Source organism: Emys orbicularis, chromosome 5, assembly GCF_028017835.1.
Source record: "Emys orbicularis isolate rEmyOrb1 chromosome 5, rEmyOrb1.hap1, whole genome shotgun sequence".
In the NCBI taxonomy this organism is placed as follows: Eukaryota; Metazoa; Chordata; order Testudines; family Emydidae; genus Emys; species Emys orbicularis.
This window is the reverse complement of record NC_088687.1, coordinates 32,344,262-32,488,440: the sequence shown is the minus strand read 5'-3', so window position 1 is coordinate 32,488,440 and position 144,179 is coordinate 32,344,262. Positions and strand designations below refer to the sequence as shown.

General features: G+C 41.7%; 1 protein-coding gene across 1 annotated transcript; it reads right to left on the bottom strand.

Annotated features, from left to right (window-relative positions):
• Positions 1-32,365: 32,365 nt before the first annotated feature.
• PAPSS1 (3'-phosphoadenosine 5'-phosphosulfate synthase 1) lies at positions 32,366-106,873 on the bottom strand. The gene is made up of 12 exons (XM_065405035.1): positions 106,779-106,873; positions 97,143-97,257; positions 87,190-87,425; positions 85,208-85,346; positions 83,478-83,596; positions 67,311-67,424; positions 65,309-65,420; positions 60,592-60,797; positions 58,006-58,141; positions 54,505-54,773; positions 42,247-42,476; positions 32,366-32,573 (listed from the first exon to the last, which is right to left on the bottom strand). The coding sequence occupies exons 1-12, from the start codon at positions 106,836-106,838 to the stop codon at positions 32,435-32,437; spliced, it is 1,875 nt and encodes a 624-aa protein (XP_065261107.1). The 5' UTR covers positions 106,839-106,873; the 3' UTR covers positions 32,366-32,434.
• Positions 106,874-144,179: the final 37,306 nt, after the last annotated feature.

Genomic DNA, 144,179 nt, shown 5'->3' with positions numbered 1-144,179 from the left:
CTTGAGCGGTACAGGTGCCCTAGATCTAGATTAAATGCAGAAATCATGCATGCTCTCAGAGGTTGTGGGTCCTCCCTCCCCACAGTAATCTATAATACTCCTGGCTATAAATTGTTCCTTCCTAGCAACCACATGCTGTGATTTCACTGGCTATTTTTATTCATTAATACCAGCTGCTTAGCAGTGCCTGAAGGTAACAGAAAAATATGCATAGATGTTTTTACCATATGGTTTGTTAAAAGCTGATGAAGCCCTTTCATGTAAGGGTGGGTTTGTCCATTCATACTTGGTTAAATTTACTCCTGTGCAGAGCATTAAGCACAAGACCTATTCAGCATTTGAGCCCTCGGTGGTTTATTGTGAGCCAGACCCTCAGCAGGTGTAAACTGGCATAGCTCCATTGATTTCAATAGAGCTCCAATTTACATCAACTGAGAATTTTGCCATTAAGAGGTGTATTGGTCTTGTGCTGGCCCTCTGCACAAGAGCAAATTTCACCCACCGAGTTTGCAGTAGAAAACTTATCAACGCTAGTGAGGGATCATGCTGCAAAGTGACAAGTTCTTTTTGCCACTTTTAACTAATGGTAATCTTTGTACTACAGCAGTGAAGATGCCTACAATGTTCCAATACCACAATAAGCTTTGCTTTGAAATCATCCTACACATTATATGGAGACAAAGCGAAAATTTCTATGTTAAATATTTGAGTGAAGCTTGTTTTAACTTTGCAAAAGATTCTTTACATTTAAGATTTTGTCTTGGTTGCCACTTTAAAAAAACAATAAGGTTTAACCAAAGCATTTTGCATTTTTTTTAAAATTGATTATTTATTAAATGTTTTCAATCTTTTTTTCTTATAACAAACTAAACAAATTCTAGGTGCCCACATATACAACCAAGTACAGAAGTAGTATACATCAGAGAAGATCAAATATTTACACAATATTTGGATTTCCCATGTATTCCCAGCACATGGACTTTTATGGCACATATCAAAAACAAACAAATAACATTAAGGAAACTAAGTCAAGAGGAGAAGGTGTTGGGGGGAGGGGGGGAACGGGCCACAAAGAAGAGAGAGGATGGGGAATGGAGTGTGTGGATTTATCTTCTGCCTGTCATCTAGGCCTCCTTCAGGAGGCCAGTTAGTTGGCCAGTTTTAGGCAACTGATCCAAATGAACTCAAATATTTCTGGGCTTTGCTGTCTACTGAATATGGTCCTTTTGTTCACAGCCAGGTCAGCCAGCCCAGTTTATGAATTATTTTGAAAGTACAATATTTCTATTGCATGACATAAAATCCCTTCTGTTCACATAAGAGGCATTAAAAACAAGAGAGAGAGAGAAAACCTTGTGAGTTACTCACCTCACCGCCCCTTTTTTTCCCTCCCACTCCCTTCAGTTTTAAAAACGCTGCTTATTAATATGTCCAGCTATCAAGATCTGCTAAATCTTGAACATTCATTCACATTGTATCTTAATAATAAAAATCATCATAAACAAAAAATATTGGGGGGGGGGGGGGAAATAGGGGAGTAATACCTTCAAATTTTCCACTGGCTCAACTTGAGATAAACTAACTTTAAGGGTGGAGTGCACATCAGTATTACTTGCAGCTAAGTTTTCACAGAAGTCTTTACTAATGTCAAGAGGTAAATTCTACTCTATGTGGCACCAACTTCAGTTCTGCCAAGGGACTTAAATTCTATAAATACAGAAGAGTTAATTATGAACATTTTTTTAGTATATTCTGCATAAATATGAAGCTAATTCAAACCATGATTTTTCTGTATTACATATTACTGAAGGAAAGAAATTAAAAGCTTTTTTGAATTTAAAACAGGCTTTGTGAAAGCTGGTACAGTAATAAAAGCTTATTGCAATTTAAAGTTTCTTTATCTTTGAGCTTACCTAGAAAACTTTGCTTAATCACAATTCTCCAGTATTAACTACTCTTCTTTGCAGTTGGGTACACACAGAGTTTTTCCAAGAAAAATCAATTAAAGTGAAGTATTGCAAAGTACTATGTGCTGCTCTAGCTGGAGTGGACATTATGAAGAATTCTAAGAAGCTTCTCCTGGCAGTTTTATTAAGACAAATCAACTGGAAAAGAACAAGGATTCTGTAGGTTGGCGCAAGTCCATGAAAAACATTGCTTTTCATTAACAATTCCTTATGTAATTACCAAATACAAGAATTAAAATATGCAGCATACTGTAGATATAGATCACATTTCCTGTAATGCTTTGTGCACCATCCTTGTGGTCCTTTACATATAATTACAAGTGTGGAATGAGGAAAGGAAGATAAGAATATGGAAAAGGAGGGAGAAAGAAGAACTTCTGTCTTCAAAGATGCTGATTCTCAAACTACTGGTGCCACGACAAAGTTAATTCTAGGTCAAATTAAAAGATGAAGATTTATGTCTACAAGCAACAAGCTATTTTTTTTTATGTTGGCAAAGTAAGACTTCTTGTTGTGTTGACTTCAGGAATGTTACTAAAGTCTGACATACAACACAGGCCCCCATTAAAACTCAACCAAGGAGTCAACCCTGAAAAAGTGCCATTTCACCTTATGGAGGTTTTCTATGTTTGTTTTATTTTATAAAATAAAATATTTTATTTTATTTTTGTAATTGCTAGCACAGTAAACACAACCTGAGATCTGAAAAATCAAAGTTAATTCTAGGTCAAATTAAAAGATGAAGATTTATGTCTACAAGCAACAAGCTATTTTTTTTTATGTTGGCAAAGTAAGACTTCTTGTTGTGTTGACTTCAGGAATGTTACTAAAGTCTGACATACAACACAGGCCCCCATTAAAACTCAACCAAGGAGTCAACCCTGAAAAAGTGCCATTTCACCTTATGGAGGTTTTCTATGTTTGTTTTATTTTATAAAATAAAATATTTTATTTTATTTTTGTAATTGCTAGCACAGTAAACACAACCTGAGATCTGAAAAATCAGGTTGTGTTCTTTCTGCTTATAAAGATTGCACAATCAGAACGTAGCTGGCTGTTCGGTTGATAATGTAGAATGGAACGTAGCTGGCTGTTCCAGAGCTGTATTGATCTGCAATGCCAACAGGAATAAATACTTGGTTTTGTTGCTAAAGAAAGCAGATGAGACTCAAAGGATGCACATTTCTTTGAGTAAGCAGATGCCATTAGACCAACTTAAAATTGTCAGTAAAGAGCAGATTCAAATCTGATATGAATTTTACATCACTGGTGTTCTGACTTAAATGGTGTTGCACCCAGTTCACCTGGCGTGAAATCAGAATCAAGCCTCAATTTTATTTGCCTACTCTTCTGATGCTGATAAATCTAATGTTTTACTATTTTAGTCATCGCATAGAATCATAGAACTGGAAGGGACCTCAAGAGGTCATCTAGTCCAATCCCCTGCACTCAAGGCAGGACTAAGTATTATCTGGACCATTCCTGACAGGTGTTTGTCTAACCTGCACTTAAAAATCTCCAATGATGGAGATTCCACAACCTCCCTAGGCAATTTATTTCAGTGCTTAATCACCCTGACAGTTAGGAAGTTTTTCCTAATGTCCAACCTAAACCTCCCTTGCTGCAATTTAAGCCCATTGCTTCTTGTCCTATCCTCAGAGATTAAGAAAAACAATTTTTCTTCCTCCTCCTTGTAACAACCGTTTACATACTTGAAAACTGTTATGTCCCCTCTCAGTCTTCTCTTTTCCAGACGAAACAAACCCAATTTTTTCAATCTTCCCTCACAGGTCATGTTTTCAAGCAGGTATATGGAATTTTGAAAATTTAACTATTAGTTATGATAGTTCATATGAGCTGAGCTCTTGAAGAGAGACCTATATAAATTATTTTTATTACAGTAACATCGAGACTCCCTGATCAAGTTCCGAATCCTATTGTGCTAAGTACAAACAGAGGCAGTCAGAGCTTCTTCCCCCTAGGATTTACAATCTAAGGAGTGGTAACTTTTATTCTAATTATTACAGGTATATTTTGATTTCTTTTATTATTGCACCATGCTATGGACTTCACACAGAAAAAAATCAACGTTAGCAGCTTGGTCTTCCAGAGAAGCTGGATGACAGAAAAGGATAATGTTTCAACTGCTTTATTTAGTGTGCAATCTACAACAGTCTGCATAAAAAGAAAACCCTAATTGCCCTGTAATCCTATTCAGTTCCTGCATTCTGATTTGGGCAAAAGATGAGAGTGAATGGAAATAAGTGTGTCACATATGAGTAGAAGGTCTGCTTAGTGTGCAATTATTGGAAAGATATTACAGTCCTGCTTGTTCAGCATAAAACTGTGTGGAGAAACGTTTATTCTTCCATGTAATATCATTTATTGAGCATTTTATAGTTTTACAAAAACTACACAGATAATAAGGCAAAGAAAAATCCAGTAAGAAAAAAAATGAAGACATTGCTGAGACTTTCAGGCAATATTCCAGCTTCATAGTTAACTTATTCCAATTTCGAAGAAAACAAAGCTTGTTTGGAAAAAGGTCAAGGATTGACTATGCCATTGGGACATTTTCCTCACAATTACACGTAGTAGCCTTTCCAGGGCAGGGGGCTAGATTCAGCTGACTTCTGCCAACACAGACTGCAGCAGAAGACTCAAATAGCCGAAAGTCCAAGAGGGGTGAGAGTTTGTGGCAGTTGACGAGATTGTGGGGGCCCTGTGGGGAACAAATAAACCCCCAAAAATGTGAAGTGCTGACAGGGAAGGGGCATGGCTAGGTAGTTAGAGAATGCACTGATACAGCTATCGACAGAGCAGCTTCTTCCTATCAACTACTGGGCCTCATTAAAGCTGAACACATCAAATTAATCCCTGGGGAAGGTATGGAGGATCAGGCTGGTGCACGGGAAATTGACCCTGCCCAGAAATGGCAGCAGGATTAGAGAAATATAGAGGGGTGCTTTACACCACCTTTGCATATACACCTGCAGATCCAACCCTAAATTTTCAGACCAGGTTTAACACACTAGTTGTAGTGTAACACACCTTACTGCAAAATGTCCTACAGTTTTAGCTGATATAAAAACAAAAGGTAATTCAAAACAAAACCTTGGCAAAGAAGTTCTCAGCCAAAACATGATTATTTTATTTTATTTACAGACTTAAGGGTGGGGGCAGGAGGAGAGAGGGAGATGCACACACACACAGTTTGGCTATTTTTAAGTCATACAAACGTTTAAAAAAGAAAAACCCATTAGAAGTTTAGCAGTTTCAGATGCTTCCCCTCCACACATTCATAATTAAAAAATTGTGTTGATTTAAGAAATTAAATTTGACAGTACTTAGACTAGAACTGAAAGCTAGTTTTAGAACAAGAAGTGGCAACACTCGCTATAAAAAAACAACAACAGACCCGATCCTGCAGTCCTAATGTATGCAAAGTCTCAGTGGCAGTTTTGTCAGCATGAGGCCCAATATTAGTCGAATAATTTAATTTCTTTTCTCTTTTATTGCATCTGGTTTCAAATAGCCTTTAAGAAATTTTCAAAATATTTTGCCCCCCTTACTGGCTTGGTATGTTCTCTGTCTGGAGCGCATCACGATTTCTCCTTCCCTCTGTGTTTCTAATGGAGCTTGAAATGAAGATGGCTTTTTGATTACTTCCTGGTTTGTGCATCAGTATCATGGATGATGTTAGAGCAGCTCTGGGAACATTTTGTCAGTGAAGTGATGCTAGCAGGAGAATAAGTGTATGACACATTGCTAATCCAGAGGATTTCCCCCGCCACCATTATTATTTATACTACAGTATAGCCTTGAAGCCCCAAATCAAGGATCAGGGCTAAATTAGACTAGCATGGTACCAATAGGTAACAATGAAAACAACCCCTGAACCAGAGAGCTCATTATCTAGGTATCAGACAGGACACAGTAGGGGGATGGTCGGGATGAGTTGGGAGGATGAGGCAACAATAAAATGAACAGAATTTAGTAGGAAAGCGAAAGTCACCGCTAATCACTTGCCTAACCAAAACACCAGCAAGAATATGTTTAAAGTAGGACCAGTTTAGAACTTCATCTGCTTCAGTGTCCCTTAGACTTAGAAAAGCTGGTGCTGCTTTTCCTCAGCAAATCCAAGCTTTGAGGCCCACAGGAGCCCTTCTGATTTTGGGGACCAATAAATGGCAAAGCTGCATGCCAAGGTAGGAAGAAATGAAAGGACTTCTGCATTCTAATTCCAGCTCTAGCACCAACTCCTTCCTTGGACTACATTATTTAATGTTTAGATTACAATAGTGCCCAGAAGTCCCATTCAGGATCACGGCTTTATTGAGGTAGGGGTGCACAACCAGAGGTGGCCAAAGGCTCTGCTTTGAAGAACTCACAATCTAAGATGAACACATGAAAGGCTGGGTAGAGGAGACAGATTTTTTTATATACTTATGTTGGTTTTACATAAATATTAACTAACTTTCTCCCCAAACTCTCAACCCACCCATACTATAGTGATGGGTGTCAGTGTATGAACCTGGGCAGAAAAGCCATCATATGTTAGCTGTTTCTTGTAGATGTAGGAGAAAAGGAGTTTGGGTTAAACAGAAATGTGTAATTAGCTGATGGATACTGCTTACTTCATCCACCTTCTGTCCTTCTTTATCTTTAATATTTCCCCCTCTTTTTCTCTCTATTTTTATTTCTTCTATTGCACCAATTCCCTTCCCTAATTTTATATAAAAAAGAATTCATGAACTGTTATTTAATAATAATCTAGATGCCTCCACCAAGATTAGAGCCGCATTGTACTAAGTGTTGTACCTGCACATAGTAAGAGACAGTCCTTGACCCTAAGAGCTTAAGATCTAAATAGACAAGACTTCTAAAAGGTGAAAGAAAGGAAATATTATCCCTGATTTACAGATAGAGAACTGCAGCACCAGAAGATGAAGCAATTTGCCCAAAGTCAGTCTATGGCTGAGCTGGGAACTGAACATAGATCTTGTGAATCCCAGTTTAGAGCCTTAACCATGAAACCATCCTTCCTTTCATGAACTCCTCTCTTACTGTTACCTACATTATTTTAAATTCCGCTCTCCTAGGGTATGCCTACCCTGCAATTAGATACCCACGGCTGGCCTGTGCCAGCCGACTCAGGCTCGTGGGGCTCAGTCTAAGGGGCTGTTTAATTGCAGTGTAGATGTTTGGGCTCAGCTGCAGCCCAACCTCTGGGACCCTCCCACCATGCAGGGTTCTAAAGCCCACGCTGTAGCCTGAGCCCAAATATCTAAATCACAGTTAAACAGCCCCTTATCTGAGCCTCACAAGCCTGTGTCACCTGGCATGAGCCTGTCATGGGTATTTAATTGCAGTGTAGCCATACCTGTACACTACATTTCCCCTACCTCTATAAACTGGGGAAATGTAGAGTAAGAGAGGAAAGTAGTCCCCTCCCTTCTGAGGCATTTTAAACTGTGCGGACCATCTCTGTTTCCACTCACAGTTGGGTTTGATAATTACGTGGCTTTTTACAAGTTGTGAATCCATGATGAGAGAGACATAATTTGGTTGAGTTTTTCATAGTTTACATGATAAAACTCTAAACTGTGGTATTTTTCTTGCAGATATGTCCAAATTCAAGACAAACTTTCAGCCTGAAACAATAAAGGACTCTTTTATGAGAAAAGGAAGAGAGGATACAGGAGTGGAATGCCCCATGGGCACGTGTTTTATTAAAATTGCACATGGAGGTTGAATAAATATTAAAGATCCCACAGCAACCATAAAATGCACAGTAAATGTGTACAGTGTGGAGTCATCTTCAAAACAGGAATCCTTTACATTAAATGCATCTCCCCTGAGGAAACAAAGGCACAAAGAATTGTGGGATATGGTGGGCAACAGGACAAATTTTTGTTCATTTTGTGGGTCGTGGACCAAAAAATTTTAAAAACCTAAAGTAAACGGTATAGAATCTTCTCTTAGCTATTTAAGCCAAGTTCGTCACAATGAAGTGCCAAGCAATTTTGTTACAGTTCACAACTTGGTGGCTTTTCCCATTTCCTGTCATCAAACAAACCCTGCATGTTGATAGCCCACTTTCAGTCACGCAAGAAGAGAACTAGCTCATTTGAGATTTTTTGCAGACACACTCAGTGAGTCAGAATCACAGTTTGTCCACAGCCAGCTAAGTTTTTCTTTAAGCTGCCATTTTAAAGACTGAAGATAGCTGGCTGACTTCTTTCAAAATGTACTTCATAAAACTGGTGTGAGAAGGCTTCCTGAGCATCAGGGTAAAAATCTGTGTTCCAAAGATGTGACACTGAATGCAAGATTTGAAAGTAGTTTGGGAAGAGGGAGAGAGACTACTATTGGTGGAGAGGCATGTGGAGGTTGCTGGATGAGAAAGGCAATGGCTACCTGCATAAGTAGACCAGAGACATTCATGCATTTCTCTCCTTTGGTTGCTTTTAAACTCACAAATGAAACACAAACAGAGTATTTGAGTGAAATGAGCAGTTTTTGGTTTGATCAAAGAGCTGTTGCAAGTGATGTCCATAGGTCAGTTCAGTGAAAATGTTCAGCAAATTCTCTCACTGATGATGATTCAACAGTTAGATGAGAGAAACAATGGAAGCCAGTAGCATCAAGGATCATGTCCAAATATAGCACAAGAGAGACCTGATCTAGTCTCAGTTATATGACTATTTTATGGGCTCTATAAAACACATCTTTTGTTGGGAAAAATGTGTTCTCCAGAGAATACTCAAAGGATTAAAAGGAAGATTTTTCTATCAGGTATATATCCAAATGACCAAAGGACATTCATTCTCCCTTTTTTCCCCTGTTCAGTTAGAGATTGCTTTAAATCTAGAAATATGTATTTGTTTTGCCCTTGAAAATAAAAATCCTCCACAGGTAATTAAAACAGTGAGCTATAAACTATTCTTTGTGAAGATATAGCAAAAATCTTCTGCATTACATGAGGTGATCATTTCTTTAATTTATAACAGATTCAGTGTTTCACTGATTCAGTTTGAGGGTTTCACCCTCCCACCACACTGGCTTTAAACAAAGCCAAAATCTTCTCTCCAGCTTATAGAGCTGGTGTTTCACAAGAAGCAACTCCAACACAGAAAGGCACTGAGTTGAATAGTTGTGTAAGAAGGAAATAATCAGACCACAACTGTTGACTAGTGACTTCCATTTGAGCAGTTTTCTGTATGCAAGCTAGCTATTCTCTGAATAAGATAGTTAGCCCCTCTAGAGACAAAAATTACAAAACAAATGTAAAATGTGACCCAAGAGGGATGTTTAGTAATTGACAATGAAAAATCTTAAATCGATGCTATTGTTCACAAGAGCCTATTAATTTGGAGTTTAAGAATTAGCTACAAAAACACTACAGTTAGAAAAACTTGAAGCAGAACAGTAAATGCGAGAGCTGAAAATAACTATTAGTTAATTGTTATTCAACGTATCTTTAACTGTCGAGTAGATAGGCAGTCTTCTAACTCAAGCATCTGTGCATGTGGTTTAGAGAAATAACCAATAAAGCAACAGTAATAGAAGTTACTTATAAAGGCCTCTAAATAATTAGCAATGATCATACAGAGCTCATTTATTGTGCTTTTTATGTTGGCACCGATGGCATGTTCCACCAAAGGTGCCTCACTTCTGCCCTGCTGGTGCTCTCAGCTAGTAAGTCAGGGAAGCTCCAGCTACAGAAGAGTGCACAGCTGACCGACAGGCTCCTTCAGCTTTGGTCGTGGGTAAAAACTACAGTGTAATAGACTTACATTCTTGCCTGGAAAGTAGGACTGAGTTGTATCTGGTCTATGTTTCATGTGGCCAAAGTATTGCTCAATTTCACAGCCTTCAAACTTCCACCTGGATGCCTTTTGGAGAGTAACATTTGCTCAACCTGACATTCACCCAGAAATTGTGTCTTAAAAGTAACTACAGACTTTGGGTGCTTAAGTTTCTGGGTGCTCAAAACTGACATTTAATGGGGCCTCATTTCACAATTCAGCCATTTCTGAGATTCAGGCCTCCTTAGGGTGTCTCACATTAGGCACCCAAAAGCGGAGTCACCCAAAATCACTAGTCAATGAGGCTATGTCTGCACTCTGAGCTAGGGGTGTGATTCCCAGCTCACATACACATACTTGAACTAGCTCAATGATAGCTAGCGTGAGGATAAATGTAGTGTAGCCTCAGTGGCATGGGCAACAGCAGCACAGCTTAGCCATGCCAAGTACATACCCACGGGTTTCAGGTAGGTTTGTATTCACTATGGCTAAACTGTGCTACCACTGCTCATGCTACCATGGCTACACTACTGTTTATACTTACACCAGCTCTCATTGAGCTAGCACAAGTATGTGCACTGTAATCTGGGAATCACACCCATCGCTCATAACCTAGACATAGTCTGAAAGCAGAAAAGATTTTCACAAATCTTGGAGGGCAGATTCTGTTCACAGCTACGCTAGTACAAATCTGAAGTAATTCCTTTAGTGTGTTAACTCCACATTTACGTCACTCAGTGTTTTGAATGACTATCTGACGGTGTTTTCAAGTCATTCCATGGAGTAAATGTTAATGTATGGAATAAAATTCACATTCCTAAAAATCTATGCCTGTTTACAGTGAACTACTATAGTATGGTGCTCAGCACAGAGATTTCTGGCACTAAAACTATTAAAACCATCACCTCCTTCTCAAGGTGCCTGATTCACAGCCCATTTGAAGTCACTGGGAGTGTTTTCATTTGACTCAAATGGGCTTCAGTTCAGACTAAAAAAATATAAGGAAAGTTTAGTGGGCAAGTCCTGGAAGGCTTTATAGAGGAAGTTGTTAACAAAATATAAAATTAAATTGAATATAAAGTTATAGGGATCCTGGTCCATGACTAGGGCTCCTAGGCACTATGGTAATACAAATAAAATAATTATATATAGCAGAGTTCTCCTAATTTTTTGTGGCGGGGACCACATTTTAATACAGATATTGTATACATCACTCCATTTGTGATTACATTTCATCCTTGTTGCAACAGCAGCAGATACTTAGGTGGAAGAGAACTTACTGGATTCAGCAGCTAGAAATGAGGCAGAGAAGCCAACACCATGTGACCAGCCATCTCTCGGCAGGCAACAAAGAAGTGCTCTATGTGCCACCAGACCTCCAGCCTATTTATAATGCAATAATGGATTTATGCAACACATTATACACTGACTTCACAATTCTCATCTGACATTTTAAGACCCGAGGGCTTGCTCTCATTAAAGCCAATGGGGGTTTTGCCATTGGCATCAATTGGGCATAAAGCCAATGGGGGTTTTGCCATTGGCATCAATTGGTCATAAAACCTTTGTGCTATTCACTTTCTCCATACCATTCATGATTTTCTGGACCTTGATCATATCCCCCCACCTTAGTCACCACTTTTCTAAATTGAACAGTCCCAGTCTGTTTAATCTGTCCTTGTATGGAAGCTGTTCCATATCCCTAATCATTTTCATTGCCCTTTTCTGTACCTTTTCCAATTCTAATACACCTTTTTTGAGATGGGGGAACTAGAACTGCACGTAGTACTCAAGGTGTGGGCATACCATGGATTTATATAGTGGCATTATGATATTTTCTGTTTTAACATCTATTTCTTTCCTAATATTTCCTAACTTTGCTAGCTTTTTTGACTGCCACTGTAGATTGACCAGATGTTTTCAGAGAACCATCCACAGTGACTCCAAGAATCTTTCTCGAGTGGTAACAGCTAATTCAGACCCTGTCATTTTGTATGTATAGTTGGGATTATTTTTTCCAACGTACATTACTCTGCACTTATCAACATTGAATTTCATCTTCCATTTTGTTGCCCAGTCACCCAGTTTTTTTGAGTTCTTTTTATAACTCTTGGCAGGCAGCTTTGGCCCTAACTATCTGAAATAATTCCATATTGTCTGCAAGCTTTGCCACCTCATTGTTTACCCCTTTTCCCAGATCATTTATGAATATATTGAACAGCACAGGTCCCAGTACAGATTCTTGAGAGACCCCGCTACTTACCTCTTTCCATTGTGAAAACTGACCATTTATTCCTACCCTTTGTTTGCTATTTTTAACCAGTTACTGATCCATGAGAGGACCCTCTGATCCCATAACTGCTTACTTTGCTTAAGAACCTTTGGCGTGGGACTTTATCAATGACTTTCTGAAAGTCCAAGTATGTTACGTCAACTAGATCACCCTTGTTCACATGCTTGTTGACCCCCTCAAAGAATCCTAATAGATTGGTGTGGCATGATTTCCCTTTACAAAAATCATGTTGACCCTTTCCCAACATATAATGTTTATCTACGTCTGATAATTCTGTTCTTTACTATAGTTTCAACAAATTAATCCCAGCCAACCAGTAACCCTCAGGAAATGGCGCAGCAAGATGTTATAACTGCTGTTCTAAGATGAAATGGGAAGAGTGAAATAAGAGTATGGCCATTTTTAATGAGAGATGAAATTTCAGGTGGGATGTTTAGGATATGAAATTCCCTCGAGTCAGTGCAGAGGAATAGCACAAGGTCTATGCACCACTTATGTCCCACTGGGATTTACGTTGAATAAGATGCCATTTTATATATGGGTAGCCTTCTGACTACAACCACTCTGCATATAAATACTTTGAAAGAGGGAATCCTTTGACTGAATCTAAGTCTCATGGAATTTTATGGCACACCTCTGTGCTCCGTTTTAACTTGGAACTATTTATTGTCTTTAAGAATTCCAGATGTACTTTAAAGCACTGATCTAGTTTTCAGTGATGCTGCCTTCCCCCTTCAGCTTCAAAATGATATCAAGATGGTGTTTCTAGAGCACTCAGTTCTGGTAATGTCACAAGAATGATACTGGTGCATGCGCACACACACGCCTACCTGCCCTCTCTATAAAGGAGCAAAATGTAACATTTTCATAAAAGCTAAATAATGAAAGGGACACATGTAAAAACCCCAAACATCATAAGGGCGGGCATGAGATTTGCAAGAGACTCAGAAACCTCATGTCCACTTTGAAGGGTGTGTAAAAATCCAACTTGTTTCATAATCAAAACAAAGTTTATTACGAAAGTAGAAAGCAAATTTAAAAGAGGCCCTGCTATTTCAACCCTCAGGCTTTCTTCAAGGTAAAACAACACAGCTGTGCAGAAACTCTTACATGTTCCTCTCTCAAATCACGAGTTGACGAACAGCTGCTGCATTGTCAAGAGCTCTGTGGTAACTAACAGGCATACTGACCATAGGGTAAGCTTACACTTTTAAAATTGCATGATACAGTCTATTGACTTTTTTTTAACATTATACATTGGAAGGAAAAGGGACAAATACCAAATATCAAACTCATCTTTTAAAGCTCTCAGATTGAAAAACAAACAAACAACCCCAAATTCTGAGTAACTTCCAAGAGCCAATTCTTGTGCCAGGACAAAGTATTAGTTCTGAGCCAGCAGTTGCTCTCTCTTTCAAGCATCCATTAGTCAACCCACTCATGATCTTAAAGTGCATCACTTTCAGATTGGAATTTCTAGCTGCCTTATAGTTTTTAGCAAGATATTTTATTCCACTTATGAGTAGGTTGAACTCAAAGACACAGTGACCTTATTTGCACACATCTCAGGAAGAACAGATGCCAGAGGAGGGTAATTTATGCTTGAACTAGGGAGGAAGCAATGTCCTCTGTGGCTTTTCAGCTAAATGTTGACCAGTGACTCTAAGGCTAAGTCTACATTTGCAAGAATATTTGGGTAGTTGATCATGTACATGATCGCACATATGCCCCACATACATGCAGAGTGTCCACATTTGCTGTGCTGGACAGGGGTATATGCTATGTACATGTATATCCCCATGTCCATACTGTCTCTATTTGGTATGCTACGTTAGCACTACCATTTTAGGGGCAGTATTCCAGGGTCATAGGAGACACTCTAGGACAGGGGTGGGCAAACTACGGCCCACGGGCCACATCTGGCCTGCGTGACTGTCTTGCCCAGCACCTGAGCTCCTGGCCCGGGACACTGTCCTCCCTCCCCCACAGCCTCAGCTCGCTTGCTTTGCTGCTGGTGCAATGCTCTGGGTGGTGGGGCTGTGAGCTCCTGGGGCAGCGCAGTTGCAGAGCCCGGCCTGACCCGGTGCTCTGTGCTGCATGGTGGCAGCGGCAGCGGCATGGCCCGGCTCCAGCCCGGCGGCGCGGCTGTAACGCCGCCAGCCACCGGTGCTCCAGGCAGCGCGGTAAGGGGGCAAGGAGTAGTGGGGGTTGGATAGAGGGCAGGGGAGTTTGGGGTGGTGGTCAGGGGGCGGTAGGGTGACCAGATGTCCCGATTTTATAGGGACAGTCCCGATTTTTGGGTCTTTTTCTTATATTGGATCCTATTACCTCCCACCCCTGTCCCGATTTTTCACACTTGCTGTCTGGTCACCCTAGGGGGCGGGGGTGTGGATAGGGGTCGGGCGGTCAGGAGGGAATAGGGGGTTGAATGGGAGCAGGGGTCCCAGGGGGGCAGTCAGGAAGGAGGAGGGGTTGGATGGGGCAGCAGGGGGCAGTCAGGGGCAGGGGTTCCGGGGGCAGTCAGGGAAGGGGTGGTTGGATGGGTCAGGGGTCCCGGGGCGGCCGTCAGGAATGAGAGGAGGGTTGGATGGGGTGGCAGAGGTCCGGGGGTGGTCAGGGGACAGGGAGCGGGGGTGTGTGGATGGGGCAGAGGTCCGGGGAAGGGGGGCCCATCAGGGAACAGGGGGGGTTGGATGGGGCAGGAGTCTGGGGGCGGGGGCAGATAGGAGGTGGGGGCTGGGCCATGACCCCCTCCCCTAACCGACCCTCCATACAATTTCTGAAACTCGATGCAGCCCTCAGGCCAAAAAGTTTGCCCGCTCCTGCTGTCTTGCAGGGTGTAGTTGGTACTGTCCACCACCTTCTCTCATTTGCCCATGGCAGTTCCCACTCACCTCTCTCTTCTGCCAAACTTGGTGGAAGACATGGAACAAGTGAACGATTATGTGGTTCTGCTCCTGCTCCATTTTATGGGGCAAAAGTTTCTGCGGTGCAGTAGTCAGTCATTGAGATAATGGATAGAATCAGGCCAGAACTTTCTGACATGCCAAAGAAGGCTGACTGAGAGGGTAACTGACTATCAACTACGGTCCCATGGAACAGATATGGGGATTGCCAATGTTGCCACCGATGCAGGAGAACCAGCTGGGTGTGGTGGGATCACATTGTTTTGGAAACCTGGGATGACAAGCAGTGGCTGCAAGCAGGGCCGACGAGAGGTGGGGGAAACCGGTACAAATTACCGGGGCCCGGCGGTCCGGAAGGGGGCCCGGGGCCCGGCTTTTCCTTGCTTCCCCCCCGCCCCCTCTCGTCGCCTTTCCAGGATCCGGTGGTCCGGAAGGGGGCCCGGGGCCCGGCTTCCCCAACCCCTCTCGTCGGCCCTGTTTAGCCAGTCCACCCTTGCTGGGGGGCCGGAAAAAATTTTTTCACTAGGGCCCAAACCTGCTCTCGGCGGCCCTGGCTGCAAGGCAATCAATACTATCATCTACACACAGGTGGTTGCCATAACCCAAGCACCAGACATTATGGCTGGATATTAGAGGATGGGGTTTTCTGAACAGTGCAGGGACTGTCAATGGCACCCACATCCCAATACTTTGCCCACCAAAAGGGGCATGTGAGTTTGTGAATCAAAAAGGGTTACTAATTCATTTGTTCTGCAAGGTTTAGTGGACCACAGAGGCAGATTCATGATTACCAATACTGGAAACACAGGAAAGGTTCATGATGATAGAGTGCTGAGGAGATAGGGATTGTACTTCAGGGGTGGAGATGGGAATTTATTTCCCAAACATGACGTGGTTTTCTACGGTAGTCTGTGACAATGGTTATTTTGGGGGACCAGACACACCAGCTCCTAATTTGGATCATGAAATGGTACCCCAACATCCATGACCCAGGAAAAAGTGACTTCAGCTACAAACTGAGTAGTTGCAGAATGGTCATGGAGTGAAGGCTCATTGGCATCCAGACAGGTGTGTAGGCCTCGCGAATTTGCATAATCATGACCTGCTCTGCCCTCCACAACATATGCAATGGTTAAGGGGAGTATTTCTGCACAGAGTGGGCACAAGATGGGATTGATTTCCAAAGACTTTTCAGATAGACAGATCCCACCCATGTGCACACTGGTGCTGGTTCCCAGCAGACAAGGAAAATCTTGGATGCCATATGTGCACACATCTTGGAACAGCAGGAAGACAGAGGGTGACTACTGCCTGTGCCAATGGACACCATCACACCATATGCAGCTGCTGGAACAGCACAAGAGAGAACATTGGTAAATAGTGTGCCAACATACCTTTGTGAGGGTTTTGTTCCCCTGTAGCCGACGTTTCTATAACTATGTAATTAGCCATTCATTTCTGTAACTATTGACTCCTGGTAGGGTACCTCCACGGGGTTAACACCTCAGAGGTTGGCTTTTGTACTGCTGAGGGTGTTGACCCAGTTCTATTGGTATCATTGCGGAATGCATTTGTGTTAACTTCAAACAAGTGTTAACATTAACAATTTCAGGAGCACTCAATCAGTTCAATGACCAAAATGTTCTTTAAGGGTCCAGAAGAACTTCAGAAATTCTCTCTTTTCACACTTGACTGAGTGTGGTGATAACAGCACTCATCAACTATTATGCATGACTACACCCAAAGTTGAAACAGGTCAAATTTTGGTGTGGGTGAGGGACCATTTAATCACTGTTCAGTGCCTGATGTCTTTACTGTTACATTAATTTAATTGTGTTTCCTTGTTCTGTATGTAACTTCTGCCAGGTTGAGTCTTCAGCCACGAGGGCCGGGTTCAATATCTAGGGGGTTCCTCTTAACAATACAAAACAGAACCCCAGGGTGCCTCTAAGAGGCAATACTTCCCTTCTCACAAGGACTGAGTCTGTATGTAGCAAAAAAAACTTTTAATAAAAAGGAAAAAAGGAAGCCAGCATTAATTTGGGAAAACACCACAACTATGATTCAAAAGCAATAGCATGAGAAAAACCACCCCGGAGTACATTGGGTAGTGTCCTTTGCCTCAGTTTCTCATCTTGCGGTGCAAAAGTCCAACAAACAAATGTTCCTTTAACATACCACTCCCCTCCCCCTCCACTGCACCCCACTCACCCCACAGTTGCTGTCCTTGGTCAGCGAAGACCCAGAGTTCAGAGGAGCATTCACATGTGTTCATCATCTCCCACCCCGGTGAGGGGGGAAGGCGTCCATCAAGACCTCCGCTGCTGTGGCCACCGCTGCAACTGTCTCACAGTTGCCATTGTTCACTTTACATTGCTGCCAACCCCTGCCACCATTGCCTGCTGCACTGTCATATGTTACGCTGCGCCTTCGCTTCTTTGCTGCACCTGCATCTCTACTGCACCCTCTGTGATGCCACATCTTGAGGTCCCACCACTTAACCGAGCTCTCCATGATTTCACCAGTTAGTGGGGAACCTCACTGCTAGAGTGCAGGCTCTAAACATCCCACACCAGGTCTAAAGCTTAGCCCTCAGGCCTAGTTATCAGTGATTTCAGTTCTAATAATCACTAAATAAAGGAAGGTCTGGCAATTGAGTCTAATTAGCTCAATCTTTAAACAGTGGAGAAAGAGAGAGTTAAATAGTGTCTAGGATATGTTAGGCAGAGCCTACACCACCAGGTAGGAACACCTGTGCCACCCTCTCTCTCTTTCACTGGGATTTGGCATCCCAACCACCTGTTTAGCAAGTGAGGTTCAGTTGAGGTGACCCATTCAATCAGGGCAGACTAAGTACAGTTCTGCTGCCCGTTACTCATACAATCAGGATAACATTTCATTACACCAGCAAAATTGACCACTTTGGCAAAGCAGTTCCCTCTGCTGAATTCCTAGGCAGAGTAGGTATGTTTATGTAAATACGGTCTGTTCCTGAAATCTTTTCCCCCAGCTCATCACTAGATGTCGAGGGAGTGGGGCGGGAAATCTCACTCAGATCCTGCTTACATGTATATGAACTACGCCATAAATAAGTTTATTTAACCTTTCTCTGTTTTGTGACTTCTCCTCATGTTAAAACTACCTGTGCATTATGAGCACATCTTACTTTCTCCATCCTTCTGGTGTATTCTTTGGAATTTGGATATTTATGGCCATAGGGGGTGAAGTGGGTGTGGGAGGGAAAAAGGATTCTTTGCAGTGTGCTGACTCCACAGAGTCAAATCACAAATCAAAGTAATGAGATTTGAATCGGGGGCCTTATACCAAACCAGAAGAAGTGTCCCATTCAGGCAGAAGGGTCCACACGCAAGTCAAGGAAACTGTAACCTTTATTAAAAGTGACATACGTATCATAAAAGTGAAACTTTTTAAAGAGGAACTGCATGTCAAAACACAACGGGTGTCTCGATCTCTGAACACCATACACTCATCATGTGAACTTGTCTCCTTACCCTTACCCTCCCGCTCCCTCTGACAAGAGGGGAAATGGCTACAGAAAACAATTCGGGGTGGGGGGGAGGAGAGGAGGGAACAACTGGGGAGGTCTCCTGGATAGGGTTGCCAACTTTCTAATTTCTGAAAACCGAACACCCTTGTTCCGCCTCTTCTCCCAAGGCCCAGCCCCCTGCTCAGTCTTCACCCCCCCGTCGCTCGCTCTCCACCCCTCCCTCCCTCACTCACTCACTCCCTCCTCTCCCAGGACTCACCTGCTGCCTGCAGAGTCAGGCTGGCAGAAGCTGACTGGAGCCTGCCCACCTGCTCAATTGGGGCACAGTGGGGGGTCGGTCCCTGGAGCAAGGGATTAGGGCAGGGAGGGGTCGGACTGTTCTGAGGTCCAGAAGCTGCTCCCTCTCCAGAGTCTCCCGTCCAGAGCCTTGTGAACGGAGTCCATCGACTACACAGTTTGGTCTTTGCGCCACATAGCGTTGCCATGGAGATGGGCCTAGCGGCCTAACCCTGCGGACTGGAGGTGCCTGGAGCCACCGGCCCAGCCCTGAGCATGCCCCGCAGCCTGTCTGTGAGAAGACAGCTTGCAGACCCCTCACCCCTGAGCTCAGGGCCTTGTCACTTCAGCTGGGTGGCCGATATTGACGTGAAAAACGGAACCCCTGCAGAGGGCAGTTGTTAACTCCTAGTCTGCTGGCATTCTATCAGCCGGGTAGTGAACACTGTGCTGGGACTAGCCTTAGAATGGAGGAGGGAAGGAGGGAGGGGCCTGACAGAGAGGGAGAGAGATCATTCATTCACAGACAGAGGCATACACACACACGATTTTTGGCATAATTGTCTGTGCAAAAAAAAGGCACACTCACAATTATGGCAGTTGCATGTTCAAATAATCAATCTGCATGCTTGTCCATGATAATTGCAATTGAAATATTGCAGATGCTTTTTGTATTATATTATATTATTATTATTATTGCATATGCAGTTCTGCGCATAGCACTTGAAAGAGCAGACCCATGGTGTGTGAGAATAGGTAGGGAGAGCGTGTGCGCGCTCTCTCCTCTCTCTCGTCTGCAAGTAGAAAGCCACCATCCTTGCTGTTTAGCTCTGAGCATTGCAGACTGAGCAATGCAAGTATAGGACTGACTACTACCTGGAGCTCAGAACTGCAGTCAACTGCAACCAGGAACCTTGGGTTCTTGCAGGATGAGGCATGAGTGAGGTGCCCAGAGCCACCTCTGACTGCAAGGAGAAGGTGAAGAGCAGCTGCAGCCCGGGAGCAGGGCCTAGGGAGGAACAGGGTTGCCCGAGCAGTTTGTCCCTCTGTGGAGGGAGCTGCTGCATGTGGGTGCTGGGTGGGATGGCGTTGGCAGCTACTGTGGCTGACCGGATGCTGCCAGCTTCCCTTTTTGACTGGATGTTCAGGTCGAAAACCGGACACCTGGCAACCCTACTCCTGGACAGGGTTTAGAGGCTGAACACTTACTGGGCTTCAGGAACTGCCTCAGGCTCATCATTCCCCCATTGCACACTCAGGGGGGTTCCTTTATGAGGGCTTTCAGGTGCTGATGGAGGCTCCTCCTAGTCACTCAGGGGGGGTTGGGTCCTCCACCACAGCAGCACCTTAGACTGCAGCTGGAGGTGGTGGTGGTGCCAGTTCCCACAGAGGAGCAATGTCCACAGCAGCAGGCAGGCAGGCCCCGAATTCTTTCAGCCACCAGTTGTATGAGTGACCGTCAGAGTATGCTCCCATTTTTTTGGAGCAAGCACTCATTCCCTGTGGCGTGCATCGTGCTCCAGGAACTGGTTCATCAGTACCTCTTCCTGCTAAAGAGACTGATCCTCCTGTGCTCTGAGGAACTGAAACTGCTCCTGGTTCCTTGTCTCCATATCAATGAGCAAGTCCTCCAAGGTCCTTCTCCGTCTGCCTCTGCTGTCTCTGGTGTGCTGCTCCTGGCCTCCTGGTAGAATGGTTTCCCTCTCTGCAGCCAAAAGTCCTACAATTTCAAAGACAAGGATAGCAAATTATTTTAAATTATTTTGGACAAAGCTAAAAATTCCCCCCGCCCCCGCACATAACTTTGCTGTTGAAGGCCACAATATCAATACTTTTTAGCATTTCAGGAATGCAACTGTTAGACTATCCTTGCTTCTCAGACAACTTTTGCAGTCCCCAAGGAGCAGAGGCTAATATTGGTAAGACACAAGGGGCTATATTACCAATTGCCAATTTCTTCTTTAAAGGCTGGCCAGCATTTATAGACTCATAGACTCATAGACTTTAAGGTCAGAAGGGACCAATATGGTCATCTAGTCTGACCTCCCGCATGATGCAGGCCACAAAAGCTGACCCACCCACTTTCCCTTGAAGTCTTTAAATTAAGTCGCAGAGAATCCTCCAGCCTGCGACCCCTGCCCTATGCTGCGGAGGAAGGCGAAAAACCTCCAGGGTCTCTGCCAATCTACCCTGGAGGAAAATTCCTTCCCGACCCCAAATATGGCGATCAGTAGAACCCCGAGCATACAGGCAAGATTCTACAGCCGGACCCTCATTTTACCAGTGATGGCACGTTAATTCCTAATTGACTAAAATCACGTTATCCCATCAAACCATTCCCTCCATAAACTTATCTAGCCTAATCCTGAAGCCAGAGAGGTCTTTCGCCCCCACCGTTTCCCTCGGAAGGCTGTTCCAAAATTTCACCCCTCTGACGGTTAGAAACCTTCGTCTAATTTCAAGCCTAAACTTCCCCACGGCCAGTTTATATCCATTTGTTCTCCTGTCCACATTAGTACTGAGCTGAAATAATTCCTCTCCCTCCTTGGTATTTATCCCTTTGATATATTTAAAGAGAGCAATCATATCCCCCCTCAGCCTTCTTTTGGTTAGGCTAAACAAACCGAGCTCCTCGAGTCTCCTTTCATAGGAAAGGTTTTCCATTCCTCGGATCATCCTAGTGGCCCTTCTCTGTACCCGTTCCAGTTTGAGTTCATCCTTTTTAAACATAGGAGACCAGAACTGCACACAGTACTCCAAATGAGGTCTCACCAGCGCCTTGTATAACGGAAGCAGCACCTCCTTGTCCCTACTAGAAATACCTCGCCTAACGCATCCCAAGATCGCATTAGCTTTTTTCACAGCCACGTCACATTGCCAACTCAGTCATCCTGCAATCAACCAGGACTCCGAGGTCCTTCTCCTCCTCCGTCACTTCCAACCGATGCGTCCCCAGCTTATAACTAAAATTCTTGTTAGTCATCCCTAAATGCATCACCTTACATTTCTCACTATTAAATCTCATCCTATTATTATTATTATTACTCCAGTTTACCAGGTCATCCAAGTCTCCCTGCAGAATATCCTGATCCTTCTCCAAATTGGCAATACCTCCCAACTTTGTGTCATCCGCAAACTTTATCAGCCCACTCCTACATTCGGTTCCGAGGTCAGTAATGAGTAGATTAAATAAAATCGGACCCAAAACCGAACCTTGAGGAACCCCACTGGTGACCTCCCTCCAACCTGACAGTTCACCTTTCAGTACTACCCGCTGCAGTCTCCCCTTTAACCAGTTCTTTATCCACCTCTGGATTTTCATATCGATCCCCATCTTTTCTAATTTAACCAATAATTCCTCATGCGGTACAGTATCAAACGCTTTACTAAAATCGAGGTATATTAGATCCACCGCATTTCCTTTATCTAGAAGGTCTGTTACTTTCTCAAAGAAGGAGATCAGGTTGGTTTGGCACGATCTGCCTTTCGTAAACCCATGTTGTAATTTGTCCCAATTGCCATTCACCTCAAGGTCCTTAACTACTTTCTCCTTCAAAATTTTTTCCAAGACCTTGCATAATACAGAAGTTACACTAACAGGCCTGTAGTTACCCGGGTCACTTTTTTTCCCCTTCTTGAAAATAGGAACCACATTAGCTATTTTCCAGTCCAACGGTACCACCCCCGAGTTTACAGATTCATTAAAAATTATCGCTAAGGGGCTTGCAATTTCTCACGCCAGTTCCTTCAATATTCTAGGATGAACATCATCCGGTCTGCCCGATTTAGTCTCATTTAGCTGGTCAAGTTTGGCTTCCACCTCTGATACTGTAATGTCAATCGCCCCTCCTTTATTCCCCTCTGTCCTGCTCCCTCTATTCCTAAGCCCTTCATTAGCCTTATTAAAGACTGACGCAAAATATTCATTTAGATATTGTGCCATGCCTAGATTATCCTTAATCTCCACTCCATCTACAGTCTTCAGCGGTCCCACTTCCTCTTTCTTTGTTTTCTTCCTATTTATGTGGCTATAAAACCTCTTACTATTGGATTTAATTCCTCTCGCGAGGTCCAACTCTACACGGCTTTTGGCCTTTCTCACTGCATCCCTACATGCTCTGACCTCAATAAGGTAGGTTTCCTTGCTGATCTCTCCCCTCTTCCATTCTTTGTACGCTTTCTGTTTTTTCTTAATCGCCCCTTTGAGATGCCCGCTCATCCAGCTAGGTCTAATTCTCCTGCCTACTAACCGTTTTCCCTTTCTCGGGATACAGGCCTCGGACAGCTCGTGCAACTTCAGCTTGAAATAATCCCAGGCGTCATCTGCCTTTAGATCCCTAAGTATGTTAGCCCAATCCACTTCCCTAAGTAGTTGCCTTAATTTATTAAAGTTGGCCTTTTTGAAATTGTAAACCTTAGTCACAGTTTTATTTCTGTTAATCCTTCCATTTAGTTTAAAGCGAATTAGCTCATGGTCACTCGAGTCAAGGTTGTCCCCTACAACCATTTCCTCAACGAGGTCCTCACTACTCACCAGCACCAAATCTAAAATGGCATCCCCCCTCGTCGGTTCAGTTACTAGTTGATGAAGGAATTCATCTGCTAGCACGTCTAGGAACATCTGAGCCCTATTATTGTTACTAGCATTTGTTCCCCAATCTATATCTGGGAAGTTAAAGTCCCCCATGATTACACAGCTCTTATTAGTTTTTACTTCCTTAAAAACATTAAATAGTTCTCTGTCTGCATCCAGGCTAGATCCTGGCGGTCTATAGCACACCCCAAGCACTATCTCAGGGGAGGCTCTAGTAGTTCTTTTACCCAGTGTAATTATTGCCCATACAGACTCCGTCTTATCCATTCTATCACTTATTATTTCTTTACATTTTAGCTCATTATTGACATACAATGCCACACCCCCACCTTTACCTTTTTTCCGGTCATTCCTAAACAGCACATACCCTTCCATACCTGTACTCCAGTCATGACTACCGTTCCACCATGTTTCGGTTATTCCTACGATATCAGGTTTCATTTCTTGGACCAGGAGCTCCAATTCCTCCATTTTGTTATCTAGGCTTCTCGCATTTGTGTATAAACATCTTACCGTATGCTGTCTATCCTTTCTCCCATTAGTTATGCTATTTGGTACGGACCCCGTACTGTCCATCCGCCCCCTCGTTCTTATGTTCAATTCCCTACCCCTACCTATATCTGTGCTTATCTCTTCGCCCTCTTTTTCAGTGTTGGAATCTGGCATGGAGATTACCTGGACATCTCCCAACCATCTCCCCCAAGTTCCTAGTTTAAAGCCCTTTTGATGAGATGAGCCAGTCTCCCTCCCAGAAGTCTATTTCCTTCCCTACTCAGATGAAGTCCATCCCGTGAGAACAGCTGTCTGTCCCCGAAAGCCTCCCAGTGGCCATACATCCCAAAGCCCTCCTTATAGCACCACTCCCTTAGCCAGCTATTTATCCTCACAATTCTGTCTGCCCTTTGCTGTCCTTCTCTAGGAACAGGCAGAATCCCACTGAAGATAATCTGAGCCTCTACTTCCTTAAGCGTCTTCCCCAGCCTGGCATAGTCTCCCTTGATTCTCTCTAGCGAGAACCTAGCCGTGTCATTCGTTCCTACGTGAAGGATGATCAAGGGGTTCTTACCTGCTCCTTTTAGGATCCTTTTCAACCGCAGGTCCACATCCCGTATCTTAGTGCCAGGCAGACAGCACACCCTTTTGTTTTCTGGGTCCGCCCTGGTCACAGGCCTGTCTAACCTCCTCAGTAAGGAGTCTCCAATCACATAAACCTGCCTTTGCCTGGCGGCAGTGCGATCTACTAATGTATCCCCTGTTCCCTGCGGTCGTAACTCCTGTCTGTCTCGATTTTCCCTTATAGTCCCCCTATTGCCATCCTGTATCCTCCTGGGGCTGAGTATTGATGCTGTTTCCATCAACTCCTCCCCCCTCTCTATTGGACTAGCTGCCCTTCTTTTCTTCCTCTGCCTCCCACCATCAGTTACCACCTGCTGCGTCCCCTCCTCGTTATCCAAACACCCAAACCTGTTCCTGAGTTCTATTTCCCCCTCACTAGCCCTCCTTTTCCTTGGCCTGCTTCTCACGGTCACATGCTTCCACTGCTCTTGTTCTCCCCCCGACATTCCCCCCACACAGACCATAGCCCCCGCTTCCACCTGCACCCCTGAGCATTCCCCTGCAGCCACCCCTTGCCTTTGCTCCATCAGCTGCTCGAACCCCCTTCTAAACTCTACCAGGGTCTCTACCTGCATCTCCAGCCCTCGGACCTTTTCCTCTAACAGGTCAATTAGGCGGCATTTCATACAGACATACCTCTGTTCAGGTGCCCCTGCTAGGACCGTATACATACCACAGCCGCCACATGCAATCATCTGCATTGTGTCCCCGGCTGCTAGGCTCATGGCTGTTATGGAGAACATAGTAGTTTTCAAGGCACCAGAATGAAAAAGAGAGATGTGGCTTTCCAGTCCCACGGAGATGATTCATCAATCAATGCCAGAGAGATGTTTCTGTTAATGATTAACCCTCTACATATTGCTGAATGGAGGGTTTTGGTCAGCTATGAAGGTGAACCACATTTGCACTGCCACTGAACCTCAAGAACCAGCTGGAATTTCTGCTACCCCAGAAATTTGCTGAAATATGCTTATGGGTGTGGGAGGCAATTTGACAGGAAATTGATTATATTCTATGCTAGCAGATGGAGTTTCCATGGAAGGAGAGAAGCAAACCACTAAGAACATTCACCCATCCCCAACTGCCCCTGCATCACCAGAAAAATCCGGTCCCTGTGTCCAGCAAACAGCAGTGAAGGAAAGAGACACAACACCACTTTATTTTGTTCCCTGAACTTTGTGATCAACACTGCAAGCTACTCACCTGTCCACTGCAAAGGAACACTGCATTGTGTTTGCGCAACTGCTGGAGCGGATACTGCAGCCACCCCACACCTATCCTGGCTTCTGCAACATGGCTAGGAGCAGGGAGATGCCAGACACCAGGGCCTTCAAAAGGAGAAAGGACTGCTGTGACATTCCTTGGACAACCAAAGGATTCCCTTTCCCTTCCCATATCTAACCAACCCTTCACCCCCTCAGCCCCCCAGTTTCACACAACTTTCATTTGTAAGAGGACAGTAAGACAGGGCAAGGAGGAGGAAGGGTTAATTCAGGTAAATCATTCAAACTTTTTTGTAATCATCAAAGGAGACAAAGACAGCTGTAACTGTGGACAACCATTAGTTTTCAACAACTATCCTATCCCCAACCAGGCATTTTCCAAACCCATCCCTTCCCTTGGTCTGCATGGCCCCAGGACTATCGCTGACAGCACGTTGACCAAGAAATGCACAGACACAAGGGCACAATGATACTCCACTAATAATCTGTTTTATAGCTGCAGGTCAGGAGCTAACCAACAGGAGCAGCAAAAAGGGGAGTTGTGAGGGAGTTCTCCAGGGGAAGGAGGAGAGACTACATAACCCTTGGGGCAAGTTTGTCTGTTAATTTGTTTGTTTGCTGAGTGCAAACTGCAGTGCAGTCTCTTCTGGGACCATGTGCGGAGCCAAAGGGCCAGTAAGGCTAGGCTGAGAGCTTACTAATGAGGCTGTAGTCTGCCATCCTGCTAGGGTGACCAGATGTCCCGATTTTATAGGGACAGTCCCAATTTTGGGGTCTTTTTCTTATATAGGCTCCTATTACCCCCCACCCCGTCCCGATTTTTCACATTTGCTGTCTGGTCACTCTACATCCTGCAGTCTCTTGACTGGGGTGGGGCTAACTCAGTAGAACAGGAGTTTAAAAAGCCAGGAGCAGCAAACAGGGGAGTGTGAGAGGTAAATACACCTAACAAACATACTCTAAACTTAGGTTAATACCTTCGACCCCCCAAAAGAACTGCAGGAGTACAAATAAAGCAGGCAGAAGTCCAGCAGCAGAGTAAGGGCTATCCACTTCATTGCACTAAATGCAGCATGTGCAATTATCTGCATTCTGCAATTGTGAACAGGTGTCATGGGTGTGCATGCAGTACAAGCAGCTCGTGGCCCTCTGACAGTACAGGCTCTTGAGGCCAGAATGGCTGAACTGGAGGAGCTAAGGGAGACAGAGACTTTAAGGGACACAATAGAGCAGTTCCACCACCAGTCTGACAGCCTCTATGTTGTTAAAGAGGATGAAAGTCTCAGAGAAAGAGAACTTCAAGCAGTAGCAGAGGGAAATAATCCCATAGTTGGGACCTTCCTTCCAGAAGATGTCACATAGTATCCTCTCACACTGCGGATACTCCCCCTAGGGAGGGAACCCCAGTTACTAGGAAGAGCCAGGCAATAGTAATGGGTTTGTGACAATCAGGAGAACTGCATGGTAAATTGTCTGCTGGGTGCAAAGGCTGCAGATCTCACAAAACATCTAGACAGACTTATGTGCAGTGCTGGAGAGGAGTGGTCATGGTACATGTAGGTACCAAAGACATAGGGAAAGATAAGAGAAAGGTTCTGAAAGCCAAATTTACAGTTAGGTAAGAGATTAAAGTCCAGGATATTCATGGTAGCATTTTCCGAAATGCTTCCAGTTCCACACACAGGGTCAGTTAACCAGGCAGAACTGCAGAGTTTTAATGCAGTGAAAGGGGTAGACTATGGTGTAGGGAACAGGGTTTTAGGTTTATTAGGAACTGAAGAACCTTTTGGGAAAGGAGAAGCCTATGCAGGAAAGAGGTATGTTTGTATGTATATAAAATCATGTTCTGCCAAATACATAATAGTGCTTCATGGGAATTCAGTAAAATCAATGATTTACAGCCATGTCTTGCTTGGGGACCATTCTGGAGTAGAGTGGAGCAGGGGCTGGGCTTAAAATCAGACATGTAGCACCAGAGCATGAGGGGATATTGGCAGGGAAGAAGCAGGGGTGGGTCTATTAGAACTTACTAGCCTTCAGTACTTATTTCTGCCTTGGCTCAGAGTCCTCCCCAGGCTCATCAGTGGGGGCTTGCTCAGCTGTCTCCTCTAGGTGCTGAGTGACATGCTTTTCTTCCTCTGGGACTTCTGGGGTTTCCTCCACAGTCCCTGCTGCCTCCTTACCCTGGCCCTCATTGGTATCCCGATAGATGACGAGGCTGTTGGGGTTGAGGTGGGAGGGTCATTAGCCACTCCAGGCTCTGCACTGGGGACCTTAGATTCACCCAGTCCAGTTTATCATAGAATGGGCACGTGTGATCATCCCTCCCGGAGTGACTGTTTTGGTCTCCAGTACAGGTGCCTCGGGTGTTTCCTGTGTTCCCGGCACTGGGACAGAGTCCAACAAATGTCCAGCACCTGCAGCCTCTGTGAAGTTTCCCAGTATAGATGAAAGTTCCTGCAGCTCTGGGAGAAATCATGGAGGACAGTGTATTCCAACCACACATTGACCAGCACCCATGTGTGCTTGGTGGACTAGGCAGCTGCTCTCAGAACATGATCCATGTTCACCTGTATTGATCAAAAGAATACAGTGGAAAACATGTTCTCAGTTGGTCAGCACAGTTTGCTACCCCCAGTGACAAGGGACAGACAGGGATCTTTATAGACTGGATCACCAAGGGGTCACTGCATTGTAGAAGTGGGACTGGAGAACTACTGAAATATGGCACCTGGTACTGCCCCGTAGGATGGATATGTGACTGTGCAAGTGTGAGGTGTGTATATACCCAAACTCAAGTGTGTTGGCTTACATGCCCTGTATTCATCTTCAGACACAGGCTTCAGGGGGTCTAGCTGTGGGAAAGAGGGGGGTTATGGCACAACCATGAGCATGGACATGTGTACAGTTGTTAGTGTAGATGTACCTTAATTCACATTCCATCAGGAATAGGAATAGAGGACCAGGTTAGCCTGGTTAGTATTTCCTGAGTTACAAACACAAAGGTCCAAGGTATATTTTTCTTTTAGATCACTAAAAGTCATTGGGCCTGATCCTGCAAGGGGCTCCACTCATGGAACTCTCACTGAAGGCAATGAATTAGAGCAAAACTGAAGTCCAGATACAAAGCACATGGAGGACTGGCCCCACAGCAATTAAGATCCACTTTAAGATCTATGATCACTCAAATCCTTTTATTCCCCATCCAAAACATTGAGTATATTTGATTCTTGCTGATTTTTATTGAAGAATTATTCCAGATGTAGAAGTTTGGGTTATCTCCAGGCTTTTGCCTTAATAGTTTATGCAACCTATTCCACATTTTCCATGTCTGGAATATTACTGAGTTGTTAGTGTTTAGATCCCTTATTGAAAAATATAGATAGGAGCCAGTATCCTCAGTCTTTGTTGGCTGCTTTTCCATCACAAACCAGGGCATCTGATTTGAAACATTACCCCACACAACTTACACTCACAAGCAGTTTGGTGTAACCTTAAAATAGGCAGCCTGAGTCCTCCATTCTATGCTTCCTGGTGACTTCACAGGAAAACTCATACAATTTTCTCAAGTTGCTCAATGCATGTTGCTGGAATTGGCATCATCTGGAATAAATAATGTCACTGAGGAGCTGTAATCATTTTGTAACACTTATTCAACCCCAAAGACCAGGACTCGGTAAACTCCATCCACCTCATTAACTCTTGCATTTTGGAAAGCTGGGTCCAGTTTGTTCCTGCATCATTGATACGGGGTTTTAAAATCAGCAGGAAAGGGGTTTAGTTTTTTGGTGTTTTATTACTTTTTTAAGCCATTATACTCAATATGTCAGAATGATTTGATAGTGGCGAGTAAGAGTTCCAGGGCTCTGCAAAAAGTATGGGAGAACAGCCATATGGTTCCCCTGTGTAAGATCAGAAGGGGAGGCCACTGCCCACTTGTAAGGCTTTTAGCTAGAGAGCGAGGGGGTGGGGGAAGTCACCTTGAAATTTGTGTCTAATTCAAATTCTTTGAGTCAGAATCAACTCTGGTCGGTTATACTTTAGGAAGATGATCTTCAAAAAGAAGAACTTTGGATGGGTGCTCTTTTATCGTTAAGTAATAAACATCTAAATAAATACATCTTTATCTTTTTGCAATTCAGAGCTACATCAGTATTTCCAAAAGTTGTTAATTTCACTTGTTCCTGAGATAAATAGTTCCTGTTAGCCTTTAAAACCCTGGTCAGTCTTCAGTTACATCAAGTGCCAAAAGCTATGTGGATAGGTTTGGGATAAATTTACCTCTGTAATTCATTAGTCCTGCTACTACCTGTGTAAGGCACTTATTGCTAGTTTCTTCATAAGGCTCTCAAAGTTATGGCCCCCTGGTAGGTAGCACCCACTGTAAAGAAAAGGATGCCAGCGCCAGGCAGTTAAGGACCCTGAGAAGCTCCTCTAGTTAAGATGGAGAGCAGCTATAGAAAAGGTTCTGAATCACTGTATAGGCATGAATGAGACACCACAGAGGAGTCTGTGGCAAGGAGCAGCATTTCTGTTGTATGCCTCTTTACACAGAAAAAGCCTTCTGAAGAGACAGTCTGTCTACAGAGGAGAAGCAGAATTAATCACTCAGTTTCATTACTGGGAGAGGGAGAAAAAAGATTAAGGTACAGCCAAAGCACATGGCGAGCAGAGAGCTGCTGCACTAAGGTCCAGTGCTGCCCATACAGACGAGTCTCTCCACTCCTAGTTGAGCCTTATGAGCCTGCAAAGGACAGTGGGGATGGTATGGGCTGCTTGTTTAAAACAAGAATAAAGTCGAATGCTTGTTAATAGAGAGGCTGGTTAGGAGAGACATCCAAAACTAACAATATAACAGAGTTTCAGTCTCAAAGCGGCCGAAGTGTGGAATCTAGAGTTGCCCATTACCCTTTTTATATTCTGGTCTCTACATGCAACGACGTAGGAGGGGGATCACATTCTTGAGCCTGCCTACCTCTTCACACTGGATTTCTGCCCCTATGTCATACAGTGGAAACTGTATTTTTACAGTATCAATTCTTAAGCTGAGCTCTTATGCCTTTGTGTTTGCATCTCTACACCAACTATCTGTCAAAGTATTGTAATTCTATGACATTATAGCTAATGGAGTTAGCAAACGCGACAACTGGAGGCCAAGCTCCAACTTTCATTGTAATCCCCATTTCAGCTGCTGCTAACATTAGCTCACCCAGATGTTACAACTGGAAACTTTGCATGTGCAACTTAAAGAAAGTGCTGAGCTAATTTTGTTCAAACTTCTCAAGTGTTGTAGATCTTGCCGAGATCTAAAAAGAAAGCAAAGTTTGAAGAAAATCTGTACAGCAATGTTAAAGTGATGAGCTTTCACAATTTTCCCCCTCACTCAGACATTGGTTAGAAGCTGTTGATGTGCATAGGTGCAATCAGTGTTCCCTCTTTTCTCTCTGCGATAGCACTGCACTCTCTGTAAATGGGGATAACTTGATGGAATCCCAATCGCTCAGTTTTATTTTATACTGAAAAAGACTTGAGAGCCAGAAAGTAAGTGTCTGTATTTCACTCTTCTGAGAATCTGCTTTTTGTAATTTTTGCAATAAATATTGTTTTGGATGTTGAATTAAACTAGTTAAAGATTTTTACTGGACCTTTGAAGTGTGTGTTGGCTTCATCGTTTACATAAACTGAGACGTTCTAGGGGGAAAAAGGCTAGATTTTACTTTGCATCAAGAACTCTTGAAAAGATGGAAATAGGGAGTTCAAATGTTGGGCTAAATTCTCTCATGAGACGTGTTTATATTGCAGTAGTAGTCAAGACTGGAATATTTTTTTGGTGAGAATGAACTCTGCCTAGTAACATATGCAGAAATATAAGTAACTAGAAAAATTGATGCAGGATTTCCCACAAATTTTTTTTTTAAAGTATTAGGGTCATGAGACAATAATTGGCACCAAATACTGGGAACACTTAAAATCCAACTAGATAAAATATTCACACTAAGTACATATTACACCATTGGCAACAAGCAAATAAAAGAAATCCAACCACCACCCTAAACCTCTGGGATAAGCATTACATATAATTAATAGTAAAGCCTATATTTTTCTCTATTCATGAGTTATGCATTTTCTCTCACTTTGCTGCTCCGATGCAGAAAAGAAGTGCAAAATAAAATAATAAACTCCAAAATGTAATACAGAAAGCAAAAAAGTTTAATTGAGCTGCATAAAGAAGTTTTCTCTGAGATTACATATAACAAGAACTTAAAGTTACAACGCTTCTGTGATCACTAGTTGACAGAAAAAGTATTGAGTTCAGTTTTAAAATATTTCATTTACTTCCATAGTTCTAATCATTACATTTATCCTGCAAACCATGAAATCAAAACTACCAGACTGCTTAAATAGTGTATGAAAAAAAATTGCATCAATATAACAGCCACAGAGTTCATAGGACAGAGGCATAAAAATAATATAAAAAAGACAAGAGTTAAAAATCCTACTGCAAGAGTATTGACTGTAATAAAAGAGAAGACATTAAAACCAGCAGTTTGTTAGGTGCCAATACATAATAAAACCCATAAGACAGGCAACGAATGATGCTAAGTTCGGGAGAAAGAGTCTGTTTCCAGGGAAGAACTTCCTGACAGACACCACAACAAAGCAGCATGAACGGTGACTGTGTGGTCCCCTTCTTGGTAATAAATCAAGCGTCAAAGATTGATCTGCAGTTAATAAGAGGCCTAAGCCTTCTCCAAGGATTTGTAGTACTCTGTCAGCACAGTCCAGGCTTTGGGAGCCATGAAACCTTCAGGAGGGTTTTGTCCTTCCCGAGCCAACTTGCGCATGCGGGTTCCTGATATAAACTCAAAGTCTTCATGGCTAAAAATGTAAATAAAAAGAGAATGTAAATTTAAAAGATGGAAGTTATAGCTGAGACTGATCTTACCTCCTCCTTTTTTTGATAATGACTTTATACTACTTTCATAAAACCCCACCTTGGAGTGTGATATTTGAGAACACAACTGTGGTTTCAGACATGCTGCTAATGAAGAGTACCAGAAAATCCTGAAAATACATACACCCTATATAGAATATACATATATATTCTTAAGATAAATAAGAGGTATGTGTGTATGTCCGCACATGCTCAAGATAGATAGGCGGTGAACCAGGATGAAACTATCTTCCTACAGCTATAATTCCTAAAGATAAAATTCAGCAGGAGAGATGGAAAATTGAGAGCAATCAGGATTATCTATCATCATCTATCTACTCAAGATCAACATCCTACAGCATTTTAAAAGGCAATAGTAATCCAGTCAGAGTGGGTGACAAGAAGGAAAAATCCCAAGAGTTCTAACCAGATAAACTACTTTCTCTTCATCAGAGTTAAACACAGTCAAAAACAAAGACACAATGTCAGAAAATCCACCAAGTGTTCCTAAGCAAAAGTGATTTATTGTTAAATTAAATACAGCAATTTTACTTACTTCATTTGTTCAATTTGCAACATGTATTTGTTACTCATTCTTCCCTGGTCTGTTTGAAATAAAAGCCAAATACTGACCTCACATGCACATGGTTCAGACTGAAACAAATGAGAACCAAGTGTGTGCATCAGAGGGCAGAGTTTAGCTTTAAGTGCTAAACCATGCTTAGTATGAGCTGGAGGTTAGCAAGGTATAGAAAGCATTCCACAGTCCCATTTCACAATGCATACCATACAAGCTGTTAGCAGCACAACTTTATGATTTGAATTGTAGTCTGGTGCAGAACAGTAAAGCCTAGAATGATCTTCCTGCTCTCAGTAGTGTTGATGCGCAGATTGTGGAAACAAAGGAGAAATATAAAAATATATATATATATAAACATACTTCAACTACACAGAACATGTAACACACATCAGATAAGAAAACTTAACTGAACTATTTTTTTAAAGGGAGGGTACTGGAACAGAGAAAAGCTGTGCTCTGAATTAGACTGGAAAATAGGGAACATTCATCAAGTTTCTTCCCCAGCATAGATAGGACTCTGGTGTCTATCAACCTCTCAATAACTGTTTTGGAAAGAGTTTTGTCCTATCTACACAAGCAGCTGTTTTCTACAATAGTTTGCAGGAGGAGGCACCCAGGTTAATTTCCTAGTGTGAATAAAATAGTACAGAGTTTACAGATTAAGTCAGCTGTAGGGGAATGGACTCCCCACATTCTACTCTGTGGGGTGTTAATTCTGAAGCTTGCGCACAATTTATATGTCAAAACTTAGCTGTTTATAGGCAGGGAATGGGGTGGGAATTTGAACAGAGGCTCAAGTTCCCAGAAGGGATCAGAAGAGGGTACCAGCCTTTGGACTTAAAGAGACTCAGATATGCTATTTAAGTGCATCTCAATAAATGCATGGTCTATTTGACCTCTTCCTGGCCCTGTTTGAATAACAGCATCCCTAAGAAGAAGCCAAATAGAGCACAGACCTGAAGACTTCAAGCAAGATATGTCAGATGGCTAAGAGCCTCTGATTAGAGAATTATAGGGAATATTATAAAGTCATCTAGGGGTCCATGGTGCATTAAAAAGTTTTAATTTTTTAAGAAACTGGAAGAAGTTTTAATATCTAAAAAAGATTTACACAAATCTTCATAAAATTAAAATTTGGTTTGGTCAAGGAGTTATTCCTCCTCTTCCTCACTTTTCTTTTTTACTCCAGCAAACATTTTCTTTTATAATGCATGGCTTTTCTTAAAGCCAGTGGGTCAGTTTCTCAGCAGCCAGCATAAATAAGTTTCGCTAAACTGACAGATGAAACTATTCCGATTTAAACCTGCTACTGATCTCATCCAATACTGTTTGCTTAGTCCTTGCATAGGCTTTGGTTTGAAGTAGTATGTGTTGCTAAAAAGTTTTCCACTTTAAAACTGAAAATACTATAAAAGTAGCTTTAATTGTTCAACCACTCACGATTTGACATAACGATAAAGATCAGATCTTCATTGAGTATTAGCAATGGAGGATGTAACTAGCAAGAAAAGGAAGCCTTGTCCAATACCATTACTGAAACTATGATTCAATAAGACCCAGCATTCTTCTGAAATAACACATATTGGCAAAGGTAATTTGCTTCCAGATGAAAAGGTGCTACTTGAGAAAAACAAATCTCTTAAACAACGCAGATCAAGGAGGAGTGCTAAGGAGGACTCCTGTATGTGTTAGGAATTCTTGGGCTCATTACTCTGTAGAATGGGAAATTGGGCAGGAATAAAATGGGGTGAGGAAAGGGAAAGAAAGACCCCTTTGCCATAAGAGGAATGTTGATGTTGGGTGGACACTTCAAGGGCACCCAAGTCTGATTTCAAAAAAGACTTAGGCACTTAGAAACTTAAATATCATTTAAATTAAGGGAATTTAGGCTCCTAAGTACTTAAATGAATTTTGAAAATAGGACTTAGGCACTTCTGAAAATTGTATCTATGGGATGGAATTAGGTTTGGCTGAGCCAAGTTATATTACAATATGTGCTTCCACAAGTTATTTAAAATTATTTTCCTGCCAGTTGTGTTTCAGACTGTAGCACTGATGTGATGGAGTACCTTTTACATTTTACAAGAGTAAACGTTACCCACAGCCTTTTAGAAATGGCCAACAACAACAAAAGAGAGAGTGTGTCCTCAATTTATTTCCTCCTTTGCCTGGTAACATTTAAACTATTTTTGTTTTGGGGAGCAGCTATATGGATTGGTTGGTACAGCAGGGAATTTCATGAAGGATCTGCACAAGGATTAATATCTCCACTTACATTTACAATTTGTGGAGCAAAAGCAATTAAACACACATTCCTAAAAGACAAGAATAAATCAGCTATGAAAACTGTCAACATGGCGTGGGAAACAGAAAACTTGATCTTCAAAATATGCACCAGTGAGATGATGAAAGTTTCTCCAAAGCATACTGTACTGGAGCTCTGTTATACTGAAGCTGTAAAATCACTCCATGAGAGTGCTATGAAATATGTTTTGTGAGCGGGCATTGGAGTTTGGGGTATATTGCTCTATTAAACCCATAGCGGGGGTGGGGACGAGGGAGGGAGAAGAAAAAGCTCTATAGTATTCCCCATACCTCCATTGTAGCTGAAAGGGCATTTGAAGGTCAACAATGCCCCAGATTTATAGCCTGATGTAAGTCTGAGACCCAAAAACAAGTACAGTCTGTTGCAGCTCAGTTCTAAAGAACTAGACAGTTGAATAAGGGGGAAATGGCAATAAGTCAATTAAAAAGACAAGATGGATAGAGAGAGAAAGAGCATTTTACATGTGGAAACCTATATTCTATTAGGATGCAAGCAGAGAACAATTTGGTGCTGTCCACTTGGTCTTCAGATTACTCATGTTGTATATCAGTAACACAACAGGACTATACCAATAATCACTATATAAAAAAATCAAACAAAGTATGTGATAATTGACAAACCAGACAAAACAGATTAACAGTTCATTATTTCCTTTCATTTTTCAAGACCAAAGTTCTTATCACTCCAGTAAAATGGGCTTCTCTCTCTCTTTAAAGATTACACGTTTAACCATTCAAGAATTTTTTGTATTATACTAGCACCAAGAGGCCCCAGCAGAGATCAGGGTCAATGTCGTGCCCTGCTATTAGCTTTATATACAAAAAATAGGAAGACAGTCACTAACCCAAATAGCTTACAGTCCACATAGGCAAGACAAAGGGTAGGAGAAAGGAAATATTACCTCTGTTTTGAGATGGGGAATTGAGGCACAGAAATTAAGGGACTTGGCCAAGGTCACATAGGAAGTCTGTGGCACAGTCAGGAACTGAACCCAACTCTCCAGAGTCTCAGTCTCTGTCTGGTGCCTTAACCTCCAGGAAAGTGTCTGCTCATAGCAGAATGATAGCAGGCTACTGAGAAAAGTGCAATGTTTAGTTTAAACAAATTGAAGTTTTCCCCCACACTTTTAAAGTGTTTAACATTTTAAGTTTCCCATTTTACATTGGCAGCACCAAAAACCATTATCAGGGCCAGCAGAGCGGGATAAAGAAGCATCCTAGTTCATCAGCAGAACAGTTGAGAACAAAATAATCCTTGTATATGTAGATGCACTAGCTTCATGCACATTTTAGAGAGAGGACAAACAGCCTGCTCTGGTAGCTGTATTTATGGGCTTCCTATGGCTAAGAGGATCTCACAGAGTTCTCTGTCAAGACAGAATTATTAATTTTGCCAAAGATTGCTGTGGTTTCTTTCGATTGTTAAACAAATTTCCTTTCTTAATAGAGTTTCTTCTCAGCAGCAGTCTGTGGCTGAATTTTACAGGAAAGTCTTCTTGCAAAGACTTGAGAATCTGTCCTCTCCCAAACAATGAGTTATTTAGCTGCCAACTCCAGCCTTGCAAAGTTACACATGACTGAAGTAACTAACTGTGTAACAGCTGCCTTTTCATCGTTATCATCATAGTATATTATTGGCTAGCAAGCAGATTTTGCACCCACCTACTGCACTGTTATGATTACAATTCATTTGGAAGGTTTCTCCAAACGTCTTGGTTGTATTAATGTTAACTGATTCAGTTATCAATGGGTAAGTATGATAAAATTTTATATTAAAGGTTAGGGGGTTAGCACAGGACCATAGTGTTGTACCATCTTGGTTTCTGCATGCAATAGTTCACTGAAGTAGAATGTATTCTTGTGGGGAAATTCTACAAAAGTTCAGCAAAAATACTCAAGTTTTCCTGCAGAAAGGTAGGTAAGATCAGCTATCCGGAAATGCAAAGAAATGGTAACACAGCATGCTAGACAATTCTGCTTTGATCATTTGACAAAAGGAAAAGCACAGAACCCATTTAAGTCTGTTTTCCCTCCGCAATGCCAAGCTCTCTGAGACCCAGGTGGCTGGCTTGCATTCTCTTTGTAAAAGGATTTAAAACTCAGCTTCCTAAGCACCTCTTTTTCTGAGAGTACTTCACCATACAAACATTTCTCCATCAGATGAAATGGAAGTTCTGACGTCACATTTCAGTTTTGCTGTCTGTTGCTGGTTCCCTTTCACTACAACTAAAGAAAACATTTCTCAGTTGCTTAATTCTCTAGTTCCTAGCCCCACATTTGTAGTTTTTACTCTTTACATTACCCTTTCCATGAAAACTCCTCTTGACTTGCCCAATGTTTGGTTGGATATAATACTCAATATTAATTGCTTCTGTATCTATTGCAAGGACCCTTAAATAGTAGGTTAATCTACTGGCCATGCCTGCATATTTATTCAATGCACTAGCAGTGACAGTACTGTGACGGGTTGGATCACAGAAACCCCCTTGGGAGCTGCCACCTAATGTGCAAAGACTACCCCTGCTTCTGTTTTCCTTGCCAGCTCAGGACTCCAGCACCCTGTTTTGCTGAGCCAGACACTCCAGTCTGCTCTAACAAAGACTCAGGGTCTGAATCACTTGCCCCAAAGCTGCAAGTTTACCTGAAAACAGCGTACAGTAGTGTGCTTGTCTTTAGCACTCAGATGCCCAACTCCCAATGGGGTCTAAACCCAAATAAATCCGTTTTACCCTGCATAAAGCTTATGCAGAGTAAACTCATAAATTGTTCGCCCTCTATAACACTGATAGAGAGATATGCACAGTTGTTTGCTCCCCCAGGTATTAATACATACTCTGAGTAAATTACTAAATAAAAAGTGATTTTATTAAATACAGACAGTAGGATTTAAGTGGTTCCAAGTAGTAACAGACAGAACAAAGTAAGTCACAAGCAAAATAAAATAAAATGCGCAAATCTATGCCTAATCAAACTAAATACAGATAAGTTCCTCACCAGTTCCAGAATGCTCCCTTTTACAGGCTAATCTCCCTTTAGCCTGGGTCCAGCAATCTCTCACAACCCCTGTAGTCTCTGTCTTTTGTTCCAGTTTCTTTCAAGTATCCTGGGGGGGGGTGGAGAGGCTCCTTCTTTAGCCAGCTGAAGACAAAATGGAGGGGTCTCCCCCAGGTATAAATAGGCTCTCTCTTGTGGGAGGAGACCCCCCTCCTCCCTCCTATGCAAAGTCCAGCTCCAAGATGGAGTTTTGGAGACACCTGGGCAAGTCACATGCCCCTGCATGACTCAGTCTTTACAGGCCGACGCCATTGTCCACATGGTATCTTGCATGTCTCCAGGAAGACTTCTTATGTGGATTGGAGCATTCCAAGATGCATTGTTCCCCAAGTGTTTCCTGATCAGGTACTTAACCTGGCGAATTCCTTCCTAAAGAAGCTGACCAAATGCCTCCCAAAGCTTACTTAGAAACCAAGCAAGCATACAGCCCATATTCTTAACCTCAAGTAGAAAATGATATATATATGTACAAATAGGATGAATAGATATAGTAGACCATAACCTTTACGGAGATATGTTACCTGGCACAGGCAGCACAAAACATATTCCAGTTATGTCATACATACATTTATAAGCACCCCCTCCCCATAAAGCCTTATGGGGTACACCGTCACAAGTACCTTATCAGTATAATATATGGATAGTCTGCCCATGCACTATCCCATGTTACAAGTGGGTAGACTCAATGATTTAACTTTCTTGCCATTGCTAACATTGCTGATTTAGGACCACATAGTACATGCTATCACTATACTCTGACATCTTCAAGTAACAATATATTCACGTCATTAGTTTGACATTACTATAAAAGCTTGTAGTTTATTTTATACAAATACAGAAACATTTAGGTGCTGTTAGTAACTTTTTAATATTAAGTAGTTCTACTGCTCTCAGTTATTATAAACAGCACCAGTCCAAACTATGTACGTAATCCCTGTCTCTAATCCCATGTTAGCTTTTAAAATTAAGCCTTTTTAAAAAATAAACAGGGGTAAAATTTACAAGAGGGACTAAGTCCCATGTTCAAAAATCACTTAGACACTTAGGGCTTGGCTACACTTGCGAGTTACAGCGCAATAAAGGAGCCCCGGGGGCCGTAGCTCACTCCCCGTCCACACTGGCAAGGCATATAGAGCGCTCTGACTCCACGGCTACAAAGCTGTTGGTACTCCACTTCGGCGAGAGGAATAATGTTTGCTGCGCCTTGGCTACAATGCACGGGCATCAGTGTGAACAAGGTGTTGGGTTACTGCGCTCTGATCGGCCTCTGAAAACGTCCCATAATCCCCTTAAGTCAAGTGGCCACTCTTGTCATTGTTTTGAACTCCTGTAGGAATGCGGAAATGCCCTTTCAAAGCTCCGTTTCTGACAGCCGGCAGGCAAGCCATTAGTGTGGAATGCTCTGTGTGTGTGTGTGTGCGTGAGAGAGAGAGAGAGAGAGAGAGGGGTGCGGGGGAGAAAAGGGGGTCTGCTGCTGTCTGAACTTACAAGACATGCTGACATGCTCTCAGCCCCCCAAAACCCCACTCTCTCTCCCCCCACATACACACAACACACTCCCTGTCACACTCCACCCCACCCCCATTTGGAAAGCACGTTGCAGTCACTTGCATGCTGGGATAGCTGCCCATAATGCACCGCTCCCAATGCTGCTGCAAGTGCCGCAAATGTGGCCACACCAGTGCGCTTGTAGCTGTCAGTGTGGACAGATTGCAGCGCTTTCCCTACTGCGCTCTCCGAAGGCGGGTTTAGCCCACAGCGCTCTACATCTGCAAGTGTAGCCATGCCCTAAGGCCTCTAAGTGTAAACACTTACTACAGCGACCAAAGGGGTTCTTTCATCCACTTCTCTGAGAGCCGGTAGGTAGGTCGATGGAAGCATTCTTCCATCAACCTAAAGTTGTCTACATTGGGGCTTAAACTGGTTTAATTACATTGCACAGGGCATGACATTTTCCCCAGCACTGAGCGATGTAAATAAGCATGCCTAACTCTGCAGCATAGACCAGCCCTTAGTCTCACTGAAAGTCAATGGGACTTGGGCGCCTTAGCACCTACAGAACTTTTGAAAATTACTCCAGCTCAGTAGACACCCAAAACTACTTAACCATCCCAAATTGTTAGTTAAGCATCATACAGGGCCCAGGTACAACATGGTTATATGGGCTGTCCAAATGCCTGCATAATTTCCCTCTGTAAATTTGCCATATAATCCTTGTCGGCATTGCACAAGTACTCTCCCTGCTGTGAGGCTGAACATAGCAGATCTGTCCACCTTTTCCTCTTCCCCACCCCCAAGGTCAGCCAGCTAGCGTGAAGGTGATGGGAACGCCTGCTCAGCTCTACAAGAGTGAAAGCCATGGTCCTATGGAGTTATTTAGCTCCAGAAAAAACACAGCTTCAGTCACTTTCAGTCTTGCAGAGTTTAGGAGTTCTTCAGAATATCATCTTAAATCCTCCCTACTTCCATCTGCCCACACTCCTCTAGTAATAATAATAATAATTAAAAAAAAAAAACATTTAACCTCTCTCTTGTCTTAGCAATTGCCTGGGCTTGCAAGCACTAGCCTCAAACAAATGGTAGGAGAAAAAAAGCACTGGCTCTCTTATATGGCCCTCATCACCATGGGATCTGGATGCCTCAAATCACCAATTGATTTTATCTTCACAATATACCCCTGGAAGGTAGGGAAGTATTATTCCCATTTTACAGAAGGGGAGCTGAGGCATGAGGTAGATTGAGTGACTTGCCCAAGGTCACACAGGAAATTCGTGGCTGAGCTGGTAATTGAACTTAGGTTCTTGAGTCCCAGTCTACTGCCCTATTCACTAGACCACCCTTCCTACCCTATAGAAAAATCCTGAGGGAGGGATCCTGCAACTTCAGCAATATGTGCATGGTGGTCATATGTGCAGGTCCTGCAGCACAGCCACATTTTTTCTACTCCCTGAACTGGAAGGCAACAAGAATTAGGGATGTGTGTGTGTGTACACAGAAAAAAGTTAGAACCACTCATAGACCAGGTCAGTATCCAGAAGGGACAGGAAGCTCTCACAGAGGCTAGCCACTGGGGGGAAAAGAAGCAATGCCACACAACACCCTTCAGCAGGCCACGTAATCAGGGCAAGCAAACTGCCTGTATAATTGAGACCTGATACACCACATAGCATACAGATGTAGTATAGGGTAGATGTATGCTATAGACATAATGTACCTAATTTATGCTGTCGTTTTAGAAAGACATCTACTCTTACAGCTTGTGGTGATATCAACTATTATCAAATGAAAGCAGCTGTGTTTTAAACTCCTGAAGAAAGTGGGTTGAAATGAAATGGCAAATGATCTCCACCTACAGTGGCACTGCACTGGTAGGCACCACAGTAATATATACAGAAACTGTTTTTGGACACACAGAGTGAAGAACAACCTCAAAAGAGGTGGAGGTTAAAATAATTTCTTCTATACGAAGATCATAAAACAAGTTAAGAACTGTGAACTAAGTGTTCCCAAACCAAGCTGTCTTATCTCTGAGAAGCTTCTATTTAATCAAAAACTAGGTAATAAATGCTGAAAGACTTAGCAAAAAAAAAAAAAAAAAGTACAACCCAAACCTCACACATTACTCAGAACGCTTTAGTTTTAAAATTAAAACAACTTACTGTTCAGAGTCATAATAATCCATGCCCTTCTTTTTCTTATTGTAAGCTGCAACTCTGAAGGGTACAATTTCCAATGTTTTGAGACCTGGTGCCATAGTCAGCACTTTTGCACCATGGGTTGGTTCATAGAGATCTTTCCCAGTCTCAGGATGTGGCATGCCTGCTGGATCCCGTCCCACGATGTAGAAGTTAGCTCCTGCTACCATCCGTGACCTGCAATGCCATTGAACCTGGAAAACAATTTGGGAAAAATAAATGAGCAGGAGACAAAGAGCAGCTGTGGGGAGGCAAGGGGGATGACCAACAATGCTATCGCTACTGCTAAACTAACACTATTGCCTATGATGTAGAACTATGCTCTGGCGTCTCATGCGTCCCAAGAAAATAAATAAAATGTGCATCACTGTATATATTTTTGTTGTTATTCTAGAGTAAAAATATAAAACAAGAGTTCGCATGAAAGCAATATTACATCTCAGTTTGCTAAGCAGTTCTCAAGCCATAAATCAGTGAGGGTTCAACAGAGCACTTGCTATTAGGTTCATGAAGAACTGACTGGTCTCAGTGCTGGTTTTCCATTTCCAGGCGATAAGTTTCATTAAAAGACAGTCAGGCTACAATGAATACTTCCCTCTTACTTTTCCATGTAACCAATTCCTGTAGTTGCCCTAGGGATGTCATGTTAAGATGCAGGGAGAAGCTTCTGTAGGAGATTAATAGGACTACACAGCTTGGAAAGAATATGTTGACGTGACAGATGAATGGAATGAATAACGAATTGAATGGTCAGCTGGGACCTCTAAATTTAAAGGAACTAAATTAAAAAAAAATCTATAAGGGCAAACGCTAAGTAATATAATTAGCCTATGCAACTCCCTTGTGTAGGATAGCGTGGAAGTAAATAGCTCAATCGGATTCAAAACAGATTAGCTATTCACGTGCATAAGAGTATCTGTAGTTGTACTAACAACAATGAATTTAAAGGGTTGTCATGTTTCAGCCTTCTAAACATAAGCTTATCAGCTAGGGAAGAAAGTTTCCCCTTGAGGTGAAAAACTGCAGTGTTCATGTAGATATATTTCAGAGATTTTTTACACCTTCCTCTGAAACATGTGGTATTGCCCACTATAAAAGACAAGAGACTACAACAGAGACACCTAATGTGTAAATCACTACGTTTTTAATGTTTAACAGCGGTGTCAAAATTAACCTGCCTGTAGAGAGCAACACAGAAGTGCTGTTCGGATAAGCCTACAAAAATCAAGAAATGTAACTGAACTAACGTGCCATGTCAGAAGAGTCTCTCACACCCTTCAAACAGTGGATGACCATAGGCAGGTAGCCTCGATTGATAATACAGAAATGACTTCCACATCCTAATCTAAACAAACACAAAAACACAAGTTTTTCCTCAAATATTTAAACATGTAAATACAAGCCTTCATCTAGACCTAGACTAAAATTAAATCATTTATCTGCATCATTTTTATATGTATTGCCCATAAGTGGTGCTTCATCTCCAGGCAATCCAAGGACATCTAAGATTGCCTTGAGTCTTTTATACATTTAAAATACAGTAATTTAGCATAGTGTTTGGAACACTGATCTGAGACACAAGGGAGCACATATCCTGGAGTATTCTTGAGGGTAATAAAATACTAAAATAAATTATAGCAATAGTTTAGGCCCAAGCACACACTATTTCCCCATTCCATAGTATTACAATTTCTAGGAGCAATCCTCAATACTCCCCCCAAAATTTAAAAGTTAATCTGATGGACTAAAATGCACTTCCCTAAAAGATTATGCATTCTCTCACAATGTTGCTTTTTAAGAGCAAAATTCGGAAATGCATATTTAAAAGTGCACCAGTGTTCCATTAACTATGCTTCTTATTTGGTACTAAAAAGGGGGGGGGGGGAGGAGAGAGAAAGGTCCATGAGCTGAATATACAGTGCCCCAACAAAATGTTAAAAAGCAGGTAAGGTTGCTCAACTGCATATTTCACCAATACAACAATAAAGAAAAAAAGGAAATAAAAAGCCACCACAAGAAATCCCTAACACAATGCTCACCCATCCACCACAGTTTTGCCACACGTATATTACCTCACCCAGATACACCCACCATAATAAACGTCTTTCCTCTTCATCTCTGCATAAAATGTGCAACATTTATCTCCAACCATAAATGCCAATTATTGAAAAAAGTTATGCATAAAACACCACATCACTTAACACAGACAAACAATAATTTCCCATATTAATACACTACAACCTATTGTTACTTAAAAAAACTCCCTTTATTAACAATCACCCAATACAACACAATGAAACAAACCATTAAATAAAATCTACAGGATTCACACATTAACCATCTACTTCAATACATCAATTCAACACTCCAACCAGTAAGAAGGAGGCTATTTCTAACCACACAGTTGGGGTAAACGTTGCACTGTTTTGCATGGAAGTAGGGAACTCGTAGTGCACAGATGGCTCAAGCATTCTGCACCCTGGGCACTCCTGCTTTGTCGCTCAGCGAACCAAGCAAGAGTGGAGGTGGCTAAGAGCACCTCTGATGAGATTCTGGGCTCCCTGCTCTCAACACCTCTGCATATCACTGCTAAATCTAAAGCTCCCCAAAGCCTCTCTCACTCAGAAATCCCGCTCAGGTGTTTTTGAAAATCCCACTAGGTGCCTATCTGCATCTCTCAGCACCTAAATACCTTTGGAAATTGGGTCCTTAGGCACTTTTGAAAATCCCACCTGCAAATCCTAATAGATTCTATATTAATTTGGGGGAGGGGGTTTCAGCTGAGGTGGGGAAAAGGGTTGTTCGTTTGTGTTTAACACAGTTGGGAAGAAAAATTAAGCAATCTTTAATTTTTTTGTTATCCTTTTTGGGAACACTTCTTAGTTTCTCTGAACATGCTTTATTTTTGGGTAATTTATTGGCCTATAGTATAATGACAGTTTAATACAAAGGAAGTCTTTCCATCAATGAAATGTGATCTGGCTCCACATTTCCATTTTTAAATGAAATACATTCCTCCTCTAAAAGACATGCAGCCCAGTAATTCGCTGCCAAAAATCCCATCAGAGCAATAAAAAAATTACATATATAAACATTTTAATTGCAAGCATTACTATAGGTTAATCAGTACTATGAAATAAACATTTACCCACTTTCAGCAGTTTTACTTCTGCCAAACTGAAGACAAACTAAAAACAACTCTCCATCTGCGTTTCCCTGGCCTTCCAAACTGCACTGGGTGGCCATAGTAGATCAGGAGGCATCTGGCATCTTGAAGACAGTTTGATCAATTAGCAAGTTCTGCAAGATGGCAAGAGACTAAAGAGACTGTTGGAAGGCAGAGTGCCAAAGGACTGCATATTCCCCACTGTCCTTTTCTTTTATCATAAGGATTTTTCACAGTAGAATAAGTCAGCAAATGACAAGAATTGAGCAATTAAATAGAAAACTGTTAACTTCTGATGAATGACTTTTAGGTCATAATCAAAGTTACACTGGAATGAGTGATTTCTTACTTGATAATTTTCTGTTAACAGCTTCTCTCCTCATGCATCACTACTGGGTTAATACCATTTACCTAAGAAATTTGGAGGCAATCCAATGTTGCTGTAGGCTCCAGCACTAAGCCCCCACCCTGCAGCTCAGGCCACCAGAAGAGTTCTTCCAAAACTGTAAAAATCCTCCAGCAACGGATTAGCATTAAAATAATAACTTGATTCATATATAATAACCTTAAAGCAATTAAGTGTTCAAGTCTTCTTTAGAGAAAAATTCCAATTTGTTACAAATTTCATTCTAGTCATTTACCAGACCACCAGGGTAGGTTGAATAAGGAGAGAATCTGCTAACAAAGAGAATTACCAGGTCACAAATTTCTCATTCTGTCACACAACTTTTCTCCTCTTTCATCGCTAATAGGAAGTAGTGTACCACAGAACCAGGGAGTGAAAGGATAAGCAGAGTTTTAATTACTGTAATAGAATTACAGGCAGAAACAGACATTCCCCCCATATACTGCAAGAGATTTGTAATTTAAAGGAATTATTTGGGAACCAACCCAGCAGTACCTCCTATGAGTAGATACCTCTGCAGAGGAATGGAAACCTACTTTGCAAATCTTCCTCAGATGAGGCTTCCCGCAAGGCCCACTAGGAACACTGTAGAGGGAGCTGTGAATCTTTCTTCATAAATAGTTTTTGGGATGCCTAGCATTCCAACTGGTGCAGGATTTTAACATCTTGCCTGCAGTAACTTTGAAGACCTAGGCTGTGCCATTATGGATAGAATGAAATAAAAGTGGTACAACTGGCATGTGTACTTCATATGCTTGAAATAGATCTTTACAGCTCTAGGATGACCAAAGAGGTGCTAAGGATTAGAACAAGATGATGCGAGAATTATTTCCCACTAACTGTGGAAAGAAGAATTCCTTTTGGGTCTAAGAGATCCTGGAGCTATAAGAATAATCTTTTCCTCACAACAACAGTGTGGTTCTTCTATGGATAAAACAACTAATTTAAACCCTGCCTTTTGGAGGTAATGGCACCTGGAAAGACCAGCCACAGGCTTGTCTAATCTGTCATTCTGATGATACTCAGATTCTCTGATGTGCCTGCATAAAGAATGCCACTAGGGCTGTTACGCACTCAGACTGGATTCCTACAACCAAGCACCATAGCAATCAGCTTGGAGAAACTCTAGTGTAGCCAGGATCCCGCAAACTTTATGATTATTTGTCTCTAGATGCTACAATAATAGAAGGGGCCTACCATGCTGGGCAGTATACAAATAAAGAGACAGTCCCTGTCCCAGATCGCTTTCTGTTTCCTCTCATACCAGAAATGTGATTCCATCCAATCAATAAATAAAATTTCCTTGTTACATTTTATCTGGATACCCCAAAAATACCGATGAAACTAATGGAGAATCTCTACTGAACTACACTTCTCTTCCCCATGGCCAGGCTGTTAGCTGTAGGTCAACCAGCTTCAAATGAAGGAATTCTTGTTTCAAGAGATCTGGAGTTTTCTAAAAGTGCAATAGAGGTAACTGTCTATCAAATCTGAAGTACCTTTTGGGCTAGTGGAGGAGGAGAACTTCAGTTTTCCCACTTCCTCTAGTCTGCACCTTTTATGTGAACTATCATGAAAAACAGCAGATTCTTCTCTTTCCAGAACACTCCCTCCATTGCCACAGAGAGGCTTTGACCTCTGGTTACTCCTTGGTTTTGTAAGAGGCAAACACTCATGCTTCAATCATAAGCAAACCAACCTCTAACAAAAAGAGAAAGGAAACTTCCCCTCTGAGCCCCATAACTGCCCACTACACGGTTTCTTGTACACTCCTCTGAAGTAAATGCTACTGGCCACGGTCCCAGATATGACAGTGGACTTGACGGACCACTGTCTGAACCCGTGTGGCCATGGCTGTATGCTTTTGTTCAGACACACCACTGACACAGCTGTCAATGTGAACTCAAAGGATGTGTACTCTAAGATTCTGGAAGTTTGTTTTTCAAGTATGCCATTCTGCCTACAAGGCTTGCTTCCGCAATAAGTCTAAAAGAAAAACTGGCCTGCCTCTCAGCATATGGTTTGTATTTACCCTCCCACAAAGGGACATTCAGATGTGATCTGGGAATGACACCTGATTTTCCACTCTATCCAGTGAGTTGTTCCATGTCCTCAGAAAAAATTCCTGGGGATGAAGCTGATACATGGCACCAGCAATCCTAGCTGCTGGAGATAACTGGCTACGGATGACCACTGCCAGGAAGTGGTTGATAGTATGAAGTTTTGGATCTTTGCACACCTTTACCACAATGGTAAAATTATGACCATAGCAATGTCCGTTTTGACCTCTGGGTGAATAATTCTCTGCATCCAATTTTTAAAAGTCTTGATTTTGAACATCTGATAGGTATGAATCCTTTCCAGCGCTGTGAAAGTGTGTCTGGGAGGAAAACAAGCCCCAGCAAACACATCCCTCAGGATGGGAAGTCAGACAAAGGGTTTAAACCCCACTTGCTCATTAACAGTATGAATTATTGCATTATGAAGGGGGTTTTGCTTTTGCCTTTTTTGAAAGGCAGTCTCTGGAGTTCACAACTTACCCCTCAGCAGGCTGTCCTCAACCCTGCCCACACACCTGTCTGAGTCAAAGGCCCATATCCTGGCAGGGTGAGGGTGGGTGGTTTACAGCTGCTGGGCACAATTTGCCTTCCCAAACCTGTACCCTAGCAAAGTGAGGGTCTATGGTTTATGGTAGCAGGGCAGCTCGCCCCCTGAGGGTCCCGAAAAGCTGCCTACAGCACATCTTGGACTTGGCTCCGTGGTTGCAAGGCTGCTCTTCTGCTGGGGGGGAGAAGGGAAGGGGGGGCGGGTAGGGAGAAGGGAAGGGGGGGCGGGTAACACAAAAGGTGCTGTACCAGAGAAGCTGAAATAAAGTCACTACTGCACAAAAACAAATACAACTTAAAGTTAAGACAAAATGGTCAGGAGAAACGGAACCACTGGATGCAGAAGATCTGGTGGCCTGAGCTGAAGGGCAAGGCTTAGTCCTGGAGACTCCAGCAGTAACACTGGACCACATCCAATTCCACAGGTAACATTACCCATTAGTGATGAAGGAGGAGAGTAGCTCTGCAGCAGAAAGGAGATGAAATCTCAATTTTTCAGGGTTAAAGACAGATTAGCTATTAAGGATTAGGATGAGACTTTCATGGGGCCAGATCTCCCTATATCAACCTATCAAGCAGTTGCTTGCAGCTTTCTGGTGCCATCCACTGATGGAGATAGGATACTGAACTAGACAGACGTTGGGTCTGATCCCGTTCGGCTATTCCTGTGTAAAAGAGCAGTTCTCACCAAGAACTACTTCAAGGTATACAGAAGAGCCCAAACTGACAAACACAGGCAAGGGAATGAAGTTTTTCCATTTGGCATGCAAGTGGTCTATACTGGAATTGGAAAAGGTTCAGAAAAGGGCAACAAAAATTATTAGAGGTATCGAACAGCTTCCGTAAGAGGAGAGATTAATAAAACTGGGACTTTTCAGCTTGGAAAAGAGACGACTAAGGTGGAATATGATTGAGGTCTATAAAATCATGACTGGTGTAGAGAAAGTAGATAAGGAAGTGTTGTTTACTACTTCTCATAACACAAGAACTAGAGGTCACCAAACGAAATTAATAGGCAGCAGGTTTAAAACAACAAAAGGAAGTCTTTCTTCACACAACGCACAGTCAACTGGAACTCTTTGCTAGAGGATGTTGTGAAGGCCAAGACTATAAGAGGATTCAAAAAGGAGCTAGATAAATTCATGGAGGATAGGTCCATCAGTGGTTATTAGCCACAATAGGCAGGGATGGTGTCCCTAGTCTTGGTTTGCCAGAAGCTGGGAGTGAGCGACAGGGGATGGATCACTTGATGATTACCTGTTCTGTTCATTCCCTCTAGGGCAGCTGTATTGGCCTCTGTCGGAAGACAGGATACTGGACTAGATGGACCATTGGTCTGACCCATTATGGCGATTCTTATAAAGATGCAGAAGATATAGGGACACCATTTCTGAAGTGTTCAGTACTCAAAATTGAGGCTATTTGTTCTACGAGCTCAGCACCTATTTAGGTTCCTCAATGAAGTAGCAAGATTTTCAAGAGTGTTCAGTACCCAGCAGCTCCCATTAGTCTCAACAGATGCTGAGCACAAATGAAAAATCTGTCCACTTTGTTTAGGTGTTTAAACAGGAGCTATTGCATGCTGAGCTCTTTTGAAAATCTGTCCCTTAGAGTCTTAGAAGATGGGTATTCCCCATGTCATATACACTAGAAATACTGTACCTTTGTCTATTTCCAAAGTCACTGCTATTTCTGTTAGCAATATATTCAGGCAGACTAGGTTGTCAAGAGAAAGATTCAGGAACTTAAAAGAATAGAACTTTACTACAATTACTTCACCTACATCAAGAGAAATAGTTTTAAAACTGCAAATCTTAACAGTTAGAAAATGTGAAAGTTACAGTTCCCACAGCAATTTTAAACACAGCCATACTGCATCTGTGCACTATTTCTGATTACTTGTTAGACTGAAATATATCCTGAATGAAAAAGGGAGGAAACAACACTTATTAGAAACATTACCTTTGCATTTCCTGACTTTTTGTTAAAATTTCAATCTTAAAGCAGCATTGTCATATAAAAACATATTTCGGGGTTTGTTTGTTTTTAATATGCACTTATATACACTCACACATATTAAAAACTGAGACATAGCAACTTTTTTTCCCTACATTACTTTTTGTAAAGTTCATAGTTATAAGTGCTTCACTCATTCCATCAGCTCAACTTTGCCACATTTTTTCCCCTATAGCTAAGCTATTTATTGAAGGCAGAAATTTTTTTCTTTAAAAAGCAAATTCTGTGTACAGACTATGCCACATTAAACAGAACTGACATTCCTCTACAGCCAAACACAGAACTGTTTTCAGAGAACTGAGGAACTCATTTAACTTTTGTCTGTAGATAATCCTCATTAACATAATTGGTGGATAGCAGATTGCAAGTAATACTTACCAGATTCCAAAGTGTAACATATTGTGTGATTCCATGTAGGTTTTAGATATTTTTCCTAGTATTCAAAATAAGCCTAAGGGATTTGGGCATCCAAATCCCATTGAATTTCACTGCAAGTTGAGCACCTAATTCCCTCACCTTTGAAATCCCAATCTAAGTGCGCTATGAGTAAGACCACTTGGAGTCTTTTTATGATGTAATCTCTGATAGGACAAAGTAACACCTATCAATTAAATATCTTCGGTTCTTACGGAACTAGATTTTTTTGTAACCAAGTAGCAGTTCTGTGGCTTCTAGGATAACCAGTTATACCATCAGATCTTAAGCAAATTTTCTTGTTCCATTGTTGGTTGTAATATTTTCACTGTGTGGCTTAGCTGTACAATATATAGTAAGTAATTGACTGAAAATGATAGAGAAGTTCAGCGGCTATCAATTTATCTCCTTAACGGGAAATATTCTCATGTTTGTTTGTCAACCTTCGCTCTTTAATCGGAACATCTTTTTGATGTGCACATGTGGGGGGAAATTAAATACAGCTTAACAAGTACAGCACATTGTGCATGTGCACGTTTTCGTTCAGTGTACAATCCTGATTTCTTAAAATTCTATCTATCTTGAGGAAGGGTGTGTCTTTTATAGGAAATCAATAGAATTCACCCTGCAAGTTAGAAAATTCCCTGCAGGGCAGGCAACTTTTTAAGACTCCAAGAGTGTAGCTTACAGAATTTTACACTTGATAATGTGAAGACAAAATTTTAAAAACTGCATTCTTACCCTCTCATAAAAATAACTATAAAGTAACATACATAACATAAAATAGACACATTGAGTTAGACGGTAATTAAAATGTCTTAAAAGAAAAATACCAGGCACCCACTGAGAAAAAGTGATACAGAAGATCCATCATAGGGTGAGACTGTTATGTTACTGTGACATTATAAACATGCAAGTTTAGAAATAATTAATTGTGTCAGCAAAAAGTTAGGTTTAACAGACTGCTGCAGACACCTATAATCATCTTCCTACTCCAAACATTTACATGCAAAAATGTAAATTCGCATTTTTACAGTTTTAAGAGTCAAGAGCCTGCTTCTGCAGCTGCTTCATACACAGATATCCTATTGAAAGATGAATATCCTGTGTGTTAGTTACTATGCATGACATTGTATTCTGCATTAAATTATACTTCAAGTCTTAACAGTGTTAACAGGGCAAGAAACATAGGATTTAACATTTAAGAGGGGAGCTCATATAGTATCTAAGTACTGTGCAAATATTGGAACCAGAAACTAATTACAGAATTACCACTGTACAACTGGTATGAATTTTCACCTTGACCACAGCTAGACAGCACATGTACCGGATTCCATTGCTGATGAGGGCTATGGGTGCAAAGAAAGCATCTGAAGTCTGTTAGGCATGCCTGCTATTTTACACGTTTACAACACAAACACACCATCACTTACACAAGCAACATGCAGATGGGCCAGTACAGCTGTTGCGCTTTTCCTGATCTCTAAAGGAAAATGTTGTGTTTTATACTATCATACTAATAGCTAATATCGTCTAATAGCAACCAAGAAATCTCAGCCACAATGAGACGTGGTGGAGGATACCACTGGTGTTTCATTAGAATAATTTCAAAAAGCTTTAGAATCATATAAAGTGTAAGTGTGACAGGCAAGAACATAATCAGCAGCTATTGTCCAAGTGTGATGCATTCATATTCCTTGGCACAGGGCCAGCTCCAGGCACCAGCGAACGAAGCAGGTGCTTGGGGCGGCCAATAGGAAGGGGCAGCACGTCCGGGTCTTCCGCAGCAATTCGGCGGCGGGTCCCTCAGTCCCTCTTGGAGTGAAGGACCTGCTGCCGAATTGCCGCCAAGGAACGAAGCGGCGTGGTTGAGCTGCCGCCGAAGTGCCGCCGACTGCGGCTTTTTTTTTTTTTTTTTTTTTTCCCCCTTCGCCGCTTGGGGCAGCAAAAAAGCCTGACCGGCCCTACCTTGGCATGTGCTCATCTTCCCCAGTGGGTGAAGCAGTTAAGGTTTTTATATGGCATTTGCCCTTTTTGGAATTGATTCTTTTCCTTCAGAGATAACCGTCAGGACTGCAAATATAATTTCCTAGCTGGTTACCCAACACACCATAAAAAGAGGTTTTTAAAGTACAAAAATGCTAAATTGAGGCCTACAAAACATGCCCATTAAATCTTTACAGACTGGAAAACCATGTACATCCTGTTGATAACCATACTGGCTTAACAGCTGCCTGTTGTTCTGTAAATCATTTGCACTAAAGAAACAAATCTGGTACCAATGTCTTCTAAATGACCTACAGAAAATGATTAAAGGAAGAGTGTCTTTTTTTTTTTTTTTCCCCTTAGCTGGTTACAACACATTACTGGCAGGCTGCTTTCTGAGGTCATTGGAAATGCTGCATAAATTAGGGGATGTTTCTTATTTTATTCACTATCACAACTGAAGGTTGTGGGTAGTTTGTTCAAATCCCTCTTACACACTCAAGATATGCACTTGGAAAACATGGAAACAGGGACACTGTATTCATAAGCGACTTAATTTACGGGTGTTTGGTTTCTTAAACCACAACAGAGTACAACAAGCAGCCAAAAGCAAAAATATTGTTAATGTCAAAAAAGAGATTTTTTTTAAAAAACTGCATGAGTCTAGTTTTAGTGAAAGGTGGCAACACATCCACCGCATGCAACAGCTCAAGCTTCCCATGGTGCCTAGCTAACATGCTTTGATCTGGGGCTACCTTTCTCTGTGGGTGAAAAGGCAGTTCAAGTCTCCATAACTACCTTGCCTGCCAACAATGAGAGGTAACCGAACATTAAATGCAACTGCTGATTTTTGCTATGTGGACTTCCTGTCTACGGTAACTAGACTAAGTCCATCAAAACGCCATCAGATGGTTAATTTCAGTTATTGTGAACTTAGTCAGGATCTGAACTTCCCATGGCCCGAAGAAAAAAAAAATCATAATGAGATATAGAACCAATGTCCCCTGAGTCAAATAATCTCCCCCAAATGTCAACATTTAATTCTCTTCACTGCATCCCACAACCTCTAGAGGGTTCAATTTGAATGCAGACCTCTAAATAAAATCTTGCCAAAAGTTATTTCATAATCATTTTTATGTAACGCCATAAAGCAATTCTCCCTAGATTAAGTTTGCCAAAGACACACACCCATGCACCCACCCCACTGTCCCATTTTTAATTGGGACATAAAACTATGATCTCTAAAATCTGTTTTTTGGCAATTATTCAATATGTTAAAAGACTTCATAACTTCATCTAAAAAGAAAAGGTGAAGAGATAATACATCATGTCTTTTTAACTGTAAAAAAGGAAACGGCATCTAAAAATTTGACACTGCTCTGTCTCCCATCTCCCACTTTAAATCCTCTAAAACAAACAGGAATTACTGCATAGAAACATGGATATTTGCCTGGATAGCAAAGGGATTTCTGTGGTGCTGTTTGCTAAGGAAGAGAAGATTATTAAAGGCTCAACTGCCAGTTAAAAAAAAAAAAATACAAACCACAGCACAATAATACACAGCGCAATAATACAAAACATTACAGAGTAACACTGGAATTGTTTTTATACTCTCACAATTTATCTACCTCCGTTGGTCCAGCATACATCATGGGAGATGGAAATATGGCCACCACTGTTGTTTCTGGATTCAATATTCCTTCCTCCAGTACTGCCGCATGTTGCTTCATACGCCACATCAGAGGAACATCATCATCTTTTGTCCAGCCACCAAGTGGATGCAAGAGCAGAACCGGACGCCGGTAGCCCCGTTCTAGAAGCTGCTTATGGGTATCCTGCATTAACAGAGCATGGCCATTGTGCACTGGGTTGCGCAACTGGAATGCAAAGACAGCATCTATGGGAAGAAAAAAAGGGCCAAAATGGTTAGTTACTTTTTGCGAAGTTCAGACCATGAGCAGTAGGCTGCATGATTCAACAATGTTAAACTGTGATCACTGCTCTATGTATTTTAATCAGCATTTTGGAACTAGCCAAACAGCACGGAGTCACACCTTACTCACAGGGCAGAGGCAAAAAATAAGTCCAGGTTTTGGTTATCAAGTTGTATCAATAATGGATTGCCTATACAGTTACATTAGTCACTCAGAAATTAGATTACTGCAATGAGCTCTCCACAGAGCTACTCCCCCCTAAATATATTCAGAAAAACAGACTAAAAGACAAGTCTGCTTATTGAGTGGGGAATCTCTCCAAGAGCATATTGCAGCCGTGATCCATGATCTGCACTGGTTACCAAGAGGTTCTCAAATCATGGTCCACAGAAAGCTGGCTGGTCCCATTGCGCCTTCCACACAGTGGTCTGCGTCTCCTGTCTGGGAGCGTGCTAGCCACTTGCATATACTAGCGTGACCAGGGATAGCTGCTGGTGAACCTGGTGCTCGCCCCAGTGGGTAGGGCTAGGGGCCGTACAGCCATGCCGGAAGAGCTGCCCAGGCTGGGCACTGGCTCCTGCAAGTGGCGGCCTGACCTGCTGCTGCTTTTGCTGCTGCAGTTCCTGGCACGGTTGCTGGCCATAGCCCTGCTGGTCTTGCTTATTTACAGGTAGAGCCCTGCAAATCTGCAGATATCCGCAGATATAAATTTTGTATCTACTCAAGGCTCTACCTATTGGATTCTGGATGAAATTGAAGATATTGGTTTTGTTTTAGGTATACATAATATCCACAGAAGAAAATGTTATGTAATACATGAACCCATGCACCCCTATTATCTAGAATACACAAACTTTTCTCCATACGCAACAGCAATGGCATTTGTTGAATGTAAAGCTGCCAGAATGATGCAAATCCAGTAGCTTGCTGCTGAACTCTACCAAACAGGCATCACATTATCAGTGATCCCAGAACATGAAAGTTCTTTGGACAAGGAGGTCTTAATGAACTAGACTACAAAATAACCGGACCATAAACTTGAGGAAGCACACAGTCTTCAGAACATCTGAGATGTCAATAAAATTCTTCTAATATCCCACCTTGCCTTCTGCCCCTTCCCTCCCTTCCTCCTGCCCCCATTGTAAAAGGAATGTAGCCTACCTTTTACAAAGGGATTTGACACAACCTAATACGTCTCTTCCACCTTTAATCATCATAGTAGAATTTATGCAGTGTAAGCAGCTGACACAGGTAGACTAGAAAGCAACAGAGGGTCCTGTGGCACCTTTAAGACTAACAGAAGTATTGGGAGCATAAGCTTTTGTGGGTAAGAACCTCACTTCTTCAGAAGTTTATGCTCCCAATACTTCTGTTAGTCTTAAAGGTGCCACAGGACCCTCTGTTGCTTTTTACAGATTCAGACTAACACGGCTACCCCTCTGATACTTGACACAGGTAGACTAGAGTTAATATTACCTTAAAGTCATTTCAACAATACAGCAAACCAAAAAAACCTGGTGTTTTTCCTTCCACTGAAAATCAATGAGGGACATGAAGATCACGCATGATTGCACAGTAGCACCACCACCTTGTTATAAAGAAATAATGAATAACAGGATAACAGGTTTTTCAGGTGTCAGACAACTGTCTGTCTGCTCACTGGATAACTAAGAGTTAAAATAAGGATTCTATATCTCAAACTCTGTATATATGGGAAACTCGATTTACTTTATTATAAAACAGAAACCCAGGCCTTAGCTGATTTGGGTTCCATCTTTCACCTCTCTCTCCCACACCTTATAGTGCTTTCTTAGCAGCCTGTTTGTTGCTGCTCTGCTAGAAGCGCAAAGAACAAACAACTATACTGCCAAGCCATTACCACTTGGTCTGTTACTTATTTATCTAACACGAACTTCTAAAAACGGAAAACAAATAAACTAACACACGGTGGTTACTTTTCTCTGATGTGAAGCTGGTAATTGGATCCCAAATACTTTCAAAAGAGTTCTAATACCTTTTGTTAGGCTAGTTTCCTTGCAAGGCTCATGTGTTTTGTTCCCAAAGAGCAGCATGGAATAGATTTAATTAAAGAGAGTGTAAAAGGCAATGAAGATAATATGTAAGGAAAAACACTAAAAAGGCATTCCAAAGAATTAAACACACAGAACACCAATAATATCTGGCTCGTTTAAAAGGCAGTCATCAAAGGTGACCTGCAAAAAAACTATACTTTTGCTTTTTTGGCTTCTTTATGATGTACAAAAGAGGTCAAAGATTTTATTTTCAAGAAAGGGTTATTTTTTTGCCCTTCAAGCCATAAGAAATACCAACTGTCTTCCCTGTTTTTGCTGGAGGACTTCTTTGAGGACTAGGGAACTGAAGCGGGAGCATTCTTGGCATTCAACTGAAAGATCAGGGATGTCAAATCTTTCACAGAAAAAAGCCACGTACCCACTCTCCATCCCATCAAGAGTTTGTCAGGAGTCTGAGTTTCATAGATATTAACACACCCACACAGTTTTAGACAGCCTGACAAAAAATAGCTTCCTCTCCTCCAACTAGTTCAGATTTCAGTCTTTAGTTAGTCAAGCTAATCCAGTCCTCTAAGTGTGTGTGTGTGTGTGTGTGTGTGTGTGTGTGTGTGTTTCTAACAAACAAAAACAGAGAGTTTTGAAAACAGTCAAGCTCTCTTTATACATCTGGAAGGAGAAAAAAGGCACTTTCTTGTTTTTGAAGATTACCTTTTTGGCTCAATATTTCAATGGCTTAGTGAATTCTTTCTGAAGAACTGAATTAAAACAAAAACAACAACAAAATCAGACTTGTACTCTTATCCATCTGGGAACATACTGGGGAGAGGTTTAGTGTACATCTACCTTATGATTATTTAAAATCATGCTGCACCACAATCTAGTGTTACCTTCTTCTTTTCTTGAGTTGTGGAATGTAGTTGTGGAGCAGCTGTTTAGTGGTTTCTGAAGGGTACTGGGAAGACAGGACTTCAATGGTCACTGACTTGCTATGATGCCTTAGGCAAGTCAGAATTTCAAGTTTTCCAAGATACAGAAAGCATTTTCAAAATATATGTCCCACAAATGATGTTTGTCCCTACTGGGCAAGAAGCCCATTCAGTCTTGCAGCAGTAAACTTCTGGATAATACGGAAAATACTAGGATACAGCTACAAAAGACTCACCAGCATTCATTTCTTTGAACTTCTGCTTTAGTTCAGCAGGAGTGAGACGGTATTGATCAAGACCATCATTCCAATAAATACGGTCAAGGACTTGTAGATCTCCACCAATAAGCCAGTCCCCTTGCTCCATCACCATCTAGGAGAAAGAGCAGAAGAGGTTTTGTCAGCATATAAATTAAAACAAAAACACTTCAGTTACAGAAGACAGTTGTCAGCTGTCCTGAGCATCCAAAGGATTGCACTTCAATGCAATTGCCAAAATCTGTTTTGAGTTAATTCTATTTTATAGAGACTCTCAGAATCTAAGTGGTAATTTTTAAAATCACTGAAATGTGATCTGAATCAGTTATAGTGTAGGGCAAAGAAGGTCAGAATAACTAATCCGTGACTGACACATGTATTTCTCTTCAAAATACTGCACAATGCATTGCTGCATAGAAATGAAAAGTAGCTAACATCTTAACCAGCGTAATTACGCAACATCCACAGCCAAAAGATGTGGATGCCTGGGAAGCTTCCTACTTCAAGTCACATGCCATTTAATTGTTGTTCAAACTTCTCACTCCCAGTATTGGACTGAAGCCTACGAAAACTCTGGTCAACCCAAAATCAATAAGTAACAACAAGCATTTAGTAGCAAATAAGGAAATAAAGTTTTGGTTGACTATTCATCCATTATAATGAATTAAATTTGTGAACAGAACTGGAATCTTAGGGAACTTAAAAGTGTTTAGATTTATTTTGCCTTGACTTTAATTGATCTGTGTCATAACAGGTATTTACTTATTTATAACTTTTAAGAAGTATTCTATTAGTGTCATCTCATCCTTTATCACCAAATATTAATTTATGGCAAATTTTAAGTAGACAGAGCAAAAGTGTATGTGTGGAAATCAAAGTATGAAATTCATATTCTTGAAAGGCTAGAGCTGCCTTTCTGCAAGGACAAATGAGCAACTGAGCCAGTAACTGCCCAGCTGTTGTACAAAAGAGCAATTGTGTGTACAAATTTATCCTTAAATTCCAGCATTATGGAATTTGAAAAATACAAAATTTGTGCCACACCTGCATGCAAAATGTTACAATAAGGCAATAATACAGGAAAGGGTTTTTTGTTTTGTTTTTAAACTGCACAAATCAGGATATTGAAGTAACAAAGCCTAGAATATCTGCTCCAGCCAAGTTGCACCTGTTGGCAAATCTAACTTATGTCGGGCTTCCAGTTCTCCAAAGGGACCATTCCAACAGCTAGGGATCACTGCAGTTTAAGAATGCCAAAACGATGCTCTTTTCTGCACAAAAGACTGCTGAAATGGAGGCCCAAGGGCAGAAAAAAGGGGGCATGTGGAAAACATATAGGAACTACTACACCAGCTCTATGATACCTAGACAGTCCCCATAACTAAGGGGAATTCTAAGGGGCCAGATCTACTGCTCTGGGCTGACAATGTGGTGCAAAGCTGCCGAGCAGACATGAGAAGAGGGCCCATATTTTCTACACCAATCTTAATCAAGTGCATATTGTGATTGGTGGCATACTATAAGGTGGCATTCACCTGTTGTATGCATTCCATTGTCTTGGATTTCTTTAACCGATATAATTGTCAGCTTTCACTGAACTTGCAATCTCACCATCCATCTGTCATATCCACAGGACCTGTCATTGTACAGGACGGAATGCATGATCATTGAAATAATTTTAGCTGCAGCTAAATATGCAATATTCCAGATATAGTCATACTCCCGCAAGAATGTTCAACGGCACTATATTATTAAAAAGGCTAATGTAAAGTAGGGCAGTGTGCAGTTTTCAAATTTGTGTAAGTATTAGTTGTATTGATTTTTTTAAAATATATCAATAACTTTTCCTTTTTTAGGACAAACTCACGGTTAGTCTGAGTATTTAAAAAAATAAGCTGGTTTTGAGTCATTAGCATGCCAACAAGACTATTCAAAAAACATCTCAACTAGGGATAACCCAGGTAATCTTTAGTACAGTATCCAGATAGAGTTTACAAACCCTAACACACAGAGTTTACAAACCTTAAGACACAGTCATGAAGACTACTCAATGATCAGAACACGCATTGTGGTAGGCAGAGTGCAAGGAAACAGGAAAGATAATTATCGCTATGGGAGGGGAGACAATGTTTCAATAGTTTCAAACCACCCACTATACATTCAGGAAGGATAGATACACCCCATATGCACTATGTTCATCTGCTGCTTGAGTAGTTTTGATGACCCATCTGGGCCCACCTTGAACAGAAGGCTGCATTTCCTAAGTGTACCCAAGGAGAAAGTTCTCTTCTCTGATCTATTGCCGATTCTATGGCACATTCTATACATTTCACATGCAGATCATCCATTGAGTTAGAATGCCACACTAACAAGTGAAGAGTATGCAACAGAGATCAGCCGCATCGAACAGAAAAAGTTTTACTTTTGTCTAAAAATTAAACAGAAGAGCAAAGAATTTTTGGTCAAGGTAAACAGTTGCTGGTGTCAACTCTACTCCACTTGCAACTATAACGCTACAAAAAGGATAGCTTTAATTAGAGCTAGATAACACAGCTTTCAAACAACCTTGATGTAGGGATGTTCCTTGCATATTGTTCCCCACTGTCTGGCGCAGCGTTCCTCTTTCCTGTGTTCATAAAACTCTGGGTTACGAAGAATGGCCACACGACGCCCCTCATACACCAGTGCAAGAGCTGTACATCCATCCAGTCTCTCTTTGTCTTCCTGGCTAGCCGTCAGCACTATAGGCACTGACAGGTTAATAATTCCCCCTGTACGATAAAGAGTACACACTTTGGTTACCAAATGGCATATGCAAACCCAATCTTCTCTTTCTAACAAGTTATAATACAAGCTACACATTCCATGACCCATAGTTCAAGTAATCACACTTAACTGGTGCTAAAGAATAAAATACTTGAGATTGTGCTCCTCTATGAGATACAAGGTTGCTATAGAGTAATCTCGGCACCAAGTCTTAGAGAAAGAACCAGCATGTTTAAAAATTGGTTGTGACACAATCAACATATGCACTAATAAAAGTGGTACCAAAACTTTCTAATCTACACAGACAGAACTATCTGTCAAAAGATTGATGCTAGGCACAAATACTTGGAGTCTAAAGATATTCCATGTTTTATGGCTTCCAGAATAGCCTTACATACTAGGGTATGTGGTTCCAGAACTGACATTCAGGGAGTAAAAGGTGGCTCTTCGCTTCTTGTTCAATGTTACCTTTTAAATCAGAAGATCCTCTAGAAATCATTTGGGCACAAATCTGCATTTTAACCTCTGGTTCCCACTAACATTTTTGTTAGTTGTACGTCAGATGCTTGGGAAAGTTCAGTGTGATGGAAGGTGGTCAAAAACGTCAAACAGTTAGTGTATATTATTCAATTATTCAAAAGTTAAGTTTTTACTACTATAATATTTAGAGAACCAACATATTTTCAGACTGAATTACTTGAACCCATATGTTTCAAAATAGATTAACAACTGAGTTGGTCAGACATTTAGCATATGTTTGTTTAGTTGCAATCTTATCAACTGTCGACTTCCCACAAAACTAGCCCAGAGCATGACAGTTCTAAAGCTACATGTGCTCTTCATTTTTAAAGATTTACTTCATTACTACATGCTCGAAGTCCTACTTTTCTTGACAACAATAAGGGAGTTAGGTTATGAGAGACTAGTGGACTAGTTATTGTAAATTAACTGCAAAAGCTTGAAGTCTTAATGTCATACTTACCATAAGAATGAGAAACTCCAGGGTATTCACCTAGGGCAAAATCCTGTCCCCACTGAAGTCAATGGGAGTTTGGCTAATGAATTCAGTGGGGTTAGGAATTCATCTCTGGCCTTATGCTAAACTCACATCTTTGGACAATACATTTTAGAAACCTTTCAAACCTGCCCCTAGAGTCAGGAAGTTAAAAATGATGAAGTTGGCTGGAAAAGATTAAGAGAAAATGCAATATTTTTTTATTCCCAGTCTCTCATATAATCTGAAATGAAAGGTGTGCTGCATACTTGCACTCAGAATTTAGTTTTAGTATTCAGATTCTTTGTTTTCCAAAGCAATGAAAGGATAAAGCAGCACTTATCAAGCACTTCGTTGTACAAAAGAGAAACATTTACTGTGTTGCAAAACTGTCAAACCTTTTATCAGCCAAAGTCTACTTGCCCACCACTAAGGTTTGGTTGCAAAAAATCAATGTTACATAATTAATATTTCACTTGATAGTCAAAAATTGCTAACCCTGGTTTACTACAATTTTGCAAAATTGCATTAATAAATGCATACAAACACCCTGGAAGTTAAGTAGCCTTATGACATAGGTCAGAAAATTAAGGCCGGGTTGGTGTCCAACTAGAAACCTCTTTAAAAGGACCTGATTTTTATAAGGTGCTAGACACCCACCCACTGGGAAAAAAAAGGCCCCAGTCAGACCCTCAAAAATTGAGGCACCCATGATCATGGGTCATTTCTGAAAATTTAAGCTGATTTTTGCACTTTTCCCTATTTTGAAAATGACAATGTAAAAATAATAATCAGCCTGACCAAAAAAAACTTGTAACATAATTAATACAGTTACTTTGATGTTAAACTTATCAACCTAAAAGTCTCATATGCAGTTCACTTTGTGCATTGGAAAGCACTTTGAGCAGAATCAGTTTCACTCCATAGTTTCGGCCCTTCACTCAGCAATGGGAGAGAGAATTTTTTTAATTGGAAGCTGTGAATGTAAAACTCACAAATGTCGCTGAGGGGACTCAGGCATGTGCAGTATATGGGGGGGGGGGGAAATATCTCTCCCACCCCCTTGTTGTTTTTTTAAAGAGTCCCTTTAAAGACAGCTGATTTTAGGTTGCATCAAGTTTATTAAAACCTCAGGTGTGCAAGTATGGAGAATGAGGGAGATATCTGTATTGTGTTGACTACACTATATACCTCAGTTTACCTGCTTGATATTATTCAGTCTGATTACACAGAAATAAATCAAAGGAGCTGTTAGCAATAGCAAACAGAAAGTGAAACAACAATAGAAACACCACCACTGGGCTAAACAACTTCAAGGAAGTTAAGATAACAGTGGCTAGGCCATTAATTGGAAAGATGTTGCTTCCAGGCACCAGCCAAGTTACAGAGCTGTTTTGCCAAAGCCAGAGCCTAGAGATCAAAATGAGCATCAGTTAAAAAACCCTGCCTAGAGAAGGAAGAGTGGGGAGGAGTGGGAAGCAGCAGCAGCTCAGAAGAGATGAAGTGGGAGAGACAGAGAAAAAGAATGCAGTGTGTCTCTCCCAGCCTGGAAGTCAGGGTACTTAGGCTGAATGAATCTTCCCAAAACTTTCAAGGAAAGGATAAGGTTTAGGTAAGATTCAGATATGTAGGTGTTTTGTTGTTTTAACTCACGTCTCTGAATGCTATGCATCTTTAGGTGAATAAATAATGCTTCCCAGACAGAAGTTTCATGCAGGTGTTAAACACAATTGGGGCCTGTCATATTAATACTGTTCAGGACCAGTGCGGGCTGCAACCCAGAGATCCAGTGTAGCAGTGATTGAACCTTGGGGTTCCACCTAGAGAGGTGAAGGCAGCATAGCTTGTTGCCTGAGGTGTGCACTCAAGAGGAACTGTAAGGGGGTCTAAAGCGCAATTTGCTCTAGAACTGTGGCAGCAAGTCTAGGGCTGCAAACTAAAGCCATGAAGGAAAAATTTGGGGGCTACGTACTTTGAAACTGCATTGTGCTGAAGTAAGCTTTATTCGCACAAAGAATGGGGAAAACAGGGGAATGCATTTTGTTTTTGGTTACAAAATAATTTTAGCTTGTAATTAATTGGTAATACACAAAGAGAAAAATGTAAGGAACAGAACAGGTGAACAGAAGAAGTGATTTGGGACAAAAGCATGTTTCAAAATGAATACCACCAAACTAACACTACCGAATGGCTGCTATCACCTCCTTAGGCACTACATTTCCTCTCTACCTTCAATCTGAAAATTGAAGTTTCTTTTCTACCTCACTGAAGGACCTGCCCTCAAATGACCATCTGTGAAATGACAGGCCTCTGAAATGCTGAAAAATCTGTGATCAAAGGATTGATTGTAGGTGTACTGACAGGGGTGCAGCTGTTTCTACCCCTCACCCCAACATCTTTCTTCCCACATGTTCCCTACAGTGCTACTCTCTCCATGTGTCTGACCTAAATAAGAATCAAAGGAAGAAATGGAGGCAATACTGAAAACTGTTGCATTTACAGATACAACCAGCCAAAAGAACAGAATTGCAGGACAGCTATGCACAGACAGAGATACATTCGGTTTCAAAAACAGTAACCAGATCTTTTTCCAAAGAATCTTAAAATACTCCACCATTTTAAAACTCTTTTCACTAAACTTTTTAGCTGCATTTATAGTACCACTACAAAAGGATGTATATTTTGTTAAACAACAGTATATTCAGTCATGTACAAGATGCAAAAAGAAGCTGAAGTCTCTATACGAATAAGCTTTACAGGGCAGAGACAAAGAAATGGAATAGTATGGAAAGAGAGAGAAGTTTCAGAGGGTGATGCAAATCTGAAGATATGAAATAATGATGGCATTTTATTATACAGGTTAGCATTTGAGAGATTTGTAAAAGAAATAAGGGGATTTAAAGAGGTATTTGTATGAAGAGAGACTAGGTATCTGGAATATTAGGATAAGACAGGAGTAAGAAGTGTTGGAGGCAGCATGGCAGACAAAGAATAGCAGCAGGAAATGATGAGACGGGAGTCATTTCTGTAGCAAAGGGGAGCTGTAAGAGGCAAAAGCAAAATCAGACAGGGTTGGAGTCAAGCAGAACTTCAAAGAGGACCAGAAGGGGCATGAACCTTCTTCTTGGTTTTGTCTGCCATGGCTCCAAGCCCCAGCAGAGTATCATTTTGCACTCCCTTCACTCCAGCACAGCCACAGAACATGTCTTTAGACAATCTTCGTCCAGAGTTACATACTAACAGTTATTTATCAGTAATCCTGAATGCTGAAAATTAACAAGTCTGGAGAAGGACAACGTTTTTCAAAAGTGAATACGAAACTAATCCAGTCACAAGAAGGCAGAAGCTAAAAGCAAGATATTATTTCATATTAAGTTTAATCATTTGCAAGTTTTGATTCTCTGTCCTCAGGAGAGGACACACACATCTAATGCAGTTCTCTCCCATGACAAATCAACGTACCACAACATAGCTACAGAGCTGGGTGCTTTTAAAAAGTATTTTTAAATTGAAATGCCTTACCATCTAGAAGACAATCAAAATGAAGGCACTGCAAGTATTCTCTCTCTCTCATAAAGCCATTAAGTGGTGTAGCCCAACCCTCTGCCAGTACTTGCACCCATTGCATATCCACCTGGTAAAGAGACAGAGACAGACACCAGTGAACTCCATGCACTGAGCCAAGTAACCTTTGAGAATGTTTTTCAGAATACAGATATATCCTCCATACTAAATCTAATGTGTGTGTCAGTTGGCTTTTAATAGAGAGCATTAATCATCAGTAGCATAGAGCTCAAAGTCTCTTCATTCAGAAAAAAATGCCTTTTTCCTCCTCACAATTTATAAATAGGAGCTACTTCTCACATTTCCAGCATATCATTAGCTGAATTTCCAATGCTATGCTAGAAATAAATTAATTGCAATTAGTTTGTATACTGAAGGCCTTCAGTAGTTCAAATAAGCAGAATTCAGATAGTTCTGCAATGAAAAAGGCCATGTTTTGTACATAGGGCTACTTACATACAAGCAAGAGGACGAGAGAAACACATAAAACACAAAAATAATCCTGGGAGTAACTGTTAAAAATCTTTCAGTCGATTAGAAGTGGTATTTTTATAGCAAAAAGCAGTTAAGACTTTTTCCCTGGTCAGCCTCATAATAAGAAGACTAACATTTATTTTAGTTTAAAAGACTGATATCAGTTTACAGGGAATTTCCTCCCTTAACACTTAGTAAAGGCCATACAGTGAGATGTATCACAACCGTTTTATTATTTCTGTATGTACATTAATGAGACTGAGTCAAGAGCTTTTCACAAGGAAAAGCTTGCTGAGCTTGTGCAGGTCCGTTGTGCAAGAGCACATGTAATACAAATACATGACTAATATTTACTACTTTGTTTACCTCATGTTGAGACAATTAAAATGCAGATTTCTCCCACAGCTTGTGCTGAATACTTGTTTGGTATTTAGTAACAAAAAAAGGAGGGGGGAATTATTTTTCTAGATAGATCTATTTCTTACCAATAGAGAGGATGCAATTTACAATAAGAGACTAAGGAAGCTTGGTACTAGTGACCAATAAGCTACTTTAATTCAGAAAAGCAACAGATAACTTCACAGAAGGCAGCAGAGCAAGGAATCTAGTAAACTGCAGTGAGGGGAAGTGTTAAAATCCACAGGTGTGGAAAAAAAGACTGGAAATCTTAAGACATCCTTCCAAGACAGATTGAGACCTGGATCCCACAAAGCACCTAAAGTTAAGCATATGCTTAAGCACTAGTAACCTCATTAAAAAGTTAATAGGAAAACTCATGTGCTTACAGTTAAGTCTGTGTTTAAGTGCTTTGCTGGCTCATGGCCCAATTCCTCTGAAAAAAGAAGAATACAAGGAACAAAAAGCAGCCAGTCTGTGTTTTCAAAAGACTGGCTCAAATCTGAACTGGAAGAGTAGTAAATTAATCAAATAAGAACAGAGTAGGTCAAGGCATCCAGCAGGGAAGCCAAGGGGAGCGAAAAAGCAGCGTGAGGTCATGATAGCCAAAGGCATAAAAGAAAAATAAGTGACAGGAAAAAATAATCTAACTCAGTTAATAAAAAGAAAAGGATGAAATTACTAAGAGTCACCTTCTATAGTATAAATTTGTTTTTAAGAAAAATAAAAAAGCCTGGACATTTGTAAAATAATTAAGACCTTATACAAAAAGCTATCGATAAAAGGCAGGTAGGAGACTGCTTTGCTTAGGAAACTAGAAAACATGTATCATCCAGACCATCCAACTCATATGTCATAGAGATGTTAAGGGAATTAACTAAAATTTATTTTAAATGCTAACAATTAGTTTTGAGGTCATGGAGACTCAAAGATACCAAAAGAACAGAAAAGCAAATGTTGCAGCAATCTTTAAAAAGTTACAGTTTGTAACTAGTTTAGGTACTATGCTATACCTCCTGAATGACAGATTAGGCTCTGGCTTCAGCTTCAGAAATCAAATCACGGAAACACAATACCATTACTCCTCTACCTTATTTATTTCCAGCGTTAGCAGAGTGTCTGCATCACTTTTGGCCAATTTGAGCTTGTTTTCTGGCACATACAGCTCTTTCACCTCATAAGAGGCATCCACCGGTACAATGTCCTACATTAAAAAAAAGAATCATAATTCAATACTCACTCAAAATGCTTTTCAGCTGCTGAACATATGGTTAAGGTAATATTTTATTGTTGCAGAATCTCTCTACTGAGCAGTATACATCTTAAATCATTTTTATTCAGTTGAAAACCAAATGTATTCTAAAATGTTGATATATTGCTAGCCAAGTTGTTGGCTAGAAGTATTAATTTTTCCAGAGGTGAAGTGCCCTGATAAGGAACCTTTTTCTGAACTCTTATAATTATATAGTATGGTATACAGTCTAACTACAGAGTAACTATTTATCATTGAACTGAATACAATTTTTCATTAGTACTCTATTTGTCATTTACAAAATTAGCTAATGTCAGGGCACATAATATTTTTTTTAACTTTATTTACTTATGCAGAAAGAGAACATTCGTTTTGGAATTTAAGCAACAAATTGCACAGGAGACTTTAGCAAGGTTAACAAAGCAGGAGCAAAGTAGGCTTCTCAAGCAAATTTGATTACCACAAAACACCTGCACAAATTTAAATATTACATGTAAATAGTGGGATAATACAAGTGCACCAATCCAAACACTAACATGAGTAGTCTTACGCAAGAAGTTTTACTGAGTTCAATGGAAACAAACACTCTATGCATAAAGTTACACATGTACATAAGTGTTTGTAGGATTAGGAATTGAACTGAAGTCTTGACAAGAGAAAACTGCACAGATGAAGAAATTTCAAGCTTCCTCTTCTGTTTCTTGGTATACTGATTGTCATCCTCAGTCTCTCTCTAGCCCTTATCCTCCCAAGTTCAAGATGTATGACATGGCAGTCAGATAGCAACAATAAAAGTACTATGATAGACTTCTGCTATAACCCAAAATCCAAATCTACATCATTTAAAGTCTAAAATAAAAATTAAATGTTTATTCCATGTCTGTCCATTTTAAAAATGTACAATGTGTAACAGATTCCACGAGATGTACAGGACACACACAAGTGTCCATTCACCATCTTAGAAAAAAATGATAAATATTTGAAGCAGGGAAAGGAGGAATACCATATAAATTTCACCAGAAAATTAATTCCTCTCCAATGATGGCTAGTTTCAGAATCCAACCAAGTGGTCCAGCCGTATTAGTAACTAAAGTCAGTGAAACATTCGTCACTCAGTCAGCTACTGTAATTTTTAGATTATGATGTCCCTTTTTGCAAAACTTTTAGTTGTGCTTTGTTTTTGATGCAGGAAAAAAACTGGTCCAGACAGCTTTAAAATAAATTATTTGCAAAAGCATAGCATGAATATAAATCTATTCCTAAATTCTTCCATTTCCTGCAACTAATATACAGATTGGTGCTTCTGTAATTCGCTGAAAGTTTGTTCTCAGTGTTGCAAAAAGGAATGTTCTCTGCATCTTAGGCAACTGGCATCATTTGAGTAGACAGCATGACAGACAATGGGTATCATTTGCAGAAATCAAGGTGGGACAGAGAAGTAGTAAGTGATAAAGCACCTGTAGTTATGGAAAAAAGAGGACTGTCTGGCCAATTATTAGACAACTAATAAATCTCCATAGACAAGAGTGAAAATAATGCCATCTCTAAGAACTAGTTTATGTGAAAAGAAAGCTCAAACAAACATACATGGCACAAAAGCAGTTGGTTTTATTAGTTGTTCATTAAGATTTGCACAGTCTTAATACATGCCACTGCAGGAAAGAAGGCAAAATGAGCATTCTACTCCTCCACAAACAACACAGCAGAATCATGGCTATGAGAGCTATTTTGCATAGTAAACCATCTTCTCAACCCAGACTGCACATCCTATACACCAGACTCAAGCATCGACTGATGTGAAGAGCAGTCCTCATACTTTGCTGACAAGGTCAACTGAATACATATTGGGCTACCTGGGAAAGAAGATTCCAGAACTGACCAGATAGTATTATCCATTCCACTGCACCTGACTGAGTTTGGCCCCATCACACATGCCAAAGCTCAAGAAGCCCTAAAAAATACTCTAAGACACTGTCTTCACATTCCACTGAAGGTACACAGCCGCCATTCATCAATGTGGTAGAAAGCCTCAAGATACTTTCTGACCCCTCAGTAAGCTTGAATGAACAGGAAACATCAGTTTCTAAAAAATGGCTTCTTTCACCTCCAGCTCACTAGGAAACTTCATCCCTTCTTCCTGGGTAATAATCTGGTCACAAGGGTCCATACACATCTTGTCACATCTAGGCTAGATTACAGCTGAATGTGAAGCCTATGCACAAACTCCAGATGGTCCAGAAAGCATCTGCTAACCTTCTCCATGGCTTAGGCCACTGTGAGCATATCAGGCCCATGATCAAATCTCTCACCTGGCTCTCAGTCATCTTCTGATGGACAGCGGTATAAAATGCTGAGGTATAAGATTCAAAAGGCATATGTTGACATTAGTAATACTGTGTTATCTTCCACTTGCACATAAAGAACCATTTTAGACAATCTTGCTAAACCATGAGTCATTGACTAACCCAGGAACATAGCAATAGTCATCTATGCTTCCAGGCAAAATTGAAGGAGGGTTCTCAAAGAGCTCAATATAGTTATTCAATTTGAGAGTGATATTGGCAAGCAGGACCCAAGAGACCATCATCTAGACCTCCTCATAAGAATGTTGCGAGCCAAGCAACAGGGAGGATTCTAAAGGTAAAAGCTGCAGAGATGCATAGACCACTAGGAAAAGAGCAAAAAGTGGATCATTAATAATATTTAGGATGTCAGTATGTTCCCTTAAGTATTTCAGGAAGAATCCAATTTAGTTAGCCCTAACATGAAGAAAATACCATTTCCAGACAATTCCAGTTGAGCAAGATAGTACCTAAGAAGTCTCCAGGATTTATCTACTAATCCTTACAGTTTCTAAACAAGATTACAAGTTATAATAATCTGTTCATGGGAACAGTCTGGTAGTTATTCTGTTATATATTCTGTTAACTTCTGTTATAAGTTTGTACTCATGAAAAAAATTAAATATTACATTCTTTATTTTTAAGAAAAATCTTAAACTCCACAGTGCAGCTTTGCAAAATCCATACATTTTTCTACCATAAAGTTTTTAGTAAAAATATTTTTTTTAACATTGATCTACTGCAGAGGCAGAATGCAAAACAAAAATGAAGATATTTAATTTTAATAATTATGAATATAATGAGAAAATACAGAATCAATTACATTCATAATTAAATGGGAAAGTTACATAGGATCCAGCTAAGAATATGTCCCCCATGATATGTATCTATTATTGCTGCCAGATCTCTCATTTTTAAAAATAAAATTTTGCAATGTTTATTTGGTCATCTTTCATACATCTTAATGCTTAGCCTCTGTTTTTTATTTTAACTTCCATCACATGGCTACGAGAAAATTATAGCTTCAACTAATGATAGAATTAAAACATTGCTCCCTCCCCCTCCCCCCCCACCCAAAAAAATCAACAAACAAAAAAAACAAGCACAACTTTCAATCTGCTCCATAAGCGTAAAAGGGAGGTGAAGGACTCTTTTCCTTAAATGTAAAAGCAGTTTGGTATATTGCTAATAAAACATTGTGCTCTCACATAACAACGTTAAGACATTCTTCCCCCCCCCCCTTATTTCCTGCACCCAAATTTCCCTTTGAAAGTTAAACTTAGTCATATTTTATGTCTATTAAAATCTCTATCTGAACTGTATAATGTGTATATTACACACACACTCCCCCATCCAAGGGGGTAAACACTACCCAATGATATATTTGACAGCACGTTAAAATTAGTTTATGAAACCTGTTTTTTATGTGCAGTGTAAAATTCACTTTGGAACATTAAACCATTTCACAAAGAGACAGACATTTAAATAACTTATAGCATTAGTAAATCTAGTGTTCCTGGTAGATATAAAAACAGTATTTAAAACATCACTTTAGATTAAAAACAGCAGCAAGAAGAATCCATATGTCTTCAAACCATATGAAATTTCAGTAAAAAGGCTATGCTAGCAGGCCATCTAGTGACCACTTTAGGTTGATAAAGTTGCACTGAACATCCCTCAATGCTTATAAGCATTTCCCGTTTTTTTTGTACATTTATATAATTACATGCCAAACCAATACAAAAATAAAAACTAGGCATTTCAAGAGAATACATACTGTATTTAAAAAGCAATTTATTAAGCACATCAGATAGTAGCAGAAAACATACACTATTAAAGGAAGGAACAGTCAGTCGTCAGCTAATTTACACCAATAGATAGTCACTTGTAACACCAGTCATTCAACTAACATGGATTTAAGCCCACAAAAACCAGATATTAAAAATGAAGTAGTACAGACACTTGCTGTACTGCAATTACCATTAAAGTTTTGATATTTTCAGCTTAGAATAGCATTTGCTGCAGTAGTCCAAGTACAGGGAAAACTGAAAGTCTCATAGACAAGGTTAGAGTTGCAGTGCAACAACTGTCAAAATCTTAATGGTGACCACTATATATTCATATTAGTCACAAGTATTTTACAGTATTAAAAAGACATCAGTGTTCATTGGGTATTTTAAATGTTTTGGTGGCCGACAGGTAGCAAATTGGGTACATGACACTGATGATATTGTCTGCTTTAAATAGCCTTGGTGAAAACAAGTGCTCTTAGAGCCCTCTCCAATTACGGATCAACATTTTAAATACACTTTGTTTTTTCGTGTGAAAATAATATTTAGACAAACAGTAAACATATTTTAGGCCAAAGCTGCAAACATAGTTAAAACCACAATATATGCATATGTATGTATATTTTATGCATGTAATTATTTGTTTAAATACACTGTGGCTTCAAATTAGGCATCTATGTTTTCAAAGTTACCCCATACTCTGTAAAACAAAGCAACTTAAGAGGAAGTGGGGTGGAGGGGGAGTTTCACTCCTACACCTTTTCTTTATTAGCAAATCAGTCCTCCCCGATCCTTGTTTCTAGAAGTTATAGACAACATGACATACATTGAAAGAATGTAGCATTGGATAAAATATAAACCACAGCAGAACCTCATTAATGACTGGGAGATTCAGTGCAAGTTTGTAAATTAGCAAGTTAACTAACTCAAAACAATTATACTTGTATTTTATTCATTTGATCAACTACAGTTTTGTTTTAATTATACCAAATAGCATACCCCATCAACACACTGTAGTATATTTCGTAAAGATAAAAAAAACGTATGCAACTTAAATACCATATGTGCTGTTCAATTTTGCAGAGAGATATGGGAAGAGATCCACTTTGTGTGTTGACTATATGGTGTGAAGATTAGTGAAGTTTAATGTATATAGAAATTCTTCATCATAATTAATATTATAAGCACTTTTTATGATGATGCAGGCTTTTCTCTGCCCACAGTGGTGTGGAACGTATTTACAATGTGTTGTGTGTTCAAATCTTCAATTTAGAAGTATAAAAGTATAAAAATAATCATATATTTTAGGAATTAGATAGAAGTCTCTTTAAACCAATTCACCAGTGTTTTTCCCCTCATTTGTGTCAAAATATAGCTGTCATTCTTATGATGCAAAACAATGTATTTCATTAAGACCATTAAGTCACTCTCTCCCCCTCTTACTACTGAAATTGACTGCCAATCTTATTCTTACACACTTACAAATCTCCTCAAGGTAACACCAATGATCTTTTCTCCATTAGCTTATCTTTTTGATATCCCAGAGTACGTAGTGCTGGCACACACTGAAGATTTAGAAAGAAGCTCCTCAGCAGATTTCTTCCTGTGCATTACATTTTATCTGGTAAGTCCTTCCCACACCATTAGAAATCTATAACTCAGTTAAGAAAAAGTGCTGAGTATAAGGTAACTTATGACTCCGAAGAAGTCCCACCCAATCATCCTCTGTGATAGATAGTTAGCTAAGAAAAGGTCTCAAGGATTCAATGGGGACTGCCTAGGAATTGGCTAATGAGGACATTTGGGGGAGAGCATGAGACAGGAAAGAAGGTTTTATGTAAAATTATTCAAAATTTACTAAAAGATGGGTATAATCAATTGTGTGTCAAATACACTCTATTGCTTCCCTAATTTATATTAAAATGATGAAAATGCAGTGGATTCAAGATTATATATGCATGCTTTATGTTGATATTGAAAATATTAGGCTCCTATGCTTGAAATGGCCTAAGTTTCTTAATATAAGAATATTGAAAGATGTATGTGGGCCTGTAATGATTCAATTTTATGACACGGGGGCCATCCAGAGTGCCCTTTACTCTTATTTTTGAATATCAAGGTATAGACATTAGATCACTAGCTCCAGGAACATTCTGTACTTCACAGAACAGAATTCTATTTCTGTTCCACTAAACAGACAGGTAAAAATAAAAAATATAGCACAGATAATACAGAATTTCTGTATAGGTTTATACATATTTACAACTATGTATTGTCCAGGAGCCATGTGAGAAACAGAGAGCCTTATCCTTCAGTTCCAGCAAAGTATTCCTACAGACCTCACTAAGGGCTTTCTGCACATAAGGACTGGCTTTCAGGTTCCTATTTTCTTTATAAAGAAAGCCCTCCTGGGCGATGCCCACTCATGACAATGTAATATCTTGTATTGGACCAACTTGTGTTGGTGGAAGGTACACGCTTTCAAGCTACAAAAAGCTCCTCTTCAGTAGGTCCAATAAAAGATATTACCTCACCTACCTTGTCTATCTCTTATCCTAGGACTAACATGATTACAACAACGTTGCAAACAACTATGTTTCACTGGTTTAACACATACTAGCGAGTAAATTTTGCACCAGCCAGTACAATACGTTCTATTTGTTAATATCTCTTTGGGACTCCATGAGAGCAATAATCATTTCAACCAAGAATTCATTAAAAACCTGTCTGGTCGCAGATGGAAGATGGTCTTCCAATAGCAGACTTCTAGTAAGATAGAGACATACAAAGATCCAACACACAGACAGCAGTCACAGGGCCCTTTGTCTACTGTTTCCAGATGCAATGAGATCTATCAGTTCACCAAACTGACTTTAAGAGAAGATATATATCTGGGTGCAGCAGCAACCCTGCTAATCTGGCTTCTTGGTGTTCATATCCCCCTTAGTTCGCAGTGCACAGAGACAGGAAAGTTTGCTCTGCCCAGAACTGAAGAATCCCCTTCATAATAGCAGTGCAGAAAACTCTTTCAGACACACCGACTGTCGTGATCAGAACAAGTCTGTTATCCAGGGAAGGAGCAGTGCTCAGAGACCTCAATTAATCATTGTGTTCCAGCGGGTGGATGCTGGGCTGAACTGGGTAGATTCCTTCAAAAAAATCTGCTTCTTTGCATTCACCAGTTGTGGGAATGAAGACTATGCAAGTGGGCATCCATCTGCCAATGGATGAGATAGGGTAATGTGGATGTAGAGTGGGTAGGAGAAGAATACTGAGTTACTGGACAGGTATATGTAATGGTTTTTTGACCCACTAAGGGCCAACGGGCCTGGGGCCCAACCATCCCTGTTCTGAGCCAGAGACCTATTAAGAACAGGTGTTTGGGTCTGGTAGAGGGGATTATCAGCTCCAGCTGGGATGGGGGGTTAGGTGATTATAGGAATCAGGTGCATATCAGGCAAAGACTGAAGTTGCTCGGTTTCATGAGGGGCTCCAGGATGCAGATTAACCCCTGTGACAGGAAGACGGGGAAGAGTTGCCAGGAACAGGGAAGCTCTGGCAAGAAGCCCTGGAGTCAAAGGAAAGGTAGCTGTTTGACTTTGCTGAACTGTTTTATTTTGTGGTTTGCTGAAAGTTATCAATGCAACGAATAAAGAGTGCCCTGAAGAAAAGGCCTGAACAGACTGGGCATAGTATTTAACCCTAGGCTCCCTATACAATGAACGGGTACAGACAGGCACCTAAGAATGGGAACCACAAAAACCAGCACACTAGGCAGGGAGACACCTAAGGTAGCCAGTAGCAGATGCCAAGGAAAGGGGTGTGTCCTAAGCTCTGCCCTTTTCTGGGAGTTAGGCACCTGAGTCCAAGTTGTAGGTAGGTGCCTCCCCCTGCTTAAAATCCACAGCTTCTCTCCTGGAGTTAGGCACCTAAGCAGTTTTTTGCAAGAAATGCCAGAGCAGGCGGTGGTGATGCCTCCCTTATTACTTAGAGCACTCACTCAGAAGGTGAGACACCCAGGTTCAGGGCCTCCCTCGGCTGTAAGGAGAGAGGGTTTGAACAGGTATCCCCCACTTCTCAGGACAGTGTGAGTGTGAGACGACAGCCTGGTGGTTAGCTCTCCTGAGAGGTGAGGTCCAGTTGTCCTGCTCCAAATGGCTAATTAACTAACCAACATAGAACAGCTTTAACAGGGGAGAGTGAGAGACCCACAGAAGAATACCCCATAGCTCAGTTTTAGGGCACTCTCCCGATTGGTGGGAGACTCAAGTTCAAACACTCCCTCCCCGTCAGGCAGTGGGGAGACTTGAGACACAGGGAACACACACAAGGTCAAACAGTAAATGATCTAAGTTGTGAGAAGAAAGAGGCGGTCATCCAGCTGCAAAACAGAATTATCTGAGGACAGAAAAAATGGGAATGCTTTAAAGATAAGCCTTCATTATGAATTTTAGATGTTTCAGTGTCCTACTCTGCTTGTCCCTGGTTCTGAGCCTAGAAATAGGATGGGAAGCAGATCATAATGCTCCAATCTGAAGTAAATGACGGATGCCTTCATTTGTGTTGTGGCTTTCTGGTGGGTTGTTGAGACTAGGAATCGGACAACATTGCTCTTGAAGTTCTTTCACAGCTCTGCAGCGTACCACTCAAAACAGTGTCCAGGGACCTCAGATGACCAAAGCTATAGGTAGTCCTTTTTCTCCCGAACGGAGAGAGTCGGCACTAAGTGAGTGTCTAACTCCAGCTAGGGTGAGTTAAAAGATCTGTAGATAGTGCTGAGGCAAAAGAGAGCAACTTCTGACCCTGATCTAGCACTTGATCTAGCAACCACGTGCAAAGAGGTATTTTCTCCTGTTGTACGTCAGACTACTTCAAAAAATCCCTTTCTAGAACTGGCAGGGGCCAGGATTTTAAGCAGACTTTTCTAATGACTGAATAACCTCAGCTCTCCATAAAGTTTCCTATTGTATGACACCACAATAACTCAGAACTGATTGTCTGAGCACCTGACTTCACGGACCAAAACTCCATACATCTGCCTAAAATAGATCTGAATCCCATTCCCCACAACCAGCAAGACAGAAGCCTTTCGACTATGTGACTTTTAGGCTGAGAGAGAGACCATACTTGCAATACAGTCCACCCATGTTCATGCTGCTTGTGAAACCAAGTTGAGGCACATATTGTCAGAGGACAGTTAATATTTTTCGTTAAACTGATGCCACCTGCGATTTTATGCTCAAATGAAAGGACGGAAAGAATGCCTGCCTGGACGTAGCTGTCTACAAAGGGGCTGTATAATGAGAAGGTAAAAATCTCCCCCGCCCAAATAGAAGATATCAAGTCCCTGACCACCATGGAAAATGGCTACATTTATCTTTATTACCGATACCAGGTTAAGTTTTGACTACACACAGAGGAATTTTCTGGCCTTATACAATGGAGAAAAGAAATGGTGGGCAGAAAGGAAAGGGGAGTTAAGGGGACAATCTCTTCAAGAACCTAATGTAGCCCTGGACAAAGCCCTGGACATATTGACCTGAAGTGTTAGTTTGAACATTGGAAATGAAGTTTGGAATGGTCCTCAATAATGCGCTGCAACAAGAAGGTCTTGCTAAGCCATCGGCTGCTGCAGAGACAGATAAAATCGTAGGTTATTTCAGAAAGTGGGACAGTCTCCTGTTGCCAGTAACTGACAGATCTGGTTCTGCCCCCACGCTGCAGTACCGTTGTAATGAATCTGTGGACCTCAGCATAAAGGAAAATAGCTTTCAACCCACCTTAATATTGGTCTATCACAAAACAATACTTCATTTTATCATGTTAAACCGTTTCTTCTTCCAAATAAATACAGCAGCAAGGTGGACACTGATCTATTATCCCTACATGAATGTCCCAGGGAGACTCTCTGTGGCTTATGGGTGACTAGTGTTCCGCATCAAGTTAACAGAACACACTGTTCAGTATTTCAGCAACACTCACAGGCTAAACACAGTGACACAAGGCAATTGTTTTTGTAATACAACTTAAACATGGTGTTCTATCCTGTAATAATCCTTTTCCTGTATTTTTTACCCCACACTGTGCATTCACAGTGACAGATTGTGACACTCCAAAATAAATATTAATGAGTCAATACTGTTAAACACTCTTTTTGTTGTTGCACATTTGTATTTATGCTATAGAAGTCAGTGCTGTGCACATTCATATGTTATGTTTGTTGCAGTTTATTTGAGCAATTTTTAAAATGTATATCTTTGGATCTTTACCTTAAGAGGTATATAGCTCTACTAACTCCTTTTCTGTAAAGTTATAACATGCTGTACAGTATTAATAATTGCTTTGAATAAAAGAATCAGCTAAATGATTTGGTGGTGATAATGATGATGATGATAATAATAATAATAATAATAGCAGCATTTTGCTCAGTTAGAATGTTGGTATGGTTCTGTTCCATGTTTAATATGTTCAAAATCTAAAGAAGTTACTTACGGTAAATGAGACGTTTCTCAACTGAATTAAAAAAAAAAAAAAGATGGTTGTCTACAACAAGTTGATTTCATCCACACATTGCAATTCCCATTGTAAAAATCAACCACTTATAAGAATTGAATCATCTGGGATGTATGTGATTCTTCTAAAAGGAGTGCACTGTATGAGAATAGAAACAACCCTAATTTGAACTCTAAGAATTCACCCAGAGGTTTCCTTGGCCTTTGTTTCAATTTCAATATTAACCCCCCTGTCACCTATTTCTTAATACCACTATATTACTGTCTAACTAAAAATATATTAAATTACGTATTCTTTAATCAAAATTAACCCCTGGAATGCTACACATAGTTGTCCTTTATTTTGCTGAAAGAGGTGGTCACTGCCCAAAGCGTGGCCTAATATCATCCTTTCCCAGCAGAAGACTCAGTGACACCACTGCAATTTAAACGTGTATTTTATACATTTTATATACCGGCAGATTACTGGTTATCATTCATAGGGTGGGCAGTGTATGTCCTGCATGGTATTGCTGACTCAGAGGAGGTGAAACTATGATCAATACGAAATTTGAGGGAGACCTACTGACAAATAGCTTCTTCTTAGAAACACCACTGAGAAACTGGCTGATGAGTAGCAATGAGGTTCTAGGCACCGCAGCTTGCGTAAATTATAAGAAAGTAACTATCACCAAAACTAGATAAAATACAGAAAAGCATAGAAGACAAGAGTATTTTGCCAAAAGACAAAAAAAAAGCCAGAAGATATAGGTCCAAATTTTGCTCTGTTACAACTCTACAGATCAGGAGCCACTCCAGTAAATTTAATGAAGTTACTCTAATTTTACAGTAATATGATAAAACCAAACTTAGATTACAGGAGACACGAAGCCATTTTTTAACCATCTCAAGGATGTTGCTAGAGACAGAAGCTTTTCCTCTTGTTTGCTGAATAGACAACCATAAATGCATGTCTTTCAGACACAGAAGCTATATTTCTATAAAACACTATTTCAGGCTACGCAAAACCAGAGCTCATTTCAAGTGTGACAGCACTTTATCAATGCCGAATATAGGAAGAGAGGAATTCTTCCTACTTATAGCCAATACAAAGTAAGCAATCTGTTGGCATGTATACTGAATTATACCTTTTTGTTTAAAGGAGACCCAAACGCAAGTATCTTGCTGAGCTTTTGACACTCAAGTGGATTGGAGAGTATGGGGCTTTGAGTTCTGAAGGCTCTTGTGATTCAGACTCTGCCCATATCTTGGTTTCCTTAGTTCACAGTTACTGTAATATCCTGAACCTCACAGCTACCATAAATTTGTTTGTTTGGATTTTTGGGGGGGGGGGGGGTGTTTTTTTTAAATAAAGGCTAATACCTTTTTTGTTTGTCAAGGCTTTTGGCATAGCGCTGAGATAGTGCTTGGATCTTATTTGATTGATTTTGTCTTAATAGCTGTTCTTTGTTGTGAAATGTATAAAACACTACAGGGGACGGTGTTTCATACACAATGTGTTTTTTAAGACTGACAGAATCTAGGATGTCACATCCTGGAAAGTGTGCCAGCTAGGAGAATTTCCTCAGAACAGATTATGGGACCATGTGTAACTAAGCAAATGAAGGGAATGGAAAATAATTAGCCCTAAACAATAAACAAAAGAAAAATAGCTAGCAACAATATCGCTGGTAAAATTAAGCACCCTTCAGGTATGTCTACACTGCAATTAAAAACCTGCAGCTAGCCCATGGTAGCTGGCTAAGGCTAAGGGACTATTTAATTGTGGTGTACATGTTTGGACTCTGGCAGGAGCCTGGGCTCTAGGACCCAGATCTCGGATGGAAGCCTGAGCCGGAACATCTAAACCACAATTAAATAGCCCCTTAGCCTGAGCCCTACAAGCCTATAACCAAAAGAAACCCAAATTCCTACATTTCATGTGTCCTAAGTCCTTTCTTTCCCTCCTCTCTTCTGATTTCCAGTAAGGTTTCTTCAAAACCCCCTTTGATTTCTCACTTCTCTCCCGTACTTCATTTTCTAGTCTCCCTCACTCCTTTTCTCCCAGGAGCCCCTGGCGATGTATTTTGTATCTTCTTCCCCCTCTGCATGCACACAGTCCCATTTCAGAGTCAATTTCTCATCAACTCTCCTTCCTGAATCCCACGGATGCTATTTCTTCAGTTACTACAGCTATATCACCAAAGAGAATATGAACCAAACCCAGCAAGAACATCTTCTGCTATTTCACTACTACCTTCCATCTTTTTGTGCATCTCCACAATTCAACTCTTAGTCTGAAACTCCCCACTGAAACTCATCTTCTCCTTCTACTTCAGTGGTTCTCAAACTATTGTACTGGTGACCCCTTTCACATAGCAAGCCTCTGAGTGCGACCCCCCCCTTAAATATATAAACAAGTGTTTTTAATTTATAACATCATTATAAATGCTGGAGGCAAAGCGGGGTTTGGGTGGAGGCTGACAGCTCACGACCTCCCAGATAATAACCTCATGACCCCCTGAGGGGTCCCGACCCCCAGTTTGAGAACCCCTGTTCTACTCCTATTTGTGGCTCTCCATGCCTAGTGGAGCACCATAGTGGAGGACTGTACCTGTACAGTAACTCCTTGCTTAACGTTGTAGTTATGTTCCTGAAAAATGCGACTTTAAGTGAAACAATGTTAAGTGAATCCAATTTTCCCATAAGAATTAATGTAAATGGGGGGGGGGGGTTACGTTCTAGGGAAATTTTTTTCGCTATACAAAAGACGTGTGTGTGTGTGTGTGTGTGTGTGTGTGTGTGTGTGTGTGTGTGTACACACATATATATACAGTATAAGTTTTAAACAAACAATTTAGTACTATACACTGCAATGATGATTGTGAAGCTTGGCTGAGGTGGTGGAGTCAAGAGAATTATGTATGCATTTAGCACAGATTTCAGGAAGACATCAAAGTTGCTTGTTTCCGTTCAAAAAATTGGTCATCTGAAATTCAAGAAATACTAACATTTTGCATAAGGATTGCTCCATAGCTATTTTAAACAAAATCAAATTTTTTAATCCTGTCTTCCCTCTGCTGCTTTTCCTCTGCCTGTCCTAATGGATTGCTAAAGAAGAAAATCCACATGCTTATTACAGGTAAAATACTACTCCTAATAGATTCTTAAAGAAGACATAATTCACTTGAGACTAGGGCGATGTCTACACTACAAATTACTTCGGTATAACTTACATCACTCAGGGGTGTGAATAATCCACGCCCCTGAGTGACATAAATTATACTGACGTAAGCGCTGGTGTAGACAGTGCTATGTGAATGGGAGACGCTCTTCTGCCAACATAGCTACCGCCTCTCGTGGAGGCAGGAGTTAAGCCGATGGGAGAGTTCTGTCCCATCAGCTTAGAGGGTCTTCACCAGAAGCACTACTGCTGCGCCACTGTAAATGATGTAGTGTAGACAGTCTCCGGCACAGCAACACTCACCTCCCTTATGGATTCACCCTCTTCGTCCTTCAGGGGAGGAATGGCAAGAACGTCTCCCATGCCCTTCCCTGAATAGTTATTCACTCTCACTCTTCTTAATAAGTGCTAAAGTATGGCCTAAGCTAGGGGCAAGGTAAACCTGTTTAATTGAGACAAACGCCAAATCCTATTCAGCATAGCAGACCCAATGCCCTAAGCAAAGAACTGGAGGCTCGTTACATGGGCTCACACGCTGCGTCTCTCTTGAATTATGAAGTTTTAAGAACAGAGATGGCTTTTCCTACTAGGAAGTGCAAGAGATCCTGTGATCAAGTTATTACTAGCATCCTATATATGGCAAGTAATGCTTCCCTGTATGAGAATATTCAGAACATGATGGCCTATGGTTAGGGTGCTACCCTGGCACTCTGGAGGCCTAGGTTTAATTCCTTGCTCTGCCACAGTCACTTGGGGATCGGAGACACAGAGACTCTGTAAAATAAAGATAATAACACTGCCCCTACCTTACAGAGGTGCTGCAAGGATAAATACATTAAATACTGTGAGGTGTTCAGACGCTACAGTCAAAGGGGTGGCTTTATGTGACATACTGGGGTAAAATTCAGACCAGTGAGGGGCTGTGTCATCCTTGCTCTGCGACCTTGGGTGCCTTACAATGGCTTGCTGAAGTAGCTCCCACCTTGGTCATTCAAACACAGCAAGTCACATCCTGTGTGTAACTGCAGCCTGCCAGTTACACTCTGGCTCTCACCATCCTTGGTTATACTGCAGGGTAACCACATCACACCCCCATTCCCAGATTCCCCTTCCCCTCCCCCAAAATGTATGTCCTGTACTGCCCAGCTCTCTCGGACTGTTCAAATGTATTAAGTCAATTATTCTTTTAAGGGAATAATGTACCAGCTTATTAACTTAAATAGTTACCCAGACCCTCAACTTAAACACACTGGATTAGATAAAACAAGTATATTAACTACAAAGAGAGATTTTAAGTGAATACAAGTAATGAGGCATAAAAGTCAGAAATGGTTACACGAAACATCAAGCTAAAACGCTTACTGGTGCCTAACAAAGTATATTAGATTCAAGCAAAATTTCTCACCACATGCTTCCAGCAAGATTACTAACCAAACTCTTCAGGTCAGGACCCACACCCCCTCCCATCCCCTCCAGAGTCCAATGGCTGTTTTCCTCTGTCTTTTTAGGTGCCATGCCAGAGGCAGATGGGGGGCAGAGGGGTCCCTTGGGGTGTTTGCCCCTGTTCCTCTTTTAAAAGCTTTTCCAGTTGAAAACTAGGAGACTGCCCAGTCTCAGGAGGAAAAAATCTCCATGCTGTTTCTGTGCTAAGACGCAAGTCTTTGTCCCTACCCCACTTTTTTGTAAATAATGGCTACTTTGTAGGTAATGGCTCATTAGCTTTGTTGACACCTGGCTGGGGCATCAACTTGCCCTTTGTCTTTGAGAAACTGGTTTAACCACTCCCCAGACTTAACTGGGAGATAAACTGAAATCATGGCTGAAGAGTATGTTCATAACTTTATATATAAAGTTGCTATATGCACTTTACCATGATATTACTGATGAACAAGTTGTGAGGCATCAGAGCTCCTCACTTTTTGCGTCTCTCAGCTTGGACAATGAAAATAATTAAGTTTCATTTCTGTTTGCAGTCTATTTCCATTTTCAGGTTCTTACTGCTACGATGTTTGTTTTTAAGACGCAGCAGGGTGTTTTTAAAGACAAATGTTTACAGTGGGGTTTTTTTTTTAATTGTGGGGGGGGAAATTTATTGCTCTTTAGTTTTATAAAACTTATTTTTAAAAGAATTCGAATTTGGAGATAAATTTAAATCAAAATTTAAATCAATATCAGAAGACACCACCACATCTCCTTACCCTTTCTTGAAGAAGTTCCACTACTTGTTGAATGCAATCATTCACGTCACAGGAATCAGTTTTCAGCACTAGTTCTGGAGCCTCAGGCTTTTCATACTCCGAGTCAATGCCAGTAAAACCTGCATGACAAAAGACAGAACTGAAAATTCCTCCATACTTCAGACTGGTTCTTATATTGTTCGACTGTAGCTGCTTGGCTGTAGGCAGACACACGGTATGGCAGAGTATGTAGTTTTAACTTCTTTGACACAATTTTGTATGGCTTATTTTTTTTAAATGAGACCGTTTATTATCACTGCCTGATCTTTCTAAATGCACCCTTCTACAGTAAGTAACAGAATATAACATGAATGAGGAAGAAGGAAGCAAAAGCACAATGTGCAACAATCTTGAGTTACTAGTTAGACACCCTTTTGGCTGTCCTTACTGTAATTGCTTTGATATGAAATGCATTGTTAAATAATCTTTACATATTTTGCTTATCTGCACGCAAGATTGGTTAACAAGTTTTTGATTCAACAGGCAGAACTCTAAAGGGCAAAACATCACAGTGGTTTTTCTGGCACATTGGTATGGCTAATAGAGCTGAAGTAGTTAAGTGAGCTAATAAAGCCTGCTATACATGGCTATTACACGCCTAAAGACTGTATTTACATCCCAAATCAGACACCATATCATTTTCTTTGCCCTCTCTACTTAACATGCTAGTCTGAAACAGAGGAGCTTCTAACCAATCATGCTATCATGCCTCTCATCCAGGGAGGCAATCCCACAATCACCTCCACGGAAATCCAGATATGCATTAAGCAGTCTTTGATTCGATAGCTTCATCTTCTCTAGAGAAAAAGATGGTGGATTCTCTGTAACTTGAAGTATTTAAATCAAGATTTCAGTAACTCAGCAAGAGGTTATGGGCCTATTGCAGGTTTTGTGGTCTGCAACGTGCAGGAGGTCAGACTAGACGATCATGATGGTCCCTTCTGCCCTTAAAGTCTATGAGGTCGAGTAGCTGAAGCGGATACTGTACAACACTGTTTTGCTTCCAAATACAGGCAGAATGACTATTGCTAATCACTACAAGTTGCAGGACTACTATCCAGCAAAAAGGCACTTCTATGAGGTTATCCTTAAACAAAATTGCTGACTGATTCCAATCCATTAGGATATGATTTCCAGCTTTTTAAATTTTTTCTAGTGGGGCTTATTTGTGATATTAAAATGCAACAGGGCCTCAGCACACAACCATAGCTTCTTCAGCACCACAAAAATAAATTTGTAAAAGCGTTCTTCATGATGCAGCTTTACAGAAGGAAGGATTGTGAATGTACTTCTTTTCCATTACTTTTTTGGCAGGCCATTATGAGCATTACAGTACACATGGAAACTAGATCAGGGCCCCACGGTGGTTGGCACTGTACAAATACAGAGTGGAAAAACTGTTCCTGCTCCAAAGAGCTTATAATCTAAATAGAGAAGACAGGTAAAGGGTGGGAGGGGAAACAGTCACAGAGAGACAAAGCAACTTGCCCAAGGTTACACAGCAGGTTTACAGCAGAGCAGGGAATAGAAATCAGGTTTTTTTGAGTCCAAGCCCAGTGTCTATTCACTGGACCAAAATGCACCTTAATGAAATGTGGCCTGGAGTGTGCCATTTATTTATTTGTCCATAGAGCCAATCATTACAACATCAAAGTTTAGCATGGAAAAAATGTGACTATACTTAGATTCACCTTTAATTTCTCCAGCCCGGGCTTTTTTGTAGAGTCCTTTGACATCTCTCTTTTCACAGACATGCAGTGGAGCATCCACGAATACTTCAAAAAAAGGCAAACTTGCACCTTCATGAATCTGCCTGGCATTGCTCCGATCCTGAACAGGGAGGGTGGAAGGGGGAAAGAAACAACAGATTTTAAATAGAATTTTGAATCAGAAAAAAATAATTAAAGACCAATATTTGTAGGGCATTAGCTTATTTAAGATAAGGGGGGAGGAATAGCTCAGTGGTTTGAGCATTGGCCTGCTAAACCCAGGGTTGTGAGTTCAATCCTTGAGGGGGCCACTTAGGGATCTGGGGCAAAAATCTGTCTGGGAATTGGTCCTGCTTTGAGCAGGGGGTTGGACTAGATGATCTCCTGAGGTCCCTTCCAACCTTGATATTCTATGATTGCGATCACAAAATAGGGGGGAAAATAGATATGTTCCTTTCATAAAGTACAAACTACATATGATTAGTGGGTCTGCTGCTTTCTGCATAGTAAAATTGACACCAAATTCAGAGGTAGTTTATACAGAACTGGATTTTTATACCTAAGTCATATGTACAATGGGATATTCTATTTCCTATTCTCCCCCACCCCCACCCCCAAATATTAGACATTACCCCCCATTGAGAATAATACATCTACCCCATCTCATTGACGCCATGAAGGGATGTGGCTTACTGCCCATGAATCTTTCAACTCTTCTCAATCCCCCACCCCCCTTTTTGGGGGGGGTTTCCACTGAACACAAACTTCCATCTGCACGCATCAACCTGACTAGGCTTGTGCAGCCCCAAATACCACATACACATTTTACAAACATGGTCCTGCTCAGAGCATACTATTAGTCACAAAATTCCCAATCATTAGCCATCATTAAAAAAGCAATTCATTAAAATATTAAACATAGATTTCTTGATCCCTAACCAAATACACTTGTTGGATATGCACTGTTGTGTATTTTTCTCATCTCTAGAACTTCTGGCCTGCTGCAGGATCCTGAACTCTCCAAACTATTCTTTAAAGAATAATTTGCACCGCAGTACCCAAAGAAATACTGAGGTAATTCTCACTTTGAAACTGTCACACTATAGACCTCATGCATAAAAACTACTTTAAAAGATGCTCTCTGGTGTCCATTCGCCAAATCTCTCCCCTTCATTCACTGAGTAGTACATCTCCACACACATAATGAAAAATTCTTAACAGTACAAAATGTACACACACATTTAGGCTGTATTTCCAAAAAGCCACATCTAAATACACATGCAAAACTGCATACAACAACAAACTGAACAAGTCAAACACAGTTACCCATTTTGCAAGCTCAACTGCATATTTTTCTTGCACAATTTAGGCACAATTTTGGGAAGTAAAGACCATGCTGTATATTTGGGGGAAGGGGAAGGGGCGGAGAGGTTTTAACAGTCGAATTATGTTTTCCAGATGAAGCATATTCTCCACCTTCTCAGTATTTAAAAAACAAAGAAATCCAGATGGCTCTAACCTGGACAAGTGAAAAAAACACTGAAATTTTGGTTTGTCTTTTCTCCTTTTCCCCTCTTGTCCTAATACCAAATTTGTATCTCTCAGCTGTGACAAAATTACACTGAAAGACAGCTACCATTTTAAATTTAGTAGAAGCAGGGACTGCACTAATACTGAAAAAAGTTCAACTTGTCTAGGAAATTCATGAGATGTCACCTACAGTTGTATCTCTAAGGCAACTCAAGGAAATTCAAGCTTACATACTAAAATTTTAAATTATATTTATCAACTGGAGAGAGGCTAAATGGAGGATTCCTAGAGCTCAAACATTTTCCTTGAGTGACATTAACTTATATTTTACATGTGTTTTCTCCAGGGAGACTGGTGATATGAACATATTCGTGGCACAGCAAAACTATTGCATCCTGTAGCACCATAAATATGTATCAGGGCAGTATGCTTACCTGGGTATAAGGAGAGATAAAACTAGCGATGCACACCAGACCAGCATCTGCAAACAACTTAGCAACCTCAGCAATACGTCGGACATTTTCTTCCCTGTCTTCCGGACTGAAGCCCAGATTCTTATTAAGGCCTTGGCGAATATTGTCACCATCCAACGTGTAGCATGGAATATCATGGCACACTAAATACTCCTCCAATGCCATGCTAACTGTGGTCTTTCCAGCCCCAGACAGCCCTAAACAAATCAAAAACAAAAAAATGTTAGACCAATTCGCTATTCAACATACATCACTTTAAGAAATGGGAGAAAAATTATGTTAAACTCCATCAGCTTCCTCTATTTATATTCAGTCACTCTCTCATACACCCCTCAAATATTTTTAAGCAGATGAAGGAAAATTGAGCCAGAGGCTATATGAATAGGAGCTCCACAGTCTACAATAAGAAGCTGCTTATTGCCCTGCTACTTTCTCGTTCCAGACTTCGACTACCGGCTGGCAGGGGCCAGCGGACGGAACCCCAGACCGGCAGCGGGCTGAGCGGCCTGGGGTCCCGACCGCCGGCCCCGCTCAGCCCACTGCCGGCCTGGATGGATGGAACCCCGGGCCGACAGCAGCCACCGGCCCACTCAGCCCGCTGCCAGTATGGGGTTCCATCTGCCGGCCCCTGTAAATGTGAAGTGTATTACTGGCACATGAAAACTTAAATTACAGTGAATAAATGAAGACTTGGCACTCCACTTCTGAAAGGCTGCCGACCCCTGATCTATGGGATCCAACAAGAATTAGGTTTCCATTGTGCTGTCCAAACAAGTAAAACAGAGGGAGCTCATCATCTGTAGAACCCTCTGAAATCCTCTATACCAGTTTTAAAATCATGTATTGATTTGTACACAGAGATAGCCTTAAACAGTTTTGCATCTCTTATAGACTTTTAGTAGGATTTTCAAAAGCGATGATGCACCTTAGGAGCACGTCCCATGGAGAGTCTTGTGATCCTAAGTCACTTGACAGTTTTGAAAATCCCATCTTTTTGTAGTGCAGCTTCAAGGTTTTTCTGAAACAGCCCTTCCAACTCTCTGCCTGGAGCCTAGACTGGCAATAAGGGGCCAATTTCATCCTGTGAATCCTGACAGAAATCAGTATTTTTACTTCTGGTTTTCCTCCAAGTCTGCTTACCTAGGTTCTTAGAATTTGCCATATTTATATTTGGAACCAGCAGTGAGACTTGAATCAATCCTGGTGGTGTATTTCTAGTCCTAAATCAGCAGAGCTATCAGTCCATCCTCTTGAGGCACATGACTTCCCCTAATAGTCTTTTTCTAGCATTCTGTTCCCATAGACCTTAATCCTCCTACTCTGTCCTTTATCCCACCTCTTTCTCAACAACAAAACTGAGGGACAAAGATTTCATTATTGAGACAGCTTCCTCGAAAGGTGGTCATGTAGGCAGCTAAGAATAAGTCCTTACTGCAACTGTCTGGAAAAGCTGTTTATGGATTACTGGGAGCCAGAGACATGGTCTGCAAACTATAACAGTTTAAAATGAAGTCTTGCCTGGTTTAGTGAGTTTGAGTTACAATGAAGTTGTACTACAACTATAACAAGTTATATTAAAAAAGTTATTTAACAAAGTTTTTGACTTGCATATTGTATTTAAAAATAAAAAACTTTCCCCTCTTTTACAGCTTTGTGGTTTATTTATCTCTTTCCATTCCAATTTTTGTCAGAGGGACCAGCGATTAAAAACTTATCTTGGCTCATTTATGACTAAAGCAGCATAACAACATGACTTCCACACTTGCAAGATAATATCGAAAACATTAGACTAATCCAGGTCATGTCTATGAAATACTTGGTGCTCTCGGCAGACATAACATGCAACTCACCCAGCAGACAGAAAAGGAGTCTACTAGCCTGTGTGAAAGTGAAATGAATTATATTAAAGAAACAGAATGAATTAAAGAATGCTGTATGTGCCTTTAAGTAGAAATGAGAAATGCTGCGATCCAGGTGTCAGGAAAGCAGACATTAAGATAGAACAATTGCTCCACTTAAGGGCGATTGGTGAAGTATTAGCCTTAGATCGATAAGAGTTAGTAAGGAAGTAGGATATGCATGTTGTGCTCCAGGTAAATTTTACAATTTTGCTCTCTTTGTCCCTTTGTTTAGTTCGCGCCCTTTTATCTGTATAAATAAGACTGTTTGGGTCTTGCATGGGGGGCTCACATTATCTGAATGTATTAGCAGAGAGCTGTGCTAATAAAACAGAGTGGTCTGACAAACTGTGAGTCCTGAGTCTAACTTTGACACCTGTTTGAAGATTACCACTAAGGCTGATCAAGACTGGTGCATAATGGTGTAGAGATGTGGACAGCAAGGGCATCAACCTCTTATTACCCAAAGAGTGGATATGATATAGCAGGCTGCATTCCAAATGTGCTGCTTGACTGGGCTCCTTGGTTGATGTTTTTTCTACCTTTGTCATTATCAAACCTTTCACACGAGTTTTATTTACGCTAGGGAAATTTCCCATTGTAACTACAGTTTGTTCCCCTAAAACTATAACGCCACATCTTGTGTCCACACCCAAGAGTGATCCAAACTGTTTGCAAGTAGGGTAAATTACTGTTTTATTTACTTTTTTCAATTTCAGCCTTTAAGAACTCCACATCAGAGAGTTCATTTAAAGCTCAAGGTAACATTGATATATATATTATATATTAATTAATTAATTAATTAAAATAACCAACCACCACAGGAGTTAGGAAATACAGTCCTCCAAAGAAGCAGCACCTCTCCTTCCTCCCACAATTTCTTTTATCCCTGGTCATCTGACCAATACAGCTTAAAACCATGACTGCATTTTCCCACTAAACAGAAATCCCACTGGGTCAGCACTCAGCCAATGCCCATTCAAACAGATGGGCTTTGCACTGCACCTGGAACACCTACAGATTCAGGCTGTCTTGGCCCTGAGAGATGTGGGGGTGAGAATATACCAAAGAAAAAGGGCCCTGAGAGACAATGCTTTGCCAGTAGCCTCCTCCCACTCCGGGCAAGTCTACACTTGCAAAGTTACAGCACCAGCAGTTACAGCGCCGCTCAGAGAGCACCAAAGGAAAACCGCTGTTGTGTGTTCACACTGACAGCTGCCCGCGCAATAGCGTGCTCACACTTGCAGCGCTATTCGGAGCGGTGCACTCTGGGCAGCTATCCCACAGAGCACCTCTTTCTCTTTTGCCGCTAAGACTTGGGGGAAGGCAGAAGGGATTGCGGGGCATCCTGGGTTCTGTCCCAATGCCCTGTGATGCATTGCTTTACATCTCAGCAATCCCTGTGCTTCCGTCTGCATTTGGCGCCATCTTTCAACGGTTTGTGTACTGCACGCCCTGCCCTACCTCTTTCAGGCTGCAGGAATGGATCCCGAGCTGTTGACTAGTATGCTGCTCGCACTGACCAACATGTCACAAGTGGGGGTGGAGTTATTCCTTAAACTACAAAGGCAAGAGGAGTGCGACATTGATCTCGCCACACATACTAGCTACGACACGAGATTACTTGTGGCATTCGTGGAGGTGCTGACCACAGTGGAACACTGCTTTTGGGCTCAGGAAACAAGCACAGAGTGGTGGGATCACATCATGATGCATGTCTGGGATGACTAGCAGTGGCTGCAGAACTTTCGCATGAGAAAAACCACATTCATGGGACTGTGTGATGAGCTTGCCCCAGCCCTGCGGCGCAAGCACATGAGACTGAGAAATGCCCTGCCGGTGGAGAAGCACGTGGCGATTGCACTGTGGAAGCTGGCTACTCCAGACTGCTACCAATCGGTCGCTAACCAATTCAGAGTTGGAAAGTCAACTGTTGGGAGTCGTGTTGATGGAAGTGTGCAGGGCCATTAATCGCATCCTGCTCCAAAAGACCGCAACTCTGGGCAACGTGCGTGACATTGTGGATGGCTTTGCACAAATGGGCTTCCCTAACTGTGGAGGGGCGATCGATGGCATGTACATTCCAATTCTGGCACCAAACCACCTAGCCACTGAGTACATTAATCGCAAGGGGTATTTCTCAATGGTTCTCCAAGCGCTTGTGGATCACCGTGGGCATTTCACAGACATTAACGCAGGCTGGTCCGGAAAGGTGCATGACACACGCATCTTTCGGAACACTGGCCTGTTCAAGAAGCTGCAAGCAAGGGCTTTCTTCCCTGACCTCAGATCACTATAGGGGAAGTCAAAATGCCCATTGTGATCCTGGGAGACACCCCCCTACCCCTTAATGCCATGGCTCATGAAGCCATACACAGGGCAACTTGACAGCAGCAAGGAGCGGTTCAACAAAAAGCTGAGCAAGTGCAGAATGACTGTGGAGTGTGCATTTGGCCATTTAAAAGCCCGCTGGCGATGCCTGTATGGGAAGCTGGACATGGCCGATGACAATATTCCTATGCTTATAGCCGCGTGCTGTACGCTCCAGAATATTTGTGAAGGGAAGGGTGAAAGCTTCACTCAGGGCTGGACCGCAGAGGCTCAGCACCTGGAGGCTGAGTTTGAACAGCCAGAGACCAGGGCTACTAGAAGGGCACAGCACGGGGCCATAAGGATCAGGGATGCTTTGAGGCAGCAATTTGAAGCTGACAGCCTCTAATATTTGTTGCTATGCTCAGGATTGCAGTGCTTGTAATGCTAGGAGGTGATTGGAGCACATGATGCAAGAAGGGACCTTAACATAATAGTATGTTGCTTTGCAGTGCTCTTTTTGCTTTCACTTAATAGAATAAAGATTGCTTTCAAACAAACACAATTCTTTTATTGAAAGACAACAATCAGAGGAGAGAGTCAAACGAAAATCATCAGCAGGGAGGGTGATGGGGGAAGGGAAGGTCTCAAGAGGAGGAGGGGTCCCGGGACAGCTACAGATTTGTGTATGTCCAGGGATCATACCCAACCTTCTCCTTTGGAGTACTATGCAGCAGGTGCTGGACTTCAGCAAGGCCAAACTGCAGAGGGATGGGTGTTGAGTGCAGTGGGTAGTGGAAGTTCACAGTGCTGGACTGGGAGGAGAGGAATGCTGCGAGTAGAGAGTGGAGCCAGGAGGTTGATAACAGTGTGTTGGCGGTGTGTGTGCGTGTGTGGGGGGGGGAAAGCATGGGAAAGAGTTTTGCGACAGAAGCTGCAGGGGAGGGCAGGCGTGGAACTGCTCGGTTTGAAGAGCTAGTATCGCCTGGAGCGTGTCCGCTTGGCGCTCCATAACTGTTAAGAGCTGCTCTGTGGCTTCTTTCTGGTGTGTCGCTTTCTCCTTTTGGTCCCTCTTCTCGCTGTCCCGCCACTCCTTCAATTCTTTTTTCTTGGCGGCGGAGTGCATCATAACCTCACGCATAAAGTCCTCCTTAGTTCTTCTTGGCCCCTGCACAGCCATTCTGCCGCCGATAACAAAGAGGGAGGCTGTGCTCCCAAGGTGTTCTCTGAGAAGTTTAAATGCAACATTTTACAGAAGCAGTATTGTTTGCAACACAGACACTGTTTCAGTGCTTTAACACACAGCTGGTACTCACACACCTGTCACTAACTGGCTGACCACAGGCAAGCATACATGAGCCACAAATCCCTCAAAATGGTGAGTAGCTGCAGGGCCAGGGTAAATCACTGTTCCCAGACCCTGCTGTACACTGGGCATGTGGCTCTTGGGCACTTGGGGAGAGCCAGCACTGTAAGGTGGGCCTGATAATCATTCCTGTCCCCACACTTTCCACAGGAGGTGATCATTATGGAAGATATCTCGCTGCTGAGGGGGAGCAGGGAATCAAGGGAGGGTCTTCTCCAAGCCTGCAGCTACCACCCTGGCACCTATGCAGCTAGCCTATGTGCAGCAATGGTCCCCCCACCCATCACGGCAAAGTGACATGTGAAGTTACCGTTAATGGGGCAAGAAACAAAGCAGCTCTGCCTAGGAACCTGTGGCAGCGGATTGCCCAGTATCTCCATGAGAGTTTCCTGGAGATCTCTGAGGGAGATTCCTGTGAAGTGAGAGAGTCAATCAACAGCCTGTTCCGCCGCTCAGACTAGGCATGAGTGGGAGACAAGCCTGCTTTCTGCAACCCTCCTGCCCCCAACAACTCGCTTCAGCAATTCCCAAAATCAGAGCCACTTACCAGGGGCCCCGTCTCCTGTTTGTGCTTCACCAAGATCTGATTGCTGTGACTGGCTAGGCTCCTCCGGAGTAGAAAAGAGCTCCTGACTGCATGCATCTCTGGCCTCAGAGCCACTCTCTGCCTCTGGGTCCCCCTCCCCCTCTTCATCAAGATTTCCTCCTCCTGGCTCGGTCCACTCTTGACTGGCACAAGAGCCAACGAAATAGCCACAGGGTCCTTCGCAGTGGGGGGGGGGGGGGGTCGCCACCGAGTATCACATCCAGCTCTTTGTAGAACCGGCAGCTCGTGGGCGCAGCACCGGAGCGGCGGTTTGCCTCCCGCACCTCGTGGTAGGCATTCAGCAGCTCCCTCATTTTGACCCTGCATGGCAGTGTGTCCCGGTCATGGCCCCTTTCTATCATGCATCTAGAAATCTGTCCGTAGGTATCATAATTCCAACGGCTGGAGCGCAGCTGTGACTGCACAGCCTCCTCTTCCCAAATGCCGATGAGGTCCAGCAGCTCAGCATTGCTCCAAGCAGGGGATTGCCTAGTGCGTGGAGCCGGCATGGCCACCTGGAAAGATGTGCTGAGACCCCTGCATGCATCACCGAGCAAACAGGAAGGGGACTTTCAAATTTGCAAAGCGGTGGGGCTGACGGTTGGTCACCTGAAGGCAGGGTAGCAGAGTTCAAACCGATGGCCAGAGAGGTGAGAACAGGCATTGTGGGACACCTCCCGGAGGCCAATCACAGCGCTGTAATCACCATGGTGTCTACACTGGCACTGCAGCGCTGTAGCCGGCACAGAAAACTCTCTCATCGGGGTGGTTTGTTTAGAGCGCTGCATCTGCGCAGTTTCTGCGCACTAAGTGGCTTGGCAGTGTGTACACCTCGGGAGTTACAGCGCTCAAACCTGCTTTACTGTGCACAAACTTGCCAGTGTAGACAGGGCCTTCTCCATCTTTATGTTTATTTTTAAACAGAAGATCGAGCTCAATGACCTTAGCTGATTGCAGCTGTGGAACCGAGAGCCCACCTCTCTCCATACCATAAATAGGCAGGAACCAAGCCAAGCCATTTAGGACTTTATAGGTCAAAAGCCAACACCTTGAACTTCACTCTAAATCCAATGGGCAACCAGTGCAGTTCCCACAGCAATGATAAGTGGAGCTTCAGGAGAGTTAACAGGGTGCTGGATACTGCACCAGGTTATATTTGCAGCTGGATTTAGTGCCAGCGTTAATGCTGTCTAGCTGAAATTGTTCAACTTGTCCTCCTGTTACACTAATAAAATAATACCAACAGGATCTTATAAGAGGGATGAGGCAAAATGCCAGGTTTATTGTAAATACAGATAAAGAGCAAGAAATCAGGATATGCAATTCAATGTTATTTCACCACCATTCCTTATTCATTCACACACTCATTCATACAAGTTCTGCATTTTTATAGTTACCAGCCTAGAGGTTGCTCATGGCAGAGTACTGGCCAGGTAGCCTGCACACGAGGGTGGAGCCGAGTCCTTGTCAGATGCGCATCCGATGCTCCTGGAGGGTGGTTGCAGAACCAGACTCAAAGTTTTCAGTCTTTAGAGTCTGTTTTTATTGGATTTTATTCCTATGCCAGTCTGCGGGAATTGCTTCATCATGCTGTTACTGCATCTGAAGTGTTAATCACTCACTGTTCTCATGTTTGAAATGATAAATCCATCATGCAGATGGCACAGCAGTGACGGCTCCATGACGGCTATCAGGTGTTTATCTTGTTCTTTGATTCTTTCATCCTTGGGATCCTTGGGTGGATTCTGGTTTGCCCTCCGGGGGTCATCTGGTTATCTCCACTCTGCGCATTCTTCGGACAATTGAGACTGAACTTCCCTGATCATTCATCCTTTATCTAAATCAAGCATCCATCCACATACATCCTCTATTTTAACATACATTTATCACTTATTACTTCACTATCTCTTAACTTCTAAACAACTCTCAGGATGTTGCAAATCAAAATTAGGGGGGAGGGATAGCTCAGTGGTTTGAGCATTGGCCTGCTAAACCCAGGGTTGTGAGTTCAATCCTTGAGGGGGCCACTTAGGGATCGGGAGCAAAAATCAGTACTTGGTCCTGCTAGTGAAGGCAGGGGGCTGGACTCGATGACCTTTCACGGTCCCTTCTAGTTCTACGAGATAGGTATATCTCCATTTATTTATATATATATATAAATATATATATACACACACACATACACTTGAACTTTAACATACATAGCAAACAAGTTAAAAGTTACCAAGAGTGGGAAGCTGTGTTCTGTTTTGAAGATTATAGTTGTTTTTGCAAAGCCTTATCACTCTTTGAGAAAAGACTTTCTGTCTTAGGATGTGTTACAATTAGCAGTTTGGCCTTGCATGTTTCTCAGAGAGAGGGAGAGACACAGAAATGAGAAAGCAAGAGGCCTATTCTGTTACCAATATCTTGGAGTTTAAGCTGTGGGGAATTTAATCTTACCCCTGGTCTCTCTTGGCCTCAGACTTGTTATACACATACATTTTATGGTCCTAATACAGAAATTCCCTGATATGGTCCAACATTCCCACAAGAGTGCTGTAATATACTGGTAGCCTTTTAAAACTCCCATAATGCACCGCTTCTGGGAGTTGTGCTGAGAAGTGAGGGATAGGATTAGGTATCTAGACAAATCTGCAACTGAAGCAGTTTAAAACACTGTTAAGTGTGGACATAAAGCAAATATGTAGGGGTATAAACACTGATCCATTTGGGTTTAAACCACTGCAGTACAATGGGTTAATTTACACATAGTTCAACTCTGCTGTAGAAAATGCCCCAGCAGCACAGGTAATATGCTGCTTTAATAATGAGTCTGATTAAAAAAAAAAAAAAATACTGATTCAGTTAAGAGAGAGAGAAATCCAAAGCCAGAGTAAAGGAAAAATCTTGAAAAAAACATTAAAAAGGACATTACAAAAGTGAAAAAGAATGACTCAACGTTGCCATTTAAAATGATATTGTGAAGAAAGTGCTTGATCCTGACATGATGCTGTCTTGTTTACACAAATGTAAGCTGATATTCGGCCTACTCAAAATCATGTTAAAAGCAGAAAGACCATTTTACAGTCTGTCCTACAGTAATTTCCTGCAAGCCTGACCAGGATCCCACTACACAGATTTATAGAGAAACATTTGCTCTCCTACACAAACTTTTTGTATTTTATGAGACCTCTGATACTTCCCTTCCAAGAACCTCTCTTAAAAAATAAAAAAAAAAGAGGACTGAATATCTCCTTTTACAGGCAACACTCAGCTCTCTCTAGGACACAAGCAAACCTTTCCCTACTCTATGACTGTGGCTAGGTCTACACTACAACGGGGGGGGTCGATCTAAGATACGCAACTTCAGCTACGTGAATAGCGTAGCTGAAGTTGCGTATTTTAGGTCGACTTACCTGACTGTGAGGACGGTGGCAAGTCGACCGCTGCCGCGCCGCCGTCGACTCCGCTGCCGCCTCTTGCCGCGGTGGATTTCCGGAGTCAACGGCAGAGCGATCAGGGATCGATTTTATCACGTCTTCACTAGACGCGATAAGTCGATCCCCAATAGACCGATTGCTACCCGCCGATCTGGCGGGTAGTGAAGACGTGCCCTGTGAAGTCAATAAACTAGCAGTAGCCCTTTGTTTTAATCTAAGCCTCAGACCCACATGTAGCAAGAAAAAGCTGAAAAGAAGAAAAAGAGAAGATAGAATGGGCAAACAAAAATGAAGAAAAGCTTCATAAATCCATGCACAGGGTTTGACTGTACCTGTTAACCAGACTGTGCAGCCGCGAAAGCCACCTCTCGTCCCCACCACTTGGCCTCTCTTGCTCCTGCTGACATGATGGGCTTGATAAGTGACGTTGGTAGCTCTCTGCATTCCCTGTAGATAGGATAGTTGATTAGGTTAAGTTATTCACGCATACAAAGGGAGACTGACAGTCAAACTAATAAAAGCAAAGATAACATTCAATCGATCCTCAGCTACATAAAGACAAAGGGCACAAAGGAAGTTAAACAGACCTGTATGGACTACATACATTGAACTCCCCACTTTCCACCATACGGATGGCTGGGCTAGTCAATTATTGCATGCAAATTTGACTGGCTAAAAATATGAGGTCAGATGTTAAAACACCCTTATTTAGGTAATTAGAAAGCCAGTTAGATTTTATCAGCAGAACTGTACATTCTTTAGATTAAGAAGAAACTATTCTCACAGGATTGTAACAAGGTTCCCATTATAAGGCTTAATCTTGGCTCCTTTCTAAAAACCCCAAAAAGGGTCCTTTCCCCTGCAAACTGTGCACATGTGGTCTGATTTCCAGTTTTGCACTCAAACATCTAGACCACCCTGCCTTTAGGTAAATCTTCTTTCAACCTCTAGCATGCCTTCCACTATCATTCCAACCTAAATGTAGCACTTTGCCTATGGTCTTATAGCTATATGGTCTTCTGCCATAAGACATTCAACCCCAAAGTGCTGGTGGTGTCTTGGAGACTTTGAAGGGCAGGGCTGAAATTCTTTGCCTTCTCCACAAGCAAGGCAATGTCAGTGGCATAGTCTTGATTAGTGGACGCTTCTTGGCCAGCCTTGATTCCAACACATGGAGCGTCAAGTCCTAATATCCAGTCAGCTGCTCAACAGAAAAGTGCTAGGGTTAGACTGCATCCCTGCTGCACACCTGAGATTGTGTTGAAACGCAGCAAAAGCCATGAATCAAAGTGCACTCCTCACACTAGTACTGGTGTGAAGATTGCGTGCCAGGCTTAGCAAAACATCTAGAATGTCAACTCCTTTCAGTCTGAGCCCAAATGCTGACCTGTCAACCAAACTGAACACTGCTTTGATACCAATAAATGCCATGTGAAGCAGGAGGTTAAATTCTCAGCACAGCTCAGCCAGGAGCCGGAGGATAGGGACAGCTTCCAGTGTCAATCACCCATCAGTGAAACCTGATTGCTGTGGATGACAATGTCTGTCATGGAGCAGCTGCATCCTACTAAACAGAATGAGGCCAAAGACCTTTCCAGGCACTGATAACAATGAGATCAGCCTACAGTTGCCAGACTCGGTGCGAGATTCTTAGCCCTTGTACAGGGACACTATGATGCCAACTTTCCATTCTGGTGGTAATTTGTCTGATGCCCGCACTTTTAAGAACAGTCGATGCAAGCCGATGCTCATTGATTCCAAGGCACTTTTGAGTAGCTCAGATGGAATACCATCAGGTTCAGCAGCACTTCCATTCTGCAACTTTGGGAAGGCCTTTCATACTTCCTCAAGTGACAGAGGATCAGCGTTTTCCCCTAGGTCTGCAGCCACGCGGTTTACCAGATCACATAGCTCTGGACAGTTGTCAGCAAGTGTGTGGGTCAACACACTTTCCTAATATGTTTTCCATCTGTCCAGGACATCGTTTGTTGATGAGAAAGGATTACAGGGAGAAGGGTTAATAGCTTTGGCTATGGCCCTTTATAAAGAATTATTTTATAATATAAATAACCTACTTATATAGCACTGTAAGCATGTGTGACACAATCTAGTCAGAAAAGAAGACATTCCTGCCATGGTGACCTTACAATCTAAGGCCCTAAACCAGCAGAGTGATCAGCATGGGCGGTCCCTTAAATTCAGTGGGATTTCACAGTGGGCGTAGAGGACTGCTCATGTGAATCACTGCAAGATTGAGGCCTAAATTAGGTAATTAGACAACAGATAAGAGATATGACAATAAAGGGGAAAAACAAAAACACAAAGCACCTTAGAAAAGGATTCTCAAAAAATGCTGAATTTGCTTAATTAAACACACTGACATTACTAAATTCACTTTCTGGATTCAGCAATTTGTTAGTTTTAAAGTGAGGTTTATGGGGGACAGGTAGTTTGGAGTCCAAAGTGAGATGCTTAATTAGGAGAAGTTCAGAGATATGATACAGAATACTAAAAATGTGCACTGCAGAAACAATAATGGGAAAATACCAACCATCCACATTTAGTATGTTCATCACCACTTTGCTCTTACGCCATGTCTACACTTACCGGTAGATTGGCACTGCTGCGATCGATGCAGCGGGTGTCAATTTAGCAGGTCTGGTGAAAACAAGCTAAGTCAATGGCATAGCGCTCTCCCGTTGACTTCTAACCTCCACCTCGCCGAGAAGCATAAGATAAGTCGGCGGGAGAGTGTCTCCCGTCGACACAGTGTGGTGTAGACACCATTGTCAACTTCAGTTATGTTACGTTATTCACATAACTGGAGTAGCATAACTTAGGTTGACTTACCGCGGTAGTATAGACAAGGCCTTACTTTTGCTTCAGATATCTTCAATGGCATGGGAAACCTTATTCCCCCTGCCACATACATCTCACACAGTCTCAGCTTGGGGGGGGGGGAGCAATGAGTGGGAAGCAACACACAAGCACCTTCTTTAACAATAACCTGAAGTATTAAAAAATTTAGTATTTTCCCTCAGTTGTATGTACAGAAAGACCCCGTTTAATCTATTAAAAGAAGCATTCATTCATTCATTATCACTATTTCCAGTGGCACACACAATGCCATCCTCATTCTCGCTTTCCCCTATCCCCCAACACACCCAAAGATACCTTTCAAAACAAGAACCCAGGGCACACTATTCCAGTGCTTCTGCTGCTGGCTCTCCCAAGCTGCAGCAGCAGAAGTCATATCAGTTTTCCCTGGTGTTCTAGAGAAAGCTGTAGGCAGCAATGAAAGTGACAAAGATCAGGTCATTATCATTCTGCTGCTGCTTGAAAGAACTGTGAGCTGCAGCAGAAAGAGGCGGTGGAGTCATGCGCTAGGGAGGAAGACTCAAAATCAGAGTCTGGCCAAGGATAAATTAGCAGAGACACTCCACAAGCAGAAAGCTGAGGGAGTGGAGAAGAGACACACACTCCCAGTACAGCAGCCAGCAGGCTCTGTGGGTATACTTTCCGTGTCAAAAACCTACCGGGTGGCAGCTATGAGTCAGGAAACCATTAAAAGGTTCCAAAGGTTATGAATCCCAGAATACATCCCTTTCCTAACAACACAACTCATTTTTCATTTTGCAGTTCACCTTTAGAACCAAAGGGCTCAATACTATTCCTTCTCAAGTAAATGACAAAACCCGCATAACTCCAAATGAGAGCTGAATCTGGACTAAATCTCTTGAGAGCAGCTTTTAATACAGAGCTGCACTAAGATTTAATGACTTTGTTCATTTGTTCTCAATTGAACATAATTGGGAAATTAAGCCGGTTTTGATGCAATACAAATTTTCCTAGTCTAGACAGCCTACCACCAAATTGTGCAGCCGGTGCTACAGAAAACAGGATTATTGATAGTGAATGATTCACAGTAGCCTCAGTAGCTCTAGCACCATTGCCCTAAATAATGGAAAATTACCTCCCTTTCTGTACCATATCTTAACCTTGGCGTGTTTATTTTGCAGTCTATACTTGGGCATGTTGCATTATGTTTGACAAACTATGATTCTCTAGCATTTTTGGCTGGAAAAGGGAAGGGTTGGGAGAGCTGACATAGACCTCTGTGTTCAGCTTGATTTTTGGTGACGAATTTTCAACATCTGAACACTTGGGAGATTTAAATACCTCCAGAACAAAAAGATTTTTCAATAATTCTGTGGGCATGTTTTCCAGCTGACCTCAGGGCTCCAGAAATTTACCAATCATATGAGTCAGAGGTATAAACCAACCAGCTAGGTAACAGCACAAAAAAAGAGAGGGGAGTAAGATGTGAGGCAATGACTACCAGCCTGATCCACAGCCACAGCTCTAGGGCTTAGGATCAGCTGCTTGGGAAAGTTGAGCAAAATTGTCATGATTCCTGCCAGTTTTAATGCTGCCCATAGGGTTGCACTGAAATGCAAAAGTGTCCAGTCAATCTTACTGTGCTAGCAAAACTAAGAGCAGCCGCAGGAACACTAGGGCTGTTGTTCTTTCTAATTAAAGATAACAATAGTGCACCAATGCACCTTTGAGTTTTTTTTAAATGAAAGTTTGAATTTCACACTAACTAATGGTTCAGACTTCTTCAGTTTCAATGTAAGATTCCCACTTGAAAAGTAAGCAAGCGGGTTTCCCAATTCTTGCTCTATCTGCCTGCGGAAGTTAACAAGGAGGCTTTTATAAAGCTACAACCAATGTATTAATTCAGTAGCCAGACAACTTGGGAATAGATTCAAGAAACAAACTAGTTCAGGTACATATAATAAATTGGAGATACTCCAGAAAGCTGATTGGCTAGACTCACTTCCTGATTTCAAAGAAGAAAAAAATATGTATTTGGAACAGCTGGCACTGCAGTAGAGGAGAACAAGAGTATCCATTCAGTCCTGCCCACCCAGTCGCGTTTAACAGAAATAAGCCATTCACTTGTGAAAGAGTAAATGTTCAAATAGACCCACACTATAAATACTGATTTTCCAAAAAATGTTTATATACCATTGATACAAAAATATCTATACAACAACCCGGGAATATTACATTCCTTCATTACAAGGACAATAAAACAAGGACATCCCAGTCTGAATACTTCAAAATAATTTTCTTTTGTAAGGAAAAAGTCTCAGAGAAGCATGTAACATACACTTACTATCTTAGGTAAACATACTCATAACACTTACACATTATTTATTTAAAGTGGGATTTTCTAAAGCACGTAAGTCACTGAAGTTCAATAAGACTTGTGTTCTTAAGTCACTTGGGTGCTTTTGGAAATCCTACTTTTGGAATCTTAAAGTTACGCAAATCAATATTACTGTTGCACCAATCCACAATATGCAATATTTTTAATTTTGCATATCACACTTAAATGTTATGAAAAATTAACAATGATCACTCAAAATGTGCAGTTTTCCAAAATATTAAGTTGATTTTAAATGTAAAATTTCAAATTATAGTCTGAAGGGTTGCAAAAAGACCAAAAAGTGCTAAAATAATAAGTACACAAAGTCTAAAGACAGTCAGTTTTTTTGGCTCTACTTGAAGACAGTGTTTCCTGGCAATAAGTTTATGTATGTCTAATTTCAGTCTGAAGAAGCGAATAGTTAATTTATTCAGGGATTTATATTTTACAATATAAATGCTGAGAAAGCCTTTATGTATATCAAAATGAATGGTGCCAATATAATAAGGTTTATCTACAGATGTGAATCAACACTGAAGGGATATAATTAGATTTATATAAATGAGCCATTCTTGTTGGCCAAATTCAGCAGCACCTTTATATTATAAGATTTTTAACAGCCTAAAGGCCATAAATGCAACACTGCCACTGTTACTGGGCTTATGTACTGCTGTTCCTCCGTGAGACCCCAAGAAGTATACCCCAACACAGGTGTCAGGCCTTGCTCTCTCCTGAGGTTGAATTCTACACATTGGCTACTCTTGGACCAGGCCCTGGGCTACAGCTTGCTGGGTACCAACCATGACTACTTCTGCAGGTCCAACTGGGATTTGGAATCTACAAGAGTTTCCCTTCGGAAGCCCATGACAGCAGCTGATTAAAGTGAATGAACAACAACTTCAACACAGGTTTCAAAGTAGCAGCCGTGTTAGTCTGTATCAACAAAAACAATGAGGAGTACTTGTGGCATTTTAGAGACTAACAAATTTATTTGGGCATAAGCTTTCGTGGGCTAAAACCCACTTCATCAGATGCATGGAGTGGGAAAAGAAACAGTAGGGAGGTACATCTACACAGTACATGAAAAGATGGGAGTTGCCTTACCAAGTGGGGGGTCAGTGCTAACGAGACAATTCAATTAAAGTTGAAGTGGGCTATTCTCAACAGTAGAATACCGAGGGAGGAAAAATCACTTTTATAGTGGTAATGAGGCCAATGTAAACAGGGTGGCCCATTTCAAACAATTGACAAGAAGGTGTGAGTAACAGTATGGGGAAATTAGTACGGGGAAATTAGTTTTTGTCGTGACCCATCCACTCCCAGTCTTTATTCAGTCCTAATTTGATGGTGTCCAGTTTGGCAAATTAATTCCAGATCTGCAGTTTCTCATTGGAGTCTGTTGAAACTAGCCCACCTCCACTTTAATTGAATTGTCTCATTAGCACTGACCTCCCAGTTGGTAAGGTAACTCATCTTTTCATGTACTGTGTAGATATACCTGCCTACTGTTTTCTTCCACTCCATGCATCTGATGAAGTGGGTTTTGGCCCACGAAAGCTTATGCCCAAATAAATTTGTTAGTCTCCAAGGTTCCACAAGTACTCCTCGTTGTTTTAACTTCAACACAAAGTATTGTTTATTCTTTTGCCCAACAGTACACAGCAAGCAGAGCCAAGATATAAAACAACAGAGTCGGTCACTTGTATTTCCTTATCTAAGCTCAACCACTCTATCCCTATAATTCAGGCAGGTCTGGCTTATTTCCCCTCTCTGAATTGGGAGAAACAGCCCGCACCACGTTCAACATGATCCTTCAGTCTGAGTGAGTTTTCCCAAACCAACAACTTTTTCCACTGAGACACCCAGGTAGCTTCTTTCAGCTCATCCAAAAAAATCCCATACAGGTTGAATCTTGCCCCATTGATGGCTCAGCCATTGTTATCCCAGGCCAGGTCTACACTGCAATAACAGGCCACATCTACACTGTACCAGCTGACTTGGGCTCATGGAGCTTGGAATAAGGGGCTGTTTAACTGCGGTGTAAACCTTCAGGCTTGGACTGGAGCCCATGCTCTGGGAAGCTTCCCACCTCTGTGGCACACTGCACAATTGGTCATCATATCAATATAGGAGATTGATGAACATAGTAGGACCTTAAAGAAACAAGTATGTTTTTAAGTATCATGCTGACTTCCACAGTAGCTTGGCTTAGGGGAACATCCAGCACATATTGGTGAAGTTAATAGCATTTGCTACTTTACCTTTGCAGGTTAGTCACATCACCACAGTTAATTATTACACAGTACTAGAGAAAACTCAACAATGTACTTGGACTATTGATATTAGCTGTTTTAATGAATGAAAACATTGCTAAAATTAAGTGACACGGCTGAGGCAAATTTGCCCCTGACAATTTAGATTTGGTAAGCAAGTGACTTTATACAACCCTAAAACCAACAGACATGGGGGACGACGGTGTTAAAATTCCAGATGAGACCAAAACAAAAACATCCCCTGCAGTGTTTATAACTCGGGCAATGAACTGACCCAGGAAAAAGTGAAACTGTCTATAAAACAAAGATAAGAGTGACTAGCCTTACATATCTTTTCAGTTAAATAAAACACCAGCAGGAACAGTAACCAGCAGGTTGGGGTTTTTTTTAATGTTTTTAAAACATATGGAGTTGCTAGTAACTTGTTTTGTTTTGTTTTTTTTAAATATTTGATTTTAACCAGTATTCCCTTAATGCCACTGCCCAGAATGTCATAAAATACTAGGTTTTAGAGTGATAGCCGTGTTAGTCCATATCAGCAAAAACAATGAGGAGTCCTTGTGGCACCTTAGAGACTAACAAATTTATTTGGGCATAAGCTTTTGTGGGCTAAACCCACTATGATGAAGTGGGTTTTAGCCCACAAAAGCTTATGCCCAAATAAATTTGTTAGTCTCTAAGGTGCCACAAGGACTCCTCATAAAATACTACCCCTCTACCCCGATATAAGGCTGTCCTCGGGAGCCAAAAAAATCTTACCGGGTTGTAGGTGAAACCGCGTCATATTGAACTTGCTTTGATCCGCCGGAGCGCGCAGCCCCGCCCCCCGCCCGGAGTGCTGCTTTACCGCGTTATATCCGAATTTGTGTTATATCGGGTCACGTTATATAGAGGTGTAGGTGAAGACAAAGAACAAAATTCATTCTTACATAAACCCATTGCAGTCAATTACAACAATGATTTTGGATCACAGGGTTCTCCTACACTAGAAACCAGAATAACTGAACACAAACAGTTTAAGAGCAAAAGATTAAAAATATGTCATGTGTTCCTCATTCTTGACACAGAATTAAGAACTTCCAACAATTTGATGCAATAAGTTAGTATGGAAACAACTTACAGGCACATGTTCTGACCAATAGTATTATCTCTAAATAATACCAAAGGAAAGAGTTGAACACCAAACAATTTAGGAACAGAGATCCCACCTGTTTTGTCTAACATTCATGTGGTCCTACATCAAGACATACTAGTTTTCAATTTTGAAGTTTCCTTACCAAAGGAATTTGTAGGAAACTACAGAGCAATACTTTGACACTAGCTGCTTGATTATTTCTACAATATTAATGGTATAGTAAGAAATATTACTTATTATGGCAAGGAATAGAGGCCAATCTCTCCAACTAACATCTGCTTAAATATAGAAGTATTTTCAAACTCCCAATCATTTTCATACACTGTACCAAAAATAACATAAGTGTTCTCGGGGAAAGCTTCTTCTTTCTCCCTGGTTTGCTAGTCTTTGGCCTGCACTGTAAATTGATCTGCCCATATGCCCACACCTCTATGAATAAGAACCATGGTTTTCGTTGTTTGGCTTAAATCTTATTTTGACAGTTTTCCATTTAGCCACCACATTACAAAGAACCTCAGTCTTAAACTGCCCCAGATTTATGAATGGTTACATTGTACATTGAGTCAAGTATCAGAGGGGTACCCCTGTTAGTCTGGATCTGTAAAAAGCAACAGAGAGTCCTGTGGCACCTTTAAGACTAACAGCTGTATTGGAGCATAAACTTTCGTGGGTGAATGCCCACTTTGTCGGATGCATGCATGGATGTACATTGAATCCTTCATCTTTCCCTCTTCCAACATATCTGAAGCAGAGGAACCAAGGTTCAAAAGACAGGAGTGAAAGCCTGAAATCTGCATTTTTTCCTGTGCAAACCCCACTTCCTACCTCTTCCCCCGGAGTCCAACTTTCAAAACATAAAGAACGACCCCTGAAGGCAGAGCCCCAGGGAATGAAGAGATATGCTGGTACCCAGTCTCACTCGCCTGGGGGAGGTAGACTTTCACGGGTATATTCATTTTAAGCCAACATTTACATTCTCTGGGTAGGGAGATTCTGACGTTTCAATGAGACATTTACAATCCGATTGCACCGCCACACCCTATCCCATCCAAAGTACCAAGGATTCAAGTCACCGTCGCTCGAAACACACACACCCCCAGTGCAAACGGCACGCACATCCTCCCTCGCCACCCCTCACCTTTTGCAAAGTGCAGACCCAGCCCGTGCAATGGGGACCGCGAGCCGGGGACACAGGCTGCTGCTGCTGCCTCTCTCGAGCTCAGCAACCAGGTCTACAGATAAGCAATGCCACATCAGCACCGGCAGACAGAGCCACCAGTTTCCCAATTTCTCTTCCTCCTCCCCCCGCCCCTGCGCTACCGGTGCAGCTCCCCAAGCCGCTCACCCAGCTTTGCACCGCGTTGCTCAACTTGACTTTCTTGCTCTGACTCCCAGGCCGTTCCATCGCCAGGAGAAGGGCGCGCGCGAGGGGGGGGAGCTTCCAAACGGAGTGTGGGGGTGAGTGGCGGACAAGAAACTCTTCGAATGCTACCGGCTCGCGCTGAGCTCTCAGCTGGGGGAGGAAGGGGCGGGCACGCGCCGAATCGCCGATACGGCAGAAGGGACCTATAGGAGGAGCAGCGACGCGCGCACTAGCCTTCTGCTACGCACAGGGTAGAGAGCGCGCGCGCCGCTCGATTGTGACGCGCGAGAAGCCGGCTGTACCACGCACACACACGAAAGGGAAGGGCAGGGATGGGTTTGGGCGCTTCCGGTGTTGCCGCTCTAGCCCCGCGGCCCTTCGCTCTTTTGTCCCCTAGAGCCGGGCAGGGGGGAGACGGTGGGAGGCGCCAGGCCCGGGGGCAGAGGGAGGGAGTGCGATGGGTGATTGATGTGCTGCTGGTAGCTCAGGCCCAGCCTCACGCAGATCCCCGGGGCAGCTGGCTGGGTCCCTCCAGCCTCCCCCCAAAGCAGCCTGACTTGGGGGGGCTGCCTAGAAATCCCTGCATAGGGAGCAGCCCCCTTGTCCTCCCCAACCCCCTGGCCTCAGGTGTGACCAGGACCCAGACTGGGACCGCGGCACGGGGTTGTGCCAGCTCAGTGTAGCAGTTATGGGGTCTCCCCATCAGTGCACAGCATCACAGCTTAATGATTTAGTTGTACAAGTTGTATTGCAGTACTGCCAACAGCCATCAAGGCCCTGTGGGCAAGGCCCTGTACATGCATCCAGTAAGAGATAGGGCCTGCATTGAGCTATGTACAATCAAAATAGACAAGACAAAGCTGGGAAGGGAACCTGAGGCAGAAAGGGGAAGTGAAGACATGCTGCCGTAACACCCGACTGTTGAACCACAACATTGTCATACCACATCAAGGATTTTTTGACACACGTTGCTTCACATCATCACCATGTTACATCATGACATGATGAAATCTTGTCACGACACATTGCACCATTGTCACATTACACTGTGACACCTTCTCACAGTGCATTGTAACATCATTTTGTTGCGGCACAATGTGTGATTCTGCTGCATTGTCCTCAGGTTGTAGAATGACAGCAAGCTATATCCTGACAGGATGATATTTTAATATACCACCATCACTTTGCAATGCATTGTGCCAATGCAGTGTTAGGAATTTGTGACACACATTTGCCTCTTAAGACTGATTTACAAAAGTAGCAGCCCTATTTTGATTGTGCCCAAAAGAAGAAAAATGTTTTTAAAATGCATCTTAAAATGTTTATTTGTGATATCATCTGACATTCCATTAAAAGCTGGGGTTGTAGAGAATCTGAGGGCACTGATTCCTCACTGATGCCTATAATCAAAGGTTCAGCTTATGTAATTTGTACACCCATTAGAATGATGCATGCGCCCAGCTATAGCTGGCCACCACTGCAAACAGGTGAAGAGGGAGTGGTGGGGCCAAGGGAACTTACAAAACAGGGAAAGAAGAAAAGCAAAAACATAACAAAAAGAAAATTAAAATAAAAGCAATCACTGAAATGTTCTAATGATAATATTATACTCTCACAGTGCCTGATCTTACTGAAGTCAAGACCGCATTGGACCCCTGCTTTTCTGTTGTTTTATATTCTAGGAACCTTTTCTTAATGGAAGTTGAAAAGAGAGAACTCACAGGTCCCTAAGCAACTGCTTTATCACTTGTGCTAAATGTAAGAGAAATGATAGTGACAATCTGTACTTTGAATCACTGATATGTATTATATTTACTATATAAATTAGACATTTTACATATGTCTGTACTTTGTATGTTATCTGACAAAGGCCCTGTTCTAAGGAGAATGTTTCACTCACAACTACAAGTTAGAAAGATACCTTCTCAGAGGTACCAACTTGCAAGGTTTATGTATTCATCTAAAGTTTAAATCACTTACGCAAGTGTAAGAGTTCTTTGAAATGGGAAAACTGTTGGCAATGTGCCCAGATAAATTATTAGCAAGTCAGAAATAAATGAACAATTAGCAAGTCAGTATTAATAAATGTATGGAATTAGGAAATACATTTATTGTAATTGTGCATTGAGGTCTGAAGTAAATGATAAGGTAACATCCAGCCTGCTAATGAAGAACTTAACACTGGGGATGGTGGTGGGGGGAAGCTTTTCAAGAACTATAAACAGATGATCCCTTGTTACCTAGGGACACACTGACCATGATGGATATTAACAGTCACAGTCCTTGGATACTATCCTTGGATTAATGAGTCATCTCACACAGACTTCCATAGACTGACAGAGAAAGAGCATCCAGCTGCAGAACTAAGACTTAAAAATGTCCTTCTGTTTTACTACTAGGTTGAATTAGGTCAGGCCTAGTTAACTGTTTCCCACACTGTTAGTCTAGCTACTATATTCAGCTTAATTTATGTTTGAGATTTTCTATTTATTTTCAATTGCATGCTGTGATGCTTCCACGGCGTACCCAGCATTGTGAGGTGCCTCGCTACCAGCTGCCCTTAGCATGAGGAAGCCTTGCCTGTGCCTGCCATGGGTCAGCTCCCTGATTCCACTGGCCATGAGCAATGCAAGCACTTGCCTCTTGACCTGCAGAAGCTCTGCTGTCCCTCTGCAAGTTAGCGATAACCATGCTCCAACCCTGGAGACCTCTGAGCAACCCCCTGGAGTGTCCAGCCCCTGGTCCCCTGAACACTCTCAGAATTCACAGATTTGCTGCTCCCAAAGGAATAGTACCCCTCAGTTTACCAGTTACACCTCAGATCACAGCTCTGCTTAACACACATCACTTAAATATGTTGATAGTGAAAAAAGCAAAAGTTTATTTAACGAAGAGCAGAGATTCAAAAGATAAGAATGATTGGGAACAAATGATTACATATAAAATAAAAACATAACACACATGCTAGAGCCTAGACTTACTTAATTAGTTTACTAGAGATACAAGGTGGGTTAGGTAATATTTTTTATTGGACCAACTTCTGTTGATGAGAAACACAAGCTTTTGAGCCACACAGAGCTCTTCTTCAGGTCTGGGAAAGGAACTCCCAGCATCACAGTAAAATGCAAAGTGGAACCGGTTGTGTAGCATAAGTAGGTAGAACCTATTGTAAGGGACAATTCAAGGTAGAGTGGCCCGTTAACACCTCTACAGTTACATCTCTTACAAAACTGGGTGACTGGGCAACAAAATGGTAGATAGCAACAGAGGGTCCTGTGGCACCTTTAAGACTAACAGAAGTATTGGAGCATAAGCTTTCGTGGGTGAGTGGGCATTCACCCACAAAAGCTTATGCTCCAATACTTCTGTTAGTCTTAAAGGTGCCACAGGACCCTCTGTTGCTTTTTACAGATTCAGACTAACACGGCTACCCCTCTGATACTTGACAAAATGGTAGACGAAATTCAGTGTTGATAAATGCAAAGTAATGCACATTGGAAAACATAATCCCAACTATACACATAAAATGATGGGGTCTAAATTAGCTGTTACCACTCAAGAAAGAGATTTTGGAGACATTGTGGCTAGTTCTCTGAAAACATCCACTCAATGTGCAGCGGCAGTCAAAAAAGCAAACAGAATGTTGGAATCATTAAGAAAGGGATAGCTAATAGGACAGAAAATATCATATTGCCTCTATATAAATCCATGGTAGGCCCACATCTTAAATACTGCGTGCAGATGTGGTTACCCCAGCTCAAAAAAGATATATTGGAATTGGAAAAGGTTCAGAAAAGGGCAACAAAAATGATTAGGGGTATGGAACGGTTTCCGTATGAGGAGAGATTAATAAAACTGGGACTTTTCAGGTTGCAGAAGAGACAACTAAGGAGGGATATGATAGAGGTCTATAAAATCATGACTGAAATGAAGAAAGTAAATAAGGAAGTGTTATTTACTCCTTCTCATAACACAAGAACTAGGCGGTCACCAAATGAAATTAATAGGCAGCAGATTTAAAACAAAAAAGTATTTTATCATACAACGCACAGTCAACCTGTGAAACTCCTTGCCAGAGGATGTTGTGAAGACCAAGACTATAACAGTGTTCAAAAAAGTACTAGATAAGTTTATGGAGGATAGGTCCATCAATGGCTATTAGCCAGGATGGGCAGGGATGGTGCCCCTAGCCTCTCTTTGCCAGAAGCTGGGAATGGGCGAGAGGGGATGGATCACTTGATGATTACCTGCTCTGTTCATTCCCTGTGGGGCACCTGGCATTGGCCACAGGATACTGGGCTAGATGGACCTTTGGTCTGACCCAGGATGGCCATTCTTATGTTCTTATGTAAAGTCATAGGACAAAAAGAAGGGGTTAGTAGGTTACAGATTGTTGTAATAAACCATAAATGCAGTGTCTCTGGACACCAAAAATCATGGACTGAACAGAGACACTGGATTTATCATTTATTACAATAAACCATAAATTATCCCAAATCTCTATGGTATATCCATTTATAGTATGAGATCATTAAACAACTTTTAACTGTTGATGTCTTCACAGAATGATGGCCTATAGTGAAGGTATGAGACTAGAATTGGGGTATGCTGAATTTGTCAGGCCAGTGGAAACTCACTACCCGGTACCAGTGAGTTCCTTGCCCTCTTGTATTGGGATGCTGTTAGAATCACAAAATGCTACTTTATTTCTATTTTAAATACTTTGGAGATGCTCAGATACCATATCATGAAAATGTAAGCCATATAAGTACCTCACAACAGGATCTTCCAGGCACTAAAACACTACATAAACTTGTACTGAAACTGGGTTATCAAGATCTGTTTAAATAATCTGTACTTTGATTTCTGCACTAATTAAACCTGCCAGTGTTGCTGATTGTCCACGCTATCTAATTTCTCTCTCTCCCTCCTATATATTGCCTTTTATGATCAGGTTTACAGTATTCTTGCCAGCAAGTTAAAGAAGTATGGATTGGATAGAAAGCTGGCTAGATTGTTTGGCTCAACGGGTAATGATCAACGGCTCCATATCTAGTTGGCAGCCAGTATCAAGCGGAGTGCCCAGGGGTTGGTCCTGGGGCCGGTTTTGTTCAACATCTTTATTAATGATCTGGGTGATTGGATTAATTGCACCCTCAGCAAGTTTTCAGATGACACTAAACTGGGGGGAGAGGTAGATATGCTGGAGGGTAGGGATAGGGTCCAGAGTGACCTAGACAAATTGGAGGATTGGGCCCAAAGAAATCTGATGAGGTTCAACAACGACAAGTGCAGAGTCCTGCACTTAGGAAGGAAAAATCCCATGCACCTTTACAGGTTGGGGACTGACTGATTAAGCAGTTCTGCAGAAAAGCACCTGGGGATTACAGTGGATGAGAAGCTGGATATGAGCCAGCAGTGTGCCCCTGTTGCCAAAAAGGCCAACAGCATATTGGGCTGCATTGTAGGAGCATTGCCAGCAGATCGAGGGAAGTGATTATTTCCCTCTATTCGACACTGGTGAGGCCATACCTGGAGTATTGTGTCCAGTTTGGTTCCCCCCACTACAGAAGGGATGTGAACAAATTGGAGAGAGTCCAGCGGAGGGCAACGAAAATGATTAGGGGCTGGGGCACATGACTTATGAGGAGAGGCTGAGGGAACTGGGATTATTTAGTCTGCAGAAGAGAAGAGTGAGGGGGGATTTGATAGCAGCCTTCAACTACCTGAAGGGTGGTTCCAAAGAGGATGGAGCTAGGCTGTTCTCAATGGTGGCAGATGACAGAACGAGAAGCAATGGTCTCAAGTTGCAGTGGGGGAGGTCTAGGTTGGATATTAGGAAACACTATTTCACTAGGAGGGTGGTGAAGCACTGGAATGGGTTACTTGGGAGGTGGTGGAATCTCCATCCTTAGAGGTTTTTAAGGCCCAGCTTGACAAAGCCCTGGCTGGGATGATTTAGTTGGTGTTGGTCCTGCTCTGAGCAGGGGATTGGACTAGATGACCTCCTGAGGTCTCTTCCAACCCTAATATTCTGTGATTCTATGGGTCAAGGAATTTATTTCAAGGATGGCTTTGGAAAAATTTCAGTGTTTTCTTGGTTTTCTCTGAGGCAGTGCTATTTGTATAGCCAGGATAGCTTAAGGTACCGTCTAAGAGTGATAAGAAAGATGGAAGCATAGTAGTAACTGAGCAGGCAGGTGAAGGCAAGGGATTTACAAGTACCTCACCAACACTTGTAGCAAGGAAACTTGCATAAACGATGTGGTTTTAGGGAGAGCCATAAGACCTGGCCATACAAGTAGCACTGCCTCAAAAAAAACAAACCAAGAAAACATATATGAGGCGAGAGAGCGAAGGAGAGACTTAGATTACCACATAGCAGACAATCAGCAACACTAACAAAAATCAAAGTACAGATTGTATTTAAATAGTTCCTGATAACCCAGTTTCAGCACAAATTTATGTAGAGTTTTAGTGCCTGGAAAATCCTGTTCCAGTTAGGTACTGATGTGGCTCCCATCTTCATAATATCCGAAGATCTCCAAAATATTTAAAATAGAAATAAAGTAGCATTCTGTGATCCTAACAGCATCCCAATGCAAGAGGGCAAGAGCCTCACTAGTCTCCAGTAGTGAGTTTCTGCTGGCCTGACTAGTTCAGTGCAGCCCAATTCTAGTCTCACACCTTAACTACAGGCCATCTGTGATGCATGGCTAGAAAGGGTTAAACATCCTGCAAAATAAATAACCCTCAAAAGACATGTGGGGAGATAATGTTTGTGGTTTTGTGTATTTACAGATGTATGAGTAGGGTGGACAATGTAATCAACAGTCCCCGTCTATGCTGTATTCTGATATCATTTAAATGAATTGTAAACACGGGATATCTCGGTATTGATCTCTATTTGAAATGCACTGTGAATGGTGGAGGAAAAAGCAAATGGCCTTATGTTAATTCGTATAGCTAAGTACGGGTGATGGACCTTCTTCAAAGTCATCCTAATTACCTTTTGTTCCCCGCCCCCCAACTTGTCAAAGAGGACAAGGAATTGTATAAAAGATCCTTGGGTTCTGATTCTGTCATCTCAGATCTGCTTAGACATCATCAGGGGAAGGTTGAGTCGCAAGACTGAGGTCCCAGTTATGCTGGTACGCACTGAATATGAGATTTGGGCATTGGACTATGACCTATGACCTGAATTCTAAAGGAACTCTTTGCAACTACAAAGCTCACCATGTCTGCTGTGAATCTGAACCTCAATGAATTGAACTCATGTCTGTATGTATGTTGATCTTTTAACCATACTCTCTCTCTTTTGTTTTTTAATAAATTTTAGTTTAGTTAATAAGAATTGGCTGTAGCGTGTATTTGGGTAAGATCTGAAACATTCGTTAACCTGGGAGGTAATGTGTCTGAGCCTTTGGGACTGGTAGAACCTTTTCTTTTATATGATGAAATAAGGTTTACAAAAATTTTCATCATATTTGACGTTGGTACTTGGATGGAGGCCTGAGGCTGGATCACTTTAAGGGAACTGTGTTGTTTGGACTTCTGACTAACCAGTAAGGTAATAAAGAAGCTGTTTTATGCTGGTTTGGTGAATCTAAGTATTGGACTATCCACCAGCTTTTGGGGGTTAGCCTGCCCCATTCTTTGCAGTTCACCCTAACTGAGTGACCATAGCTGGCCCCCACTAGGACTTTGGTCACACCATCATTCTATGAAGTTGTCAACAGTTAAAAGCTGTTTAATGATCTCATGCTATAAATGGATATACCACAGAGATATGGGATGATTTTTAAAAACACTATTTATCCAGGAATATTATAGGGGGCTCACTCTTAATTTTTAGAATGAATAAAATACTGGCTGAGCTCATTAGAAATGTTAAATGGTTATAAATTATATGCAAATAAGTTTTCCAAGTGGATTATACTGCTGGGAAGCAAAATATTAGAGCTAGTTTTCATCATACAATATATCCCTTTCCCTTGGTGGTCACTAGTGTAACACAGGATTAGAGCTATGAGGATTTAATGAGTCATCTTTCTCAAGATTACATCAGGTCTTTCAAAGCCCAGAAAGTGCTGGAAGCCATCTCTCAGTGTCATAATCTAGCTTCCCTTTGAAAAGTGAGTTTTGGTATGTGGTATGTTTAGAAAGTGGGTTTTCCATTTTTCACATTACAAGATTTCTGAAATACTTTTTTATTAATTCTACCATTGTAATATGGGTTGAGCAGGATGAATTAAAATGAACAATGAACTGCAAGGGAATACACACCTTTGTATAGGAAACCATTCTGACATTTGGAAAAAGGCTTATGTAGCTAATTGAAGAGTTTTTTTTCCTATTCACCAAGATTGAAGAATCAGCAACAGCCCCTCTTGGGAACATCTTTAACTGACAAAAATGAAACTTAAAAAAAAAAAAAAAAAAAGACAGTTGCACATGTCCACTGCTATTTTATCACAGCAATGTGTCAGTTAGCAAAAGTGATGTTTTAGGTTATCCAACTATACCCTCATATGCAGATTATTTTAGGGTTTGTAAAACCCCTAGTTTTTTAGAGAAATAGGAGGCTGTTTGGGTAGGGAAGTTGAGGGTTTGGAGTTTGTTCTACAATTAGTTCTCAAAACTATGTAGAAATTGGAGCCATAAGGGGAATCTAGCTAGGTGGTGCTTCTGTACACATGCTTGAAAAACCACAGCTCACAGGGAAAGGACATCCTGGAAATTGCGACTCTCAGCCAAACCTCCGGCCCTCCACACAGCCATTCCAAGATGAGGGTCCAGGAATGCATCTATACTTTTATCTTTCAGTGTGCCCTTGCATATTCCCCTAAATTTGTTGGTTAGCTTTTGTCATAATCCTAGGCTAGTCGGTGCTACCCAAACTCCACAGAGTTCCAGGGGAGTGGAAAATGAAGCCAAGGAATAGTCATACTCTGCAGCAGGATCCCTTCAGGACATTGCCAGTTTCTGACTAGAAATCCATCATGAAGGTAATGTTGCTGAAAACATTAACTCCCACAGAGATCCCTCCAGAGCACCTGCTCGATATCCAGTACCAGCATATGCTAGAGTCATGATGCCAGTTTGCATGGGGGCCCACAGAGCAACAGAAACAGGTAGGCCTCAGGATTCACAAAATTAGGAACCTATTTTCTTGAAGATCCATTGGGTCTGCCAATTTAGAGAGCAATGCCTTCTGCAGCTTTGCAAATCCTTCACTTTAGAAAGAATCGGTAGAGGAAATGCAGCAATAAGAACCTTGTTTAATTAGTTTTCTGAGTCTTCTCTTATGGAACAATATTTATTTGTTAAACTGAGGGGGGAGATTTTGCAAAATATCAGACAACCATTTCTCAGTGTAATACCCAAGATAACTTCTTCCACTTGAATAAAGTTTACCAGAACATAACAGGGGCTGTGTCTATGCTAGAAAGGTTGGGGCTTGTAGCTTACCATTAGTACTTATGCATTTTTCTCTGGGGGTATGTTAATTTAAAGGCCTAACAAACTTAATTTCTTTTTATATTATATATAAATTAATTGGAATTCTTCTGTCATGACATGACATGAAAAATCAAGCTGGCCAGATGCTGATCAGTGTATATCAGAAATGGAGAAACTTTATTAGCTTGAACAGAGTTATTCTGAATCAATTCATGTTAGAAGGAGAGTTCTCTGTTCTTGGGAAGAGTAAAATCTGAGTTTAGTGGTTAGGGGAAAAGCCTAGGATATGGGAGACATGAATTCAGTTCTCTCTCTAGAGAGGAAGAATCAATGAGTGGCATCTGTCCCCCTCCCCACCTTTGGGGATTGGCTAGCTTTTCACAGTGTAAAATCAGGAACTAAGACAAGGAATCATGGGAGAAGGGTTTTGGTGAGGGACCAAAGAAGTTGGCAAAGTAGGAAGAAAAATGCTGCCTGTTCACTGTCATGCTGGCTGAAGTGGCTCACAACTGTCAGTACCTACCTCAGGGCAGACACCCCAAACTGCTGGTGTGTTCTATAATTAGATTTCACCAAGTCAGTAACAAATGTGAACTCCTGGATCACTGTAACAGTCTTACCATGGAGCCACAAACAGTCCCCTTAGACTCTCCAGTCTATCTTGCCACCGAGGCAAGCTGGACTTAGTCACTTACACCAAAAATTAGAAACTATTCAGATCGTTTCCAGTCCCAAGAGGCCAGTCACTTACCCCAGATCAACCGGTACCTAGATTTTACACCAAAGACAGTGCCTGTAGCCAATCCTAAAATAAACTAAGGTTTATTAACTAAGAAAAATAAATAAAAGCATTATTTACAGGTTAAAACAAGCAAACATACCCACAAATGAGTTGCAATATAAATCCTAAGGGTAACAGAACTGTAGTGATCTGTCAATTCAAAATGTCTTTCGGACTGACCCAGGGTAACCCCAGGGAATATCTGGCTTCAGTTTAGTGGCTCTGGCCCTGCGAGAGTTCAAACAGCAAAGAGATGGAAAACTTTCCTGTAACTTTCCCCCCCCACCCAGTGCCTGTCTGTCTAGAAGAACTATCAAAATGAGATGGGCCTTTGTCATAACTATAAAGGGAAGGGTAACAGCTCTCCTGTGTACAGTACTATAAAATCCCTCCTGGCCAGAGACTCCAAAATCCTTTTACCTGTAAAGGGTTAAGAAGCTCGGATAACCTGGCTGACACCTGACCCAAAGGACCAATAAGGGGACAGGATACTTTCAAATCTTGGGGGGGGGGAAAGGCTTTTGTTTGTGCTCTTTGTTTTGGTTGTTGTTCGCTCTTGGGACTGAGAGGGACCAGACATCAATCCAGGTTCTCCACATCTTTCTAAACAAGTCTCTCATATTTCAAACTTGTAAGTAAACAGCCAGGCAAGGCGTGTTAGTTTTTATCTTTGTTTTCTCAACTTGTAAATGTACCTTTTACTAGAGTGTTTATCTTTGTTTGCTGTACTTTGAACCTGAGACTAGAGGGGGGTCCTCTGAGCTCTTTAAGTTTGATTACCCTGTAAAGTTATTTTCCATACTGATTTTACAGAGATGATTTTTACCTTTTTCTTTAATTAAAAGCCTTCTTTTTAAGAACCTGATTGATTTTTCCTTGTTTTTAGATCCAAGGGGTTTGGATCTGTATTCACCAGGAGTTGGTGGAAGGAAGGAGGGGGGATGATTAATTTCTTCTTGTTTTAAGATCCAAGGGGTTTGGATCTGTATTCACCAGGGAGTTGGTGAATGTCTCTCAAGGCTACCCAGGGAAGGGAATTAGCTTTGGGATGGTGGCAGCGGACCAGATCTAAGCTGGTAGTTAAGCTTAGAAGTTTTCATGCAGGCCCCCACATTTGTACCCTAAAGTTCAGAGTGGGGAAGCAGCCTTAACAGCCTTCAAGGAACATCTCAATACAAAGGATTGGTTAATGGCCCTATTGCACCTTGGAAATGCCATGTGCAAGGAAGCGCTTCTTATGGACTTGGAGGCTGAATGAAGGAAATAAAACAATCTTCCCATCTGAGTTCACAGCAAACATTTTCAAAGTTATAATGCAAAACTTACATATTTCCTTATAGCATGGAATACAGACATTGCAAATGCATGCAGCAACATTCTATAGGGTTTAAACACTAAAAACGTTCTTATAAGACTAATCCCTATTTTGAGCTAAATCCTATTGTTTTAATGCATAAGTGAACTGGTCTGGTCTCCAGCTATGAGCGTCAGTTCTTAGCTAATACCTGCCCTGCAGCCTTGGCAAAAACTGGCAGGTGACCTGCCAGGGTCACACATTCTTACCACACTCCCCCTTTCAGAATGGAAAGCTGGGATGCTCTACTGTAAAGGGAAGAGACCAGCATTTATCCCTGTGATCCTTTCACTGTTCTCTCCTTCTCCCAAACCCTCCCCCTCCAATCTAGCTATCATGCCAATTCTCCTCAATACACCACAAATTCATCCACACTAATCTTCATCCACCTACACTCATCCCTGCCAACCCAATTGATTCCGATCCCAGCTCAGGTCTTCCCCCAAGTTGCCTCTGCTCCCTCTGATCCTACATCCTCAGCCTCCATTTCCCACCAGACCCTTGCCTCCCACAGTCAACCCTCACATTCAGCCTTATCAAACTCAAAAGCCTCTTTCCTCCTTAGTTTTAAAACACCCCAGGCTCAGAACACCTCTTTCTGCCCAACCTTCAACTTAAGACTCTTTCTCCTTCCCACCTCACCCTCTCCTCCCAGCTCTGAAACCTCTCCCCTTCTTTGTCATGGTGTCCAGTTTTCAATCGGAACACCCAGTCGAAAACGGACCCTCCCCAGCCTAGTGCAAATGAGCGAGTGAGTGAGGGTGGGGAAGAGGAAGTGACGGAGGGAAGAGGGATGGAGTGAGCAGGGTGGGGCTTCGGAGAAGGGGCAGGGCAAGGGTGTGATTGCTTCCCTGTAATCTCACCCTGGGGTTAACTGTTGAGAGTCACTCTTGAGAATGGGGAAGTCCAGTTAAAGATTTGAGCTGGTAAAGAAGAGCATCCCACTCTGGCTTCATGTAAACACCAAAGACCATCACATTAGGCGAAGGGTGCTTGAAAGAAAGACAAGAAAGACTCAGCACAACCATCTGCCTTTTTTATTGAAACAGGAGGTGAACCAACTATGCTCCAACAATGGAACCAATTGTGATTAGAAGAGAATAAAGATTAACTCCATAGCTAATGAAAGGGTGTCTGGACACAGGGATCTGTCTGTAAAATTAGAAACTCAGACACATGCAGAATTTTAACTCCAGATGTTTTACAGCTGTAATGATAGAATAAGTTATAGCTCTAAAATACACTAGGCCAGAAGAAAGATGCCTGCTTTGTGCCATGTGGCATTCAATACAGTGGAGCATCATTATTCCATTAGCCAGTGGGCTTTCAATGTGTATAAGAGGTGGGTCCACATCACAAATGCAAGATGGCTGACTGCAGTCATTTACCATGACAGGATGTCAGGTTTTGGAGCTTGTCCATACATGAAAGTTACTTTGAAATAAGATAGGGTGTGAATTTAAAGCAGGATACATATTCTAGGATATCTCAAACCCTTCTTTATGCCTCGACTCTTATTCCCATTGTTGTATGCAGTATAGCTGTAGCCGTGTCGGTCCCAGGATATTAGAGAGACAAGGTGGGTGAGGCAATATCTTTTATTGGACCAATTTGTTGGTAATAAGGTAATAAGGTTATAACTTTATTGGACAGAAGATATTACCTCACCCACATTGTCTCTTATTCCCCTGGCAGTTGTGTTCCCGGAAATGTCATTGGGCTTTAAAAACATGCAAGGGTGGCCCTGGGACTGGGTGAGATTAGGGGATAATTAAAAATTCACAAGAGAGCTACATTCAGGGAGTTGGCAATAGGAATGCAGATCCCTTTGCCCCTAGATTGGTAGTTCAAATCTTCCAACTATATTTGGTAGTGACCCAAAGTCAGTATACCATGTGAGAGCAGCTTTCTGTTTAAAGATGTTGAGCTGCAGAGGGAGCAAGTGAGCGGCTGATGCAGGGGAGTAGAGGTGGAGAGAGTGACAGATGTGCAGAGAGGAGCAACCAACTCTTGAGGATGAGCAGTGGAGATGCAAGAGGTAGTGGCACCACATAGCAGGAAGAGGTTGACCCTGAAAGGAGCAGATGACATACAGGAAGTAATAAGTTGCCCCTACTAAACATCAAAAAAGAGATTGGGCGGGCATGGTATTGAAGGTGAGTCCTTACTTGGTTTTTTCTCTTCACCCAGCATCTCAACACATCCAAATAGACCATTAGATGATACAGAGCACTCCTTGTGGAGGGTCTCATTTAATAACAGAAGAGCCAATGCAGACCCTTTGGAGTTCCCCTCTAACTGAACTTGGGTAACCTTTATAGGTCCAGGTGCTTGTTTACTAGTCAGGCACCTGGGACAGTCAATTACCCTAGGTGGGACCTTGATAAGGCAGTCACAAGCAGACTGAGCCCAACTCCCCATACAGCAGCTGCCCCATGACAGAGAGTTAAGAAATTGATGATGAAACATTTCAAACCATTTCAACTTTTTGGTCAAAACAATTCAATGAACTTGACACAAATAATTTGTTGACCCGAAACTGCATTTTTTGGCATGTAAGATATTATCTTGAAAAATTTCTCCCAGCTCTAGTTATGATTTCACAGGAGGTGACAATGGCCTGGAAATAATGATGTAACATAAGTGATATTCTAGCCTAAACCTTCTCCCTTCTGGGGTAATTTAGAAAAATATTAAAGGACCCCTGCTAAAGAGGACACAGGCACAGATTATCCCAGAGTCAGGATCTGTCACCTGCTGGTTTTACTGTGAAAGATTAATAAGGAACAAATTAAACAAGCTAGAAAGTGGTTTATTAAATATGGGTTAAGTAGATAAATATAGATATAACTCGAAGGTTTGTGAGGGCGTGAAGCTCAGACCCATTTTCCCCTAAGGTATAATATATGGAGGCGTTTGTACTTTACAGATCAAAATCCGGTTTTCTGCCTTGACTCTGGGAGGTTAGATCCAGACATGCCACTGTGTTCAGGGACGTCAGGAAGCACAGGAGGAACTCGGACCAACAGCAGCCGGATCAGGACTGAGATCACAATCAGGAGCTAAGTAGTAGAGACGTTGCCTCTCGGAGCTCTCTCCTTCTCTCTTCCTCTCTCCGCACGCACGTTGAACATTAACTGCACTGACTTGCACGCGAGCTGTCCCATCCCCCAGAGTCCATGCGCACAGGGTTACTATACCCCTTTCACGTCGGGGCAGCTTGTTAAAGAAAATTTTTCCAAACACACATCAAAAAGAAACCAAATAACTTAACGGGGGAGCTAGTCTAACTTCTTCCAACCACAGGAAGGCCCACCACCTTACTTAGAGTGGGAAAATAATAGGATTTAGTATATGACTCAGGATTCCTAAACTAGAGCTCAATAAGTAGAGCCACTCCTAGAAATTATAAACTACTATAGCTAAAAGCCGGGGGGGGGGGGGGGGGAACGGGACGTGAAAGCTAGAAATTCAAGAGTTGTTTTTAAAATACATGCAAAAAACACTTGTTAAAGAAAAATGGAGGATTGTAAATCTCAATGTTGACTAAAAGCACAACCTGTTTTAATCACATGCACAATTGGAGAGGTGTTGTGTTAATTTCAATAGGAGAAATGAGCCCAGAGAGTAAAAGTTGTTAACATGATCCTGTCACTATGCAACACTAAACAGTTAAACATTGTTTGTGCTTACAAGTATCGAGACTTCTGCCTGCCATGGGACTAAGCAAGTTACCATTTACCTTTTAATAAAGAAACAAACAATTCAAGCATATGAAATATACAGTATGAAGTAAGGCTTTCATTTTAACAATATCCCTAATTCCCTTCATCTGTAAAGTGTTTTTATAGGGAAAATGCCCTGTAATGGAATACCAGACTGTATTAAACTGTTCAGCCACTAGATGACCCCATGTATAAAATACCTGGGTTGGTAATAGCTATAGCCTGCAGTGCATTAAAGGCTCTTATGGAAGAAACCTCTCTGGTGTATTTCCCTATAAAAGAAGCTCTGTAGCCACTTCTTATCTGGTACAAGAGCTTGACCTCCTAGTAGCAGCCCTGCTACCTACCCATACAAAGTCTAGGACCTCCATGGTAACATTCTCTGAAATGCTTCCAGTTCCACATGCAGGGTCAACAGTTAGATAGGCAGAACTGCAGGGTCTCAATGCATGGATGAGACAGTGGTCTTGGGAGGAGGGGTTTAAGTTTATTAGGAACTGAGGAACCATTTGGGAAAGGAGGAGCCTATACAGGAAGGATGGGCTCCACCTAAACCAAAAGAAACCAGATTGCTGGGGGAGCTAAGGGAAAGCTGACGGTTGTGAAGGAGCACAAGGTTTGGACAGAGAGATCCTTTAGGGGAGGATTTGTTAGAGGGGATACTCTATATCCTAGTAAAGAGGATAGGATAGAAACTGATAAAGGAAGAAACTGAAGAGAAATAGTCAGAGTCCTATTCAGTTACATCAGATGAAGGCAGACAACTAAATATTCACAAATTTTATAAGTACTTGTATACCAATACTAGATGTCTAAATACTAAGATGGGTGAACCTGACTGCCTTAGTATTAAATGAGAATATTGATATAGTAGGCATCACAGAAACTTGGAACAATGATAATCAATGGGACACAGTAATAATACCCAGGTGCAAAATATATAGAAATGACAGAGTAGGTCATACTGGTGAGGGAGTGGCACTGTAGAAAAACACTGAAAGAAAGCATAGAGTCAAATATAGCAAAAATCTTAAATGAATCAAACTGTATCATAGAATCTCTACAGATACAAATTCTGTACTTGAACAATAAGAGTATAGCACTAGGAGTATACTGATCACGTGACCAAGATGATGATGATTGTGAAATGTTCAGTGAGATTGGAAAGGCTACAAAAACAGAAAACGCAATAATAATGGGGGATTTCAATAATCCCCACATTGGCTAGGTATATGTCACTTTAGGATGCAGCTGCTACTTTCTGTCTGGGTTGAGAGAAGGAAGTGAGTAGCCATCCTTCCCCTGCTACTGTCTCCCCCTTTATAAGGCCCAGGTGCCCTCCCTTAATTGGGTAGCAGGTAATCAGTTACAGGTGCACTGGGGCCCCCAGCCCCTTAAAGGAACCAGGGAGACAGGGAGAGATGGCATAATAACTAGATTGAAGTGGGAGAGGTTAGGACAAGGGGAAAACAGGAAAGGATCACAGAGAGGTAAATGTTCTTTTCTACCACCCTGCCCTTTATTGTAAAATGTTCCCATTTTTCCTTTTTGAAAGAGGGAGGTTGGTAAAAGAGTGTAGTGATCAGAGTCTAGAAGGCATTCCCCAATTGTGAGTTCAATTGTTGGAAAGTGGGTAAAGGTTCATAAAATATCACAAATCACTGGTAACAGTGAATGTAATAGAAAAAGATACCAAAGCAAAACTGATTGGATTAATCCAAATAAAAAGGTCTATTTATACTATCCAAGGACTATTTTAAGATCGTGAATGGGTACACAAAAGAATGGACTCAGAAATTAATGGACCAAAACTCATGTGGGGAAATCTGTGTGATTTTGGACGTGGATGATGCCACAGAAAATGGTTTGTCCTTGGGCACCATTTCTCTACAGCCAGTCACACCGCCCAAAAACCAAGCAGTCCAGTCCGAAATATGTAAAGGGCACATAAGGGTTTCTATGGTATCAGAGAGAGAGTTACGGTGCCACTTAGGTTCAACCCCCCTCTATTTGAAAATCTGGGGCCATTTAAAAAATAAAACACAAGTGGGGGGGGGGGGGAGGAAGAGAGGAAGAAACAAAAAAAAAGATGATCTGTCCCTACATACTGGCATTTACACTGATATGAAATCTGTAATGGTATATGTCCTCCACTAGAGGTCACAAATGAATGAGAAATAATTTAAAGCTGCTGATCTTTAGTTTTCTTTCTTTTTCTTTTTTTTTAAATGATAGCTAATGTTGCTCTACTATTTTTCTTCCTTTTACAAAAGTCAGGAGTGGCAAATTAAATACAAGTTTTGGATTTTCATCTACCATTCTGATGGTATAAAACAGATAGATTTGTGTGATTAAAAAAAGACTAGGTTTTCCACAGGGCATTTTAATCATGTAAATATGAACAACAATGTTCAAATTTTCTCTCACAGAAAAATTCAGTTTGAAAAGTGCAGTAGAAATACCTAGGAAAAATGAAATAATTATTTTTTCTCCCTTCTACGAACAGTGTAATTCAGCTAAATTATTGCCCTTAGTTGTTCACACAACATATCAGAAGTTCACAAAAATGCAGGGAGAAGCTTGTGAACTTATAAACATCCACTGAACAATACCTCGCCAAGCCCTTCATCCTCAAACATATACTCATTAATATGTTAATCTGCTCCAATATTATTATGTATCTCATATCCACTATGGAAACTGCCTCTAGCGTCTTCTTCCTTTTCATCCAAAGAGTAAGACAAACTAATAGGAGGTGAACCTTATTTTTAAATGATACTGGGACAAAATGTTTATTCAGCTTAATATGTTTAGATATCATATTCCCATTCCTTTCACAGACATGACTGATAGTTTGTCATAACTATATCTTTGAAATATTCACTCCTCCATAGAAACTCGAGAACTTTTTATTATTTACAAGATTACGAGTAAAATTAACAAAAGAATTAAGGGCCAGATTTATAAATGTATATAGGCACTTAAAGATGCAGATAGGTGCCTAGTGGAATTTTCAAAAGCACATATCTGTACCTTTTAAAATCAGCCCATTATCCCATTTTCAGATGTGACCTAGGTACTTACTAGTCTAACTCATTAAAAGTCAAAGAGACTTGGACTCCTAAGTGCTTTTGTCAGTTTTGAAAATGGGACTTAAGGAAGATTTTAAAAGGCATTTAAACATCTAAAGATACAGACAGATGCCTAGGTACTGTTGGAAGATTCCACTAGGCACCAAACATCAATGGGAGTTAGGCACCTAAATCACTTAGGTACTCTTGAAAATTTTACCCCAAAGCATCTTTTTTTTCTGTTCTGTCTCATTCTTGGTCAAAATGCCTACAGTGAAAATATAGGGTATATTACTAAAGGGTCGGAGCAGTATAGGCAGATTTGGCAGTCTATTTCAATTGTACTGTAAGACCTATAACAAAATTGAGGATCTCTTTCCATGACTAAAAGTTCTTTATCTGAATTGTGCTGTTAGATTAGACATGTTAGATTAGAATGTGCTGTTAGATTAGACATGAAAAAAGTGTCTTTAAGAGTGTTTGTTAGACAGCAAATTGTGTTTCTTAGATCTTGCGAGCCCAAATGCAAAAGTCCTGGAATGCAGGATTTGGCTATGTTTATTAAACACTAAAAGAGGCAGAGGAAAAGAGACTAAGGCTAGGTCTACACTACCTGCCTGAATCGGCGGGTAGAAATCAATCTCTCTGGGATCGAATTATCGCGTCTTGTCGGGACGCGACAATCGATCCCCGAATCGACGCTCTTACTCCACCAGCGGAGGTGGGAGTAAGCGCCGTCGACGGGGAGCCGTGGAGGTCGATTTTGCCGCCGTCCTCACAGCGGGGTAAGTCGGCTCTGATACGTCGAATTCAGCTACGCTATTCGCGTAGCTGAATTTGCGTATCTTAAATCGACCCCCCCCCCCGTAGTGAAGACCTGCCCTAAAAGACATGCTAGAGAAAGCAAAGGAAGTCGATGGAATTTTGCTTATAAGATTGAACCAAGGAATTTAATAAGTTAAATAATATATATTTATAGAAAGTCTGCATGATACAGTCAAAATTAGATATAAACATGGTTAAATTTACCAATATTATGTATGTTTCCTGGGGATGTGAGGTCTATGGATATGAGGTATATTATTTCTTTAAATCTTTAGTGGGAAACCAGTCAGGGCTGAGGATAGGGAAGGTTCTAGACAGAACTCTATAGTGAAACAGAGAGAAAGAGACTTTCGACTTTTAAAACATTTTTAATAAAGTCAGTACAGAAACAGTAAAAACAAGACAATAAATTACAAATTCAAAAGTAATTGCCCATCCTGAGCAGTATAAAGTGCATTTCCCATAGCCCACCTCTGAATAAGTTGATCCAAATTGCTTATGAGTATAATATCTAAACTCCAAACAAACACGTAAAACTACTAAAAATAAAAAAAAGCATGCATAACATCGGCAACCCCAGTATCACATAATTTACATGGTCTCCTTTTTAAAATAGCCAGCTACGCTTGACCCCAAAATAAAGTTTGCAAGGCATGCCATAGATCTATTTGCGAACATATACTTAACGGTAAAAATAAATACAGTAGGAGAAAAATCTAGGGACAATAACTGAAAAATACCCTGAAGTAAAACAAATAATGAAGTAAAACAAGTAAGAAACATGTGAAAACCAGTCTCCTCAGTGCCACAAAAAAGACATGACATGGACACCTGCGGAGTCAAATGATTCACAAACACATTTGTGGCAGTAGCCCTGTGAAGAATTCTCCATTGGAGACAGGGCCGGCTCCAGGCACCAGCTTGGCAAGCAGGTGCTTGGGGTGGCACGTCCAGCTATTCGGCAGCAATTCGGCGGACGGTCCCTCACTCCCACTCGGAGTGAAGGACCTCCCGCCGAATTGCCGCCGCAGATCGCAATTGCGATCGCGGCTTTTTTTTTTTTTTTTTTTTGGCTGCCTGGGGCGGCAAAAACTCTGGAGCCGGCCCTGATTGGAGATCACCCATCCTCTTCACAATCGGAGGCTTGTATACAGTTTGCCAGGCTGAATGGAGTCTGTCACCGGAAGCTGTCTTCTTTTAATCCTCAATACTTCCACTGGTCAAAGAGGAAGTATTTGGCACTTTGGTCATCAGTTTGTTCAATCTATACTGCTTGTGTTTATCAAATTCAGACATATAGAGACATCTCGTAGTGAGCCGGACAAAAACAGATTAAGATCAGGAAACCAATCTGCCACCTCTACTCCACATTTCCCCTTAGTCTCACCCAGAAACCTACCAATAGCATCTGATGTATATCCCCCCCTCAGGGTGTTCAGGACTCAAAGAATCTGAGTTCATCATCCCCCACACTCTCAGACTCAGAGTCACAACTGACCTCAAAGGGGGAACCTCCGAGAGACCAGAGAGAAGGCACTTCTGGGACCAAGGGGGCAGAACTACAACCTGAGAATTCTCCATGCCCCAAACCAAAGAACCATCCTCAGCAGCACTCCCAGCAGCATGCTTCCCAACTGCACTGACTAAACTAGCCCACTTCGCAGCATCCTCAGAATCTGGAGCCCTGTCCCCCTTTAATAGCCATTTTTTACTTTGGGGCTTTGCGAGCAAGCAGAATCCACAGCCAAGGCCCTGGATTCCATAGCAACAGGCTCAGCCTCCATCTCGCAGTCAGGCTAAGGCTGTGAGTCAGGAGCCACAGAACCAGTAACACCCTCTCCCCCAGGTAATAAAGGGGGCCAAGAACCAACATCCATAAAGACATCTGGAACCTGTTGGGACTCAGGGCTTGTCTACACTTGCAGCATTGCAGCGATGCAGCTGTGCCACTGTACCACTTAGTGAAGATGCTACCTATGCTGACAGGAGACCTTCTTCAATCGAAGTAGGTACTCCACCTCCCTAAGAGGCGGTAGCTATTTGACGGGAGAAGCCCTCCCAGCGACATAACACTGTCTAGACTAGGAGTTAAGTCAGTATAACTATGTCACTCAGGGGGTGTGAGCGACATAGTTATCTCAACATTAATTTGTAGTGTAAACCAGGGCTCAGTCTCTGCCACTGCCACCCCACCCTATGCTTTACTCTCAGAAACCCCCACACTCCCAGGTACAGGGTCACCATTCCCAGGGACAGCCTGCCTCTTCTTTGGGCGCTGATTAACCAAATGTGTCAACAGGCCAATGAAAACAGACCATGTCCTCAGTGGCAGCAAACACAATGTAGTCATGGTCCCTAATCTTATACTTCAGGAAAACTTTTAGAACTTTGGAAGCATTGTTTAATATCATATGAACCTGCCTATGAAAGGACAAGACATGCCAAATCTCTGGGGCTTTACAGCCCAAAGGAATCCTCCTAACAGGAGTGATCTGACCATAACTTGCCAGGTCTCTAGCCAGCTGCTCATTTTCTAGAAGAGGAGGAACATTAGAGATGGTGACTTTAACAGCAGGTGTTGAGAAGGGCACTACAGGGACAAAAACACTGCACAACAATCCCCTCCCAACCACCTGCTCAACAAGGCTAAGCGTGGCAACAACAGCCTTGTTCATGTGGGAGGCATACGTCATATTTTTAAACCTAGTCACCTTCCCCACAGTTAGAACACATTCCTCCACAGAGGCAGGGTCTGGAGGCAAAGCCCGCAAGCCATAGCCATGGGTTAAACCCTCAGAATCCACAACAAACTGAGGTCTCGTGCCCTTGAGCTGGCCATTCAATCCTGAAATTAAACCAATAACCATCACAAAACTAAACAAAAAACCAAAACCCCATTTCCCCAATAGAAAAACACAGAGAGAACAGCAAAGCACTCCCACTCTCAGCCTTGTTCCCAAATACTCTTGCAATCCTCAGGAAGAGAGAGAGTGGGTAGCTTTAAGGATACTCTTTTCCTTGTTCCAATAAAATTCCTTGAAGAAAATGCACTTTCACAGAGCATTCCTCCATGGAAAAAACAATTTTGTTTAGAAGCTACAGCTCTAGGGAGTGCTAGGAGGATGGGATGGAGAAGTCGAAGGGAGTCGCAAGTAGGATCTTTGGTAAAGACAGTTGGAGTGGCAGGAGAAGTTTGCTGAGTCAGGACAGAGGAGACAGAATGAGGGGCCACTGTTCCATTTCCCAGCCAAGTGGAGACCAGAGAAGGCAAAGCTCTGTAACAGCAGCAGCCCTACCCCCATTTCCACCTCAAGCTCAGCAGAAGGGGCACTGACTATGTTCCCAGTGGAAAGGGAGAGCCAGGGAACAGAGAAGCTTGAGCTGCTAGTGCTTTTTCTAGGGAAGAGGAGAGGGCTGACACATCTGTTAACAATCCCAGACCACCTCCTCCCTGGGACCTCCCTTTTCCTGACCAGAGCCATTGGCTGTATGGTCCTCCAGAGAACTGACAGTTAATGATGTTTGACTCCTTGAAGTGAATGTCTCTCACATTCTACTGTGCATAAATGTTTGCATAACAATTTCTCACTGTCTCCAGACTACTGAACTGGTGCCTCACTGTCTGAATTTCCAAGTGCTCCACATCTTCTTTGCTACTACCCCCAAATATATATTGGGGTCCAGCCTTGTAGTTTTGTAATGATAATACAAAGGGATTTTTTTATATACCACGAAAACTCTTTCTCTACATTCACAATCAAATGTCTCCCTTAGTCATTTGATTTGTAGGAAATAGAGAGTAAAGCATTGCAAACAGAGTGCTTTTCGATGATATCCATGTTAAGGAATAATGAATTAATGGCCTAAGTACAGTACAGGAGCACAATTTGTACCTCTAACTATGTTTAAAAGATACTTGGATAGTTAAATAGATGGTTGTTTCCCAGGCCCACTCACTTTTTTTGCAATGGCACTTAAGTGCTACCTTTTGGAAATAGTTTCAGGTGCAATTGCCTGATGTCACATTTGCCAGTGGAACTATGGCACATCATTTTAAAAATTTAGCCCAGAAGCAATTTTTTTAATGAAGTTTCACAAAACTTATTTTATTCATCTTTACCAGTGAATAAAATGAAGTTGAATCAATTTAAATGCAGTCAAGCTTTTAAGATTTAAATTGGTTTCAATTTTTTTAATGAACCTTGGCAACTAGTTCATGATAACATATATAGAATAGGCTACCGAAGACACCAAAGAAGAGTTAGAAAAGCACTTAACATGGAACATTTTACAGAGTACCAATGTTACGCATGTGGACAAAGACCACATATGTGGCCCATTACTATATTAGCATTAAACATTGAAAATTAGCTTCATAAAAACAGCTATTATGACATTTGTATTAGAGAATTACAAAGAAAATATGGTCTATTGGTTAGAGCAGAGGATAAGGAGTTAGGAACTGTGCATTCAGTAACATTGGGGAAGTCACTTAGGTTCTAATTCTCAAAAAAAGGCCATCAGTTTTTGGTGCCCCCAATTTTTAGATGCTCAGCTTGAGACACCTTGATCTGATTTTTAATTTCCTGGATGTCCACTCTGCAGTTTAAGAAAATAGGAACTGTAGATGCCCAGTACCGCTTGAAAATAAGGTGTCTCAAAGTACCTTAGTTGGGTCCCCAAAAATCAGTGATCACTTTTGAAAATTTTGTCCTTAGCCTTTCTGTGCTTCAGTTCCCCTTCTGTAAGATATGGATAATCATGTCTATTTTACAGGGATGTTTTCAGGATGAATTAATTTTTGGAAAATGCTTTGAAATCCCAGAATAATTTTGTGCACGACCTAAGTATTATTTATTTTATATACATAACTTTCTGTGATATCATATGCATTTCAATTAAGTGCAGCCAAGGGCTAAGCTGACAGATGTGATCAAAACCCTTTTAGAATTCAGTTTATGAGGTGATTTATTCCCAGTAATTAAAGTGCAGGCAAGATTAAATTTCTTTTCTAATCTAATATCTTTAATAAACAGATATAATTTTCCTTAAGGTAAGAAATATATAGGAGATATTTACAAACTGGGAGGCTTGAAACAGCCTAATCTGAGATGCTTTCTCCAGAACGTCTCTGAGAAACTTCTCTTCTTCTGACTTCCTAGTTTGCAGGAGTTTACAGAATTAGGGCCATATACTACCCTCAGTCTGTGAACGGTCTCCCAATGGGGTTTGTAAGTGTGCATCAAAGGCAGTATAGAATGTTGCCTATAAGCTCCTTTCTAACTAAAAGACTCTCATGACTTCAGTTAGCAGAGGATCAGGCCCTTAGTGCTTTCATCTCCCACCAAAGTCTAAGGGAGCTGAGGTTACTCACCACCTCGCAGGAGGCTATTAGTATACTATCTGGCAGGACCAGCCCATAAAGGCCAAAGTCATAATTTCTTTTCCTTTCCCTCTGATATTTGAGAGCAACACTCCCTGCTTTGGTGATACATTTTCCAGATACATGTCTCCTTCTCTGATGCTCATTCCCCTTTTACTCAAAAGTTGTCTTGCGCTGTCAACTATACTGTATAAAAAGCAGGTAAACTATTTTAACAGATCATAGTTTCTTTAAGCCCCCTGCAGGGCTATATCACCACCACTGGACTAAAACATGGCCTTGCAGATCATTGAGGTCCCGGGGCATGGAGCTAGCACAGAGGTAATTAGGGCCACCTTTAGATGAGGATACAAAATTGTTGTTTCTGGCCTCATGGGCACCCTCTTCAGTGAATGGAATAACTGGAATCCCCTCCATAAGGGCTCTGGCATTCTTCTCAGAGGTACAGCATACATTGTATTTGGGCTTGCGTGGATTCATTATCTAGGCGTGAAAAAAAAGAAAACAGAAAAATCCTGTAACAGGGTCTACTGGATCTATGGCTGAGGAGCAAAGTCTCCTGTTCCAGGGGTATAATGCAAGGACAGACCTGTGTGGAAGTGGTCCTGAGGTAGCAGTTTGTGATTTGGAAGAGAACCTAGGCTGCTGACTGTCTATGGCTCAGAGTCAAGCCTTGGCTCCCCTATTCTTTCAGACAGAAGGAATCCTGGGAATTGTAACTCCAGGGCTGCTTGTATTGTAGGTTTCCAAAGCAGGGCATACTAGGAAGGAGGAAGAATATAAAGAACTGCATCCCTCATAATAAGAAGACTGGAGGAAGCAGGAACTGCTAGCCGTCCCTCCCAGAGCTTGGGTGGATTTTACCGGTTTTGATACTGTAACTTCCAAATCTCTGGTGAGAATCTGGCTCTGCAGCAGCAACACTGGGTAGGAAAAAATCCTGGGGAAAGGCTGTTTGTTTTTTAAAACTTGATGTGGAGGGGCCTGTAAAAAGTCCCAATGCGAACAGGCTGAAAAGACAGTGGTACAAATCAGAATGGACCATTGACTGTAAACCCAGCTTACTAGCTATCTACCAAACCTCTCTCCCACAGTGCAAAGACCCAGTTAAGCTTAACAGTCATTTGAAATGATGCTGGTGATTCATAGAACTGCACTTTATTCTAAATACTTTTCCTTCCATCCCTTTCTCCAGATTCTGCTTGGAGTTTGCCACAACAGTCTTCCCTCAAAAACTTAAAAAGTTCTAACATTTCCTTTTCCTAGTATGACTCCTACCTTTCTAGTTGCTCCTTTTAATTTCTGATAGAAAAATCTACATCTTCCCCTCATTCCTTCCACTATAAAGAGTCTCTCCAGTCTCTCTCCTCACTTATCTATCTGATGATCCATATGATCCATCCATCATTATTCGATAAGAAGAAAACATTTTTAAAAGTCCATAAAATACGTGTTACAAAAGCCTAAATCCCTAGGACAAAGATCAACAGCAGAAACAAAACCAAAACCAAAAAACAAATGCAACAAGACTGCACACTTCTTTACCTTGAAAAAGACCTGGTGGCTGATTGATTGGTGGTGATGTGTAGGTTCATTCTATAAAATTAGTATTGTAACAAATGAAACACTTGAATTTTAGTCTGATTTCACTCTGCAGTTTTAAAAGAAAAAGGATATGCTTCTTTTTCTTTAAAAGGGGTTAAATGTGATCTGTGTTTGATTTATTATGCAAACTGAATAACAACAGTGGGAAAGAAGTTGAGAAGTGGGTGGCAACAAACATCTTAACCTTGCTCTATAAATTCAGGACAAATGTACTTTCCCAGGTGCATGATGGAACAAGGGGTACAATCCCAACCTAGTCCTTGTTACTTCTGAAAATGCAGGCAACTTCAGAAGGGAGGTCACGACAGTGACCCCAAGATTGCAGCATGGACCAGTACAGGTGACAATAGAGGCTGCAGTACAACCCAGGGGAAAAAAGTACGTGTCAAGATTCAGCTTCAGAAAGGCTGTCTAGGAAAGCTTTGCCTTTGATTTGCATGAATCCATCTGTAACATTACTCCAACATATGAGCATGATGGAGAATTTGTCTCCTGGTGTGGAAGACTGCCCAAAAGAATGCTGGACACTCAGTGTTCCTGGGCGTTCAGAACAGATAAACCAAAAATATTCAGATATTCAGAGCTGTTTGACCTGGATCTCTTTGGTGAAGAAACCACTAGACTTGGGGAAATGCTTATGAGTGTTGGACCATACCAGGGAATTTCTAAATTCAAACCATAAAGTGTATGTAGAACCATAAAGTGTATGTGTATAACAAGTCTGAGGCCAAGAGAGACAAGGGGTAAGATTGAATTCAATTGAATTCCCCACAGCTTAGGCCTCTTGCTTTTTCCATTTCTGTGTCTCTCCGTCTCTGTGAGAAACATGCAAGGCCAAACTGCTAATTGTGTTAACACATCCTAAGACAGAAAGTCTGTTCTCAAAAACAACTGTAATTGTTCTTCCAAACAGAACACAGTTTAGTAGCTTTTAACTTGTTTGTTATGTATGTTAAAGTTTAAGTAAATTTACAACATCCTGAGAGTTGCTAGCAGTTAAGAAATAGTAAAGTAATAAGTGATAAATGTATGTTAAAATAGAGGATGTATGTGAATGGATGCTTGATTTAGATAAAGGATAAATTGATTTAGATAAAGAATGAATGGTCAGGGAAGTGCCAGCCTAAGAATTACAACTTCAGTCTCGATTGGCTGAAGAATGTGCAGACTAGAGATAACCGGATGACCCCCAGAGGGCAGGCCGGAATCCACCCAAGTGCCCCCCCCCCCCCCGATGGAGGGCTGAAGATACCGAAGAACAAAATAACATTCAGCCGTCAGGGATGTGCCACCTGCTGATTAATAATCACTTCAAACAAACATCAGCAGGATGAAGCAATTCCCATAGACTTGTATAAGGACAAAATCCTATAAGAACAGAACCAAAAACTCAGGGACTTTGAGTCTGGTTCTGCAACCACCCTCCAGGAGCATCGGATGCACATCTGACAAGGACTCGGCTCCACCCTCGTGTGCAGGCTACCTGGCCAGTACTCTGCCATGAGCAACCTCTAGGCTGGTAACTATAACAACTCTGCAGAACTTGTATGAATGAGTGTGTGAATGAATAAGGAATGGTAGTGAAATAATATTGAATTGCATATCCTGATTTCTCTCTCTTTCTCTGTATTTACAATAAACCTGGCATTTTTGCCTCATCCCTCTTATAAGATCCTGTTGGTATTATTTTATTAGTGTAACATGAGCAAGATTGGAAAGGAACAGTATTACCACTGGAGAGAGCTGATTAAAATAACAAATCTGTGTCATAAGAGCAAAAAAAAAGCATTAGCCACCATTCGTAAGTTGAACCTGGATGGATAACAACCAACGTACATTGCCGCAGACTCTCCAAACCAAGTTGCACACCAACTCATTCTAATTGGTAAACCAGCCTACAAAGCAAAGCTCAGAACGAAACAAGTTAGCTCACTCCTCAGAGACAGCAAAGTCCACAATGAGCAGCTGAACATTAAGGGGCTGACAATAGCCATGAAAACCCTGAAACGTGGAAAGGCAGCTGGACTCAATGGTCTATCTAGTGGACTATTACTACTCTGCAGGATGAGAGCACAGAAGTAGCTAAATGACTTCTTTAATCCTTGCACAGAGACAATGCAGATACCCAGGCTGTGAAGACAGGTCAAAGTGATTGATTGATAGCACCACTCCAACCACTTGAAGACCGGAACTCTTTTCAGAGTTACCACCCAATATCATTACTTTGCTCAATCCGCAAGCCATATGAGTGGATGCAGATGGGTAGAATAAGGGCAGCTGACGGATGACCACGCTGGTTTCTGTCCAGGACATTCATGCTGCAGCCAAGTTGCAAATCTAACTCAATACATCAAAGATGGCTTGGAAATCTGCACATTTACAGGGGATGTATGTGTTTGTTGATCTGTCAGCTTCTTACAACAATGAACCATCGTACCCTTTTACTGAAATTGGAAAGAATTTTGAGAAATAGCAAAATGGTCCAGGTCCTCTCCTCCCATCTCAAAAAAACAATTGAAGTTTCTTTGTCACGATGGAACATCAGAAAAGTCAAATGGATTACCCCAAGGGCCCGTGCTATCACTCTTGCTGTTTAATGTCCACACAAATGACCAACCAGAATTCCCCAATGTGTGAAGATTCATTTGAGCAGATGATCTTTGCATCACCACACAGCTGAAAAGATTTGAGGACATTGAGCACATTTTAAGTGGCTCCCTGAGTGTACTTGGAAAATACTATCACACGTGGTTTCTGAATGCCAGCCCTATCAAGACAGAAGTGTGCATCTTCCAGCTGAAATGCCATCAGGCCAAGCAAAAACTGCAGATATTGCCCAGTACAATCCTTGAGCACTATGAACATCTGGTGTACCTTAGGGTCACTGACATTCAAAGAGCACATCAAGAAGCTGAAAAGGAAAATGAGCTCCAGGAATTGAATACCTCAGAAACCAGCCAACACAAAGTGGGAAGCTGACCCCAAAATACTCTGAGCAACCAGTCTCACCCTGAGTTAATCAGCTGTGCAGTACTATGCCCTGGTATGGTCACATTTGAGCCATGCTACAGTGGGATTCCTCATTGATAGAAGAAATTAGAGATTTTACTGGGTTCCCATAGAAATTCTCTTATCTCAATGGATAATTTTTCATATCAAAAGTTGGATTGCAGTGACGTATAGTATGGCCAGGCAGGGAAAATAACCTTTTAATAGTGAGTTTTTGTTCTCTAGGGAATTATACCATGGAATCACATTTCAAGATGTTAGGGGAGAATGAAAAATAAGGGTCCCAGTATCTAGGAGCATCTGGATAGGAAGGACAAACTGGCAGAAAGGAAGAAGCTACTAAAAGCTAAAGAGGGAGAAAACAAAGAAAGCTTTGAATCTTAAAGCTAAGTGTAATGCCATCAGAATCATCAACATATTTTTGTTCATATTTTCCCCTCCATGCTCCCTCTCATCTCAGTCTGCTCTTAATCTGGTCATCTGGGATCACATGGCTTGAAATTTAAAGCTATGCAGACTAAAAGTTACTCCCTTAATAAAATCGCTCTTCCCAAGTAAATTTTACAAACAAGTGGCAGTGATCCATAAGCATCATTACAACACTTGCAATGCTTAAAACACTGACATCTGTTTTAGGACTCAGAGTTTAAGGCCCGAAGAGACCATCATGATCATCTAGCCTTACCTCCTGCATGTTTCAGGCCACAGAATTTCATCCACGCAGCCCTGTAATAGGCCCATCCCTCTGGCTGAGTTCCCAAAGTCCTCAAATCTTGATTTAAAGATGTCACATTACAGGGAATGTACCATTATTTCAAACTAGCAAGTGACCCATGCTGTAAAGGAAGGTGAAAAATCCCCAGGCCCACTGCCAATCTTACGTGGACAAATTACTTCACGACCCCACATATGGCAATCAGTTAGACCCTGAGCATGTGGGTGAGACCTACCAGCCACACACCTGGCAAAAAAATTTCTGTTGTAGCTCAGAACCATCCCCTTCTTGCATCCCATCTCTAGCCATTGGAGATATTTGCTAATAGCAGTCCCAGATTAGCCATATGCCATAGTAGGCAACCTCATCATACCATGCTCTCTGTTATCAAGCTCAGCCTTGAAACAAGTTAGGTTTGTTGCCCCCACTACTCCCCTTGGAAGACTGTTCCAGAAATTCACTCCTCTGATTGTTAGAAACCTTCATCTAATTTCAAGCCTAAACTTGTTGATGGCTAGTTTATATCCATTTGTTCTTGTGTCCACATTGGTACTAAGCCTAACTAATTCCTCTCCTTCCCTGATATTTATCCCTCTGATATATTTATAAAGAGCAATCATATCTCCCCTCAGCCTTCTTTTGGTTAGGCTAAACAAGCCAAGCTTTGTCTAATTTCAAGTCTAAACTTCCTAATGTCCAGTTTATATCCATTTATTCTTGTGTCCACATTGGTCCTTAACCTAAATAACTCCTTTCCTTCCCAGGTGTTTATCTCTCTGATGTATTTATAGAGATCAATCATATCTCCCCTCAACCTTCACATAAGCCACTCTGACATTGCCCCGAAGCTTCTCAATACCCTTATTAAAAACTGAGGAAAAGTATTTGTTTAGGCCATACCATGATTATTCTTAATCTCTACCACATCCTCAGTGCTTAGCAGTTACACTTTTTCTTTCCTTGTTTTCTTTTTATTTATATGGCTAAAGAATCTTTTACTATTGGTTTTAATTTCCTTTGCAAAGTCCAGCCCAGCTTGTCTTTTGGCAGTTCTCACTTTTTTTCCCTACACTTTTTGACCTCCAAGAAGTAGCTTTCCTTGCTGATCCATCCCTTCTTCCCAGGGCTGGCTCCAGCTTTTTTGCCGCCCCAAGCAGTGAAGCCAAAAAAATAATAATAATAAAGCCGCGATCGGCGGCACTTCGGCGGCAGCTCTACCACGCCGCTTCATTCTTTGGCGGCAATTCGGCGGCAGGTCCTTCCCTCCGAGAGGGAGGGAGGGACCTGCCACCGAATTGCCACTGAAGTCCCGGACGTGCCTTTCCATTGGTCCCCCAAGCACCTGCTTCCTTTGCTGGTGCCTGGAGCCCTCCCTGCTGCTTCCATTCTTTGTAGGCTTTCGGCTTTCTCTTAATAGCCTATTTAAGATGCTTGTTCATCCAGTGTGGGCTGCAATAGTTCCTTAGGAATTTTTTTCCTTGCTTGGGATGCAGGCTCCAGATAGTTCTGCAACTATGATTTAAAGTAATTTCAAGCCTCCTCCACATTCAGATCTTTGAGTTCTTCAGTCCAGTCCACTTCCCTAACTAATTCCCTTAATATTTTTATTTAACTTTCCATTTAGTTTAAATTGAATTAACTCATGATCACTCAAACAAAAGTTGTCCTTTACAACCAGGTCTTCTGAGGTCCTCACTACTTACCAATACTACATCTAAAATGGCATCACCTCTTGTTGGTTTGATGACTATTTGGTGAAGAAATCTGTTGGCTATCAGATCCAGGAATATCTGGACCCTGCCATTATTAGTAGCATTTGTCCTCCAATTTATATCTGGGAAATCAGTCTCCCATAATCACACAATTCCCAGTAGTACTTATTTCATTACAAATACTAAAGAGGTCTCTATCCATATCCAAATCGGATCCTGAGGGGTCTGTAGCAGACTCCAAGCACTAGACGGAGCCTTTGTTACCTTTCTTTCCCAAAGTGATTTTGACCCAAACAAATTTTTGAGTTTTAGCTTAGATCTTCTGCCTTGATTCCTTACCTAAATTGGCTAAATTGATATAAAGTACTCAAATTCCCTGACCATTGACCTGTGACTCTCCAGGGTGGACACACAGAGGTATATCTCCTTCCTCTAGCCAATAGAGACGGGGCAGAAACTCTGAAAGAACTTCACCCAAGAAGCAACCTCTCTCTGGGAAAAAAGACCAGGACAAGCTGAAGAGGCTGCATGGCAAGCTGAGAGCAGAGCTGGAAAGCTGTATTGGGATTCCCTCATAGACCTGTTCTCACTTGGCTTATCCAGAATCTCATCCAGTTTTCTGGGATCCAAAAACTCGGTTTGACTCCAGCTCATCACTCAGGTTGCTTTATTAGACAAGTAACAGTTCTTTGCCCACACAGGCCAGGCCAAGATGCAGGGTTTAGGTTCAGGGTGATACCACAATTCCAATTCATATCACACACTACACAGTTTATATACATCTTTCCTAGCTTTTTACCTCTATACTTCTTGCATATAAGGACCAATCATTTTGCAGATTGCATAAGAACCAACCACTTTGCAGATTGTGTAAAGCAAGCTTATTAGTTCAGGGTGTTCCTGCCTACTTTGTTTACTACACACACACCCACAATAGTTAGTTTAGTTAGTAAGTAAGGGTGACAAACACTACAAACAAATTCACCATAGTTAGTTGTTTCAGCAATTACTTGTGTTTGGGTTTGTTCAGCAGTTACTTGATCAGGCATGTCTTGTCTGAACTTGGGTCTGCTCATGTCAGCTAAGTTAGCCCTATATGCTGGAGCTGGAGGAGCTGTATGGGGACTGAGAAAGGCATGGAGTGGCAAGCTGGGAGCAGAGCAGGGAAGCAGGCTGCAAAGAAGCCAAACAAGGGAGCAGAAGCTGAAGAGCTGCATGCGGAGCAGGCTGTGATGGCAGACATTGAAGCTAGATACAGGGCTGCACAGAACTTGTGGGGAGCAGGAGATATAGAGCAGAGAGGGGTCTGGAGAGAACTCTTGGGGACATAGAGCCAGCAGCTAGATCAGGTTGCTAAAGGGACAGGAGCCTGAAGAAGGCTATTGCAGATAAGGTGCCCTATACATTGGTGACTAGACTGGGAAGTGGTCAATGTGCTCTGATTAGGGATTGGACCCAACCAAAGGGACTACTATCCTTGTATACAACTGGGGGGTCATGTAGCCTAGCCATCCCTGCCACTGGAGCAGCCCGTTTTCAGGAGCTGTGAAGGAACTGCTGCCTTACCAGCAGCGAAAGATTGCAGAGGGGCCCCAAAGACAGACACCATGGACTGGTCCCTGCAAGGAAACCTGCAAGTTACCTACTTCCCTTTAATACTGGAAAAGGCACCCAAGGCACTAGGGCTGAGGAGCCATAATCCTCTATTGGACTATCCCCAGAAGCCAAGATAGGAGCCACTATAGTTTTATCTTGAATCATAATTGGTTACGCCTAGGGAATTTGCAACCTTTCCTTTTCCTGCCAACCCTAGTAAAATATCCCTTCATCCATGTGTCTCAGTGCTTGTTGGGAGTTACCAGGGCTAGCGGCTATATGGCCTAGCAGCTGAAGCATCTTCAGCACCTGCTTCCAAGATGTGGTACAGCTGATGCTTTGGAGAAGCATAAGAGGTTTAGTGTACCACAGCACAGAGCAGCTGTATCTATTACAAAATCTTTTGCATGTCACTTTTAGCAGCTAATTGCCTACTTTCTATTATTTCTGACAAGAGAACAGATACCCATTATGTTGGAAACACACTCGTGTTAATGCCACAGCTAGTACTTGTATTTCATAATAATATAAATATTATTTAAATAGAGTTTGTAAATCACTTTGTGATCCTTGGAGGCAAGGTGCTATAGAAATGGGGATGGGCAGGAAGTTATACACCCTCACATATAAGATTTCTTCCATATAAGCCAGCCTCTCATTTAAGCAAAGTTGAAACCAATAGTATTGATTTGTGTACAAGCATTCCACCCTCTCACCCCAAATGATGAGTGGAAATTTATGCATAAATTTTGTAGCATATACACTAATATATTTTGTTAAACGTGTAACAAATGGGCACAGATTCTGTAGCAAGCTATACTTCCTGTTGTAACACTATCATGGGCTGACTTGTACTCCTGATGAGCAGCAGTCTGGCTAAATCACAAGACTGACTACACAGTTTGTGTTGGTGTGTTTTCTTTTTTTCTTTTTTCTTTTAAGTCTAAACTTTTAAAAATACTGTTTTGCTAACCAATGGAGTGGGGTAGAATGTGGAGTGTACTGTTGGACTTGGAGTGAGGTAAAATATAAAAAGAGAGAAAAGTTCCCCTTGATATTTTCCCCACACTCTTTTCTTGCCTTGTAGAATTCCAAAACGAGAAGGATGATAAACTATGATAATCATGGAAACCATCATGACAAAGAAGACAACAGGTAACAAACAAGAAACAATTTAGATTCCAAACTCCTCTAATCAAGGTAACTCAAAACATGAGAGCTGGACATGAAGTTCTCGCCAAATCAATCATTTCATTTCTGCTTGCTTTTAAATATTATTTTCCCCTCTTTTAATGTTTTAAATTGCTTGATTCAGATACAGTGTTTTCATATAAAATTCACTGTTTTGATTTCATTTGTTCCTACTCTTACTGATTTCTTGTCCTATGGTTTGTTAAGTTTGGGGACATTTTTCCTTACTTGGCTTGAGGCTGATCTTGCTTTTAAGAGTTTATTTTGAACAGCTGGCTAGCCACCAGCCATTGTTTATACTGGGTACAGTTTCTCTCCCTGTGATACCGAGCATCTGTGTCTAACACCTTTGATCTGGTTAAACTGCACGATATTATAAAATTACCTCACATCTTTCTTCCACTCACATTTCATGCTGATTCGTGTGCCTGGAACAATATCCCTTTCCTTATGCACTAAAACACCTCCTTCCCTCTCACCCTCCTTTCATTTAACTCTCTCTTTAACAAAACACTCTTTATGTAGTCTTTCATGATATCAGCACTAATCACTATGGATCTCTCTCTATATATAAACAGTTATCAAATTAGGATGTGATTTATCTCCCTGCACCAAAGATGCTGGGCATTTGTCCACTTTGGTCCCTGAAATCTGCTCAGTGACAGCTGCAGAGGGGACCAAGAGGAAGGCAATACAACTCTGAGTTGAAGTAACTTTTTGCCTAGATTTCTGTATGGAAAGCTACATGAAAAGGAGGAAATGGTGGTATACATAGTGGGATCTCCTCCTGTCCTATCCTTCCTGCTCCTGGCCATCCACAGAGCCTGGGGGCATCCTGGGATGGGGGTAAAGGACATCTGCTCCGAGACACGGAAGGGTAAGATGGGGCCATAGAGTCAGCACTCCAATGCTACTCTGTGAAAATTGAGAAATCCAGACAAGAAAGGAGTCCTCCAGGTGTGGATTGACAGAGGATGAACTGGGGGCATAATTTGTAAAGTGCTTTGAGATAAAGGGTGCTATATAGTAAATGTAAAAATATTACCAGAGTACAGTCTACTTCATTGAAATAAGCTGGCCAGACTCCCTGATCACTATAAAGTGAATAAAATTCTCCAATTAAAAAACATAGGGCATCTGTCACTCAGGGTACAGGGTGGGCAGGCGAAGGGGTGATACTTGTCATATAGGCAGGATCAGGCTTTGTGTTGAGGAGAATCTCCCCATGTGGCTGGGAAGAATGGCTTCCAAGAGCCCACAGCAGCAACCTGTGCTATGGAAGAAGAACAAAGGGAGCTGCTGAGCATAGAATGGGAGACTTGCTCCAAATTCTGGGACAAAATCCTGAAAAAATAGGACTGTCCTGGAGAAAACAAGACATATGGTCACTTTATATAGTCTTATGAAGTTACCAAGTATTGTTTTTAATGTTGTTTTATGGCTACTGTGACTCTTTATTCTAACCTTTTTTGGTTTTATAAAGAGCTAAAAATGAACAGAGGAATTTTCCTAGAACCTGTAGTTAGGTCAGCAGATGAACAGAGTCAGTGAAAATTACCACAGATGAGAGCCTAGTGCAATTAGTGTGGGAAACCACATCAAGCACCAGTCTGGGTCTATTTACACAGCAGCCAATAAAGCCTTATTCTGATCTGACATATGACTGTGTCCTCCATAATTTTTCCGTGTAATTTAAAGTTTTAGAAGCACACTTTAATGGATCTCTCTTGGCTCAGGGAATGCATTCATCCTCTGAGAATTTAGTACCTCTTGGGACATTTCCCAGAGATGTAAGTAAGCGGGGAAGGGGTTTCCTTCAAAAAGTAGGGGGCAGAAAAGTAGAAAAGCAAGCCAAAATAAGCAAATTACATGTAGTCTTCTTTCAAACATTGGGGAGGGGGCAGTTGAGGGTAGAAATCTAAACCAGACTAAGATTATAAAGGCAGCTTTATCTGGTTTGACAGGTACTAACTCAGATGACAGGTACTAACTCACTAGATAGCCAAAGTCATGGTGACCATTGGCAGCGTAGCATGGGTCATGCTTTCACAGAGAGGAACACTTCGTCCAATGTGTAAGGTACAAACAAGCTTTTCTTCATAGGCTTTTCCACCCACCTACCCTCACCCCCCAATCTCCCTTTCAAACAATACAGATGAGTTTTTAAAACGTAATTAGCTCAGATTCAGCATTTGGTTTTCAGTGGCTTGCTGCTTGGTTAAATTTACAGTAGCATAGGTTGAAGTACAGAAAGGTCAGGGTCTTTCCCCAAGGCCCAGGGAATCAGCGTTTTTCATTGGACTAGAAAATGGGATGAACAACCCTTTGTTGAAGTAAAATAACCAGCCCAAAACTATCTGCATCCCATACTGAATAGACTCTAAACCTTCTTCAGGTTCAGATAAGTCACCCGTGATCCCACTACAGCTTCTCTCCTTCTAACCTACAGCCATAACTTCCAGACCATTAATTTGTCAGGGCCCCATTAGAGCATTAGATGTTTGTCAGTTTCTTGTGGTGCATCCAGATGCTATTTCTTCAAATCTTGAAGTCACACTGGAGCTTCCTTATTAATGATACTCCAGAGTGTATAATACATGTTTGAAGTGCCTTATCCATTCAGATTTAAAATGCTTTGAAAATGATCAGAACAAATTCCACTCTTGAGTAATGATTAAGTCCAAGGTTGTGCAAAGAGAGAAAGAGAGCGAGAGCCCAGAGGAGAGCCACAAAAATGATAAAAGGTTTAGAAAACCTGACCCATGAGGAAAGGCTAAAAAAAACTGGGCATGTTCTGTCTTGGGAAAAGAAGGAGGACCTGATAATAGGCTTCAAATAAGTTAAGGTCTGTTATACAGGGTCGGCTCCAGCATTTTTGCCGCCCCAAGCGGCGGAAAAAAAAAAAAAGCCACGATCAGTGGCACATCAGCGGCAACTCTACCGCCGCCACTTCA

Bases quoted from the DNA above. Each gene is read 5' to 3' on its own strand.
- PAPSS1 (XM_065405035.1), bottom strand. From the start codon at position 106,838: ATGGAACGGCCTGGGAGTCAGAGCAAGAAAGTCAAGTTGAGCAACGCG. The intron at 83,597-85,207 runs GTGAATCTAAGT...TTTGTCATGCAG, and splicing joins CCGGGCTGGAGAAATTAAAG to GTTTTACTGGCATTGACTCG. The intron at 54,774-58,005 runs GTGAGTCTTTTG...TTCTTCCCATAG, and splicing joins GTTCAAAGAAATGAATGCTG to ATGCTGTCTTTGCATTCCAG.